This window comes from Macaca nemestrina, chromosome 1, assembly GCF_043159975.1.
Source record: "Macaca nemestrina isolate mMacNem1 chromosome 1, mMacNem.hap1, whole genome shotgun sequence".
NCBI lineage: Eukaryota > Metazoa > Chordata > Mammalia > Primates > Cercopithecidae > Macaca > Macaca nemestrina.
Window position 1 is genome coordinate 207,034,261 of NC_092125.1, and position 123,789 is coordinate 207,158,049.

The following is a 123,789-nucleotide window of genomic DNA, read 5'->3' on the forward strand; positions in this document are numbered from 1 at the left end:
GGTGGGTCACCTGAGGTCAGGAGTTTAAGACCAGCCTAGTCAACATGGTGAAACCCTGTCTCTACTAAAATACAAAACCCCGTCTCTACTAAAAACACAAAACTTAGCTGGGTGTTGTGGTGAGTGCCTATAAACCCAGCCATTCTGGAGGCTGAAGCAGGAGAGTCGCTTGAGCCCTGGAGGCTAAGGTTGCAATGAGCCGAGATCGCGCCACTGCACTCCAGCCTGGACAAAGAGATAAATAAAGAGATATTTATCTCTTTATAATATAAAAAATAAAAAGAGAGAGAGAGAGAGAGATTATAGATTGTTTTTCTTTTCTTTCTTTTTTTTTTTTTGAGACGGAGTCTCAGTCTGTCGCCCAGGCTGGAGTGTAGTGGCGCCATCTCGGCTCACTGCAAGCTCCGCCTCCCGGGTTCACGCCATTCTCCTGCCTCAGCCTCCCAAGTAGCTGGGACTACAGGTGCCCGCCACCACGCCCGGATAATTTTTTTTTTTTTTAAGTAGAGACAGGGTTTCACCATGTTAGCCTGGATGGTCTCGATCTCCTGACCTCGTGATCCACCTGCCTCGGCCTCCCAAAGTGCTGGGATTACAGGCGTGAGCCATTGCGCCTGGCCTTTTTTTTTTTCTGAGACAGAGTCTCACTCTGTCATCCAGGCTGGAGTGCAGTGGTGCTATCTTGGCTCACTGCAACCTCCATGTCCTGGGCTCAAGCAATTCTCCTGCCTCAGCCTCCCACGTAGCTGGGATTGCAGGCACACGCCACCATGCCTGGCTAATTTTTGCATTTTTAGTAGAGACAGGGTTTCACCATGTTGGTCAGGATGGTCTCGAACTCCTGACCTCGTGATCTGCCCGCCTCGGCCTCCCAAAGTGCTGGGATTACAGGAGTGAGTCACCGCGCCCGACCTGATTTTACTTTTATTTTCTTACTTTCAGTTAGGACATTGATTTTTTTTTTCTTCAAAATTAGTAAGGAAGGAGACCACTACTACTCCTGCTGCCCTCCTCCCCCTACCTTGCCTAGTTCACAAGACAGGAGGAAAGAGAGAAAGAAACAAAAGTAAGATAAATAGCCAGACAACCTTGGCACCACCCCCCAGCCCTAGGAGTTAAACAAAGTAATAATAATAACATCAACCCCTGGCCTAAACTACTTGTGTTATCTGTAAATTCCAGACACTGTATGAAAAAAGCATTGTAAAACTTTTTGTTCTGTTAGCTAATGCATGTAGCCCCCAGTCACGTTTCCCATGCTTGCTCGACTTATCACGACCCTTTCACGTGGACCCCTTACACTTGTAAGCCTTTAAAAAGACCAAGAATTTCTTTTTTGGGGAGCTCGGCTCTTAAGACTCGAGTCTGCCGATGCTCCCGGCCGAATAAAAAACCTCTTCCTTCTTTAATCCGGTGTCTGAGGAGTTTTGTCTGTGGCTCATCCTGCTACATTAGTAATGTATAAGGCCAGGCATGGTGGCTCACGCCTGTAATTCCAGCACTTTGGGAGGCTGAGACGGGTGGATCACTTGAGGTCAGGAGTTCGAGACCAGCCTGCCCAACATGGTGAAACCCCAGCTCTACTAAATATACAAAATTAGCCAGGCATGGTGGCACATGCCTGCAATCCTAGCTACTTGGGAGACTCAGGCAGGAGAATCACTTGAACCTGGGAGGAGGGGGTTGCAGTGAGCCAAGATCATGCCATTGCACTCCAGCCTGGACAATAAGAGTGAAACTCCATCTCAAAAAATAAATAAATAAATAAATTAGTAGTGTATAAATAGATCACATAATCTATGAATTGTATTCTGTTATAGGAAAGGGGCATTGCAAGATACTGATACTTGTTACAAAAGGGGCGTGGGGTCTGGTGGGGCTGGGAAACCACTGAGGAGCACTCACTCGGTTTTCAATCAACAGCATTGGCCCTGAGGAAACAGAAACAGGAACTAAATGGCGCTTGAATCCCAGGAGCTTCTACCCTGGCAGGCGAGATGAGACAGAGACGCAAATTGCCACCTTCCTGAGCCTCAGTTTCTTCACCTGTGAAATGGGCTTTCTCACCACTCATCTCTGCCTGCCTCCCTACAGGGTCGGATCAGATGGGCTGAACCAGCTTCTAGACAGGGAGGGGCTTCATGAGCAGCTCCACACCTGAGGGAAGGGAGATAGGAACATCTGCCCTGCTCACATCCCACCAGGGACAGCTCAGGCTTCTGTGCTTGTCCTGGCCTTCAGAGTCCAGCCTCTGGCCCTGCAGATTCTCTCTCAGGGCCTCGTCTGCTTTCTCTGGTGTCCCTCTCTCTTCTACCTTCCTTCTCCACTCCACTGTATCCCCGCACCACCGAAATCCACACCAGTCTGAAGCTTGTACCAAATTAGCAAACTGGTAGTTTCTGAGGAGGGCAAGCCAGCCTTGACTACATGCCAGACACTGCTCACACACTGGGTCTTTTATGCCAGCCCTGAGACATAGATGGTCATGACCTAATGAATAGAGGAGGACATCGAGGCTCAGTTAAGGGGAGGAGTTTGCACCAGGTCACCCAGCCAATAAGAGGCCAAGATGGGACAAGAACTGGAGCTTTGGCCGGGCGCGGTGGCTCACGCCTGTAATCCCAGCACTTTGGGAGGCCAAGGCAGGTGGATCACCTGAGGTCGGGAGTTCAAGACCAGCCTGACCAACATGGAGAAACCCCATCTCTGCTAAAAATACAAAATTAGCCGGGCGTGGTGGCGTATGCCTGTAATCCCAGCTACTTGTGAGGCTGAGGCAGGAGAATCTCTTCAACCCTGGAGGCGGAGGTTGCAGTATGCCGAGATCACGCCATTGTACTCCAGCCTGGGCAACGAGAGAGAACCTCTGTCTCAAAAAAAAAGAAAAAAAGAAAAAAAGCCGGGCGCGGTGGCTCAAGCCACCCAGCACTTTGGGTGGCCAAGATGGGCGGATCACGAGGTCAGGAGATCGAGACCATCCTGGCTAACACGGTGAAACCCTGTCTCTACTAAAAATTACAAAAAAAAACAAAAAACAAAACAAAAAAAAAGAAGAACTGGAGCTTTGACTGGGCACGGTGGCTTATGTCTGTAATCCCGGATTGCTTGAGCTTGGGAGTTCAAGACCAGCTTGGGCAACATCTCTACAAAAATTACAAAAATTAGCTGGGTGTGGTGGCGAGTGCCTGTAGTCCTAGCTACTCAGGAGGCTGACGTGGGAGGATAGCTTGAGCCCTGGAGGTTGAGGCTGCAGTGAGCTGTGATTGTGCCACTGCACTCCCAGCCTGGGCCACAGAGTGAGACCCTGTCTCTTTTTTTTTTTTTTTTTTTTTTTTTGAGACGGAGTCTCGCTCTGTCACCCAGGCTGGAGTGCAGTGGCCGGATCTCAGCTCACTGCAAGCTCCGCCTCCCGGGTTTACGCCATTCTCCGGCCTCAGCCTCCCGAGTAGCTGGGACTACAGGCGCCCGCCACCTCGCCCGGCTAGTTTTTTGTATTTCTTAATAGAGACGGGGTTTCACCGTGTTAGCCAGGATGGTCTCGATCTCCTGACCTCGTGATCCGCCCGTCTCGGCCTCCCAAAGTGCTGGGATTACAGGCTTGAGCCACCGCGCCCGGCCGACCCTGTCTCAAAAAAATTTTTTTTAAAGTTTTAAAAGTACACACACTCAAGAGGGGAGTGCCGGTGTACTCAAGAAAGAATCGCACAAGGGGCTTTGCGGTTTTTTTTTTTCTTCTTCTTTTTTTTTTTTTGAGGCAAAGTCTTGCTCTTGTTGCCCAGGCTGGAGTGCAATGGCGTGATCTTGGCTCACTACAGCCTCCACCTCCTGGGTTCAAGCGATTCTCCTGCCTCAGCCTCCTGAGTAGCTGGGATTACAGGCATGTGCCATCATGCCCAGCTAATTTTTTGTATTTTTAGTAGAAACGGGATTTCACCATGTTGGCCAGGCTGGTCTCAAACTCTTGATCTCATGTGATCCGCCCACCTTGGCCTCCTAAAGTGTTGGGATTATAGGCGTGAGCCACCGTGCCCGGCTATGGTTTCTATTTTTTTTTTTTTTTTTTTTTTTTTTTCGAGACGGAGTCTCGCTCTGTCACCCAGGCTGGAGTGCAGTGGCCGGATCTCAGCTCACTGCAAGCTCCGCCTCCCGGGTTCACGCCATTCTCCTGCCTCAGCCTCCCGAGTAGCTGGGACTACAGGCGCCTGCCACCTCGCCCGGCTAAGTTTTTGTATTTTTAGTAGAGACGGGGTTTCACTGTGTTACCCAGGATGGTCTCGATCTCCTGACCTCGTGATCCGCCCGTCTCGGCCTCCCAAAGTGCTGGGATTACAGGCTTGAGCCACCGCGCCCGGCCATGGTTTCTATTTTTATAGATTTCTTTAACCAAGGGGTGGAATATTTATGAAAGTTACTGGAAAAAGGTGGAGATTTCTTGGAACTGTGGTGCCACCCATTTTTACACCAAATATGGGAACTATTGTGGGGCTGGTGGGTGTGTGATTTTTAGTATGTTAATGAGCGTATAATGAGGTCCTAGGAGAAACCTAGGTCAAATCCAGTGCCATGCTGTGTCCAGTTGGTCTCAGCTAGCTTGGCCCATGCCCTGATTTTTCAGGGTCTTATGAGCCCTTAGCTTCTGCAGTTATTTCAACAGCTTCCTTTTGCTAGTCATGTGAAACTGCTGCCTGGAATTTTCCATTCTTCTGCGACCCATTATTAGTCCTGTATCACCTTCACTCATCCCATGAATATTTACTGAGCATACACAGGTTTCCAGGTGCTGGATTACATAGAAAACAAAATCCCTGCTCTCCTGGAGCTTTGGTTCCAGGGGCGGGAAATGGGGCAATAAATAGGTAAATACGCAGCATGGTAGATGGTGTTAGGTACTTTGGAAATAGAGAAGAGGCCAGCAGGTGTGGGGAGCGAAGGTGCCATTCTAATTGGATAGTCAGAGAAGGCCTCCCTGAGAACAGCAGACATGGAGAAAACGACCTGGAGGAATTGAGGGAGCAGCCATGTGGGGATCAAAGGAGACCATGCCAGGCAGATGGAAGAGCAGTTGCAAGGCCCCGAGGTGGGAGCGTGCCTGGCATGGTTGAGGCACATCAGGGAGGCCAGTGTGGCTGCCCCTGATAAGGGAAGGGGTGTGGCAGGAGATTGTGGCTTTTACTCCAAATGAGAAGGAGGCATTAAAATTACATGATCTGGGCCGGGCGCGGTGGCTCAAGCCTGTAATCCCAGCACTTTGGGAGGCCGAGACGGACGGATCACGAGGTCAGGAGATCGAGACCATCCTGGCTAATATGGTGAAACCCCGTCTCTACTAAAAATACAAAAAACTAGCCGGGCGAGGTGGTGGGCGCCTGTAGTCCCAGCTACTTGGGAGGCTGAGGCAGGAGAATGGCGTAAACCCGGGAGGCGGAGCTTGCAGTGAGCTGAGATCCGGCCACTGCACTCCAGCCTGGGCGACAAAGCGAGACTCCGTCTCAAAAAAAAAAAAAAAAATTAAATGATCTGACTTGGGTTTAAAAAGGATCACACTGGCTTGCTGGGTTGAAAACACTGTAGGTGAGAAGCACAAGGCAGAAAGGCTCCAAAAATCCTGGAGAGTGGGGCGTGGCTTAGACCACAGAAGTGGCAGTAAGCTGGGGGTGGGGCCGAGATGTGGTCAGGGCCTGTCTGGGTTCTGAAGGCAGAGCTGACAGGGCTTGCTGACAAATCAAAAGTGCAGCGTGAGAGAAAAAGGAGTGGAAAGTGGCTTCAGGGCTTGGGGCCAAGAACTGGAATTTGCCATTTGCTAGGACTTCAGTTCGAAAAGTCAACATTGAACATGCAAAATTTGAGATGACTACAAACATAAAAGTACAGATGTTGACTAAAATTAAATAAATGAGCCTGGAGTGCCAGACAGAGCTCTGGACTGAAATATATAAATTTGGGATTTCGGGAGAGAGAGGTTGCAGTGAGCCGAGATCACACCACTGTACTCCAGCCTGGGTGACAGAGTGAGTGAGATGTTGTCTCAAAAAATAAATAAATAAATAAATAAATAAATAAATAAATAAATCTGGGATTTGCCAGCACAGAGATGGTATTTCAAGCTTGAGACTGGTGAGATCACCAAGAGTATGAGTGTAGACAGAAAACAGAAGACCAGGGAGTAAGTCCTGGGCATTTCATTCTTTAGAGGCTGAGTGGATATGGAGGAAACCACAGCAGTCAGTGAAACAGAAGGAAAACTAGGACACTGTGGTGTTTTAGAAGCCAAGGGAAGGTCCACGCATGGTGGCTCACACCTGTAATCCCAGCACTTCGGGAGGCCGGGGCGGGTGGATCACTTGAGGCCAAGAGTTCGAGACCAGCCTGGCCAACATGGAGAAACCCACATCTCTACCAAAAAATACAAAAATTAGCTGGGCATGGTGGCCTGTGCCCGTAGTCCCAGCTATTCCAGAGGCTGAGGCACCAGAATCACTTGAATCTCAGAAGCAGAGGTTGCAGTGAGCAGAGATCACACCACTGCACTCTAGTCCAGGCAACAGAGCAAGACTCTGTCTCAAAAAAAAAAAAAAAAAGCCAAAGGAAGAAAGTATTAAAAGGAGCCAGGCACATTGGCTCACGACTGTAATCCCAGAACTTTGGAAGGCCGAGGTAGGCGGATCACCTGAGGTCAGGAGTTCGAGACCAGCCTGGTCAACGTGGTGAAACCCTGTCTCTACTAAAAATACAACAATTAGCTAGGCGTGGTGACGGGCACCTGTAATCCCAGCTACTTGGGAGGCTGAGTGAACCTGGGAAGCAGAGGTTGCAGTGAGCAGAGATTGCAGCCTGGGTGACAAAGTGAGAATCCATCAAGAAAGAAGAGAGAGAGAGAGAGAGAGAGAGGGAGGGAGGGCGAGAGAGAGAGAGAGAGACAGAAAAGAGAAGAGAAGAGAAAGAAAGAAAAAAGAAAGAATTACAAAGAAGGAATGATCAGTTGTGTCTTGGGCAATTTAGAGGTTAAATAAAATATGAGGATTAAGAATTAATAATTAAAATGGGAAAAAATATTGCAAATCATATAAGGGATTGTATCTAGAATAAATAAAGAACCCTTACAACTCAATGATAATAAATAGCACAATTTAAAAATCGGCAAAGGAACTCAATTGACATTTCTCCAAAGATACAGATGACCGATAAGCACATGAAAAGATACTCATGAAAAGATACACATGAAAAATGCAATCAAAACCACAATGAGACACTATTTCATACCCAGCAGGATGGCTATAGTCAAAAAGGACAGTAATCAACAAGTGTTGGTGAGGATGTGGAGAAATTGGAGTCCTCAAACACTGCTAGTGAGAATGAAAAATGGTGCAGCTGCTTTGGAAAACAGTCTGACAGTTCCTCAAATGGCTAAACAAAAAAATTACCTTACAACCAACATTTCTACTCCTGAATGTATACTGAAGAGAAATGAAAACATATAGGCTAGGCGCGATGGCTCATGCCTGTAATCCCAGCACTTTGGGAGCTTGAGATAGGTGGATCCCTTGAGGTCAGGAGTTCGAGACCAGTCTCACCAACACGGCAAAACTCCATCTCTACTAAAAATACAAAAATTAGCCAGGAGTAGTGGTGCACACACCTGTAATTCCAGCTACTTGGGAGGCTGAGACAGGATAATCACCTGAACCCAGGAGGCAGAGGTTGCAGTGAGCCAAGATTGCACCATTGCACTCCAGCCTTGGTGACAGAGCCAGACTCCATCTCTAAATAAACAAACAAACAAACAAACAGTTTTAAAAAATGGATGAATTATATGTTACGTGAATTATATCTCAGTGAAGTTGTTCTTTTATAAAAATAATTGGCCGGGCACAGTGGCTCTCGCTTGTAATCCCAGCACTTTGGGAGGCCAAGGTGGGCGGATCACCTGAGGTCAGGAGTTTGAGACCAGCCTGGCCAACATGGTGAAACCCTGTTGTTACTAAAAATACAAAATTAGTCAGTCATGGTGGCATATGCCTGTAATCCCAGCTACTTGGGAGGCTGAGGCAGGAGAATCACTTAAGCCCGGGATGTGAAGGTTGCAGTGAGCCGAGACTACGCCACTGCACTCCAGCCTGGGCAACAAGAGTGAAACTCCATCTCAATAAATAAATAAATAAATAAATAAATAAATAAATAAATAAAATTAGATTTGGCAATGTGAAGGTCACTGGCGACTCTGACAAAAGCAGTTTGGGTAGAGTGCTGGCAACAGAAGCCAGGCTGAAGTGTATGCAAGAGCGAACAGGAGAACCCTGAAAGCAGCAACAATTGTAGATGCTGTCAAAGAGTTTTGCTATACAGAGAAATGGGGGCCAGGCATGTTGGCTCACGCCTGTAATCCCAACACTTTGGGAGGCCGAGGTGGGCAGATCACCTGAGGTCAGGAGTTTGAGACCATCCTGGCTAACATGTGAAATGCTGTCTACTAAAAATAGAAAAATTAGCAAGGCGAAGGGGTGGGCACCTGTAATCCTAGCTACTTGGGAGGCTGAGGCAGGAGAATCACTTGAATGGGGGAGGTGGAGTTTGCAGTGAGCCAAGAGGGAGCCGCTGCACTTTAGCTTGGTGACAGAGAGAGACTCTGGCTTAAAAAAAAGAAAAAAAAAAGAGAGAGAGAAGTGGGATAGAAGAGGAGAGGCTTGGGGTCAAGAGAGGCTCTTGGTTTTGTTGTGCATTTTCTTTTTTTTAGATGCAATAAATTATTATTATTATTATTATTATTATTTATTATTATTATTATTGTTTTTGAGACGGAGTCTTACTCTTGTCGCCCAGGCTGGAGTGCAATGGCGCGATCTCGGCTTATTGCAACCTCTGCCTCCCAGCTTCAAGCAATTCTCTTGCCTCAGCCTCCTGAGTAGATGGGATTACAGACGCACGCCACCAGCCAGGCTAATTTTTGTATTTTTAGTAGAGACAGTGTTTCACCATGTTGGCCAGGTTGGTCTCAAACTCCTGACCTCAGGTGATCCTCCCACCTTGGCCTCCCAAAGTGCTGGGATTATAGGTGTGAGCCACCGCGCCCGGGCTGACGTTATTATTATTATTATTTGAGACAGGATCTTACTCTCGCCCAGGCTAGAGTACAGTGGCGCAATCATAGCTCATGGCAGCCTTGAACTCTCGTGCTCAAGTAATCCTTCTGCCTCAGCCTCCCGAGTAACTAGAACTACAAGTGTGAGCCATCACGCGCGGCTAATTGTTTTTCATTATTTTATTTTGGAGACAGGGTCTTGCTGTGTTGCCTAGGCTGGTCTTGAACTCCTGGCCTCAAGTGATCCTTCCTGCCTAGGCCTCCCAAAGTGCTAGGAATATAGGTGTGAGCTACTACTCCTGGCCCAAGGGATCATATTTTAATGGTGATTGGAATGATCTAGTCAGGGACAGAGGGACACTTGCTGGAGCAAAGGCCTTGAGCTTGTGAGAAGGATGAGATGTGGTATACAAATGGAGGTGTAGCCTTGGAGAGGAGCAAGCAGGGGTCATTCTCAGGGGCAGGAGTGGAGGCTGAAAACGACGAGGCACAGACCCAGGTGAACGGATAGAGGTGTTGAATCCAAGGAAATTGTCTTCTTGATACTGGTGGGCTGGGGAAGGTCCCCCAAAGCCAGCAGAACCTCAACCCAGCCAGTGTCCAGGTTCTTGATGCCATTGCGAGAAGCAATTCCCGAATGAGTCAGAAAGTAGTGAAAATACCAAGATTTATTGCAAAGCAAAAAGTACACACTGAACGGGAGTGTGGGCAGACTCAAGAGAGAGTCACACAAGAGGGTTTGGGTTTACCTTTATGGGTTTCTTTTTTTTTTTTTTGAGATGGAGTCTCGCTCCCACCGCACAAGCTGGGCTGCAGTGGTGCAATATTGGCTCACTGCAACCTCCACCTTCCAGGTCCAAACAATTCTCCTTCCTCAGCCTCCCGAGTGGCTGGGATTACAGGCATGCACCACCACACCCAGCTGATTTTTGTATTTTCCGTAGAGACGGGGTTTCACCATGTTGGCCAGGCTGGTCTCGAACTCCTGACCTCAGGTGATCCACCTGCCTCGGCCTCCCAAAGTGCTAAGATTACAGGCATGAGCCACTATGCCAGGCCATTTTATGGGTTTCTTTCACCAAGTGGTGGAATATTCATGAAAACTCCTGGAGAAAGGTGGAGATTTCTCGGAACTGTGGCGCCACTCATTTTTACACCAATTATGGGTGTTCTCAGAACTGCTGTGGTGCTGGTGGGTGTGTGATTTTTGGTATGTTAATGGGCATGTAATTGTTGTAGGAAAAAACGGGTTCTTCTCACAGGACCAGGAAGAGTTAGGCACGCAGACACTTTGAAGGGTGAGGGGGAACAGAATTTATTGGGCGAAAAGGAAAAAAAAGCTCAGCATAGCAAGAGGAGTTCCTGCTTACAGGCCCCCACCTCACAGATTGAATCCCAGGTCCCCACCCAGGAACGGGAGAGGCCACACTCCTCTCCCTCGCAAATGGTGTGAACTTCCTGAGTCTCCACCCCATCGTCCCAGTGGGCAGGCTGGTGGGAGATTCTCCAGGGACCCTTCCCCTTATCTTCCTTCTGCATCTATCATAATGAGGTCCGAGGAAAAACCTATGTCAAATCCAGCACCATGTTGGGTCCAGTCAGTCTCGACCAGCTTGGTCCACATCCTGTTCTTCAGAGTCTTATCAGCCCCTCGCCTATAGTCATGTGAAACTGCTGTCTGGAATTTTTATTCTCCTCTGACCACCCCACACTATTCCTCTTACTCCGATTGCCTGTTTTCTTAGTGAAGTAGAAAGCAGAAACACCGGATGAGAGGACAATGGGGGAGGAGCTGTCGGGGACAGAGGAGAGAGAAGTTATGTCCTTGTCCTGCAGGACTGCAGGAGAGTGAAAAGCCTGGGTCATGTGGTGGGATTGCCCGCCAGCAAGTGCTAAGGGCCCCTGGAGGATAGTGGGTATGATGTTCGAAGGAGACCAGTCGGCAGGGCTGTGTCTCTCACTAGCCTCCGTCACCTGTGTGGAATTAACCAGGGTGTGGCCTTGCCAGGTGGATGTAGTTTAATGAGAGCGGGCAAGGGGGTTAAGGGAAGTAATTATAAGGGGTTGCTAGGATGTAATTATAGCAATGTTCCATGGAGTCTAGCTGGTAAAGGAGGAAAGTCAAGACATGAGGGAGGCAAGGAACAGTGACCAAAAACAGTATCAGTGGACTGGAGGTTCTGGCAGGTCAAAGAACTACTGGATTCCCAGCTGTACAAGGAGTGAGCTGGAAAGATAGGAGGTGGTGTTAGGAGGATAGGATACTTGGTATTCAAATTACCTGGGGTAGGGGTACAATTATTGTTAATGACAAGGTCCATTACCTTGGTAGGACCTGAGGTAGGGTGGAGGACAAAAACCATAGAAGGAGGGGATAGGTGATCCTCTTTACTTCAGCGTATGTAGCTGAACTCACTGTGTCATCTTCAGAGGCAGAGCCCTGGATAGAGAACAGGCCTGGGATTCAGTCAGAGCTGGCTATAAAGTCCCTCTTTCCAACTATGGAGCCCTGAACAAATGAGCCTCTCTGAGCTTCAGTTTCCACTTCTGCAAAGTAAGAGTTTGCACCTTTTCATAAGATCATGTTCTGAAAATTAAATGAGGCCAGGTGCGGTGACTCACGCCTGTAATCCCAGCCTTTTGGGAGGCTGACGTGGGCGGATCACTTGAGGTCAGGAGTTCGAGACCAGCCTGGGCAACATGGTGAAACCCCGTCTCTACCCAAAAATACAAAAATTAGCTGGGCATGGTACTGCACGCCTGTAATCCCAGCTACTTGGGAGGCTGAGGTGGGAGAATCGCTTGAACCCGGGAGGCAGAGGTTGCAGTGAGTCAAGGTTGTGCCATTGCACTGCAGCATGGGAGACAGAGCAAGACTCTGGCTCAAAAAAAAAAAAAAAAAAAAACAGAAGGCCGGGCACAGTGGGAGGTTGAGCCGGGTGGATCATGAGGTCAGGAATTCCAGACCAGCCTGGCCAACATAGTGAAACTCTGTCTCTACTAAAAATACAAAATATTAGCCGGGCATGGTGGCACGCACCTGTAATCCCAGCTACTCAGCGGGCTAAGGCAGGAGAATCATTTGAACCCAGGAGGCAGAGGTTGTAGTGAGCCGAGATTGCGCCATTGCATTCCAGCCCAGGCGACAGTGTAAGACTCCAATTCAAAAAAGAAAAAGAGGCCGGGCGCGGTGGCTCAAGCCTGTAATCCCAGCACTTTGGGAGGCCGAGACGGGCGGATCACGAGGTCAGGAGATCGAGACCATCCTGGCTAACACGGTGAAACCCCGTCTCTACTAAAAAATACAAAAAAACTAGCCGGGCGAAGTGGCGGGCGCCTGTAGTCCCAGCTACTTGGGAGGCTGAGGCAGGAGAATGGCGTGAACCCGGGAGGCGGAGCTTGCAGTGAGCTGAGATCCAGCCACTGCACTCCAGCCTGGGCGACAGAGCATGACTCCGTCTCAAAAAAAAAAAAAAAAAAAAAAATTAAATGAAAGACTGTGTGGAAACACCTAGTGCAGTTCCAGGCACAGAGGGCACTCAGTAACCTGGGCTGATAATATAGCTACACAGCACTTCCTAGAATACTTTTGTCTGGGGTCCCGAAGCTGAGAAGGGGCCAATGTATGAAACAAGATTCTCCCCAGGACCCTTTCTCCCTTCCCACCATCTCAAACATAGAAGATATGCATGGAAGAGCCTGACTCCTATTTCACTCCCATTTTACAGAATAGGAAACTGAGGTCCAGATAGGAAGAGTGATTATATCACTAAGACTCAATTATCATACAGAGTAAGTTTCCTTTTAAAATCTATTGAGGCCTGGCATGGTGGATCAAGCCTCTAATCCTAGCACCTTGGGAGGCCTAGGCGGGAGAACTGTTTGAACCCAGGAGTTCGAGATCAGCCTGGCCAACATGGTGAGACTCAATCTCTACAAATAAAACAATTAGCCCAGCATGGTAGTGCATGCCTGTGGTCCCAGCTACTGTGAAGACCAAGGTGGGAGGATCACTTGAGCCTGGAAGGTGAAGGCTGCAGTGAGCCAGGATCAAGTTACTGCATTTTAGCCTGGGCAACAGAGCAAGACCCCATCTCAAAAAGAATCAGTTGGCCAGGTGAGGTGACTCACGCCTGTAATACTAGTACTTTGGGAGGCTGAGGAGGGCAGATCACTTGAAGTCAGGAGTTCGAGACCAGCCTGGCCAACATGATGAAACCTTGTGTCTACTAAAAATACAAAAAGTAGCCAGGCATGGTGGTACATGCCTGTAGTCCCAGCTACTTGGCAGGCTAAGGCAGGAGAATCACTTGAACCCAGGAAGCAGAGGTTGCAGTGAGCCGAGATCATGCCACTGCACTCCAGCCTGGACGACAGAGCAAGACTCTGTCTCAAAAAAAAAAAAAAAGGATCAGTCGGAGTTCAGGTGCGGGGTCTCATGCCTATTATTGAAGTGCTTTGAGAGGCAAAGACAGGAGGATCACTTGAGGTAAGGAGACACCACCCCGAGTAAAATAGTAAGACTCCATCTCTGCAAAAAAATTTAAAGTTAGCTTGGCATAGTCCTAGCTACTCAGAAGGCTGAGGTGGAAGGATCACTTGAGCCCAGATGTTTGAGGCTGCGGTTGAGCTATGATCACGACACTGCACTCCAGTCTGGGTGACAGGAGAAGCAAGACCATGTCTCTAAAAAAATAAGAATAGGCTAGGCGCGGTGGCTCACACCTGTAATCTAGCACTTTGGGAGACCGAGGTGGGTGGATCACCTGAGGTCAGGAGTTTGAGACCAGTCTGACCAACATCGCAAAACCCTGTCTCTACTAAAAATACAAAAATTAGCTGGGCATGGTGGCGGGCACTTGTAACCCCAGCTACTCAGAAGGCTGAGGTGGGAGAATTGCTTGAACCCAGGAGGCAGAGGTTGCAGTGAGCCGAGATCACACTACTGCACTCTGGCCTGATGACAGAGTGAGACTCCATCTCGGAAAAATAAATAATAGGAATAAAATAATAAAATCAGGTGGAATAATAATTAAGATGGAAAAATTATGTAGGAGGAAGAGGGAAGGCTCATATATAATATTTGAAAGCCAACTGGACTCTTCAGAGGGTACTCCAGTCAACGTTCCCCTCCATTCACTGGAACAATTAAAAGCTGGTCTTAGTGAAAATGAAAAATCCTACTGGATATACCCCTTCTCTCTCAGCTTCCTACATCCCCCATTATCTCCAGCCCCATCACAGTGATGATCAGGTCTTGTTCAATGTTGGGCAAACATTGAAACAATCAGCTTTGGGAATGAAAGTGTCAACAGAAAGGTGATTCACAAAGCATGAATTTGCTAATTGTTCTTTCGAGCTCAGATGGAAGGAAAGAGGGAGGGAAGAGAGAGGAAAAAGATCTCAGAGTTTCCTTCCTTAGAAAACTTGATTCGGGGCCGGGCGCGGTGGCTCAAGCCTGTAATCCCAGCACTTTGGGAGGCCGAGACGGGCGGATCACGAGGTCAGGAGATCGAGACCATCCTGGCTAACACGGTGAAACCCCGTCTCTACTAAAAATACAAAAAATTAGCCGGGCGAGGTGGCGGGCGCCTGTAGTCCCAACTACTCGGGAGGCTGAGGCAGGAGAATGGCGTGAACCCGGGAGGCGGAGCTTGCAGTGAGCTGAGATCCGGCCATTGCACTCCAGCCTGGGCAGCAGAGCGAGACTCCGTCTCAAAAAAAAAAAAAAAAAAGAAAAAAAAAGAAAAAAAAAGAAAACTTGATTCGGCCAGGCACGGTGGCTCACACGTGTAATCCCAGCACTTTGGGAGGCCAAGGCGGGTGGATCACGAGGTCAGCAGTTCGAGAGCAGCCTGGCCAATATGGTGAAACCCCGTCTCTACTAAAAAAGTATACAAAAATTAGCTGGGCATGGTGGCATGTGCCTGTAGTTCCAGCTACTCAGAAGGCTGAGGCAGGAGAATCGCTTGAACCCGGGAGATGGAGTTGCAGTGAGCCAAGATCATGCCACTGCACTCCAGTCTGGGCAACAGAGTGAGACTCAGTCTCAAAAAAAAAAAAAAGAAAAGAAAAGAAAACTTGATTCAAGTGTTTAGGATGGGCATAGCACCAGTCAGTCACTGCAAGGCCCTGCCCCCTGCCTGGTTTCCAGCATAGCTACTCTCCCTGGGGTAAATCCCTCCTGATTTCTGTACTGTTTCTACATCTATAAAGTAAGAAGATTAACAGGCCCGGGCGCGGTGGCTCATGCCTGTAATCCCAGCACTTTGGGAGGCCGAGGTGGGCGGATTGCCTGAGCTCAGGAGTTCAAGACCAACCTGGCCAACATGGTGAAACCTCTACTCTACTAAAAACACACACACAAAAAAAGTAGTCAGGCATGGTGGCGGGCACCTGTAATCCCAGCTACTCAGGAGGCTGAGGCAGGAGAATTGCTTGAACCCAGGAAGTAGAGGTTGCAGTGAACCGAGACTGTGCCACTGCACTCCAGCCTGGGTGACAGAGCAAGACTCTGTCTCAAAAAAAAAAAAAAAAGATTGACAAAGGCCCTCCTAGTTCTGGCCTTCAGGGTTCTAGGAATATGTGTCCTGGTACCTTCTCTGTTGCCCTGGCTGTCCAGACACAGGGAGATGGGGCAGAAGTGGATCCAACAGATCCAATGGAAATGTCACCTCACTATGGAGGACTTCCATAACCACACCATCTCATGATATCTCTCGTTCTCGCGCTTGCCGTATCTCTATCTCACACTCACACATGCACGGTTGCTCTCTCCCCCATCACCCTGTTTTATTTTCTTTTTAGCACTATCAGAAATGTATTCTTTATTTGTTTACTTGACTGTTGTCTTTCGACATTAGAAAGCTCTAGGGCTGGGAGCGGTGACTCACACCTGTAATCCTAGCACTTTGGGAGACTGTGGCAGGCAGATCATTTGAGGTCAGGAATTAGACTAGCTGGGGCAACATGGTGAAACCCAATCTCTAAAACAAAAAAAGGGAGAAAGAGCGAAAGTTCTAGAAGGGCTGGGCACGGTGGCTCATGCCTGTAATCCCAGCACTTTGGGAGGCCAAGGTGGGCAGATCTCTTGAGATCAGGAGTTCGGAACCAGCCTGGCCAACATGGTGAAACCCTTTACTAAAAATACAAAAATTAGTCAGGGGTGGGCCTGTAATCCCAGGTACTTGGGAGGCTGAGGCAGGAGAATCACTTGAACCTGGGAGGCGGAGGTTGCACTGAGCCAAAATTGTGCCACTGCACTCCAGCCAGGCAACAGAGTGAGACTCTGTCTCAAAAAAAAAAAAAAAAGTTCTAGAAGGGCAGGGACCTTGCCTATTATTTCTCAGGGCCTAGCGCAGCACGTGGTACACAGGTAGGTGCTCAGAATGTATGTTGGCTGATGAATGAATGAATGTATAGATCTTGTGGGTGGTGCCACGACTGTGCCAAGCATGACTGATCTGTGCTGAGTCTTCTTAAAGGAGCGGTTGAACGAAAGGGCTCTGGGGTCAGGAGACCTGGATTTGAGTCCCAAACTGCCAATTAGTGACTGTATAACCTTGGGCATATCACTTAACCTCTCTAAACCTCAGTGTCTTCATCTGTAAATTGGGGATAATGATCCCACATCTTGTGGTGTAGCTTTAGGAATTACAGCTTATTATGTATGTAAAATAATCTAGTGCATAGTAGGTGTTCAGTAAATGTTAGTTTCCTTTCCCCCACCCCTCCTTCCTCTGCTGGGGTATGGAGGTGGGGGTAAGAGACAGTGCTGTGGCTGAGCCTCAAGCTCTTTCATCAGTAGCCTCAGAGAGACCTGAGGCTCTCTGTCTCAAGTTCAAGGGTTTGGAGACTCTGGACTCAGCCAAAGGAGATTTCTATCTATTTCTTTTCTTTTCTGAGACAGGGTCCCTCTTTGTCACCCAGGCTGGAGTGCAGTGGTGTAAACATGGTTCACTGCAGCCTTGACCTCCCCACCTCAAGTGATTCTCCCACTTCAGCCTCCCGACTAGGTGGGACCACAGGCACGTGCCACCATGCCAGGCTACTTTCTTTTAATTTTTGTAGAGATGAGGACTCACTAAGAAGACTGGTCTCAAACTCCTGGTCTCAGATGACTCTCCCACCTCAGTCTCCCAAAGCGCTGGGATTACAGGCATGAGCCACCACTTCCGGCTGCTATTTCTTTTTATTTATTTATTTTTATTTTTTTATTTTTTATTTTTTATTTTTTTTTGAGATGGAGTCTCACTCTGCCGCCCAGGCTGGAGTGCAGTGGCCAGATCTCAGCTCACTGCAAGCTCCGCCTCCCGGGTTCACGCCATTCTCCTGCCTCAGCCTCCCGAGTAGTTGGGACTACAGGCGCCCGCCACCGCGCCCGGCTAGTTTTTTGTATTTTTTAGTAGAGACGGGGTTTCACCGTGTTAGCCAGGATGGTCTCGATCTCCTGACCTTGTGATCCGCCCGTCTCGGCCTCCCAAAGTGCTGGGATTACAGGCTTGAGCCACCGCGCCCGGCCTATTTATTTATTTTTAAAATTTATTTGAGACGGAGTCTCACTCTGTCACCCAGGCTGGAGTGCAGTGGTGCAATCTCAGCTTACTACAACTTCCGTCTCCTGGGTTCAAGCAATTCTCCTGCCTCAGCCTCCTGAGTAGCTGGGATTACAGGCACGTGTGACCACACTCGGCTAATTTTTTGTATTTTTAGTAGAGACGGGGTTTCACCATGTTGGTCAGGCTGGTCTTGAACTCCTGACCTCATGATCCGCCCACCTTGGCCTCCCAAAGTGCTGGGATTACAGGCATGAACCACTGTACCCGGCCTTTTTACAATTTTATATAGAAATGAGGTCTCCCGGCCGGGCGCGGTGGCTCAAGCCTGTAATCCCAGCACTTTGGGAGGCCGAGACGGGCGGATCACGAGGTCAGGAGATCGAGACCATCCTGGCTAACACGGTGAAACCCCGTCTCTACTAAAAAATACAAAAAACTAGCCGGGCGAAGTGGCGGGCGCCTGTAGTCCCAGCTACTTGGGAGGCTGAGGCAGGAGAATGGCGTGAACCCGGGAGGCGGAGCTTGCAGTGAGCTGAGATCCGGCCACTGCACTCCAGCCTGGGCGACAGAGCATGACTCCGTCTCAAAAAAAAAAAAAAAAAGAAACGAGGTCTCCCTATGTTGTTGTTGTTGTTGTTGTTGTTGTTGTTGTTGTTGTTGTTGTTTTTGAGACAGTCTTGCTCTATCACCCAGGCTGGAGTGCAGTGCCACCATCTCGGCTCACTGCAAGCTCCGCCTCCCGGGTTCACACCATTCTCCTGCCTCAGCCTCCCGAGTAGCTGGGACTACAGGTGTCCGCCACCACACCCGGCTAATTTTTTTGCATTTTTAGTAGAGACGGGGTTTCACTGTGTTAGCCAGGATGGTCTCAATCTCCTGACCGAGGTCTCCCTATGTTTTATATAGAGATGAGGTCTCCCTGGTCTTACAGGCGTGAACCACCGGGCCCCTCCATTTCTTATCTTTCAAGAAAAAGTAAAACAAAGCAAGCACTTGCCTTGAGGATGATGAAAGGGACTTCCCCAAGGTCACATAGTCAAGCAGTAGCACAAGTAGTGGGTCCCCTCCCTGAGGGCCAGAGAAAGCCCCTGATCGCAGACAAGATGGAGTGAAGCGAGAGGGGCAGCCTCTTGCCTGGGCTGGCCACCAGAAAGAGGAAGTAGCTGCAATGTTGTGAGAGTCCGGCTCTTGGGGTTTAGTCCCAGGTCTGTCAGAGTCAACCTGATGGCATTGGGATGTAGTTTACTGTTTCTAGGTCATGATTTCTCCTGTAAATTTTGTGTATTACTCCTCCCCAATCTGCCTGACAGGCGAATGGGAGACTATTACGAGAAAGAAATTTAATTTAATGTATTGTTAGAAAAAAAATTTTTTTTGAGACAGAGTATCATTCTTGTTGCCCAGGTTGGAGTACAATGACATGGATCTCGGCTCACTGCAACCTCCGCCTCCCAGGTTCAAGTGATTCTCCTGCCTCAGCCTCCCGAGTAGCTGGGAATACAGGTGCTACAGGTGCCCACCACCACGCCCAGCTAATTTTTTGTATTTTTAGTAGAAACGGGGTTTCACCATGTTAGCCAGACGGGTCTTGAACTCCTGACCTCAAGTGATCCACCCGCCTCGGCCTCCCAAAGTGCTGGGATTACAGGCGTGAGCCACCGTGCCTGGCCGGGAGAACAATATTTAAGAAAAAAAAATTGCAGCAATGAATCAGATAGACTCAATTTCTGAATTTTTGCTACAGCACAAATGTTTAAAATCAGAAAAAAAAAAATTTAAAAGTAACAGGTGAGGTTGGGGAAAAATAAAAAAACAAAAGTAACAACAGACCAGGCACAGTAGTTGACACCTGTAATCCCTGCACTTTGGGAGTCTGAGGCGAGCAGATCACTGGAGCCCAGAAGTTCAAGAGCAGCCTGGGCAACATGGCCAGACTCTTATCTCTACAAAAAAATAGAAAAATTAGCCGGGTGCTGTGGGGTGTGCCTGTAGTCCCAGCTACTCCGGAGGCTGGGATTGGGAGGATTGCTTGAGCTAGGGTGGTTGAGGCTGCAGTGAGCCATGATCATGCCAGTCAACTCCAGTCCAGGCAACAGAGTGAGACCCTGTCTCAACAAATAAATAGGCCGGGTGCGGTGGCTCACGCCTGTAATCCAGGACTTTGGGAGGCCGAGGCGGGCAGATCACGAGGTCAGGAGATCGAGACCATCCTGGCTAACATGGTGAAACCCCGTCTCTACTAAAAATACAAAAAATTAGCCAGGCATGGTGGCAGGCGCATGTAGTCCCAGCTACTCGGGCGGCTGAGGTAGGAAAATGCTGTGAACCTGGGAGGCGGAGCTTGCAGTGAGCCGAGGTTATTGTCACTGCACTCCAGCCTGGGCGACAGCGAGACTGTCTCAAGAAAATAAATAAATAAAAATAAAAAATAAAAGTAACAACAATCATAAGCCTCATCCCCTAGGTCCTATAAAGTGTGAGATCAAAATATGTAAACATATATTTTTTAAAATTATATTTTGTCTAGACCTGCAGAAAAACATGTAAACACATTATTCATTCTCTAGCCCCAGAAAGGTGCTGGGTTTGGGTAGGTACAGTGGAAAAAACATGCACCACAGATTCTATAGCCCTGGTTCAGGACCAAGGCCTGACTAGTTTGCTGTGTGACAGTGGGGTAATCACAAACACTCTCTGAGCAGATCTCTCCTTCCCTAAATTGGCTATGCTGTACATCAACGCTCATCATGCTGTGGTTTGCAAGGCCAATCAACAGAGTACCTTAGAAAGCCTTAGGACCGGGCGCGGTGGCTCACACCTGTAATCCCAGCACTTTGGGAGGTCGAGGTGGGTGGAGCACAAGGTCAGGAGTTCGAGACCAGCCTGGCCAATATGGTGAAACCCCCGTGTCTACTAGAAATACAAAAAAGTTAGCCGGGTTTGGTGGCGCATGCCTGTAATCCCAGCTAATCGGGAGGCTGAGGCAGGAGAATTGCTTGAACCCGGGAGGCGGAGGTTGCAGTAAGCCGAGATCGCGCCACTACACTCCAGCCTCGGTGACACAGCGAGACTCCGTCTCAAAAAAAAAAAAAAAAAAAAAAAAAAAAAAAAAAAAAAAAGCTTTTACCTTGGTATGCACAGAGTTTATTATTATACCTTTCCTAAGCGCTGGAAAAGTGCCAGAGCATGAGCAGTGCTGTGCAGAGTCGATCACGTGGCGCAATCTCTTTGGGCTTCTGAAAATAGTAGGTGACCAGGAGGACAAGACTAAGTGACTTCTCAATTTCTCTCAGCGCTAAAAAACAAAAAACAGAACCTGGAATTTCTCAGTTGTCTGACTCTGCTACAAACTCCGCAGGTCACTTCCCTTCCTCCTGACCCTGCGGGGGCGGGGTGGGCGCTGTCCCTTTAAGTCCAGGCCCGGGCCAATCACAGTGAACAGAAGTTCTTCAAGGACCAAAGGAGGGAATTCAGCCTGAGAGGGAGGGCGGGGAAGGGGCGTGCCCTCTAGCCAATCGGAATCTCCCTAGAGAACAGTGACTCACGTGCAAAGCTCTGAAGACCACTGTCCAGAGCGTCGAGAGGCGGGGCGGCTCTCGCTGTGTGGCAGCGGCCCGGGCCAATGGGCATGTCGCCCGCGGCCTATAAGAGTCCGCTGGGCCTCGGGCTGCAGGCGCTAGGGTCGGTAAGTCGTCGCCGTCCGAGGTGTGTCCTGGCTTTGTCTCGCCGTCGCTGCTGCCCCGTCCCTGCCTCCGTGCCCCCCCCCCCCGCCTTGGCCCCTGCCCAGCGGCTCTCCCTGTCCTCCTCCCCTTAACCACCCCCACGGTTTTTGCCGTCGGGGCTCGGGAGCCGGGCGGATGATGCCGTCGGAGAGCGGAGCTGAGCGCCGGGACCGGGCGGCTGCTCAGGTGGGAACGGCTGCGGCCACGGCGGTGGCCACGGCAGCCCCGGCAGGCGGCGGCCCCGACCCAGAGGCCTTGTCGGCCTCCCCCGGACGGCACCTGAGCGGGCTGAGCTGGCCACAGGTGAAGCGACTGGACGCTCTCCTGAGCGAGCCGATTCCCATTCATGGGCGCGGCAACTTCCCCACGCTGAGTGTGCAGCCCCGGCAGATCGTGCAGGTGAGAGGACGCCCGACGGGGTATGTGGGGGAATCCCTTCTGAGGCGCTCGTGGCTGGAAGGCATTTGTAGTCTGTTTGACTTTCTAGACAGCTAGGGAAACTGAGGAACGGAGACAGGGCTGTAACAATTGCACAGCATTTTGAATGGTAGATCAGACATCCCCCTGCATCTACTAATCCTTCCCCACCTGGCTTTTCCATCTCGACTCCTAGAGAACCCTGATTCCCCACGGATCACTCACCCAGGGCCTGGCTGAGAGAGGGGAGGAGGATGTCGAGGGCATTGGGGGAAGAATTTGTCCCTGCCTGCAAGGACAAAAGACGCCAGGCAGCCCTGGGTGGGTAAGTGTGCATGCTTGAGTCCAAAATAGCTTTTCCTTCCCTATCTGGGCATCCCTGGACCTCACCCTCCTTTTCTCTCTCGAGGTTCTAGGAGCAGACTCTGCCCTTGTGCTCCTACAGCCCTCTGCTGGAGAAACCGCCCCTTCCCCCTCCACCCCGTGGAAAAGCCACGAAAACTAGTCAGGGACTCCCTCTCTCTCAGCTGGGGTTGTGGCCCAAGATTTATTAAGCCAAAGATCAGATCTGATACCCCACCCCCAAGGGCAACATTAAGTGACCAATTTAGGTGTTTCTTCTCCTTCCCAAGACTGGAAATGAAGGCCAACCCAGGCCTCAGGCCCCACGTCCCCTCTCTCCTGAGGAAAGGGAGAAAAGAATTCTGACAGCCCCTCCCTCCTCCAACTCTTCCCTTTATCTGAACCTCAACGACCCCAAGACTGCTTTTTCATCTGTACAGCCCAGACGCTGTCATGTTCTGAAATACCAGAGTGTGGTAATTATTGTACCCATTTTATAGCTGGGTCAGTTTGCCACCCAAGATTGCTTCATGAGGTGAAAATCAAACCTGGAGAATCTTGGGTCTTCCCAGGAGCAGATTACAGTAGGTTCAATGTTTTCCCACCCCTTCCCCGGCTCCCAAGGTCAACTTCTAGGTGTTAGGGAGGGTCCTCTGATAAAACAAACCAAGAAGCCCAGCAAGGACTCCTGTGCGTTCCTGCCAGCTGATGGCTTCCTTTGGATGAAGCGGGCCTTTCCCCTGCCTCCTACTACCTGGGCTTCCCACAGAGGGGGAGGGGTGCCTCCTGGGGGATTACCTCCCCCACCCTCCCAAGGAACTAGGAACTGGAGGGGGTGGGGGCAGATTCTCCTGGGCTGACTCACAGGCGGCCCAGTGGAGTTCGCCGAGGAATGCCTCGGCTGCTCGCTGTCACCTGGGTGATTAGGAAACCAGTTGAGGCTTTTCTCCCCAGGACCGTCAAGTAATTCCTGGGGCCCCAGCTGCTGCACCTCCAGGACTGTGGCCCCAGGCATGGCAGGGAGGGGAAGGTGGAGCTCAGTATGGCAGCCCCCCTCTGCAAGAACAAGGGGTACCCTGGAAGGAGGGGAAGTCCTTGCCCTGTCAGTATGGCTCAGATAGCCTCTTTTGGTGTCTGCTCTGTGCCAAGCCCTGTTTAGGAAACCAAGGGCATAGATATGACTGGGACTCAGCCTCCATCCCTTCAGGTGCTCCTAGCCAGATGGAGGAGACTCCAGGTCAATAGAAGCTAACTTTACAATGCAATGGTGGTGCCATATCCTTCTAAACCCGAGTCAGAGATAGCACAGAACAGGGAGCTGTCGGTGACACTGAGGAAGGGCGGCAGAGACTTCAGAGCTGGGCTGGGAAGTTGGACTTCAGGATTCAAGCCCTGGACTGTTTGTTGTTCATTCTCTTTGCTGGGCTCAGTGTCCCCATCTGTTCAACTGGGATGGATGGATTACGCTGCTGCTCTCCAACACCCTCTCTGGTTCCAGACTCCGAAGGGGACAGGTGCCTTCACCTGACCTGTACAGCTGCCTCCACAGGAAAGAAAGTTTCTTGGAAGGAATCCACAGCTGGCAGCTTCTAAAGCTATTGGGATGTGTGCAGGATTGGGGGCAGGGGAGAGGGGGAGGGTGGTGGTGGTTGTTGCCTTGGGGCTTTTCACTGCTACTGAGTTGTCCTATGGCTCAAAAATTGGAAGCTTTCTCCCTCTCCACCCCTACAAGGCTTTGCCTGTAGTGGCAATCCAAGTGTAGAGATGCTGTTTTTGCTTGTACCTGTGCTAAAGGGACCCACCCTACCGTAAGGAGGCTTCCCAGAGCTACAGGCAGGGAGGCCTTTTATTGGTTGTGTAACCTTGGACAAGTCCTTTGCCTTCTCTGGGCCCAGAGGATTGAACTAGACAATCTGATCTCTCCAGCTGCAGCCAGAGGGCCTGCATCAGGCGGCACAGCATGTGAGTTTTGTAAGCCTGCTGGCTGACAGCGTCTGTCAGTCTCCCTGCAGGTCTCAGCAGCAGCCTGGAGCAGAGTGGTTGTGGGGAGGGCCTTGGCATGGGAGAAAGGAGGGTGCAGCCACTGCCCCTCCATGGCTGGAAAGTCTGATTCAGGAGGCACCAAGCTGCCCTGCAGTACTTGGGTGTGGTGGTATCTGGTGACCGCCTGCCAAGCTGGCTGTAGTCACACCTGGGAAGGAGACAACAGCGACTGGCTGGCTGACACAGCTGGCCCCATGGCCCTGACGCAGGGGATTTAACGAGTACTGCTACCTACTCACTAGGCCGGATGCCAAGCCCTGGGGTGGGCACCGGCCTGGGAGCAGGAGCTGGCACTGAGTAAGGCTCACTCAGCCCTAATGGGATCTGAGGAAGGGGCTGGTCTTCTCTGCAGGTTTGGTTGGGTCCTTCCACCAAGGTCTTTGGCCCATGCAGGCACAGCTGCCAGCTGCCAGGGTGTGGGTTAGAAGTCCCACAGGCTGGACTGCAGCGACTGACCTTGTCTGTCCAAGGCATCTCTCAACCCCCATCTTCCTGTTCTCCAACTACTCTGGCTCTGGGCTTCAGTACCTTGAGGGTTGCCTTTGCTTTGAAATTTAGAAAGGGAAGATGGATTCGAACTAGTCCCTGTTCCTTCTGAACCCTGGGACTGTAATGTGGTAGAAACAGGATGGGCTTTGGAGTCAGCCATACCTGGGTTTGAAGGCATCTCCACGTGATCTTGTGCAGGTGACATCACTCCTGTGAGCTTCAGTTTCCCAGGAGACCTGTCCCAGGCCGGGCACAGTGTCTCATGCCTGTAATCCCAGCACTTTGGGAGGCTGAAGCAGAAGAATAGCTTGAGTCCAGGAGTTCAAGACCAGCCTGGGCAATCTGGCAGAATCCCATCACTGCAAACAATAAAAAATTGCTGGGCATGGTGGCACACACCTGTAGTCCCACCTACTTGGGAGGCTGAAGTGGGAGGATTGCTTGAGCCCGGGAGGCAGAGGTTGCAGTGAGCTGAGATCGTGCCACTGCATTCACTGCATTCCAGCCTGGACTACAAAATCAGGACTCTCTCAAAAAAAAAATAAATAAATAAAGGATGGAGGAAAGGAAGGTAGAGAAGGGTTTGGAAAGGCAGAAAAAAAAATTCCATATTAAAAACAAAAAAAAAAGACTTGGCCTGGCACGGTAGCTCATGCCTGTAATCCCAGTACTTTGAGAGGCTGAGGCAGGTAGATCACCTGAGGTCAGGAGTTCAAGACCAGCCTGGCTAACATGGTGAAACCCTGTCTCTACTAAAAATACAAACATTATCTGAGCATGGTGATGGGCACCTGTAATCCCAGCTACTCAGGAGGCTGAGGGAGAAGAATCACTTGAACCTGGGAGGCAGAGGTTGCAGTGAGCTGACCACTGCACTCCAGCCTGGATGACAGAGAGAGACTCCGTCCCAAAAAAAAAAAAAAAAGAACGAACGAAAGACCTGTCCCCATAGGTTCTGGCAACAAGGTCCATTGCTTGGCACTCATTAGGTGCCTAGCCTCCTTCCGCCACCCTCTGTGTTCCTGATGGCCAGCTGCTTATGCCCCATTCTCCGTGTTCCTTATGGCCAGTTGTTTACCTCCCCCGTTGCCATGACAATATCTTCCCCTGGTAAAGGTGCTCCTCCCGGAAGTCTTCCTGGAGGGCGCCGCCCGCCTCGGATTGCCCCACCATAGCTTGCCTTCTCAGCACTTAGGTGCATTCTTTGTAGTAATTCCCTGGGAGGCAAGGAGAACAGCCTGGTCTGGAGCTGGGTGCTGACTTGGCAGCAAGGCAGGGTTGCAGAATCACTCAGGACAGGAATGCTGCCTGGTCACTTTCAGGGCAACTTTGGGTTACTGAGAAAACTGAATGTCCCCAACCCCCAGCTTCACTCTTCTCCCTACCTGGTACCTCAGGGGAGGGACCACTTATAGGTTTATCTGTCCTGTGCCATCAGGCCTGGGGGCTGTCTGAGGGCTGAGAGTTTTCACTGAGCCTTAGCTGTCTCACCACTGTAAGCCTTAGTTTCCTCATCTGAGAGCAAAAAAAGTATATAACATTTGCCTCACTGGGTCCTTGTAAGGATGAATTAGGATGAGTGCATTGTAGTCAAAAGGACATACATGAACTTGAGAATCCAACTAACCTGGGTTCTGGTCTCAGCCTGACCGCTCTATGACCTTGACTTGTTTCTTAACCTTTCTGTGCCTGAGGTCCTCTGTCTATCAATCAAAATAATACTCAAATGTAGGATTATTGGGAGGGTTAATGTGGCCATGAATGTGAAATGCTAACCATATTCCCAACATGTTTGAGCAGTTAGCGCAGTGCCTGGCACAGAACTGTTTTACTAGCAGTTTGAGAGGTAGAATAGCATGGTTAAGACTTGGACCGCCGAGTGCAGTGGCTCACGCCTATAATCCCAGCACTTTGGGAGGCGGAGGCGGGTGGATCACAAGGTCAGGAGTTCAAGACCAGCCTGGCCAAGATGGTGAAACCCCATCTCTACTAAAAATACAAAAATTAGCCAGGCACAGTGGCAGGCACCTGTCAGAAGAATCACTTGAACTCGGGGGATGGAGGTTGCAGTGAGCCAAGATCATGCCACTGCACTCCAGCCTTGGCGGCAAAGTGAGACTCATCTCAAAAAAAAAAAAAAAAAAAAAAAAAAGACTTTGGATTCTGAGTTTTATTCCCAGCTCTGCATTCACCAGCTGTTTGCCTTTGAGTTAGTTACTTGACCCCTCTGTACTTCCATTTTTGCTGTGTAAAGTGGGAATGATAGTATCCACCTCACAGGGTTATTGTGAGGATTAAGTGACCTGCTGTTTAGTAAATTCTATACAGATGTGTGCTATTATTGCTATTCTTCCTGGTCATTCCTCCAGATGGTCCATTCTCAGATTAGGCTTAGAGAGTTAAATGACTTCCCACGTTCCAAAAAAATAAAATAAAAAGTTAGATGATTTTCCAAAAGCATAACAGCTGGTTAGGGGCCAACAGTGGTTGACTTAGGGCCAACAGTGGTTGACGTTACTGGGATAAGTACATGGAAGTCCTTGGTGGATCCCTGGGGCCTGCTCCTGACACCTCCTTCCTGCTCTCCCCTCGAAGGTGGTCCGCAGCAGCCTGGAGGAGCAGGGCCTACACGTGCACAGTGTGCGGCTGCATGGTTCCGCTGCCAGCCATGTGCTGCACCCTGAGAGTGGCCTGGGCTACAAGGATCTGGACCTGGTGTTCCGGGTGGACCTGTGCAGTGAGGCATCCTTCCAGCTGACCAAGGCAGTGGTGCTGGCCTGCCTGCTAGACTTCCTGCCGGCTGGTGTGAACCGGGCCAAGATCACGCCACTGACACTCAAGGAGGCATACGTGCAGAAGCTGGTGAAAGTGTGCACAGACTCGGACCGCTGGAGTCTCATCTCACTGTCCAACAAGAGCGGCAAGAACGTGGAGCTCAAGTTTGTGGACTCAGTGAGACGCCAGTTTGAATTCAGCATAGACTCCTTCCAGATCATCCTGGACTCCCTGTTGCTCTTTGGCCAGTGCTCGTCCACTCCCATGTCTGAGGCCTTCCACCCAACAGTCACAGGTGAAAGCCTGTATGGGGACTTCGCCGAGGCCCTGGAGCACCTGCGGCACCGTGTCATCGCCACGCGCAGTCCCGAGGAGATCCGAGGTGGTGGCCTCCTCAAGTACTGCCATCTCCTGGTGCGGGGCTTCCGGCCCCGGCCCAGCACCGATGTGCGCGCCCTGCAGCGCTACATGTGCTCCCGCTTCTTCATCGACTTTCCAGATCTGGTGGAGCAGCGGCGCACCCTAGAGCGCTACCTGGAGGCCCACTTTGGTGGGGGTGACGCAGCCCGCCGTTACGCCTGCCTGGTGACACTGCATCGGGTGGTCAACGAGAGCACCGTGTGCCTCATGAACCACGAGCGCCGCCAGACGCTGGACCTCATTGCTGCACTGGCGCTGCAGGCACTGGCTGAGCAGGGCCCGGCTGCCACTGCCGCCCTGGCCTGGCGCCCTCCAGGCACCGACGGGGTTGTGCCAGCCACTGTCAATTACTACGTGACCCCTGTGCAGCCTCTCCTGGCTCGTGCCTATCCCACCTGGCTGCCTTGTAACTGACTCAGACCCTGGCCAGAAGGGAAGGGACTGGGCCTCACGGGGTGGGGTGGGGCCTCCAAGAGTGTGTGGAGGACATGACCAGAGACGCAGCCCGTGCCAGGTGGCCCAGCACTGCAGGGTTGGGCCTTCAGTTGAACAGACCAGACTTCCCCGAGCACGAGGCCCCTGTGGCTCTCAGCAGGAGGACCCTTTGGTTATTGCATCACACTTTTGGACCCACATAACAGTGGGGTGCAGGAGCCATTTGTCTTGGAAGTCAATTGCCTTCAGGGGACGAAACAAATTTGGGGTGGTAGCCTTAATGCACAGCACCTTGGATTGATTGCCATGGCCTAAGAGAGTCTTTTTGACTAGGGCCAGCCTGTGGTGATCCCAGCAGCTTTGGAGACTGATGTTTGTTATGGGGACTTGTCACTTTGGTCAGGCTGGGCCACTACAGGGCCTGATGGTCCAACTTGGGTAATCACTGGGAGGAGGGAAACTGAGGCCTGAGGCAGATACATGGGTTTGGGGAGGGCTGGGTTTAGCCCAGTTCTCTGAAATACATACCCCAAGCTGTGAAGCCTTCCTCATGAGGGGTTGAGGTGGGCAGTATACAGGAGCCAAGCAGCCCAGGGTGGGTCACAGCCCAGGCCCCTTCCAGGGTGCCACTCCTTTCCCCCTTGTTGCAAGGAGCCCTCCTGCCTGGGAGCTTGTTCTTTGGAGGGTGCTAAGCCTGAATTTGCCACAGTCAGGTCAATGTTCCCACCCCACTGGCTTGGTTACAGGGCTCTCACATGGGGGAGGGGAGCCATACTCCCACCCCCTTGGCATTCCCCTGGATTTGTTGCTATTTTGCACTCTTAACACCTGCCTTATAATAAAAACTGTCTACACTGAACCTTAGTGCCATGCTTTTTCTGGGGAAATAAGGACCTTCTGTAGCTGTGGGGGCTGCAGCTGCCTCCCCTAGTTGGAGTCTGGCTTGTACTGTGGAAGGGAGCGTTTGTGGGGGGTGGGGTTTGAAGCCTGGGCTATGGCTGGAGGACTGCCCCTCCTCCCAACCCCAGCCCCAGCCTGACCAGCTGCATATTGAGAGCTGCTGTCTACATGTGTGACCTGAACCTGCATGTTGCCTTAGCAGGTGTAGGACTCTTGTTAAGGAGTAAATATTTTTATGTTTTCTACCTGGAATCCAAATAGCTCTGGGCCTAGACTCAGACTCTGGTGCTCAGGGGTACTTGAACCTAGCTCTGTCTACCCCATCTCTTCCCAGGGAGCAGCTAGAGAACAGACTGGCTGAATCTGGACTGGAGGCCCCTGCAGTAAAGGTGGCTGAGACTGGGGAACTGCTAGAGTCCCCCCTAAGCCTGAGTCCAGGTAGGGCCTCCACTTGGGAGAGGCTCCCTCAGTCCTCCAGCTCCTTCCCTTGCCCCGAGCACTGATGGGTGTGCTCTGGCTCGCTCTAATCAGATCCTCTGGATGGGGAGGGTCTCCCCTTCCCAAACCCAGATGGTGCCATGCCAGGCTGTCTAGGAGTGTCAACCACAAGCTCCTAGCATGCTGCGCCCTCAGGGCATCAGCCAGTCAATCATGGGCCTGGACGCTGCCCGCTGTTTGCCCAGCCTCTTTGATCCAGGGATTGCAAAGCCCTTAACATATTCAGCCACATTAGGGGCCTCTGAAGTGGTGACTTTGATGGTTCCAGCCAGGGTGGAAAAAACAATACTGCAGAGGAGGCCCCAGGTCACCAGGGAGAGTCCAGCCACCTCACCTGCTCTAAGTCCCTTCTGCTGTTGAGCTCAAAATGGCTGGAAAGTGAGCAGACAGGCTTTATTTGCTTGGTGACTAAAACCAGCTCCCATCCCCATCCCAGCTGTGACCACCCAACTATGGTCATGGGAAGGACTAAGTTTGTCCCACCTCCTGAGTTGCCCATTTCAGCCTTGGCATGAGAGGCTTACAGTATAAACACAACAGACTTACGTTTTTGGGCTGGGGGGTGGAGTTCACCTGGATGTGCTTGTGTTAAGGGCTGAAAAAGCCAGAAACCTGTGTGGTACATGTGTGTATACGCTGCATTCAGCCACCATGTGCCAGACACCATTCTGGGTGCTGGGAATACATCAGCAAGCAAAAGAAAAAAATCCCTGTCCTTGTGAAGATTACACTCTAACGGAGTAGACAGAAAATAAACTGAACCGTATGGTCTTAGATGATCAGTGATATGCAAAAATATAGCAGGATAAGGGACTGGAAATGCTCGGGTTTGCAAATTGAAAAATAAGTCAGGGGCCAGGCACAGTGGCTCATGCCTGTAATCCCAGCAGTTTGGGAGGCTGAGGTGGGCAGATCACCCGAGGTCAGGAGTTTGAGATCAGCCTGGCCAACATGGTGAAACCCCATGTATTTCACTACTGAAAATACAAAAATTAGCTGGGTATGGTGGCGTGTGCCTGTAATTCCAGCTGCTCAGGAGGCTGAGGCAGGAGAATCGCTTGAAACTGGGAGGCGGAGGTTGCAGTGAGCTGAGATCATACCACTGCACTCCAGCCTGGACAACAGAGCGAGACACCATCTCAAAAAAAAAAAAAAAAAAGTCAGGGTGCAACTCATTGAAAGGTGACATTTGATTGAACAAAGACATAAAGGTGGTTGGAGGTGAGCATGAAGATGTTTAGAGAAAGAGCATTCCGGGCAGAGAGCTTGCCTGTGAATGTGCACGTGCTCTGACACATGTACCTGAGGGTGTCTGGCTGGCCTCATCCAGCTGCTGGTACTGCACACACGCACGGGTGAGGCAGTGGGGACATGTGAGACAGGTGTCCACAGTAGCAGCCACCATTCCTGGTGGGCTTCCCTCTAGCAGGCACTATGCTGAGGTCTTCCCAATCATGATCTCCCATATCATCCTTGCGACAACTCCACAAGGGGAAAGAAAGCATTCTTTCCATTTGGCAGACACAGAAACTGAGGCCAGAGAGGTCAAAGAGGTTTGTCTGGATCCAGAGCCATTGCTGTTAACTTCTGTTCCATCCTGCTCCTGCACTGTGATTTCACAGGATTGTGACAGTTGTCTCCTGTACATATGTGACAGCAGGGCATAATTTGACATCACTGTGACATTTGTCATTTTATATGTGACTATGGCACAGTGTAGCAGTATGGCAAGATGTACGTTTCTTTTTTTTTTTTTTTTTTTTTTGAGACGGAGTCTTGCTCTGTCACCCAGAAGGCTGGAGTGCAGTGGCGCAATCTCGGCTCACGGCAACTTCCGCCTCCTGGGTTCAAGCCATTCTCCTGCCTCAGCCTCCTGAGTAGCTGGGATTACAGGTACCCACCACCACACCCAGCTAATTTTTGTATTTCTACTAGAGATGGGATTTCACCATGTTGGTCAGGCTGGTCTCGAACTCCCGACCTCGTGATCTGCCCACCTCAGCCCCCCAAAGTGTTGGATTTACAGGCGTGAGCCATCGCACATGGCCAAGATGTACGTTTTCTTGGTACACATGTGACACTAATTATGGCTTGTGATGACTATCCAGGGCTCATGATGGCAGCAGCATGCCTGTGGTTATGTTTGGGAGTGGTGCAGTGTTTCTGGGTGTGAGAAAAACACCAACTCAGTGGCTGACATGGTCCCTCCTGTGGACAATTCCTGCAGCTACCTAAGACACCAGGACAGGCAGGAATCAGGAACTGGGACTCAGAGCCAGCAAGGCAAAGGCTGAGGGGGAAAGCCCTGTCCTCTACCTTCCAACCTCACTGTGCTCTCCAAGCAACAGTCCACCCTCCCACTCAGACCCGAGGGTGATGGGAGCTCCGGATAGGGAAGGAGCGGATGGGGAAGGAGCATTGCTGTGGACTTTGACGAACAAGGCACAGCCTCAGACAGTTACATGATATGCTGCCCTTCCGCTTTCACTTGCCAAACTTCTGCTCTGTGCCCTGGGGGCTGGCATCTGTGGACTGCATCAATGGCTCCCTTGTTCCCCAGCTTCCTGTTGGGTTGCCAATGAGACATCCCAGCGTCTTAAGGAGACTTAAGGGAGGAGAAGATGTTTATTCTCTTTGTTCCCTCTCTACCAGGCTGCCATGGTTGGCCACATCCCTCAACCAAAGGTCACCGTTCCTGTCAGGAGCCCCACTCCACACAGTGACCTCTCCTCACTGTTGCTGGCCCCAGAGAGCTGCACCATCCCTTCTTACCTTTATTTTTCGGCAGGTGGAACAGCACTCGCCCAGGCTGGCATGCAGTGACGCAATCTTGGCTCACTGCAACCTCCGCCTCCCAGGTTCAAGTGATTCTCATGCCTCAGCCTCCCAAGGAGCTTGGACTACAGGTGCACACAATGACGCCTGGCTAATTTTTGTATGTTTAATAGGACGAGGTTTTGCCACATTGGCCACACTGGTCTCAAACTCCTGACCTCAGGTGATCTGCCCGCCTCAGCCTCACAAAGTGCTGGAATCACAAGTGTGAGCCACCAAACCCAGCCCCTTGTTAGTTTCTTAAGCCCAACCCATGCCTTTGGAAATAGTCTCGTTTTATTTCTTGAGATAGGGTCTTGCTCTGTTGCCCAAGCTGGAGCACAGTGGTACGATCACAGCTCAGTGCAGCCTTGACCTCTTGGGCTCAAGCAATCCTCCCACCTCAGCCTCCTAAGTAGCTGGTACCACAGGCATCCGCCACCCCACCTGGCTAATTTTTTCATTTTTATAGAGAAGGGATCTCCCAGGATGATCTCGAACTCCTGAGCTCAAACAACCCTCCTGCCTCAGCCTCCCAAAGTGCTGGGATTACAGGTGTGAGCCACCATGCCAGGCCAGAATAGCCTATTTTTAAAACGCTTCCCAGTTTGAATGTGCTATCTCCTGCTTACCCATTGACTGACAAACAGGTCCATATGGTCGCCAGCACAGTCACACAACCCCCACAGGCCATCGTGCTGCCATGTTGTCACCAATTCGCACAACCCCCGTCGGTGTCACACAGTCTCACATGTGCATTCTCATCCCTGAGCTCCCTCATCACCTCCTTTAATGAGGAAGACTTCCTGAGGAGGGGGTAAGAGCAGGTGGCTGTGAGTCAGGTCAAGGGAGAATTGGTCTGCAAATCAAAGTCAGTCAACAGGGCCAGACTGCCAAACAAAATTAAATAGAAGCTGCTCCAGGAACTGTCAACTTAAAGAGCCATAACAGACACAGAGGAAAGGCAGCAAGGACACTTACAAAGTAAACCTCAGAACCCCATGCATTTGCCTTACATTATGGAAATTTATTCTTCCTGAATGTATAAGGCAGGAGACTAATTCAATATACATTCACTTCGCAGAATTCTACAAGTTCTGGGCTGTGTATAAATGTGCCCCCTTCCCTCCATTATCAGGATGTTTAAATGTGCTTCCTTTTTTTCCATTTAAAACTTTGCTTAGATGTTTTACATTGCCACCACCTCTTCCTGAGAAAAAGGTGTGTCCCCCATCCCAACCCCTAGAAGCTAGCAGACTTTCTGAGGGGCCACAGGCATACTCCCATGTGGAGAGAACAAGGGCAGTGGATGAAGGAAACAGGGATTTTTCAAACTAATGTTTTCCCTCAAACAGGCCTCCCGGTGCCATTAGACTTGAAGCAATGACATCTACTAAAATGAGGACCCCGGCTGGGGGTTAAGAGTGTTGTTTAAGAATGATGACGGTATCTTTAAAAGAAATTCTTGGCCGGGGATGGGGTAGGGGGAAAGGGAAAAATAAGTAAATTCTTTTGAGTTTCCCATTGGCAATGCTTGCTACGCTTGATCTGATTGCATCTCAGGGACCGGTAGCAACATCTCCAGTTGTACCGTGTAAGCCAAAGTCAAACGTGGGGTATATGAAGAAATTCAGAGCCTTGGCCAGTTCCCCAGAACCAGCCCCTTGCCACTGTGAAGTGAAAGGCTCCTGTGAGGAGGGCGCTGGGATTGTGTAAGGTCAATTCTCAACGTCTTCCTGAAAGTGCCCGGGGAGAAAGCCGAATCCAGGAGTCCAGATCCATAGAGTGGAGGCTCTGAGGAGTTGGAAGGAGCTGGAAAGAATAATTCCAAGAGCTTTAATGGCCTCTTTCCCACAGCCACCCAGCCCCACCCAAACCCTTCAACTTGAAATCTGCCTGAAGTTGTGGGGCGGGGGGGGGGGGGGGGGGGGGGGGGGCGGCGGCAGGCACTGTGGAGAGAAGATGCAGGAGGCAATAGTATGGAATGGGGCTCCTGGGGAAGCAGAGGCTCCCTTGGGCCTTTGTCCTTGGCTGGGATCCCCTAGCCTGAGCAGTTAGAATGGAATGTTCCTGGGATGAAAAGCCTGCCCCTCCTCCACTTCTCCCCTTATGGAGTTCCCCAGGGCCCATTCCAGGGATTCCTGATATGGTGATGCTCTAGAGAAGCAGAGGCCCACGCTGCCTGGGGATCTGTCCTGGCAGCCTCTCCAGGGCTGGGCAAATTGGTTCCATCATTTATGGATCTCTACTATGTGCCAGGTACTTAGTATGACTTCTCATTTAATACTCAAGTTTTCTTTTTTTTTTTTTTTTGAGACCAAGTTTTGCTCCTGTTGCCCACCTCCGCCTCACAGGTTCAAGTGATTCTCCTGTCTCAGCCTCCCGAGTAGCTGGGATTATAGGTGCATGCCATCACTCCCGGCTAATTTTTGTATTTTTAGTAGAGATGTGGTTTCATCATATTGGTCAGGCTGGTCTCGATCTCCTGACCTCAGGTGATCTGCCCGCCTTGGCCTCCCAAAGTGCTGGGATTACAGGCATGAGCCACCGCACCCACGTAATACTCAAGTTTTCTACTCCCTAGGTCCCCTCAAAAATACAAAAACATTTGTAGGTCTGGATCTGAAAAAAAAAAAAAAAAGAAAAAATACAAAAACAAAAAATCAGAAGAAACTGGCTCAGAAAAGGGAAGGCATTGCTCAGGGTCCCTCAGCTGAGGAGTTACAGGCCAGGACTAAATCTCAGGTCTGTCTTGTTCCACCGGCAGCCCTTTTTGCCCCCACCACGAAGCTTGTCATCCTCCTCCTCTGCCATCCCAGGCTCTTTGCTTGCCTTGACACCAAATATTCCAGCCCAGATCTGCAGCGAGAGGAGGCAGCCCTCCAAAGCAAGCCCTTGGGAGGCTTGGGCCCTGAGCATCCTTGGCCCACCGTCAGAAGCCAGGTGTGTTGACTCAGCCTGACTCACCCCCGAAGTCCCAACCAGGTTGGGGTGTGCCTAGACTCTGGGAGGGGCACCTTCTGCCACCCCTCCAGCATCTCATGTCCCTTCCAAGACCCAAGAACCAGGGGTCACTATACAATGCCTTGAATGTGGGAGCCCAGATATCCCCCTAAATGGACCCCTCTTTAGCCTGATAAATCACCATATAGCCTAATGTTTAAGGGATCCCCCACTTACAGCTCCTATGTCTTTGGGCAAGTCACCCACCCCCCCTCTTTCTTCACCTGTGGAAATGGGAATAATAACCCTTACTTTGCAGAGTGGTTGGGAAGACCGGAACAGATTAATGGGTGTAAAGTGCTCAGGGGCCTGGCATAGAGGAGGTGGTTATTATTCCAGAACCAAGGGTTCCCTTCCCCCATCGCCCCTGGCCAGGGTGCAGTCAAGGACCAATGGGGAAAGAAGTAGGTTGGGCATCTCCAAGCTTTCCCAAATACCTCCTCCTGCACAGCAGGCCTCTCCTTCAGCTCTGAGAAACCTGAGCACCCGAGTTGTTCTCAAAGAACCCGCTGACAGGCTTAGGGAAGGGGAGCGGCTACAGGCTTGGAGCACCTCGGCCATGTTCTGTGGCTCCAGTCTAATCTCTGAGAGGCAACCCTGGCCGCCACTGGCAGCGGGACCCTGGGTTCTGATCAATTAGTGTAACAAATCTGTGAATACAAAATGACTCTGGTCTTTTATCCTGATAGTGACCCCCAACAAGGGCTACCTGTCTTTCCTGGAAGTCTTTCTTAATGGGTCTTCTCCCTGGGGTTCCAGGTTCAGCCCAGCCAAAGGAACTTCCTCTGCTCCCCTTTCAAAGAGGGTTCCTGCCCCCAGGCACAGCTCTGGCCTCCAGTCCCACTCCATCCAGTAGGCTATCCCCAGAACTACACTCCCGCTCTAGGGCTGCGCCGACCGCGACTACCCTGCTCGTTCTCCCAGACCCCTACAGCCCAATGTCTAGGAAGCCCCGGGACCACCGGGGAAGGGGATGACTGGGGGCGGGAACAATAAAGGACTGAACTTGCTCCAGGCCACACCTCCTTCCTCTCGAGAAAGCAGCCCCACACTGCCCTCTGGTGGCACCACCCACATGGTTATCCAGTTGAGGAGCAGGTACCTAGATTAGAACCTTGAGCTGGTCTCCCAGCCCCAAGCACCAGCCTGAAGAAAGGCTCCTGTTCCCCTCATTTCCCTTTGCTGAGATATACATTCACTGGTGGCCGTCAGTGTCCTCCATGCACAGGTCCCCCAAGATCCCTGTACTCAGTCCTGTCCCCAGAGCTGAGGGCCACCAAGAAAGTGTTCTGAAAGTCAGCCTTCTGTCCAGGGATAGAGCTGGCCTCCAACAAACTGCTCAGCCCCTAAGGGGTCCCCTGGGATAGTGACAGCCAGGAAAGCCTGCCTGGAAAAAGGCTAGGAGACATAAGCCCTTAAAAGTAGAGACCCTGTGATTTGGCTCTGCTTTCTGAGCCCCTATCAATATTTGCTGATTAAGAAGAAAATGGAGGCAGATGGGTGAGCTTTTTTTTTTTGAGAGTCTTGCTCTGTTGCCCAGGCTGGAGTGTGGTGGTGCGATCTCGGCTCACTGCAACCTCCACCTCCTGGTTTCAAGCAATTCTCCTGTCTCAGCCTCCCGAGTAGCTGGGATTACAGGTGCCCGCCACCACGCCTGGCTAATTTGTGTTATTTTTAGTAGAGATGGGGTTTCATTATGTTGGCCAGCCTGGTCTTGAACTCCTGACCTCAAGTGATTGGCCCTCCTTGGCCTCCCAAAGTGCTGGGCTTACAGGCATGAGCCACTGCACCTGGCCTCAATAAAGCCAGACGGGTAAGCTTCTAGAGGGGCCCCTGGAGGGTCAGGCAGGTGTGGGAAGGTGCCTTTTGTTAGTTGGCTATGGGGTAATGGACATAGCACTAACTAGGAGCTGGGGTTCAAGTCTGCATGTGTGTGCCCCGGCCAGGAAGCTTGATGAGGAGCAGTGGGACATCTGGAAGTGGAGGGAGGGGGCAGAGCTGCCTGTGACAGCAGGACCAATCTCCATTTACTACCCCCCACCTCACACACACACGCTAGCCAGTGTCATCTCTAATTCTCTACTCACCCACCCCACCCCCAAATCGGGACAAGCTGATTACAAATAAATCCTGGAGAAAGTCAAAACTGTGATGGCACCCAGCACTTTACACCATTAGCTAAAAGCTCCTCTGGACCAAGTGCCCCCTCCCATGCAACCCAGAAAACGAATGGTCCTGGCTGCAGCCCAGCACCTGAGCTGAGCTCCTTCCAAGAAGTCCTGTCCTCTCTAAGCCTCTAGACCCCAAATGACCCAAGTGGTTTTGGAAGGTGTCCCTGTCTGGAAAGACCAGAGGATGGCACTGCCCCCTTCACTACTTCCTGGGGTTCCCTAGCTTTGTCAGAGGCTCTGAGACCGCCTCCTGAACCCCCTTTCCCCAGCTAAGAAAGCATTCAGGAAAGTCTGGCTGTTAGCTGAGAAACTAGCCAAAAAGTTTGGTATCCAGGGAGAAGGGCTGATGAGGGAGGAGCCGGTAAGGGCCCCAAGCCTCAGCTGTCAGAGCAGTGCACCTGACCCTCCCAGATTCCTGTGGGAGGAAGCATCCTCCCCACTTCACCTCATTCCCAAGCCCTGACTCAACGAGGGACTGAGGAAAGAGGCCCAGAGAGGGGGCAGAGTTGTTCTAAGCCACAGAGCAGACAGGATCCAGACGACAACTCTCCCTAGCTCCTGTCCAGGGTACTGTGGGAGGTGCACACACAGGCCAGGGACCTTGGTTCTTCCCTCACTGGCATGTGACCTTGAGAAATCCCCTCTTCACTCTGCAAAAGTAGGACTTTAAATTAGTTCATGGCTCTATCAGCAAAAGCAGTGCCTGTTTCCAGCTGGGAGTTAAAATAATACATTATCGGCCAGGTGCGGTGGCTCACGCCTATAATCCCAACACTTTGGGAGGACGAGGCGGGCAGATCACCGGAGGTCGGGAGTGTGAGACCAGCCTGACCAACATGGAGAAACCTGGTCTCTACTAAAAATACAAAACGAGCTGGGCGTGGTGATGCATGCCTGTAATCCCAGCTACTCAGGAGGCTGAGGCAAGAGAATCGCTTGAATCCGGGAGGCAGAGGTTACGGTGAGCCAAGATCGCACCGTTGCACTCCAGCCTGGGCAACAAGGGTGAAACTCTGTCTCAAAACAAACAAACAACAAAAAATAAATGATCTCTCCATGATTTAGGGGGGAAGAAGAAGGACCTCTGCCCTGTATTGACATCACCATAGCCCCTCTGGGAAGGCGAAGAGATCCACTTCGCAGACTGACAAGTGAGAATGAAATTAACTCAGCTAGTGAGCAGCAATACAGTAGCCAGGTCATTCACAGTGGGGACAGAGGAATGGGAGGCCGAAGGGCATTTGGACAGGAAGAGAAACAGATCTCACCTCAGATCTGGCTCTTTAAGGCCCCCCTTTCTGGAAGATGATGCCATACCTGCCCCCTTGGGGCCTGTTAAAGGGTATCACCTGGTTCCACCCGGGCCAAGTCATCTTAGAGACAGTTTGGGAGTTAAGCCTCTAGGTTCTGCTATGTACGGGTCCCTGGGTGAGGAGGTGCTAGACATCCCGTCCTGGTTATCTGAGTCAGGCCATAATTTTAGCGAATCTGCATGACGGCGTAAGAAAAGCTGTATCCTAGAAGAAGGGCCTAAGTATGAAGAGAACAAATCCTAAACCTCTCTGGGATTCCGCCTTCCCACAGGTGAAACAGGCCTAGAGGGGAATTCAGCGGTACAGCCCTGTGCCAGCCCCCACCCCATCCTGGGGACTCATTATTCTGTCCTCCCGAAGGCATGGAGCTGGGCGGCCAGTAAGCAGCATCCTCAAGGGCAAGACTGCTCACAGCTCCGAGGGGCCCGGGAAAGGCCACGCAAGTGGGGGTGAGGATTGGGGATGCTGCATCCGTGCCCCAGGTTCCAAATGGTAAAAGTTTGCCGCCAACCCGTTCCTGGGATCGAGCCCCGTCAAGAGTCCAACTCTTACAATGGAGACTTGGTGCTACCACCTCTCACTCCCCAGATGGTCGGGGAGAGGCGGGAACAGAACGTGGCAGCTTTACTAAGGACCCAGCAGACGCCAGAAGCTCCAGGGAAGGGAGTTCCGCGGCCCTGGACCAGCCCCCCACACGCCCTGACCCTCGAACGCACCAGCCGCTAAGAGCGCACCTCAGCCTCCTCTACTGGGCCCCTGGCCCCCCACTGTCTCTTCCTGCGGATCCGTAGTCCATGCAGCCGGCGTCCGCGATCAGTCGGTCGGTCGGCACCTCGGCGAAGCTTGTCGGGGCGGCCAGGGGTCCAGGCGTGGAGGTCAGCGCTGGGGGGAGGCGGGGCCGCGGGGCGGGCTGCGGCGGAAGGGCGAGTCGGGCTCGGGGCCGTGGCCGCGCCGCAGTCGCCCGGCGCCCCAGGGCACGCAGCCGCCCAGGCCCAGCGCCGAGGCCAGCAGCGCTGGGGGGCGGCCGCGACGGCCCCGGCGCTGGCCCTTCTTGAGGCGCGACCCGTGAGCCGCCAGGTAGAGCTCGGCCTGCGCCACGCCGCCGCTCAGGCGGCTCAGGCTCTCCGCGCGGTGCGCCAGGCGCAGCTCAGCCGCCAAAAAAACGCGGTGCAGCTGCAGCACGCGGCTCTCCAGCTCCGACACCAGGCGCCGGCGGCCCTCCACCTCCAGCAGCCGCCGCCGTGCTTCGGCCAGCTCCAGCGCGCGGCCCCCTGTCCCCGCCGCCGCGCCAGAGCCCCCTCCGGGGCCGGCGAGCCCCGCGACCCCGCTAGCGCCCTGGCGCCAGCGCTGCAGCTCCTGGCCTTCGGCCGCGCCTGCCGAAGCCCCGGCTGCGTCCGGCAGCGGCGGGGACTGACCCGGGGTCGGGGTAGGGGTCAAGGTCGGAGTTGGGGGCGGGGGCTGAGATAACGGCATGGGCTCCCGGGGCGGCGGCGGCGACCCCGGCTCTGCCGTCCCTTCCTGGGCCCCCGGGCCGCAGGCGCTGATGCGGCAGCCCGGCATCCCCCGCCCCCCGGCGGTCTGCGGCTGTAGGTGCGCAGGGAGGATGAACACCGGGAACCTGCAGAGCGAGACACTGCCACAGCCTTCACCCCAGCGCCGCGCCCTCCGCCTGCGCATCTTATAGAATACGAGGCGGAGCGACGGACGGCACAGCCAATCAGAGACGGGCACGCCCTGAATCCGTCCCCACCGCTGCGCATTCAGGACATTGCTGAAACCGTTCAGGTCCTGCCTTTCGTCGGACTCTGCCCGCTAGGGCTTCTAGTTCTCTTTCGCCTCTCCCCAAATTTTGGGTGCAAAGGGAGCCTCATCTTCCCTGGTTAGGCCCCTCAGAGTCATAAGCTCTGGTAGCTGGTGTTTAGAAAATCATGGAATCCGGTCTCCATCCGGGGGAGGGTCTTACCTAAGGCCTCTGTGCGAAGAGACCCTGGGCTAGAACGCGGGAGGCTTGACTCCTTGTGCAGTGCTCCTCCCACACCTCATGCTGCCCTTGGCCGAATCAGTTCTGCCTGGTCTCTCTTGGGCCACAGGGCTCTCCAGGACCCCCTTCTCCCACCTCACTGGGGCAGCGGAAGGGTTAACGCTGAGGGGCGACTGCCGTCCGGGTGGGACGGAGATCTGGCTGGGCTGATTCCACGATAGGTAGGGTCCTTTATTCGCAGAACAAATGCCGCTGAGCCTGCAAACCTTGGTGGCATCACAGAGGAGTCCCAGACCCCACGGTGTGCAGAGTTCCTTCCCTGCCCCGGCTCGTGTTTACTCCTCCCAGCGGGTGTTCGTACACCTTTTAAAGAGGGAGAAACAGATTACAGTTTCCTGTAATCCCAGCACTTTGGGAGGTCGAGGCGGGCGGATCACCTGAAGTCAGGAGTTCAAGAGCAGCCTGACCAACGTGGCGAAACACCATCTCTACTAAAAATACGAAAAAATTAGCCGGTCGTGGTGGTGGGCGCCTGTAATCCTAACTACTCGGTAGGCTGAGGCAGGAGAATCGCTTGAACCCGGGAGGCGGAGGTTGCAGTGAGCCAAGATCGTGCCATTGGGCTCCAGCCTGGGCGAGAGAGCAAGACTCCGTCTCAAAAAAAAAAAAAAAAAAAAAAAAAAAAAAAGGCCGGGGACGGGGAACTGACTGGCCAGGTGCGGTGGCTCACGCCTGTAATCCCAGCACTTTGGGAGGCCGAGGTGGGTGGATCACCTATGGTCAGGAGTTCTAGATCAGCCTGGCCAACACGGTGAAACCCCTGTCTCTACTGAAAATACAAAAAAATTAGCTAGGTGTGGTGGCGCACCCCTGTAGTTCCAGCTACTCAGCAGGCTGAGGGAGGAGAATCGCTTGAATTCGGGAGGCAGAGGTTGCAGTGAGCAGAGATTGTGCCACTGCACTCTAGCCTGAGCGACAGAGTAAGACTCAATCTCAAAAAATAAAGAAGGGTAAACTGAGACCCTGAAGGGCAGTAGTGCTTTGCCCAATGTCATATTGCCGACTTGTGGCTGAATCCAGATTCTTGAATCTGGACAGAAATGCACCAGCTCAGCCATTCATGCCCTCTGGGGGCTCAGATACCTGGGTCTACTCCTCTTGGTGGAGGGACGTTCCTTATGTGGGACTTTATCTGACGCTTCTCATCTGGCCCTGACAAATGATAGAATGGAGCCCTGCTCACTTTTCCCCCAACAGAAATAAAGCTGTCATACCAAACACTGGCCCAGACATCATGGGCCTGCCTCAGTTTCCATCTACTTGAAGGTGCCATCAGAGATGGGAGGTCTCGTGGTGGGTGGGGGCAAGGGCCGGGGGTACAGAAACCAGCCCTGAACCCGATTGGGTAGGACTGCAGCAGACCCTGGGCTCAGGAGGACCTGTGGAAAATGTGGCCAGTGTGACTGCTGCAGCCTGAAGAGGAGGCAGATGGCATGCTTGCATGATGTGCAGGGTGATGACAGAGCCTCATCCTCCCCCCACAAACACATGTTCTCTAAGTGCTTTCAGGTGTCTTAGACTGAGTGAGACTGAGTGATGGGGACTCGTGGGCGAGACAGTTGGGCTCCAAAGAGGCAGCTCAGAAGCGGCTGGGAGAGGAAGGCGGGTGGGTGAGAGGCGCCAGGCTCAGTGAAAAGGAAGGGTGGAGGGATTGGGGAGGTAGGAGGTCAGAGGCCGGGTGCCCAGTGACCAGGGGTGGTGGAGACTCAGTGAGGGGAAGGGGAGGGTTTGGGAGGATGACTCAGTCAGAGGGGAAGAAGAGCTGTTCAGTGACTGCTGGGGCTCAGTGCAGGGAAGGGGCTGAGTGTGTGCAAAGGTGCTGGCGGAGGATCGCCATGGGGGAAGGGAGGTTCAGTGAGGGGCATAGGAACTCAGAGAGTTGGAGGGACTCAGTGAAGATGAGGGAGGCTCAGGAGCTACCAGGTTGCCCCCAGCAAGGAGCCTTGCCCTGCTGAATGATGACGTCCCTTTGAACAGTCTCTTTTGTGTCATGCAACCATAGGTCTTTCTCAGGGCAGAAGCCCCTCATTGCCATGGTGGTGGGGAAATAGACAGGTGTTTTGCCTTCATGAGGCAGATCACTGCTCCCAACTCCTGAAGGACTGATTCAGGGGAAGAAGACTAGGACTTATCCCCACCCCCTACCACTGGCCAGATCCAGAGAACCAGTCAGACCTGGGTTCAAAACCCACACACACTGCCCATCTGGGTGACCTTGGGCAAGTAATTTGTCTGAGTGGGAGAAGATGCACAATATATATTTATTGGAGGAATGAATGTTCTCTGTCTCGTGATATCATCCCTAAGAAAGGGAGATTGATAGCCTTCTCTTCCTGATGAGAAACCAAAGCCCAGAGAAGTGAAGAGGCTTGTCCAAGGTCACACAGCAGGTAAATGGCCAAGCAAGGATTCAAACACAGATATGACCCACTCCATGGTCACTCTTTACCTCCCTGTTCTCCGACAATGCTCCCTGCTGCTATCCTCTGGGTATTTCCCATGAGTCATATATATGTATTTGTTTACTGTTAATTATTAATAGTCTCTCCCCTTGACTGGTTTTGCTTATCACTAGAATCCCCTGAAGTCAAGTAGAGTGCCTGGCCCCATAAGGCACTCAATAAACATTTGTCTGAATTGAAAAATGTAGGCTGGGCCAGGAGCGGTGGCTCAAGCCTGTAATACCAGCACTTTGGGAGGCCGAGGCGGGTGGATCACAAGGTCAGGAGATCGAGACCATCCTGGCTAACACGGTGAAACCCCATTCTCTACTAAAAAAATACAAAAAACTAGCCGGGCGAGGTGGCAGGTGCTTGTAGTCCCAGCTACTCGGGAGGCTGAGGCAGGAGAATGGTGTAAACCCGGGAGGCGGAGCTTGCAGTGAGCTGAGATCCGGCCACTGCACTCCAGCCTGGGCGACAGAGCGAGACTCTGTCTCAAAAAAAAAGAAAAAAAATAAAAATGTAGGCCGTGCACAGTGGCTCACGCCTGTAATCCCAACACTTTGGGAGGCCAAGGCAGATGGATCACCTGAGGTCAGGAGTTCAAGACCAGCCTGGCCAATGTGGTGAAACCCCGTCTCTACTAAAAATACAAAAATCTAGCCGGGCACAGTGGCTCACGCCTGTAATACCAGCACTTTGAGAGACTGAGGCGGGTGGATCATGAGGTCAAGAGATCGAGACCATCCTGGCCAACATGGTGAAACCCCATCTCTACTAAAAATACAAAAAATTAGCTGGGCATGGTGGTGTGCACCTGTAGTCCCAGCTTCTTGGGAGGCTGAGGCAGGAGAATCACTTGAACCCGGGAGGCAGAGGTTGCAGTGAGCTGAGATCATGCCACTGCACTCCAATACAAAAATTAGCTGGGCAGGGTAGTGCACAGCTATAATCCCAGCTACTCAGGAGGCTGAGGCAGGAGAATCGCTTGATAGTGCACAGCTGTAATCCCAGCTACTCAGGAGGCTGAGGCAGGAGAATCGCTTGAACCCGGGAGGCGGAGGTTGCAGTGAGCCGAGATTGTTCTATTGCACTCCAGCCTGGGCAACAGGAGCGAGACACCGTCTCAAAAAAAAAGAAGAAGAAGAAAGAAAAGAAAAGAAAAATAACACAGCCGGGCACAGTGGCTCACACCTCTAATCCTAGCTCTTTGGGAGGCCGAGGCAGGCTGATCACCTGATGTCAGGAATTCAAGACCAGCCTGAACAACATGGCAAAACCCCATTTCCACTAAAAATAGAAAAATTAACCAGGCTTGGTGGTGCATGCCTATGATTCCAGCTACTCGGGCAGCTGAAGCAGAATCACTTGAACCTAGGAGGCGGAGGTTGCAGTGAGCCGAGATCACACCACTGCACTCCAGTTTGGGCACAGAGCAAGGGTAGGACGGGTGCGGTGGCTCACCTTTGTATTTCCAGCACTTTGGGAGGCAGAGACGGGTGGATCACGGGGTCAAGGGTCCACGACCGGCCTGGCCAAGATGGTGAAACCCCGTCTGTACTAAAAATACAAAAAAGTTAGCTGGGCATGGTGGTAGGTGCCTGTAATCCCAGCTACTTGGGAGGCTGAGACAGAGAATTGCTTGCGCCCGGGAGGGAGAGGTTGCAATGAGCTGAGATTGCACCACTGCACTCCAGTCTGGGCAAGAGAGTGAGACTCCGTCTCAAAAAAAAGAAAGAAAGGAAAGAGAAATAACACACAAGGGTAGAGCTTGCTGAGAATGGAGAAGTCCCCTTCTCCATTCATTCATTTATTCTTTTTTATTTTATTTATTTATTTATTTTCTGAGATGGAGTCTCGCTCTTGTTGCCCAGACTAGAGTGTAATGGTGCCATCTCGGCTCATTACAACCTCCGCCTCCCAGATTGAAACGATTCCCTGCCTCAGCCTCCTGAGTAGCTGGGATTACAGGCACAAGCCACCATGCCTGGCTAATTTTGTATTTTTAGTAGAGACGGGGTTTCTCCAGGTTGGTCAGGCTGGTCTAGAACTCCCAGCCTCCAGCAATCCACACACCTTGGCCTCGGAAAGTGCTGGGATTACAGGCATGAGCCACCGCACCCAGCTTCTTGTCAGCTTTTTTTTTTTTTTTTGAGACGGAGTCTCGCTCTGTCGCCCGGGCTGGAGTGCAGTGGCCGGATCTCAGCTCACTGCAAGCTCCGCCTCCCGGGTTTACGCCATTCTCCTGCCTCAGCCTCCCGAATAGCTGGGACTACAGGCGCCCACAACCGTGCCCGGCTAGTTTTTTTTTGTATTTTTTTTAGTAGAGACGGGGTTTCACCGTGTTAGCCAGGATGGTCTCGATCTCCTGACCTCGTGATCCGCCCGCCTCGGCCTCCCAGAGTGCTGGGATTACAGGCTTGAGCCACCGCGCCCGGCCTTCTTGTCAGCTTTCTTAACTGGCTTGAGCACCACACTCTCAGAGTGGACAGGAGCCACAGTCCACCACCTATTAGTGCATATCCAGCCCAGCAAACACAACATCTGGCATGAGGAAATCCATCTTTAAACTACAATGATTGTTGTATTTTTCTGATCTTTATAAAAGTTACAAAGTACATTCCTTTTGTAGAAAATCTGGAAAACAAATAAAATTCTAAAATACTAAAAAAGAATAGGATGTCAGGCAAGGTGGCTTATGCCTGTAATCCCAGCACTTTGGGAGACTGAGGCAGGAGGATCACTTGAGCACTTGGGAGTTCAAGACCAGCCTGGGCAATATGGTGAGACCTCATCTCTAAGAAAAATAAAAATAAATTACCTGGGCATGGTGGTGCATGCCTGTAGTCCCAGCTCTTCAGGAGGCTGAGGTGGGAGGATCGCTTGAGTCCAGGAAGTCGAGGCTGCAGTGACCTGTCTCTTGCTACTGTACTCCAGCCTGGGTAACAGAGCAAGACCCGATCTCAAAAAAAAAAAAAAAAAAAAAAGAATAGGCCAAGCACAGTGGCTCATGCCTATAATCCTAGTACTTTGGGAGGCCAAGATGGGAGGATCGCTTCAGGCCAGGAGTTTGAGAGCAGCCTGGGCAACACAGCAAGACTCTCTGTCTGTATGAAAAATTTTAAAAATTAGCCAGATTTGGTGGTGCACGCCTGTAGCTACATGGGAAGCTGAGGTGGGAGGACCCCTTGAACCCAGGAGTTTGAGGCTGCAGTGAGCAGCCTCTGCACCACAGCACTCACTCTGGCCTGGGAGACAGAGTAAGACCCTGTCTCTCTCTCTTTATTTCTCTCTTTTTTTTTTTTTTTTTTTTTGAGAGGTAGTCTCACTCTGTCACCCAGGCTGGAGTGCGATGGTACGATCTCAACCCACTGCAACCTCCGCCTCCCAGGTTCAACCTGAGGGGAAAAGAAAGAGATCAGCCTGTTACTGTGTCTATATAGAAAGAAGTAGACATAAGAGACTCCATTTTGTTCTGTATTTGAGATGCTGTTAATCTGTGACCCTACCCTCAATCTTGTCCTTGCAAGAGACATGTGCTGTGGTGACTCAAGGTTTAAAGGATTTTGGGCTGTGCAGGGTGTGCTTTGTTAAACAAGTGCCTGAAGGCAGCTTGCTGGTTAAAAGTCATCACCATTCTCTTAATCTCAAGTACCCAGGGACACGTACACTGCCAAAGGTCGCAGGGACCTCTGCCTAAGAAAGCTAGGTATCGTCCAAGGTTTCTCCCCATGTGATAGTCTGAAATATGGCCTCGTGGGATGGGAAAGACCTGATTGTCCCCCAGCCTGACACCCGTGAAGGGTCTGTGCTAAGGAGGACCAGTACAAGAGGAAAGAAGGCCTCTTGGCGGTTGTTGGCAGTTGAGATAGAGAAAAGCATCTGTCTCCTGCCGTCCCTGGGCAATGGAACATCTCGGTGTAAAACCCGATTGTATGTTCTGTTTACTGAGAAAGGAGAAAACCGCCTTAGGGCGAAAGGCGGGACTTGCTAGTGCAATGCTGCTCTTTATGCACTAAAAACGTTTATGAAGATGTTTGCATATGCATATCAAGGCACAGCACTTTTCCTTAAACTTATTCATGTCACAGAGATCTTTATTCATATGTCTTACTGCTGACCTTCTCCCTACGATGATCCTATTATCCTGTCACTTCCCTTTTTCTAAGATGGTAAAGATAATTATCAATAAAAACTGAGGGAACTCAGAGACCGGTGCCGGCATGGGTCCTCTGTATGCTGAGCGCCGGTCCCCCAGGCCCACTTTTTCTTTCTCTATACTTTGTCTCTGTGTCTCATTTCTTTTCTCAAGTCTCTCGTTCCACCTAACGAGAAACGCCCACAGGTGTGGAGGGGCAGGCCACCCCTTCACAACCGATTATCCTGCCTCAGCCTCCCAAGTAGCTGGGATTACAGGTGCCCGCCACCACGCCTGGCTAATTTTTGTATTCTTAGTAGAGACGGGGTTTCACCATGTTGGTCAGGCTGGTCTCGAACTCCTGACCTCAGGTGATCCACCCGCCTCGACCTCCCAAAGTGCTGGGATTACAGGATCACTTCAGGTCAGGAAGTCAAGACCAGCCTGACCAACATGGTGAAACCCCATCTCTACTAAAAATACAAAATTAGCCAGGTGTGGTGGCGCACGCCTGTAATCTCAACTACTTGGGAGGCTGAGGCAGGAGTGAAAGGAGCTGGGCACATTCCTCAGCCCCGGGCTCAAAACTCCCTGAGCCTAGCACAAACACATCCCATCCTCCCATCCCACCACCATATATCTCTCAAACTCCCTGAGCCCAGTATAAACACCGCCTGGAAAGTCTCCGATAAGGGGACAGCCGTTCAAGGTTACTGAAAGCGCAGGAGCCAAAAGAATTTCTTTGTTCCCCTACAACTTTCGGGCTATAAAAAGCAAACGCTCGCATTGTTCAGGGCCCTCTTGTATACTGTGTATAGGAGGGACCAAGTTCGAACTTGTAGTAAAGATCCTTGCCGCTTGGCTTTGACTCTGGACTCTGGTGGTCTTCTTTGGGGAACAAACAGTCTGGGCATAACAGGAGAATTGCTTGAACCCAGGAGGTGGAGGCTGCAGTGAGCCAAGATCATATCATTGCACTCCAGCCTGGGCAGCAAGAGCGAAACTCCATCTCAAAAAAATTAAAAAAAAAAAAAAAGAATAGAGGAAAAGAGCCTGAAATCAGAAACACTTACGTTTGAATCATAGTTCAGTCCTTTTCTAGCTATGCAACCCTGAGAAAGGCACCTTTGTTCTCTGAATTTCAGGGTTTTCATCTGAGAAGTGGAACGGCTAATATCTATGGCATAGACAAGGACATTGATACATGCAAGGATATGCCCAAGATCTCACATATCTATGGTCATATCTGGTTGTATCTATCTGACTCAAAACCTGTGGCTTGAGTTCAAGACCCTGAAAGAGAAGAGGCAGCTGCGATGGGACCAGGTTCTAGAGTCTGGTTCAGTGTGTATCTATTGCCTCCAGGACAACAGCCAGAAGAGACAGCCTTGTGGAGGGGACAGTGACTATGGCTGTGGCCCCAAGCAGGATCCCCAATCCCCTCCATCAGCTGAGAGTGGGGTGGGGAAGGGGTCAAGGCCTGAGGAGCCTTTTTCCATCCCAGCCTAGAATATCTGAGGCCTCTGCTAAGAGATCCAACCTTTCCCTTTCAGCCTCTCCCTGGCAACCTGGCCTGGCACCCTCTAGGAAGTGATCTCAGTTTAATAATTTAGCAGATGCAGACAAAAATAGCAGCTCTGAAAATAACCCAGTCAGGCCCCAGCCTCCACCTCCCCTTTCTTTAACAGACTCCCCTGCCCTCCCGGCAAGGTCTCTGATTGCCCTACACACCTGTCAGTGTTCCCGCCTGCCAGTGAACACCTGATTCAATGCTTCCTCATTCTTCTCCTCCTCCTCACTCCTTTCTCTCCATTGTTATATCAAGAGCTTTTATATGGGTCGGGCACGGTGGCTCGCGCCTGTAATCCCAGCACTTTGGGAGACCAAGGCAGGTGGATCACCTGAGATCAGGAGTTCAAGATCAGCCTGGTCGGGCCGGGCGCAGTGGCTCAAGCCTGTAATCCCAGCACTTTGGGAGGCCGAGACGGGTGGATCACGAGGTCAGGAGATCGAGACCATCCTGGCTAACACAGTGAAACCCCGTCTCTACTAAAAAATACAAAAAACTAGCCGGGCGAGGTGGCGGGCGCCTGTAGTCCCAGTTACTCGGGAGGCTGAGGCGGGAGAATGGTGTGAACCCGGGAGGCGGAGCTTGCTGTGAGCTGAGATCCGGCCACTGCACTCCAGCCTGAGCGACAGAGCAAGACTCCGTCTCAAAAAAAAAAAAAAAAAAAAAAAAAGATCAGCCTGGTCAACGTGGTGAAACCCTGTCTCTATTAAAAATAGAAAAAATTTGCTGGGCATGGTGGCGCATGCCTGTAGTCCCAGCTACCTGGGGGGCTGAGGCAGAAGAAGCTCTTGAACCTGGGAGACGGAGGTTGCAGAGAGCTGAGATTGCGCCACAGCACTCTAGCCTGGATGACAAAGCAAAACTCCGTCTCAATAACAATAATAATAATAAAATTAATAAATAAATAAAATAAAGAGCTTTTGCCATGGAGATTTTGTATCATGTCCTGTTCTTAGTGCTCGAATGTCCTAACCCGAAGCTGAAGAAGCCACCCTGGCTGCACATGCCGTCGGCCATGACTGTGTAAGCTCTGGTGGTGGTGTCTTACTTCCTCATCACCGGAAGAATCATTTATGATGTTATTGTTGAACCTCCAAGCGTTGGCTCTATGACTGATGAACATAGGCATCAGAGGCCAGTAGCTTTCTTTGCCTACAGAGTAAATGGACAATATATTATGGAAGGACTTGCATCCAGCTTCCTGTTTACAATGGGAGGTTTAGGTTTCATAATCCTGGACCAATCGAAAGCCCCAAATATCCTACAACTCAATAGATTTCTTCTTCTATTCATTGGTTTCATCTGTGTCCTATTGAGTTTTTCATGGCTAGAGTATTTATGAGAATGAAACTTGCAAGCTATCTGATGGGTTAGAGTGCCTTTGAGAAGAAATCAGTGGATACTGGATTTCTCCTGACAACGAAGTTTTAAAGGCTGTACCAATCCTCTAATATGAAATGTGGAAAAGAATGAAAAGCAGCAGTAAAAGAAATATCTAGTGAAAAAACAGGAAGCGTATTGAAGCTTGGACTAGAATTTCTTCTTGGTATTGAAGAGACAAGTTTATCACAGTATTTTTTTTCCTGCTGACCTACTGCTGTACCAACGATGGTGAGTGGCATTTTCTAATTAGTTTTTCATTTCTTTTTTTTTTTTTTTTTTTTTTTTTGAGACAGAGTCTCGCTCTGTTGCCCAGGCTGGAGTGCAGTGGCCGGATCTCAGCTCACTGCAAGCTCCGCCTCCCGGGTTCCCGCCATTCTCCTGCCTCAGCCTCCCGAGTAGCTGGGACCACAGGCGCCGCCACCTCGCCCGGCTAATTTTTTGTGTTTTTAGTAGAGACGGGGTTTTGCCGTGTTAGCCAGGATGGTCTCGATCTCCTGACCTTGTGATCCGCCCGTCTCGGCCTCCCAAAGTGCTGGGATTACAGGCTTGAGCCACCGTAGTTTTTCATTTCTTAAAGAAAATATACTCCATATCTCAACTATAATATCAAGTAAAGTGATTATTTTTTACAACCCCCTTCACATTTTTCAGAGATGACATTTCTGATTTTCAGAAATTAACATAAAATCAAGAAGTATGATTACATAAGCTGAGAACTCCGGACAGCTGATCAGCTTTATGTATGGTGTTTCGCTTTAACTAGAGTGCATGATGGTAGATTATTTCAGATATGTATGTAAGACTGTTTCCTGAACAATAAAATGTATGAAAGGAGCAGAAATAAATACTTTTTCTAATTGAAAAAAAAAAAAGCTGGGTGCAAGGGTGCACACCTGTAATCCCAGCTACTTGGGAGGCTGAGGCAGGAGAATCACTTGAACCCGGGAGGTGGAGGTTGCAGTGAGCTGAGATCGCGCCACTGCACTCCAGCCTGGGTGACAGAGTGAGACACTGTCTCAAACAAACAAACAAACAAAAAGCTTTTATATCAATTAGGGCTTAAAGAAATATTTCCACCGGGCGCAGTGGCTCACACCTGTAATACCAGCACTTTGGGAGGCCGAGGCGGGCAGATCACGAGGTCAGGAGTTCGAGACCAACCTGACCAACATGGTGAAACCCTATCTCTACTAAAAGTACAAAAATTAGCTGGGCGTGGTGGCACATGCCTGTAATCCCAGCTACTCAGGAGGCCGAGGCAGGAGAATCACTTGAACCCGGGAGGCAGAGGTTGTGGTGAACCGAGATCAAGACTGTGCCACTGCACTCCAGCCTGGGTGACAGAGCAAGACTCCACCTCAAAAAATAAAAACAAAAACAAAAAAAAAAAAAAAAAGAAAAGAAACAAAATCTTTCCTAGAAGTCAGAAGACTTGGGCTTAATTTACTGTGTAGACCTGAGCAAGTCCTTCTCTCTGAGTCTCTGTTCCTGCATTTGTAAAATGAGGCCTCTGGAAGCAAGGCACAGTGGCTCATGCTTGTAATCTCTGCACTTTGGGAGGCTGAGGCAGGAAAATCACTTAAGCCCCGGAATTTGAGGCCAGCCTGGGTAACATAGGGAGACCCCGTTTCTACAAAAAAATTTAAAAATTAGCTGGACATGGTTGCACATGTCTGTAGCCCCAGCTACTCAGGAGGCTGAGGTGGGAGGATCGCTTGAGCCCAGGAGGTCAAGGCTGCAGTGAGCCAAGATTGTGCCACTGCTCTCCAGCCTGGGCAACACCCTGTTTCAAAAAAATTTTTTTTGAAATGAGGCCTCTGGATTCCTAAATATGACATGAACAAAATGTTGGTGTGGGTGCCAATTACTTGGATAGGGGACTGGATGTCTTCCCCAGGAAGGCACAACTACAGTATCAATGTCATCTCAGTCAATGGCACTACAATCCATCCATCCTGCTGCCCTACACAGGGAGCCCAGGTTTCTCTGTGTTTGATTTCTCTTGTGAAGAAAGCTTCGCCCTAGTTATTATTCCTAGAATAAAAGGCTATGACTTGTGTTCACAGTGGTGGTAGCAGGTTCCATGTGATTTTGATGCTTCATCACATTTTTGGTGTTACTTTTTTTTTTTTTTTTTTTTTGCAGTTTTCGTGGTTTCATTTAAACACAAATAAAGCATGCACGTGAACCGTCTATTCATTTTCTTTGCTGTGCAGCCTGGAATTGGGGTTGGAGACTCTGGGGGCCAGTTGGGCTGCTCTCTCCACTCAGGTTTTATGGTTCTTGGAGGAAACATTGCGAGCAGTCTCAGCACAGTAAGATTTACTGCACATCAGCAGCACTTCCAGTTCCTTGACATTGTGGACCAGGAACTTCCAGAACCCACAGGGCAGCATGTGCCTTGTTTTCTTGTTCTGCCTATACCCAATGCTGGGCATCAAGATTTGGCCCTTGAATCTTCTCTGTACCCTACTGCCAATACTACTAGGTTTCTGTCAGTTACACTTAATTTTCACTTAACAGTCTGATTCATCCATCAGACTGTTCATGATGCCACATGAACTTCTTGGTCCTCTTTTTGACGTTCTTGGGCTTCCCAAGGGGTGTGAGGGTGGTCATGCTGCTAAGAAGATGGATGCCACTTCTGTAGACAGCCCTGAGGAAGAGAAATTTATCACGTTTCTAAAAAGTAGAAATTATACTTTCCCCCTTGAAGCATTGCTCAAATCACCCCTCCTTGTTTTTTTTGTGGTGTTTTTTTTTTTTTTCTTTTTTTTTGAGACAAAGTCTCACTCTGTCGCCCAGGCTGGAGTGCAGTGGTGCAATCTCGGCTCACTGCAACCTCCACCTCCCAGGTTCAAGCGATTCTCTGCCTCAGCCTCCCAAGTAGCTAGGATTACAGGTGCCTCCCACTACGCCTGGCTAATTTTTGTATTTTTGTATTTTTTGTTTTTGTTTTTGTTTTTGGTAGAGACAGGGTTTCACCCTGTTGGCCAGGCTGGTCCCAAACTCCGGACCTCAAGTGGTCCACCCGCTTCAGCCTCCCAAAGTGCTGGGATTACAGGCATGAGCCACCGCGCCCAGCCAAATCACCCCACCTTTAGGGTCTCAGTTTTCACACCTCTAAAATAGCCATATCTTGAAGGGCAACTAGGGCAACGTCAGTTCCATAAGGGCTGAGGTCCCGTTTGTATTTATGCATTAATTCAATGTCATTAAGCACCTACTATGCACCAGCCACTGTGCAAGGTGCTAGAGGCACAGCAGTAAATACAAGAGATGCAGTGCAATCCCTGTTTCCACAAAGCTTACATCTCAGAAATCAAAATAGTTAAATCCCAAGAAATGTACCATGAGGGAATAATAAAATGCCTTCTAATATATATGGCTGGGCACAGTGGCTCACACCTATAGTCCTAGCTACTCGGGAGTCTGAGGCAGGATTGCTTGAGCCCAGGAGTTTGAGGCTGCAGTGAGCTATGATTGCACCACTGTACTCTAGCCTGGGTGACAGAGTGAGACCCTATCTCTAAATAAATAAATAAATATTTTTAAAATATTTAAGGCGAGGCATGGTGGCTCACACCTATAATCTTAGCACTTTGGGAAGCTGAGGCAGGAGGATCGCTTGAAGCCAGAAGTTCAAGACCAGCCTGAGCAACAAAGCAAGACCTTATGTCTACAAAAATAAAAATAAAAACATTAGCCAGGCATGGTGGCCTGTTCCTGTAGTCCCAGCTACTCAGGTGGCTGAGATGGGAGGATCGCTTGAGCCCAGGATTTTGAAGCTGCAGTGAGCTATGATTGTGCCACTCCACTCCAGCCTGGATGACAGAGACCCTGTCTCTAAAAAGAAATGTTTAGGCCAGGCATGGTGGCTCATGCCTGCAAAAAAAATTTTTTTAATTAAAATATTTACTTAGTGCTTCCTCTTTGCCAGGTACTGATCCTACAGGGTACTATATTTTGCAGATGAGGAAACTGAAGGACAGAGCAGTGATTAGCTAAGGTCACATGGTCAAGGAGCAGTGGAAATAGGATTCAACACCCCGGTAGTGTGCCTCCAGAGTTCTTCCCTAGAAATCATGACCAAGGAATAAGCTAGTGACATGATAGAAAAGGGAGTCAGAGAGGTATTAAATATTCTCCTTTAGTGACATTTAAGCTGAGACCTGAAAGATGAGCAGGAACTAGGCAAGTGGAATTGGGGGGTAAGATTTCCCAGCAGAAGAAATAGGAAATGCAAAGGCCCTGAGGCAGAAAAATCAGTGAGTGCAGTGCCTGGTGGGCCAGCAGGAAAGTGAGGAGGACTAAGGTAGAGACACAGCTTGGGCCCGAAGGCTAGGGTGAGGATTTCAGATTTTACTCTAATTGCAGGGGAAGCCTTTAAATGGTTTAAGTTGGGGATCAACATGATCTGATTTGTTTTTAAAAGATCATGCTGTTTGCTGTGTAAAATGAATGGACTAAAAGGGAGCAAGAAGGGAATGAAGGAGACCAGTTAGGAGATTACCGCCATAATCCCAGCTGAGAGGGGATGGTGCCAGGAATGCTGGCAAGGGCTGGGATGGGGGATGGGTTTGAGTTTTATTTGGAGGTGAACGAAAGGACTTATACATGGATTAGTGTGGGGATGACAGAATGCCCTCTGGCTTTGTGGATGAAGCAGCAGGGTGGATTAGGGTACACTTGTCTGAAATGGGAAAAACTGAGAAACAGCAGATCTGGCTGAGAAATCAAGGTCAAGAATTTTTGGGCCCGGGCACAGTGGCTCACACCTGTAATCCCTATACTTTGGGAGGCCAAGGCAGGAGGATTGCTTGAGCCCAGGAGTTCCAGACTAGCCTGGGCAACGGAGTGAGACCCTATCTCTACAAAGATAATTTTTTTTTTCACCAGTTGTCAAATGATCCTTTATTAAAATATTTTCCTTTGTGCTTCTTAAGTAACTGGGTGGCCAGGTGTGGTGGCTCACTCCTGTAATCCCAGCACTTTGGGAGGCTGAGGCGGGCAGATCACGAGGTCCCGAGACAGAGACCACGGTGAAACCCCGTTTCTACCAAAAAAAATGCAAAAAAATTAGCCGGGCACGGTGGCAGGCACCTGTAGCCCCAGCTACTCCAGAGGCTGAAGCAGGAGAATGGCGTGACCCTGGGAGGTGGAGCTTGTAGTGAGCCGAGATCACACCACTGCCCTCCAGCCTGGGTGACAGAGCGAGACTCCGTCTTTAAAAAAAAAAAAAGGTAGCTAGGCTTTCCACAGCACCACTGTTGATGTCATCTATGATGTCATGAGGGTGGCAACCATCAACATTACAGCCCACAGAATGGGCAGTCCCCGAGATCTCTTTAATGGTTGCAGAGAGGTCTCTGGCTAAAGATTGGTGCTGCATCTGTTGAGCAATGTTGAAGATCTCATCAAACGTGATATTCCCACGGTGTTTAATGTTTTTCTGTTTCTTTCTGTCTCTTGGTGGTTCCTTGAGGGCTTTGATGATCAGGGCAGAGGCAGAAGGCACTACCTCAATCTGGGCCTGTCTGTTCTGACTGGTCAGTTTCACTGTAATCCTCAGGCCTTTCCAGTCACCCTTTGCCTTGGCAATGTCATCACCAACCTTTTTTGGAGACAGACCCAAGGGGCTGATCTTGGGGGCCAGCATAGAAGTGGCACCAACTTCACCCCTGGTGCACCTCAGGTATATGACTTTGATCTCGTTGGGGCCGAACTTCAGCAGCACTGGGGAGGCGGCTGATGTCGGACAAACCTAGATTCTGGATGACTGAAGAAAGTTGCACCTTGGTCTCCTTCAAGCTGAAAGGAGAATTTTTTTTTTTTTTTTTTTTGAGACGAAGTCTCACTTTGCTGCCCAGGCTGAGGTGCAGTGGCGAAATCTTGGCTCCCTGCAACCTCTGCCTCTTGGATTCAAGTGATTCTGCCTCAGCCTCCTGAGCACCTGGGATTACAGGTGCACGCTGCCATGCCCGGCTATTTTTTTTTTTTTTTTTTTTTTTTTTTTTTTGAGACGGAGTCTCGCTCTGCCGCCCAGGCTGGAGTACAGTGGCCGGATCTCAGCTCACTGCAAACTCCGCCTCCCGGGTTCACGCCATTTTCCTGCCTCAGCCTCCCGAGTAGTTGGGACTACAGGCGCCCGCCACTGCGCCCGGCTAGTTTTTTGTATTTTTTAGTAGAGACGGGGTTTCACCGTGTTAGCCAGGATGGTCTCGATCTGCTGACCTCGTGATCCGCCCGTCTCGGCCTCCCAAAGTGCTGGGATTACAGGCTTGAGCCATCGCGCCCGGCCCAATGCCCGGCTATTTTTTGTATTTTTGTGGAGACGGGATTTCACCGTATTGGCCAGGCTGGTCTAGAACTCCTGATCTCAAGTAATCTGCTTGCCTTGGCCTCCCAAAGTGCTGGGATTACAGGCGTGAGCCACTGTGTCCGGCCTCTACAAAATCTTTTTTTTTTTTTTTTTTTTGAGATGGAGTTTCGCTCTTGTTGCCCAAGCTGGAGTGCAATGGCATGATCTCAGCTCACTGCAACCTTTGCCTCCCAGGTTCAAGTGATTATCCTGCCTCAGCCTCCCGAGTAGCTGGGATTACAGGTGCATGCCACCATGCCGGGCTAATTTTTTGTATTTTTAGTAGAAACGGGATTTCATCATGTTAGCCAGGCTGCTCTCGAACTCTTGACCTCAGGTGATCCACTGCTTTGGCCTCCCAAAGTGCTGGCGTTACAGGCATGAACCATCGTGCCTGTCCAAAACAAATTTTTTTTTTTTTTTTTTTTTTTTTTTTTGAGGTGGAGTCTTCACTCGGTCGCCCAGGCTGGAGTGCAGTGGCGCGATCTCGGCTCACTGCAAGCTCCGCCTCCCGGGTTCGCGCCATTCTCCTGCCTCAGCCTCCCGAGTAGCTGGGACTACAGGCGCCCGCCACTGCACCCGGCTAATTTTTTTGTATTTTAGTAGAGACGGGGTTTCACCGTGTTAGGATGGTCTCGATCTCCTGACCTCATGATCCGCCCGCCTCAGCCTCCCAAAGTGCAGGGATTACAGGCGTGAGCCACTGCACCCGGCACAAAATTTTTTTTTTAATTAGCCGGGTGTGGTGGCACGCTCCTGTAGTCCCAGCTACTAGGGAGGCTGAGGGAGGAGGATTGCTTGAGCCTGGGAGGTTGGTACTGCAGTGGGGTATGTTGGTGCAACTGCACTTTAGCAGGGTGATAGAGCAAGACCCCCTTCTCCAAAAAAAAAATGAATAAAAGAAGTTGAAATGAAAAAGAAAGCACAAGAGCCTGGCTCTCCAGCAAGTTCATTCCTGCCACAAGCCTTTATTAAGCACTTACTGTGTGCAGACACTGCTCCAAGTGCTGGGGATGTAGCAGTGATCAAGACAGGCAAGACCCCTGCCCTCTGAGCACTCTCAAGCCAGGGCAAGAGAGGAAGGCCACAGAGTCAACACAAATAAGGTCATTTGTGCTATGAAGGAAGTGAACAGTGAAGCGTAGGGAATAACCAAGGAAATCTACAGTAGAAAGGGAAGTCAAGGATGATGGAGTAGGCATCTGTGGCTTTTGTCTTCCCAGCATCATTTGTACTACTTTTGGTAACAGTGACTTTATATTTTGTGGGGAACCATCTCTCCTACATGCTCAGTGCTTGTTTTTTGTCTTTAGGAATGGGCCCATCTTTAGGAATGGGCTTGTGACCCTGGGCCTGGCCAATGAAACTCAATACTGGGATGTTTGTGGAAACTGTTGGGAAAGAGAAACTCTGTATTTGAGTTTTTTTTTTTTTTTTTTTTTTTTGAGATGGAGTTCAAGCAACTCCTTGCTTGTAGCTAGGATTACAGGCACCCGCCACCATGCCCGGCTAATTTTTGTATTTTTGGTAGAGATGGGGTTTCACCATCTTGGCCAGGCTGGTCTTGAACTCCTGACCTCATGATCCACCCACCTTGGCCTCCCAAAGTGCTGGGATTACAGGCGTGAGCCACCACGCCCGGTCACTTGAGAATTTTTGACCAAATAGATTATAAACATGGAGATGCAGGCAGCCATCTTGCCATCACAAGAAAAGTGCCTGCCTGAGGATGCGCCCGCCTGGCAGGAGAGCACAGAAACAAACAGAAACCAGACGAGTGGTAAAATCACTTGAGCACCTGATGCCAGCAGTACCTGAAGGTAGTTCTACCCTTGGACTTTTTAGTTAAGTGAGCCAATAAATTCTGAAGGATGCAAGGGAGCCAGGCCAGGGAGTGCCACGAAGGAGCAACCCAGGGAGAAGGAACAGAAAGTGCAAAGACTTTGCAGAAGAGAGTTTGGCTCATTTGTGGAATGCAAAGTCAGCACATAAAGCAGGAACACAACGCTCTGTGCTGATAGAATGAGAAGGGACAGAGCTACAGGAAGAGAGTTCCATCTCCAGCAAAATGGAAGAAGAGGGGTGCAGAGAAACCCCTCCTTATATATAGCACTTAAAAAAATTATGGCTATGTTGCAAAATTATCTTTTGTAAGGCATTGATGATGTCCTGAAGTCCTGTCCTGGGCAGGCCTATGCAAACCTACCCCCAAAATCTGAAGAAGCTAAAAGGCTGAAGAAAAAGACTGAGCCGGGCATGGTGGCATAGCACTTTGGGAGGCTGAGGCGGGTGGAGCACCTGAGGTCAGGAGTTCGAGACCAACCTGGTCAACATAGTGAAACCCCATCTCTACTAAAAATACAAAAAATTGGCCGGGTGTGGTGGTGGGCACTTGTAATCCCAGCTACTAGGGAGGCTGAGGCAGGAGAATCGCTTGAACCTGGGAAGCGGAGGTTACAGTGAGCCGAGATTGCACCATTGTACTCCAGCCTGGGCAACAAGAGCGAAAATCCGTCTCAAAAAGAAAAAAAAAAAAAAAAAAGGAAGAAAGAAAAAGGCTGACAGATCCGGTTTTTCAGAAAGAAACATATAATAGGGACTTACAAACAGAAGTTATGCCTGTTTCCTGGGGAACATTACCCCCGACCCAGGGCTTATCTACCATAGGGAAAGAGTATACATGATTCTGAAGAGATGTATAGGACAACTGAAGTATGAAAACACCAAGGTTGTTTTGACTTAAGGGCAGGATTTATGGTAAGTATCTGCGCTTACACAAAGAACTGGAAATCTTGGAGGCCTTCCCGGAACTAGGGTTAATCAGAAGTCAACAAGACAGATTAGCATCCAAGATGGAGTTGCTTTGGCCTCCACAATGCACTGACCATGAAGTAAGGGAAAAAATTAACGGAAATAATAAGAAAGGGCCACTCCTCTTCAGTAAGTGAGCCGTACAGCTGGCATTTGTCCCAAGGGCACCTGTTGAATCCCAAGGCCTAGATCAGTCAAAATTTGTTTTTCTTCAGTTCATGATTTGGCATTTTACAACAGGACTCAATATACAGATTAAAGTTTCACAAGCCATATTCACCCCAATTATGTGTGGGGCACACTGATATTTCCTTGCCAATCTATTCTATGCCATTCTGTTTTCTTTTTGAAATGGAGTCTCACTCTGTTGTCCAGGCTGGAGTGCAGTGGCGCCATTTCGGCTCACTGCAACCTCTACCTCCTGGATCCCAGGGATTCTCCTGCCTCAGCCTCCTAAGTAGCTGGGACTACAGGCACATGCCACCACACCCGGCTAATTTTTGTATTTTTCATAGAGACGGGGTTTCACCACGTTGATCAGGCTGATCTTGAACTCCTAACTTCAGGTGATCAGCCCACCTCGACCTCCCAAAGCGCTGGGATTACAGGTGTGAGCCACCGTGCCCAGTTTATATTTTCTTTTTCTTTTTTGTTTTAAATGCACCAGGCCGGGCGCCGTGGCTCACGCCTATAATCCCAGCACTTTGGGAGGCCAAGGTGGGCTGATCACCTGAAGTTGGGAGTTCAAGACCAGCCTGACCAACATGGAGAAACCCCGTCTCTACTAAAAATACAAAATTAGTCCGGTGTGGTGGCGCATGCCTGTAATCCCAGCTACTTGGGAGGCTGAGGCAGGAGAATCGCTTGAACCTGGGAGGTGAAAGTTGCGATGAGCCAAGATCGTGCCATTGCACTCCAGCTGGGCAACAAGAGCGAAACTCCGTCTTAAAAAAAAAAAAAAAAAAGGTGCAGGTTGAGTTCCATTGAATGATGCAGTACCAAGAGTTGTATTCTATCTGGGGAGTGGAAGCCAAGTTGCAATCACCACTGCAATCAGAAAGCATTCAGAAGAAAGAGGCCACTTGGGGCTCCAGCATTGTGTTGGATTTCTTTTCTAGGGAGTGCAATTTTAGACATGTTGAGTTTGAAATGCCTTTTAGATATTCAAGAAGAGATTTCAAGTGGGCAGTTGAAATTGTCTCTGGAGCTCAGGGGAGGGAATGGGGCTGAAGGTATGAATTTGGAATGATCACATAGCTAGCACTGAACTGGACGAGATGACCGTGAGATGAGAGGAGAGGACCAAGGGCTGAGCCTTGGGCTGATAGGAAGCTGCCAGTGAGAAGAAGTGGCCACAACCTTTGCCCTTTTTTCTCTACTTTTCTCCATCTTGCTGTTAGAAACTCAGATTTGGTGAATGCCATCAAGAACCTTAGGAACAAGCAGGGGCCTGTCCCTAGGAATGATGGAACAGTTAGCTGCTGGCCTCGGATTAGACTCCAGCTGAGTCCAATTCCTAACTGATAGAGTAACGATACTGAGCAACCTCTGTCAAAATTGATCAAGACAAGGAAAGGGAGGTGGCACAAATAAACAATATTAGGCTTGAAGAAAGGGACTTAACTATAGTTGTTGCTGAGATTTAAAAGATAATAGGGCCAGGCATGGTGGTTCATGCCTGTAATCCCAGCACTTTGGGAGGCTAAGGCGCGATCACCTGACTTCAGCAGTTCTAGACCAGCCTGGCTGAGGCATGAGAATCGCTTGAGCCCTGGAGGTGGAGGTTGCAGTGAGCCAAGATGGTGCCACTGCACTCCCGCCTGGGCGACAGAATGAGATCCTGTCTCCAAAAAAAAAAAAAAAAAAAAAAAGTGACGGGTGTGGTGGCTCATGCCTGTAATCTCAGCACTTTGGGAGGCCGAGGCAGGCAGATCACGAGGTCAGGACGTCAAGACCATCCCGACTGACAGTGTGAAACCCTATCTCTACTAAAAATACAAAAAATTAGCTGGGCATGGTGGTACGTGCCTGTAGTCCCAGCTTCTTGGGAGGCTGAGGCAGGAGAATCACTTGAACCCGGGAGGTGGAGGTTGCAGTGAGCTGAGATCGTGCCATTGCACTCCAGCCTGGATGACAGAGTGAGACTCTGTCTCAGAAAACAACAACAACAACAACAAAAACAAGGCCCTTCAGTCTGGTTACCGGGCTGCTCTGGTCACCTGACCCACCTGACCCCATCAGGTGAGGGGCTGTGCCATTTGATGCCAGCTGTGCATGGAACATGGAATCTTTGCTTCTCTGGGAGCCGTGTGGGATCCCACCTTCTGAATGGCACTCATCCCTTTGAACTCAGGCCCTGGATCCCTTCCCTGGAACTGGGGAACCTAACTGCCACCCCTGCCTAAGAGGCTGGGGAAGGAGCTTCCCACTCTAGTCTCTGGGTCTGGAGACCTGTCCCTCAGCATCTTACAGCCAAGCAGCTGGGACCAGCCTAGCAATCCCTCTTGGGCCTGGAAGCTTCAGGCTCAGCCAGAGAGCCTGCTGAGGTGGGGGTGGGAGCATCCCAGGATTCCCACTCCTAGGTGGTGGGGGGGGCGGCAGCCAGCCAGAGCTGGAGCTTCAATGTACATGAGCAGGAGGGACCTGACCCAGAATCTTTGTATTTTTTATTTTTTATTTTTTTGAGATGGAGTCTCGCTGCAACGTTTAGGCTGGAGTGTAATGGCACAATCTCAGCTCACTGCACCCTCCACCACCTGGGTTCAAGCGATTCTCCTGCCTCAGCCTCCTGAGCCGAGAGATTACAGGTACCTGCCACCATACCAGGCTACTTTTTGTATTTTTAGTAGAGATGGGGTTTCACCATATCGGCCAGACTGGTCTTGAACTCCTAACCTCGAGTGATCTGCCCACTCTGCCTCCCAAAGCGCTGGGATTACAAGCGTGAGCCATCGGACCCGGCTGAAGGGTCTTGTTCATATCTGGTTCTGTAACATCTCTGGGCCTTGGCCAAACTCTAGGGGCTATCATAGGTTAAGAGAGCCCAACAATGATGGAGACTGGATTTCGCACCAGCCAGGTAGAATGAGGACTCTAAGTGCGTTTTTAAAAATAGCCCGTTTCTTGAATACCTCAGGACCTCTCCTTTTTCTCCCTCCATCCCTTCCATTCTCCTCCTCCCATTTCTGAGGACACAGCAGCCACCCCCACCCCCGCCCCCAGACATGCTGGGAGGAAGGGACAGCAGGGCTCAGGCTGTGGTCGAATGTGGGGCTGCCTTTCCTTTTGCAGAAGGCCAGAGTTCAGCTGGCTCGTGTATTTTTTCCTTTTTTCTACCATTCAGATTCTTCTGGGATGGCTTATGTATCGTTGAGCTCCCGTGCTGCAGCTCTGCTTGGCAGAGTCCTGGAGACCCGCAGGACCAGCCTAGAAGAGTAGGTCAAACTCAGGGTCACTCAGACCAAGGCTGAACTAGACCAGGCTCTGAGCTCCCAGCCTCCCTCCTATTCCCCAACCTGAGCCCCAAGGGCTAAACCTGGCAATGACTCTCCTTCCCCACTTGGTAGGGAACCCTGCTCAGACCCAGCCTGAGATACTCCATGCTCTCCCTGGCCCTGACCTATGGCTTCTGACCTTCACACAGTTCTCCTTCATCCCTGTAGACTTGGGGTTCCTGAGATCAGACCTACGTTTCCCTACCCCCTCAGACAGGGAGACTCTGAGGCCTGGATTCCACAGAGCGGGGCCTGAAGGCAAGGCTGGGGTTCCCTCCTCAGATTGGGGGCTCCTTGGGCACAAGTCTGGGTCTGCCCATCCCCAGTCCATGGCACCAGATCCCTTGATGTCTCCTCACAGGGTTCTGCCCACAGTGAGAAAGGACTTCCTTAGGGGAGGTAGCACAAGCCTAGGACAGAGGGGCACTCCCACAGCAGCTCCTCCCCATCCCACACCAGCTCTGCAGAGAGCCCTCCCTTCCCTCACCTTCCCTATGATTTAGACAAGAATTGGACAGGATGGAAAGAAGCCCAGGATGTGGGGAGACAGGTCTGGGTTGAGTTACTTCTTCACTAAGAGCCTCAGTTTGCTTATCCATAAAATGGGAAGAATATTATCTTCATGGTCTTCTCTTGTGTGTCTGCTTTTACCTATTGCTGCCAGGGATGGAAGGCAGCTGGTGTCTCACCCTGCACCACCTTGTCTGACCCACATCTATTTTCTAGCACCTCCTCAAATTGAGAAGCATTCCTGGAATCCCTCCTCTGGGGCCCAGTGGGCCCTGGATAACCTTCCACTGCAGCATTAAACTGTCACCTCTCACGTTGTGTTGGCATCTCTGGGCAGTCTGTGTCCTGACACGCTGTGGGCTCCTCAGGGTCACTCCCTGAGTCCTGTTCTCTCAGTGCTTGGCCTCGGGCTAGGCACAGAGTAGGGGCTCAGGGAGACGTCTTGGGCTCCCTACCTCGATTACTGCCCCCTCTCCATCCCCACTCCCACCCCAACCTGCCTCACCATAACTGCCGGGGACTTCGTGTCTCCACGCTGCTGACTCTCCCAAGCCCAGGGTCCTCCTGTGCCTAATTTGGGAGGTCCTGGGCAGGACCCTGCACCGTCACCCCATGACCTCTGGCAAACCCCACCCACTCCCCTCTACCCCTGAATTTCATTCATTTCCTTCCGCCACAAACGTAGGGGGTGGTGCTAAACTGTTACACTGGTGGCCTCCAATGAACCAGGCCTCCATGGATCCATGCTCTTGTATGGTCCCCTCCCATGTTGACTCTGGGCTTGGCTGTAGGACTTGCTTTGGCAATGGGACACCAAGAAGCATGAAGCAAGCAGAGGCTTGATAAGCATTTGCACAATGGGGCATGTCCTCTTGGAAGCCAGCTGCCCTCCTAAAACACGGTCGGCTAGACTCCTAAGTGATGAGAGGCCACGGAGGAAGACAAGCCATTTTGGGCTATCCAGTCCCAGCTAAGCTCCCAGCCACATGCATCAGCCATGCGGAACCAGAACTGCCCTGCTGAGCCCCAGCCAAACGACAGAATTTTTAGATAGATCATCAACAATGATATATCATTGTTGTTTTATGCCACTAAGTTTCAGGGATAGTTTGTTTCTCAGCAATAAATAACTGAAACAAGGGATACTCTAAGTCCCCTCTTCCCTTACCCTCTACATCCAGTCCTGTGGGATCCACCTGTGGAATATTTCATGGATCTGACCACTTCTCACCACATCCCCAGGCACCATCATCTCTCACCTGGACTCCCTGCGTGAGCACTGCCTTCCTGCAATCACCAGACAGCAAACAGGGCCACTCCCTGGCTCGGCACCCTCCAGTCAGTTCCTATATCCCTTAGATTAAAAGAAGTCCCGGCCAGGTGTGGTGGCTCATGCCTGTAATCCCAGTACTTTGGGAGGCCAAGGCGGACAGATCACGAGGTCAGGAGTTCGAGACCAGCCTGACCAACACGGTGAAAGCCCCTACTCTACTAAAAATACAAAAATTAGCCGGGCATGGTGGTGCGCACCTGTAATCACAGCTACTCAGGAGGCTGAGGCAAGAGAATCGCTGGAACCCAGGAGGTTGAGGTTGCAGTGAGCCAAGATCGCACCACTGCACTCCAGCCTGGGTGACAGCAAGACTCCGTCTCAAAAAAAAAAACCGATTAAAAGAAGTCCCTCTCGGCCAGGCGCGGTGGCTCAAGCCTGTAATCCCAGCACTTTGGGAGGCCGAGGCGGGCGGATCACAAGGTCAGGAGATCGAGACCACAGTGAAACCCCGTCTCTACTAAAAATACAAAAAATTAGCCGGGCGCGGTGGCGGGCGCCTGTAGTCCCAGCTACTCAGGAGGCTGAGGCAGGAGAATGGCGTGAACCCAGGAGGTGGAGCTTGCAGTGAGCCGAGATCGCGCCACTGCACTCCAGCCTGGGCAACAGCGTGAGACTCCGTCTCAAAAAAAAAAAAAAAAAGAAGTCCCTCTCCCCCTTGCTCACTGCACTCGGACAACACCGGCTTCCTTCCTGTTCCTCTAACATGCTGAACTTATCCCAAATTTAGGGCCTTTGCACCAGCTGTTCACCCTGCCTGGAACACTCTTCCTCTCAGTCTTTCCATCTAGGTCTTTCCATTCTCAGTTTAAGTGTCTCTTCCTCAGGAATGCTATCTATACAACAGGAAACTGAGGCTTGGAGAAGTGAGGTCATTTCTCAAGTTCACACAGTTAGGAAAAGGCTGGACCAGGATTCCATCCCAGGTCTGTTTGACCCCTCTCTCCAGGGCACTTTCTGCCACATCGATGGTTTGGGAGGCAAAGCTGGTGGCCATGGGCTCCTGAGAAAGGGGAAGAATTGGAGGGGCTTCCTTCACTTACCCCCTCCATAAACACTCCCAGCCGGAGCCTTTGGGCTCTGCCCTGGGCTGGGTGCTGGGGACTGAGGGATGAATCAGAACAGAACTTGCCCTTTGGGAGCTTCAGTCTGGAGGCAGGAAAAGCAACAGGGGAGGTCAAGGTCACTCAGGGGCCCAGATGGCCTTGAGTTGGCATAGGGGACAGCCTTCTAGCTGGGGGCTCTCTAGGAAGGCTTCCAAGAGGCAGTGACATTGGCCGGGGTGGGCGGAAAGTGGGGGTGGTGTTCGGTGGCCAGAGCTGCAGTGCTCTCTCTTAGTGACCAGGAGCCTCAGCTCGGCCATGTGTAGCCATGCCTCTGTGTGTGTGTGGGTGTGTGTGTGTAACAGTGAGGGAGTAGTATGGTGGGGGATGAGGGTGCAGCCAAGAGAAGGGCTGAATGAATAAATGTATTTCACTGATGTAGAAACTAAAGTCCAGAGAGTCTGAGTCACTTGTCCAGGCTGACAAAGCACCAAGCAGTAAATGCAGGATCTGAACCCAGGTTTAACCTGACACCACACAGAGCCAGGTTAGGGAGTAGAGGTCCATATTCACCGAGGCCCATCCCTTACTCACTATGTGACCTCAACTAAGCTCGTTCCCCTCTTGCACCTCATTTTCTCATTGGCAAATTGAGGGGGTTGGATAAAGCTTCTTTGGCACAAGGACTCTGGAAAATACTTTTACTAGGGACTTGGAACCAACCAGCAGAACCTGCCTCAACCTGGCACAAGATGGTTCCTCAGCCTGCAGCTCCCTCTAGGCCCAGCCAACGGGATGCAGCACTGGCTCAAGCCAGAGAACCCCAGGAATCCCTGGGGCCTCCCGTCTAACAATGCAGCCTGGAGTTCCAGGGGGCTCCCCCTGTACCTCTGTCCACAGCTTCCACACAGTACAGAGCCTGTTTGCTTGCCCCTCGTCCCCCTCACCACTGTCCCCATCCCACCAGTGTAACACCTTTTTTTTTTTTTTTTTGAGACAGAGTCTCGCTCTGTCGCCCAGGCTGGAGTGCAGTGGCCGGATCTCAGCTCACTGCAAGCTCCGCCTCCCGGGTTTACGCCATTCTCCTGCCTCAGCCTCCCAAGTAGCTGGGACTACAGGCGCCCGCCACCTCGCCCGGCTAGTTTTTTGTATTTTTAGTAGAGACGGGGTTTCACCATGTTAGCCAGGATGGTCTCGATCTCCTGACCTTGTGATCCGCCCGTCTCGGCCTCCCAAAGTGCTGGGATTACAGGCTTGAGCCACCGCGCCCGGCCTACTTTTTTTTTTTTTTTTTTTTGCTGGGGGGACAAACAGGGTCTTGTTCTGTCACCCAGGCTGGAGTGCAATGGCATGATCACTGCTCACTGCAACCTTGACCAAACTTCACCTCCCAGACTCACTCACTGGGTGATCCTCCTGCCTTAGCCTCCTGAGTAGCTGGGACCACAGGCATGCATCACCATACTGGCTAATTTTTTTCCCTTTTTTTTGGTAGAGACAAGGTCTTGCTGTTTCCCAGCCTGGTCTGAACTCCTGAGCTCAAGCAATCCTCCTGTCCTGGCCACCCAAAGTGCTGGGATTGCAGGTGTGAGCCACCCTGCTGGCCTTATTATGGGGATTAAATGGAATAGGGCACATAATAAACCTAACAAGTTGTAGGCAGTCGTGGTCAATACCAGTAATTTGCTCGGCTTATTCTCAGAGGCAGTGGTCTTGCCTTTGAGAGTCCCAGCCCCAGAATGGCAGGGCAGAGAGCCAGAGGGTGGGGCGTGGAGGTGAGGAAAGGGGTTAATATAAAATAGTTAACATCTGTTTAGCACTTACTATGTGCTGGTCTTCGTTGTAACAACCACATGAAGCTATTACCCACACTTTACAGATGGGGCATCTGAGGCACAGAGGAGTTCAATAACTTGGCCAAAGGAACACACAGCAGGTACGTGTATGAGCTGAGGCGCAAGTTCAGATCCCATGGCTCCAGAGCTCACGCTCTAAACCACTGTATTGTCCTGCCTCATGTTAAACCCATTTTTGGATGAGAAATGCTGAGGTCCGGGCCGGGCATGGTGGCTCATGCCTGTAATCCCAGCACTTTAGCAGGCCGAGGTGGACGGATCACCTGAGGTCAGGAATTCAAGAACAGCCTGGTCACATGGTGAAACCCTGTCTCTACTAAAAATACAAAAATTAGCTGCACGTGGTGGCCCGCGCCTGTAATCCCAGCTACTCCAGAGGCTGAGGCAGGAGAATCGCTTGAACCCAGGAGGCTGAGGTTGCAGTGAGCCAAGATCGTACCATTGCACTCCAGCCTGGGCAACAGAACAAGACTCCATTTCCAAAAAAAAAAAAAAAAAAGAAATGCTAAGGTCCCAAGAGGCTAAGTTCACACTGCAGAGTTAAGCATCTAGTATTCCAAGTCAGAACTTGTGACCCTGAAGTTCTGGCAATTTCCACTGCTGTGTGCTGTCCCCTAGTGCCCTCATGGGAGAAGCACACCAGAGGCAAGCAGCAGATACCCAGGGAAGGAAGGGAGGCAGGCGGACTGAAGCCAGCTCCAGATACCATTGCCCACATTCCCCTGACCCACAGCTCCTCCGCAGCCTCAATGCTGTATGTGTTGCAGCTCCTAAACAGCACTCCGAAATGGCATCCATGGATACAATGGTGATATGTCTGGGCTATCTTACAGATCCTCAAATTCAACAGGTCTAACACTACATTGCATTCTTACACCCCAAACTTGTCCTCTCCAGTCATCTCCATTCATCCAGTAACACAGCCGGAAGCCCAGCGTCATCCTTGATACCTCTCTTCTCCCTGCAAGCTGTCACCACCAGCCCAGGAACCTAAATGGTGGTTGAGGACGGTGATCAGAAAAGTAAAAATTGAAGAGAGTGGAGCAACCATGGAGGATTGGGACAATGGCCCCAGGTCAAGTCCAAAAGGAAAAACTGAGCTCAAGAGGCTGATGACAGAGGCAGTTGTCCACTCTGCTTAGAAAGAAACCCAGACACGCTGGGCACGGTGGCTCACACCTGTAATCACAGCACTTTGGGAGGCTGAGGTGGGTGGATCATGAGGTCAGGAGACTGAGACCATCCTGCCTAACACAATGAAACCCCGTTTCTAGTAAAAATACAAAAAATTAGCCAGGCGTGGCGGCACATGCCTGTAGTCCCAGCTTCTAGGGAGGCTGAGGCAGGAGAATCAGGCAGGAGAATCGCTGGAACCTGGGAGGCAGAGGTTTCTGTGAGCCAAGATCATGCCACTGCACTCTAGCCTGGGAGACAGATCAACACTCTGTCTCAAAAAAAAGAAAGAAAGAAAGAAACCCAGACACAGCTGTAAGGGCTTGGAGGAGGGCACAGTAAGGAATACTGTATAGGGAATCAGAAAGATGGGGTTCCCACCCAGCTTCACTACTCATTCGAAGTGTGGCCTTGAGCAAATGGTCTAACCTTGATGGCCTCAGTTTCCCCACTTGTAAAAATGAATATGACGATGCCGACCTCATAGGGCTGTAATAAGGATCAAATAAAAAATGTGTTGTTTTGTAAACTGTAAAGGAAAGTGCACAGGAGAGGCAGGTTGTGACCTGGAAAATTCACCCCAGTAGATGTGTCTCCTTTGCCAGCTCAATGATGGACCTATAAGGTACTCTGTTTTGCTTCAAAGAGTGTCACTGTTTTTCTTTTTTTTTTTTTTGGTGGGGAGGGGGTTTGTTTTATTTATTTGTTTATTTATATTTATTTACTTATTTATTTGGAGACATTTTCGCTCTTGTCGTTCAGGCTGGAGTGCAACGGTGCAATCTCAGCTCACTGCAACCTCTGCCGCCTGGGTTCAAGCAATTCTCCTGCCTCAGCCTCCCGAGTAGCTGGGATTACAGGCATGAGCCACCACATCTGGCATTTTTTTTTTGTATTTTTACCGGAGACAGGGTTTCACCATGTCATTCAGGCTGGTCTCGAACTCCTGGCCTCAGGTGATCCGCCCATCTCAGCCTTCCAAAGTGTTGGAATTACAGGCATGAGTCCCCAGCCAGGCGCGGTGGCTCAAGCCTATAATCCCAGCACTTTGGGAGGCCGAGACGGGTGGATCACGAGGTCAGGAAATCGAGACCATCCTGGCTAATATGGTGAAACCCCGTCTCTACTAAAAAATACAAAAAACTAGCCGGGCGAGGTGGCGGGCGCCTGTAGTCCCAGCTACTCGGGAGGCTGAGGCAGGAGAATGGCGTAAACCCGGGAGTCAGAGCTTGCAGTGAGCTGAGATCCGGCCACTGCACTCCAGCCTGGGCGACAGAGTGAGACTCCGTCTCAAAAAACAAACAAACAAACAAACAAAAAACCAGGCATGAGTCACCGCACCTGGCTTGTTTTGTTATTTATTTATTTATTTACTTAAATTGACTAGTAAAAATTATATGGTATTGTTTGGTTTTTAATTGTGGGAAAATACTTCTACATAAAATCTGCCATTTAAACCATTTTAAAGTATAAAGTCTGTGGCATTAATTACATTCACAGTGTTGTGCAACCATCACAACTATCTACTTCCAAAACTTTTTTTTATCACTCCAGAGACTATGTACCCATTAAGCAGTAACTCCCCATTCCCCTCTCCCTCCAGCCCCTGATAACCGCTAACCTTTATCTCTATGAATTCGACTATTCTAGATATTTCATGTAAGTGAGAATCATACAATATTTGTCCTTTGTATCTGGCTTATTTCACTTAGCATAATATCTTCAAGGTTCATCCCTGTTGTTGCATGTGTCAGAACTTCATTGTTTTTATGATTGAATAATATTCCCTTGCACGTATATATATCACATTTTGTTTATCCATTCATCTGTTGGGTTGTTTCTACCTTTTGGCTATTGTGAATAATGCTGCAAAGACCACTGGCATACAAGTATCTGTTTGAGGCCCTATTTTGATTATTTTGTGTATGTATCTAGAGTGTCATTGATTTTTTTATTTTTTATTTTTATTTTTTTTTGAGACAGAGTTGTGATCTTGTTACCCAGGTTGGAGTGCAATGGCGTGTTCTTGGCTCACTGCAACCTCCACCTCCCAGGTTCAAGCGATTCTCCTGCCTCAGCCTCCTGAGTAGCTGGGATTACAGGCGCCTGCCACCATGCCTGGCTAATTTTTGTATTTTTAGTACAGACAGCGTTTTACCATGTTGGCCAGGCTGGTCTCGAACTCCTGATCTCAGGTGATCTGCCGGCCTCGGCCTCCCAAAGTGCTGGGATTACAGGCGCCTGCTACCACGCCTGGCTAATTTTGTATTTTCAGTAGAGACAGGGTTTCACCATGTTGACCAGGCTGGTCTCGAACTTTTGATCTCAAGTGATCCACCTGCCTCGGCCTCCCAAAGTGCTGGGATTACAGGCATGAGCCACCATGCCTGGCCCAAGAGTATCATTGATTTTTGACAGAGTTATTGAATATGCACCGTGGCAATGGGAAGGACCCTTGGGAACAGGGCCCAGTATCTTTGAGTGAGGGAGGGAGAGGAGCAGAGAAAGGGGAAGTTTCAGTGTGGCTATAATTAGAATTATAACAGCTACCTTGTGCCTATTGCAAAACTCTTCACGAAACACTCACCAGAAAGCATAGCCAGAGGTTCAGAGATCATATTTATTTCCTTCCTTCCTTCCTTCCTTCCTTCCTTCCTTCCTTCCTTCCTTCCTTCCTTTTTTGCTTTCTAGGCAAGGAAAGTAGCACTGAGCTGCTTCAGTCATCATATTCTTATTAATCCACAGCATTTTAGGTACCACAGAATTAGAATTTTGTAGAGCAATTCTGCACTTCTACAACTAAAGTTCTGGAAAAAGCAAAACTATGGAAACAGAAGAAAGATCAATGGTTGTTAAGGGCTGGAGTCAAGGGGAGGAACTGACCACAGAGGGGTTCAGGGGAATTTCTGGGGGGTGATGGAACTGATCTATATCTTGATTGCTGTGGCGGTTGTGCCACTGTATGCATTTTTCTTTTTTCTTTTTTTTTTTTTTTTGAGATGGAGTCTCGCTCTGCTGCCCAGGCTGGAGTGCAGTGGCCGGATCTCAGCTCACTGCAAGCTCCGCCTCCCGGGTTCACGCCATTCTCCTGCCTCAGCCTCCCGAGTAGCTGGGACTACAGGCGCCCACCACCGCGCCCGGCTAGTTTTTTGTATTTTTTAGTAGAGACGGGGTTTCACCATGTTAGCCAGGATGGTCTCGATCTCCTGACCTCGTGATCCGCCCGTCTCGGCCTCCCAAAGTGCTGGGATTACAGGCTTGAGCCACCGTGCCCGGCCCAATTTTTTTTTTTTTTTTAAAGAATGAATAAATAAATGGGGAGAAAACTAAATAATACTCCCAGCTACTTGGGAGGCTGAAGTGGGAGGATTCCTTGAACCCAGGAGGCGGAGGCTACCGTGAGCCAAGATCACATCACTGCACTTCAGCCTCGGTAACAAAGTGAGACCCTGTCTCCAACAATAGCAACAACAACAACAACAAAAACTAAATAAGAACCTAGGCCAGGCGCATTGGCTCACTTCTGTAATTCCAGCATGTTGGGAGGTCAAGGTGGGTGGATCATTGAGGTCAAGAGATTGAGACCATCCTGGCCAACATGGTGAAACCCTGTCTCTACTAAAAATGCAAAAATTAGCTGGGCAAGGTGGTGCACACCTGCAGTCCCAGCTACTCAGGAGGCAGAATTGCTTGAACCCGGGAGGCAGAGTTTGCAATGAGCCGAGATTGTGCCACTGCACTCCAGCCTGGCAACAAAGCAAGACTCCATCTCAAAAAAATAAAATAAAATAAAATAAATAAGACCCTAGGCTCTCATGTGTTTGCATATCTTGAGAACTTTGCAAGTGACACTAACTCTAATTATTTAGCATTAGAGCATAAACTTCTATTTTTTCATTCATTCATTATAAAATGAAACCTCCGGAATCCACTATTCAACACAAAAATCAGAACATTGCTAAAAATTAAATCTACCTATGGGTTTCTCTCCCACAAGTAGATTTAATAGGAGGATCTCTGCATCCTCCCCCAGGTAATTGTGTGTGTGTGTGTGTGTGTGTGTGTGTGTGTGTGTGTGTGTGTGTGTGTGTTTCAGGCTGGAGGGCAGGGCAGTGGTGTTAATATGGCTCACTCCTGGGCTCAAGCAATCCTTCTGTCACAGCCTCCCAAGTAGCTGGGACTACAGATGCATGCCCAGCCTTTCTTTTTTTCTTTTTTCTTTTTTTTTTTTTCCGTAGAGACAGGTCCTTCTATGTTGCCCAGGCTGGTCTTGATGTCCTGGGTTCAACCAATCCTCCCAAATCCTTGACTTCCCAAAGAGCTGGGATTATAGGCATGAGCCACCATGCCTAGCCCCCCAGGTATTCATTATTCTGAACTTTGTGTTTCTCATTCCCTTGCTCTTTTCTTTCCTTTCTTTTTTGGGCTAGGGTCTTGCTATGTTGCCCAGGCTGGTCTTGAACTCATTGGCTCAAGAGATTCTCTTGCCTCAGCCTCCCAAGTAGCTGGGATTACAGGCCCAGGCCACTGCACCCAACCCCTTGCTCTTTTCTTAAATGGTTTTTTTTCCACATAAAAATTAGGCTGAAGCACATGAATTTGCCATTACTTTTAGATCAAAACAGGTCAATAACAGCAAATTCATATGGTTCAACCAAATATTATGCTTAAATGTAGTAGTTCTAGTTATTTTTGAAACATATAAAGGATGTCATTCCATATGTAGTCTTCTGAGATTTGCCTTTTTTCAATTCAATATTATATTACCATGATCCAGCCATGTTGCTATTTTTCATTCATTTTCTACTGCTCTATAATTAATTCCTTTGCATGAATATCGCACATTTCTCTATCTCCTGTCAGTAGCATTTCCATGTTTTCGTGTTTTCGGTTTGAGGCTACCACAAACAATATTTCTACTAACATTCTTGTATACATTCTCTACTGGTGCATTGTACAAGAGCTTACTGTGGCTGTACATAGGAATGGACTTGCTAGGTTTCAGAGTACACAGATGTTCAACTGCACAAGATGTGACTGTGAAGTGAGGATGTGACTCATTCTCTGAGCTCCAAATAAGAATACAATGTGCCACCTTCCTCAGGAGGGAATGTGGACAAGATGTGGTGGGAGGCTCTGGGGTGGAGGGTCTCTGGTGGAAATTGAACACCTATGCCTGATGCATCCCAGTGATATCTTCTTGTTGCATCCATTATCTCTTTTAATCCTCCCAGTGGAAGAAAGGTACTACTATCTCCAGAGATTAGGTTTAGAGGAGGAAAGTGCCTTGCCCAAAGTCAGTTTGTGCCAACTGCCTCAGCAAACAATGTCCCTTCTCTAAGCTTCAGTTTTCTCTTACTGTAAAATTGATATGATAATACCTGACCCACTTCACAGATTAACAGTTTTGGCATGCATGGCTCCTGGAGATGCACCCTAAAAGTCACTTGTTTGTTTGTTTATTTATTTATTTATTTGAGACGGAGTCTCGCTCTGTCGCCCAGGCTAGAGTTGATGGCGCAATCTTGGCTCACTGCAACCTCCACCTCCCAGGTTCAAGCCATTCTCCTACCTCAGCCTCCAGAGTAGCTGGGATTACAGGTGCCCGCCACCACACCCGGCTAATTTTTTGTATTTTTAGTGGAGACAGGGTTTCACTATGTTGGCCAGGCTGGTCTCGAACTCCTGACCTCGTGATCCGCCCGCCTCAGCCTCTCAAAGTACTGTGATTACAGGCGTGAGCCACCGCGCCTGGCCAAGTCACTTGTTTATTAATGCTATTGTTAAGTTATTGAGTTGTTATTAATATTAAGAGGAATAGTAACCCAGGACAGTCTGAGCCTTGCCTTCTTGACATTCAATGGTGATGCCTCTTGCAGAGACCTTTTTTGGATGTAGTGACCATGGCCCATTTTGGCCACCACTTTTGATCCTGGATGTATCTTTCAGAGCTGCATATCCTGGACCCCTCCTCTACCCTACTCAGGGCCCCAGAGCTGAGGTACCTGCAGATTTCTCTGAAAAAAAGAAAAGGTCAACTGATCAGTGGCCCAGGCTCCCAGTTCTGCCTCAGGGCAAAGGGAGAGATTGGGGCCTAGGGCCTCATTCAGTGGAAAATATTTGTTGAGTACCTAGTATGTGCCAGGACCTGTGCTGAGCACCAGGAACACAGGGGAACAAGACCAAACCCTGTAAGGAAGGAAGCTAAAGGAAGAGACAGAAGACAAGAAAACGACAGTGTGCTGAGTACAGGGACTGTTCTATGCAACAGAAAAACAGATAGACTTAGGGTCAGGGAAAGCTTCCCAGAAGAGAGCTTCCCTTTGAGTTGGAGCTTTATGTCCCGGCAGGAGCTCCACAGGTGCTCAGAGACTGACAGGACCACTAGCCTGTTGAATAGAAGAGGAGACTGAGCCCCAGCGCCTCTCGACCCCTCTCCGCCACATCTCACCTACTCGGACTAGGCCGAAAGGCCGAGCACCCGAGCGGGCCCGCGCAGCCCCACAGAGCCCAGGGGCGGGGCCTCGGTCCAGGTGCGCGGCGGCGCTTCGCGGAGGCAGGAAGTGTGTCCCTAGCGGCGGCCCGTGCAGCGCTCCCGCGAGACACTCACCTGCGCCCCAGGTGAGCGGCGAGGGGGTGGGGGAGGGGCTGAGCCGGAGGCGACTCACCTGGCGGGACAGGTAAGCCCCGCGCGGGCCCGAGGGGGCGCAAACCAGGGCGGCGCCGCTGTGGGGAGCCCCCGAGGCTGAGCCCGGACAGGGGAGGGTCCCGGGCCCGGTTCCTCGGGGCCACCCTCCTACTTCCGGGGTGCGCGGGCCGGGCTGGGGAGCGGCCTGAGCGGGCGCCCGGGCTGGGCGCGCAGAATGGGGTGAGGGGCCGCGTTCGCTCTCAGGGCTCCACTGGCTGGGTGCGGGGGCCGCGCCCACCGAGGGGCAGCGTCGGGATGGGGCAAAGGCTGGTGCTCACCCCAAGGAACCGCGTCGGGACGGGAGGGAGGCTGGGTCCGCCCGCGGGGTAGGGCCCTTGCAGCTGGAGAGTGTAGTGCTCGCCCCGAGGGCAGAGCTGGCATAGGGGCTGTGGTAGCCCGAGGGGCAGTGCCAGGGTCTGGTTCTTCCTTGTCCCCAGGACCAGGTGCCGGCGGATATGGGAGTCTTGGGCTGCACCTTTGGGGCAGGAGGCCGGGGGTGCACTGAGCCGACGGCTGTTTCTCGAGCAGGACTGGGGTGGTCCTCCCCGGCCCGGTGTCCGAGGCTTGGCACTGGGCTGGGGGCAGAGGCTGGTGCGGCCGGGCCTGTCCTGGGGACCCTGGGAGGAGGAGACGGTACATAGACCCTTGAGTGTGTGTGTGTTCGCGAGACTAATGGGGAAGAGGGAAGCATCAGAGAGAAATCCAGGGAGGGCTGGCCGGGACCATCTGAACTCCGGGAAGATCCTTGCGGTGCCTTAGAGCGCCCAGTGACCTAGCCCCTCCCATGTGCAATGCCACTGCGGAAAGCCCCCTCACTCAATATTTCATTTAAATCTCACGAGATTGGCGGGGCATGAAGATAGTAGTCTCTCCTTATTAAAAAATGAGGAAAGCGAGGTTAAGAATCTTGCCTCAAGCCACAATAGGGACAGGGAGCCTCCCCTCACTAAACCAAGTGACCAGGGTTCCTAGGATTGGGCGGGGTGGTGGCGGGGCGGTGGCAGCAGCAGGGTCGGGGAGATATATATAGCCTGGAAGAAACTGCCTGAGTTTGACTTCAGGAGCGTTCAATGGCTGGAGGGAAGTGGGGAACTGAGGCAGGCATTGTTCTTATCCCAGGTCTTGCCTCTCTTCTCATCCCAGTCCCGCTGGAGATGTGTGGCACACACAAAGTACGCAGGCTCCAGAGCTTGGCGGACCACAGTGCAAATCCTACTCCAGCCCTCTCTTGCTAGGTGTCTCTGGGCCAGTCACTTTACCTTTCTGAGCTTCAGATTCCTGATCTGTGAAAAGGAGATATACTACTTATTTACAGAGCAATTGTGAGAGTCAAATAAGGTGAAAAGTCCTCTGGCCCATTCACTGCTGTTTTCTCAGCATTTAGCACAACGCTGGGCACCTCGTTGGTGCTCAATAAATACCTGTTGGATTAATTTAATCAATATTAGCGAGTCCTGAAGCTTTGGAGGTTGGGGGAAAAGAAAATAGCCAGCCCATCCTCAGGAGCCCCAGATACCTCCCAGCTCAGCATGGTTAACTGTAGATTTGTCCACTCTCCTGAAGGCTTGAGCCTGGAAGACAGGGCTCCCAACATGGGCTCTCTCTGGGCACACGCTGGTCCATGGAGCTGGCAGCTGGCAGCTTTGACTGCCTCTTTCCTCCCAAGTAATACATGGGATGGGGTAGTGGATAACAGTCTGGGGCCAGGCCAATTGTGTACAGATAGGTGTATGCCTTTGGACAACTTATTTAACCTGTCTGTGCTTCAGTATAATAATACAGGTAATAATATTACAAAGAGGGTTGTGAAAATTAATTGGTTATTATGTCTGAAGTACTTAGAACAGTGTAAGCCATCAATAATCAACTCTCACTGGAGTGTAAACTCCTGAGGTTGAGGGATTTTGTCTGTTTTATCACTTTATCCATAGAATTTAGAACAGCTGGGCCGGGCGTGGTGGCTCACGCCTGTAATCCCAGTACTTTGGGAGGCCAAGGCGGGTGGATCACGAGGTCAGGAGATCGAAACCATCCTGACTAACATGGTGAAACCCCGTCTCTACTAAAAATACAAAAAATTAGCCGTGCGTGGTGGCATGCGCCTGGGAGGCTACTCGGAGGCTGAGCTACTCGGGAGGCTGAGGCAGGAGAATCGCTTGCACCGGGGAGTCAGAGGTTGCAGTGAGCCAAGATCGTGCCACTGCACTCCAGCCTGGGCAACAGAGCGAGACTCCATCTCAAAAAAAAAAAAAAAAAAAAAAGAATTTAGAACAGCTGGCCAGGCACCATGGCTTATGCCTGTAATCTCAGCACTTTGGGAGGCTGAGGCAGGTGGATCACTTGAGGTCAGGAGCTTAAGACCAGCCTGGCCAACATGGTGAAACCCCATCTCTATTAAAAATACAAAAAATTTAGCTGGGTGTGGTGGCATGCACCTGTAGTTCCAGCTACTCGGGAGGCTGAGGCATGAGAGTTGCCTCCACCCGGGAGGCAGAGGTTGCAGCGAGCGAAGATCGTGCCATGCACTCCATCGTTGGTGACAGAGTGAGACTGTCTTAATAATAATAATAATAATAAATCCAGCATGTGGCACACAATGGGCCCTCAGTAAATATCTGTTAATTCCGTGGATGTATGAATCCATACCCAACCCCACATTTCTCAAACTAAAGCAACAATTTTTAACCACTTGCCTCGGATTGCAAGGGAATTTAAAATCACCTGTTACAATTTTAATTGGGATACCTTTGCAGATGGGATTTCACTCCCTGTCACCTCCTATCCTCCATCCATACTCTGGTCAACCTAGAGCCTAAGTCTTTTTTCTTTCTACCCAATGGTCCTGATTCTACCCTGAGGCAACCTGGAATGTGTCAGTCCCCTGAGGCACCTAGTGTACCAAACGCTGTTCTAGACACTGAGGAAGAAAAGAATTACACACAGTCCCTGCATTTCAGGGTCATGGTCCTCGGGGACATAGACTTATCCTCAAACAATCAGTACATGGCTGACCCAGCTGACAGCCCAGCCGAAGGTCATGGGGAGAGGGCCTCCCATCTGACTAGCGATTCCAGAGGGTCCCTGGAGAAGGAGTGCTGAGTAGGGCCAGGAGAGTAGGTTGAAGAGTTGTAGGAATGGTTAAAGAACTGTATCCTAGGTCAGGCACAGAGGCTTATGCCTGTAATCCCAGCACTTTGGGAGGCCAGGGCAGGAGGATCACTTGAGGCCAGGAGTTCAAGACCAGCCTGAGCAACCTAGCAAGATCCCATATCTACCAAAAACCAAACCAAAACAAAAAACTAGTGGGACAGGGTGGTATGCACCTGTAGTCCTAGCTACTCAAGTGGCTGAGGCAGGAGGATCACTTGAGCCCAGTTGTTTGAGGTTTCATTGAGCTATGATTACACCACTGCACTACAATCTGGGTGACAGAGGGAGACCTTATCTCTAAAAATAAAATAAAATAAAAAATAAAAGAACTGTATCTTTCACATCCCCATTTACCAGTGGGTAACATTCCCTCTTTCCCTTTCTGTACACACACATACCTTCTGTTCATTTGTGTTTGAACCATTTGAGATTAGGTTACAGATATCCTGCCCTTTATCCCCAAGTGCTTCAGTGTATGTTTCCTAATAATAGAACATTATCTTATATAACCACAGTAATCAAATTCAGAAAATGTAACATTGATATAATACTATCAAATAACATATTTCACCAGTTATTTACATTATTCAATTTCCAATTTTTCCTCCCAATCCAGGATCCTATCTAGGATCACATTGCATTTAGTTGTCATGTTTCTCAACTTGGGCTTGTCTGTTATTTCCTCATGATTACATTTAGGTTATGCATTTTTGACAGGAATACTTCGTGAGTTGTATCCTCCTTAGTACATAGTATCAAGAGGAACATGATGTCAGTTCATCCCATTATGGTGATACTATCTTTGATCATTTGATTAAAGTGGTATCTGCCATGTTCCTCTAAACATTTTAAAGTTTTTACTTGTTACAGCAAGTAAGAGGGAATGGAGGTGGCCAGAATGGGGGCTGTGACAGTATTTGGGTGAGAGATAATGATGGTCCTCTTTAGGGAGGTGGCATTAATTTTCCCCAGTGCCAAATCTGGGGTTAGATTAGGGCCAGAACTAGAACTAAAACACAGATATCCCGATGCCCAGTTCCATGTTCATCACGCACCCCCAGTTTCAGACCCCAGTGCCATTAAATCAGGAATAAAAGGATAAGGGATCAGTGTCTCAGAAAATCCAAGCTAAGGATGGTTACTGCCTGGCAAACCCCTACATGAAATCAAGGACCTTCCCAAATACACTACTGCATAATCTTCCTTCTCTCAGGCAGAGTTATTTACTCCCATGACGCTTCATATATCCTACATGCTCCATCTTACAAACTTGTTTCTTTGTTTGTTTGAGACGGAGTCTCTGTTGCATAGGCTGGAGTGCAGTGGTGCGATCTGGGCTTACTGCAATCTCTGCCTCCCAAGTTCAAGCGATTCTCCTGCCTCAGCCTCCTGAGTAGCTGGGATTACAGGCACGCTCTACCACGTTCAGCTAATTTTTGTATTTTTAGTAGAGACAGGGTTTCACCATGTCAGTCAGGCTGGTCTCGAAATCCTGACTTCATGATTCGCCCGCCTCAGCCTCCCAAAGTGCTGGGATTACAGGCATGAGCCACTGTGCCCAGCCCTCATCTTATAAACTTTTAAGCATCTGTTTTCCCTACAAAACCATGTGTGAATCATCAAGAACAGGATCTGTAGTTCATTCATTTTTGGTTCTACAGTATCCAGCACAGGGCCAGCCTCAGTGTTTATGAAGTGAATGAAGTCTTAGCTCTGAGCTTCCTAGCAACCAGGTCAGAATGGGAAAGAAGACAAATTTTGTGGTTCAGCATTTTTATCTAATCAAAGGACACCAACAGGGCTTGGTGTTAAATGTTGCTAGCAGGGCAAATGTGAGTAAGACTGAAATATTGACAGGGGACCTCTTACATTCCCAGATCTGATTTGAAGGACCAGGGGAGGGAAATAAGTGTTAATGATCAGGTTCCATAGCAAGTCTTATGAAAAGGCATTTGTTCAGCAGCCACAGAGACTCTCAACAAGAAAAACTTACCAACAGCAGGAAGAAACTGGGGGAGACCACTTCACAGAAAGTGAGATCCAGGAGATCTTTCTGTAAAATAGCTATAAAAGTTACCGTATTAGGCCGGGTGCGGTGACTCATGCCTGTAATTCCAGCACTTTGGGAGGTTGAGGTGGGCAGATCACCTGAGGTCAGGAGTTCGAGACCAGCCTAGCCAACATGGCGAAACCCCATCTCTACTAAAAATGCAAAAATTAGCCGGGCGTGATGTCGTATGCCTGTGATCCCAGCTACTCTGGAGGCTGAGGCAGGAGAATCTCTTGAACCTGGGAGGCGGAGGTTGCAGTGAGCTGAGTTCGTGCCATTTCACCCCAGCCTGGGTGACAAAGCGAGACTCTCATCTCAAAAAAAAAAAAAAAAAAGTACCTTATTAACCTTTTTTTGTTTTTTTTTTTTTTTGAGACAGAGTCTTGCCACTCTGTCGCCCAGGCTGGAGTGCAGTGGCGCCATCTTGGCTCACTGCAACTTCTGCCTCCTGGGTTCAAGTGATTCTCCTGCCTCAACCTCCTCAGTAACTGGGATTACATGTGCCCACCACCTTACCCAGCTAATTTTTGTATTTTTAGTAGAGACAGGGTTTCACCATGTTGGCCATGCTGGTCTAGAACTCTTGACCTCAAATCATCTACCCACCTCAGCCTCCCAAAGTGCTGGGATTACAGGCATGAGCCACTGCACCTGGCCTAACCTTTTTTTTAAGAAACCACATTTGGCCGGGCACAGTGGCTCATGCCTGTAATTCCAGCACTTTAGGAGGCTAAGGCGGGCAGATCACCTGAGGGCGAGAGTTCAAGATCAGCCTGACCAACATGGAGAAACACCATCTCTACTAAAAAAAATACAAAATTAGCCAGGCGTGGTGGTGCATACCTGTAATCTCAGCTACTCAGAAGGCTGAGGCAGGAGAATCGCTTGAACCCGGGAGGAGGAGGTTGCATTGAGCCGAGATCACGACATTGCACTGCAGCCTGGGCAACAAGAGCAAAACTCCGTCTAAACAAACAAACAAACAAACAAAAAACAAAAAAAACAGAGACCACATTTAAGGGCCGGGTGCCATGGCTCACACCTGTAATCCCAGCACTTTGGGAGGCTGAGGTGGGGGGATCACCTGAGGTCAGGAGTTCGAGACCAGCCTGGCCAACATGGCCAAATCCTGTCTCTACTAAAAATACAAAAATTAGCTGGGCGTGTGGCATGTGCCTGTAATCCTAGCTACTTGGGAGGCTGAGGCAAGAGAATCGCTTGAACCGGGGAGGCAGAGGTTGCAGTGAGCCGAGATGGTACCACTGCACTCCAGCCTCAGTGACAGAGTGAGACTCCATGTAAAAAAAAAAAAAACAAAAACTCAAGCCTGTAATCCCAGCACTTCGGGAGGCCAAGACGGGCAGATCACGAGGTCAGGAGATCGAGACCATCCTGGCTAACCCGGTGAAACCCCGTCTCTACTAAAAAAAAATATAAAAAACTAGTTGGGCGAGGTGGCGGGCGCCTGTAGTCCCAGCTACTCGGGAGGCTGAGGCAGGAGAATGGCGTAAACCCGGGAGGCGGAGCTTGCAGTGAGCTGAGATCCGGCCACTGCACTCCAGCCTGGGTGACAGAGCAAGACTCCATCTCAAAAAAAAAAAAAGAAAAAAAAAGAAAAAACAAAACATATTTAAGCATCATTCCTGTGGTATTAAATACATTCACATTGTTGTACAACTATTGCCCATCCATCTCCAGACCTTTTTCATCTTCCCCAGCTGAAACTCCCTACCCATTCAACACTAACTCCCCAGTTCCCTCTGTCCCCAGCACCGGGCAACTACCATTCTACTTTGTGTCTCTATGAATTTGACTATTCTAGAGATGTCATACAAGTGGAATATTACAATATTTGTCTTTTTTTTTTGAGACAGGGTCTGGCTTTGTTGCCCAGGCTGGAGTGCAATGGCACGATCTCATCTCACTGCAGTCTCCACCTCCGAGGCTCAAGTGGTCCTCCCACCTCAGTCCCCCAGGTAACTAGGACTACAGGTGTGCACCACCATGCCCGGCTAATTTTTGTATTTTTAGTAGGGATGGCTTTCACCATGTTGGCCAGGCTGGTCTCGAACTCCTGTGCCCAAGTGATCCACCCATCTCAGCCTCCCAAATTGCTGGGATTACAGGCATGAGCCACCACACCCCGGCTGTTTGTCCTTTAGTGTCTGGCTTATTTCACTTAGCATAAGTTCTTCAAGGTTCATCCATGTTGCAGCATGTATAAGAATTTCCTTTCCTGGGCCGGGTGCAGTGGCTCACGCCTGTAATCCCAGCACTTTGGGAGGCCAAGGTGGGCGGATCACAAGGTCAGGAGATCGAGACCATCCTGGCGAACACGGTGAAACCCCGTCTCTACTAAAAAAAATAAAAAATAAATTAGCCAGGCATGGTGGCGGGCGCCTGTAGTCCCAGCTTCTCGGGAGGCTGAGGCAGGAGAATGGCGTGAACCTGGGAGGTGACGGAGCTTGCAGTGAGCGGAGATTGTGCCACTGCACTCCAGCCTGGGCGACAGAGCGAGACTCTGTCTCAAAAAAAAAAAAAAAGAATTTCCTTTCCTTTTTAAGGCTGAATAATATTCCATTGTATGTATATACCACATTTTGTTTAGTCATTCATCCATTGGTAGAAACTGGGATTGTTTCCACCTTTTGGCTATTGTGAATAATGCTGCTGTGAACATTGGTCTAAACATCGGAGTCTCTGCTCTCAATTAGGTTGGGTATATATCCAGAGTGGAATTGCTGGGTCATGTGGTAATTTGATGTTTAATTTTTGGAGGAACCACCATACTGTTTTCCATAGCAGCTGCACTGTTTTACATTCCCACCAGAAATGCACAAGGGTTCCAGTTTTTCCACATTATTGCCAACACTCATTATTTTCTGGGGGAAGGGAGATTATTTTTAAATACAGATTGAGAGATTGAGTATCCCTAATCCAAAAATCCAAAACACTACAAAATCTGAAAGTTGAGCACCAGGATGATAGTTAAAGGAAATGCTCATTGGAGCATTTCAGATTTTTGGATGAGGAATGCTTAACAGGTGAGTATAATGTATACAATCCACAATCCAGAATCCAAAACATTTCTGGACCCAGGCATTTCAGATAAGATGTTCAACCTTTCATAGCCATCCCAATAAGCCTAAGTCACAGGGAATTTTGAAATCTGGGTTAGACCACAGAGACTTTGTGGAGGGAGGGCCACAAGATATGAGAGTTTATGGGCATACTTGGGTCCCTCCACATCCCAGGCCTCTGAGAAACTAGAAGTGTGAAGCTGCTCAAGTCATCCCAGGAGTTAGTCCCTGACTTCTGATCCTGACCCCTTCCTGGCCTCTCCTCTGCAGGTGCCTGGCTGCTGCAAACCATGCAATGAGCCATGCCCCGCCCTGGACACCCCCGCCCAGCATCTGGGCCTCCACGCTTGGGACCCTGGGAGCGGCCAACAGAGCTGTGTCTGGAGACATATGATAAACCACCTCAGCACCCACCAAGCCGCCGCACCCGTAGACCAGACCCCAAGGACCCTGGTCACCATGGGCCAGAGAGCATTACCTTCATCTCTGGCTCTGCTGAGCCGGCCACTGAGTCCCCTGCCTGCTGCCTGCTCTGGCGACCCTGGGTGTGGGAGTGGTGCCGGGCTGCCTTCTGTTTCCGCCGCTGCCGGGATTGCCTCCAGCGCTGTGGAGCCTGTGTGCGGGGCTGCAGCCCCTGCCTTTCTACTGAGGACTCCACTGAGGGGGCTGCCGAAGCCAACTGGACCAAGGAGCACAATGGAGTGCCCCCTAGCCCTGACCGTGCACCCCCCAGCCGGCGGGATGGCCAGCGACTCAAGTCAACCATGGGCAGCAGCTTCAGCTATCCCGACGTTAAGCTCAAAGGCATCCCTGTGTATCCCTATCCCAGGGCCACCTCCCTAGCCCCTGATGTGGACTCCTGCTGCAAGGAGCCACTGGCCGATCCCCCACCCATGAGACACAGCCTGCCCAGCACCCTTGTCAGTAGTCCTCGTGGCTCCGAGGAGTACTACTCTTTCCATGAGTCGGACCTGGACCTGCCCGAGATGGGCAGTGGCTCCATGTCGAGCCGAGAGATTGATGTGCTCATCTTCAAGAAGCTGACAGAGCTGTTCAGCGTACACCAGATCGATGAGCTGGCCAAGTGCACATCAGACACTGTGTTCCTGGAGAAGACCAGTAAGATCTCGGACCTTATCAGCAGCATCACGCAGGACTACCACCTGGATGAGCAGGATGCTGAGGGCCGCCTGGTACGCGGGATCATTCGCATTAGTACCCGAAAGAGCCGTGCTCGCCCACAGACCTCGGAGGGTCGTTCAACTCGGGCTGCTGCCCCCACCACTGCTGCCCCTGACAGTGGCCATGAGACCATGGTGGGCTCAGGTCTCAGCCAGGATGGTAGGTGGGGGCCCCATGGGGCTGAGGGGCAGAGTAGGGGAGGCTCTGGCCAGGGGAGGGTTGGAATGGGGTCTTTGGCCACTGTGGGTGTACCCCTCAGCCAGTCCCTGCCCTTCCTCCTCCTTTGTGTCAACTCTTGCATTCCCCCTCCCCAGCTCCCACTCTGGCCCTTCCCTGTGAGGTCTGAGCAAGGCTGAGAGAAGCATGCAGACCCTGGGAGAGCTCTCTGGCCATCGCTGCTGTCCCCAGAAAGGACAAGGTTCCCTCTGCATTCAACAAGTTTTCCCAAAAGGCTCCTCTCCCCTGCTGTCTCATGCCAGAGTAGCTTCTAGGCCTGGTCTGGTTAACAGGACCTAGGGACCCACGTGAAGTTGGACCTCTGACCTGTTCTGGGCTAACCAAAACTCCTACTCATCCATCACTCTGCGCATGCACACGTTGTCTATGTGTCTTTTTTTAAGCATTAATTTTTTTTTTTTTTTTTTTTTTTTTTGAGACGGAGTCTCGCTCTGTCGCCCAGGCTGGAGTGCAGTGGCAGGATCTCAGCTCACTGCAAGCTCCGCCTCCCGGGTTCCCGCCATTCTCCTGCCTCAGCCTCCCGAGTAGCTGGGACTACAGGCGCCCGCCACCTCGCCCAGCTAGCTTTTTGTATTTTTTTTTTTAGTAGAGATGGGGTTTCACCCTGTTAGCCGGGATGGGCTCGATCTCCTGACCTCGTGATCCGCCCGTCTCGGCCTCCCAAAGTGCTGGGATTACAGGCTTGAGCCACCGCGCCCGGCCTTTAAGCATTATTTTTCTAGCCCTGGCCAGGAGTGAGTGGCTCCTCCTTCATCGAGCTGGGAACAGAAGTAGGAAATGAGGTTGAAAGAATGTGCTAATGACCACTGCCTGCCTCACGTTCCCTCCCTAGAGCTGACAGTGCAGATCTCCCAGGAGACGACTGCAGATGCCATCGCCCGGAAGCTGAGGCCTTATGGAGCTCCAGGTGTGGTCCTGACCTAACGAGGGGTGTGGAGGGTGGGGGACTACCCTAGGGGTCCCTTACATGCTCCTCTCTCAGCTTTCTCTTGGAGTGGTGAGGATGACATCAAAAAGGGATGGGGGCCTAAGCAGCCACAGACCCATCTCCATCCAGCAAGCTGACTTAAAGTGGGTGCAGGTGCCCAGAACAGGCAAGCTGAAAGTGATCAGACCCCACGCCCAGATGACTAGGAAAGTAGTGGGTGGAGAACCATCCAGCATGGTGCTGGAAAGGCACCCTGTGTGGTTCTGTTGTGGTCTTACTGCCCTTGACAACAACCCCCGGGAGTGAGATCATTATCCTTTTACACAAAGGGAGGCTAGGGCTCAGACAGGTCAATAAACTGAGTGGGTCATCCAGCCAGGATCAGACTGACCCAGGCTCAAGTCCCACTCTGCTCCTTCTCAGCAGGCTTCTCCCTGGTCGTGGGATCTGGATGAGCTCCTTCCCCTGAGCCTGTTTCCTCCTCTCCTCTCCTTCCCACCAGGGTACCCAGCCAGCCATGACTCATCCTTCCAGGGCACCGACACAGACTCATCGGGGGCACCCTTGCTCCAGGTGTACTGCTAACCCCTGCCAGGCCCAGCTGCCACACCGTTTCTGGGAGAAGCACAGCCTACAGAATGAAGAGGGGGACCAGGAACCCCTGCGGGAGGGGCTGGGCCTTAGACCTGAAGCAGTGCCCACTCTGGCTCCTCCTGCCTTGGCTGACTGGGTTCCTGGACCATGTGCATTTCACTGGGCCATAGGGTCTACATCTCTTTGCATCCCCAGCTGGTCTGATCCCTGCCTGGGCCTCTTCCTTCCTGCTCATGGTCTTCAGGTGGCCTGATCATGGAAAGTAAGGACTTAGGCATTACCTTCTGGGAGTGAACCCTGACTCCATCCCCGTATTGCCACCCTCACCAATCATACAAACTTCTCCCTCCCTGGGGGAATTCAACGGCTAAAAGAAGCTTATCTTAAATATATTGTATTGGGGGGTGGGCAGGGCCCACTCTATGTTATGTTAAGCAGTTGGTTCTGGTTCTTGGCTGATGTTCTGTATGTTAACATGACCATAGTTTTAAGGAAAAGGTAATTGGTATCTGCCTGCTTATCTTGGCTGTCCTTTCTCTCCCGTCTGCCTTCATTTAACTGCTGCGCAGAGCGGGAGACAGGATATAGGTGTCCAGACTGGCTTAGTGCTCTGCAGTTGAAGTAGGAAGAATAAAATGGGAGTAATGCCCCCATTTCAGGTTCACTGTGAGTTCCAGGAGATAAAGAACCAAGCACAGAGTCTGTGCCTGAGAAAGGTTGGATAAATGGTTTCTGACACTGTTTGAGAGGTTCTTCGAGGGAGACCTGTCTGAACTGCCTCTGCTCTCCCAGTCCACCACCTGCAGGCTGGCCTGCTTCTGCCCAGCCCCGTTTCCCCAAAGCCCTGATCATTTGTTGGCCCTACCCAGCCTTGGACCTGATGCTCCTCTCCCACTCTCTCTGTGGTGGTAACAGAGCACTGTGGTTTTCTTTTTTTTTTTTTTTTTGAGATGGAGTTTTTACTCTTGTTGCCCAGGCTGCTGGAGTGCAATGGCGCGATCTCGGCTCATCGCAACCTCTGCCTCTCGGGTTCAAGCGATTCTCCTACCTTAGTCTCCCGAGCAGCTGGGATTACAGGCATGAGCCACCATGCCTGGCTAATTTTGTATTTTTTAGTAGAGACAGGGTTTCTCCATGTTGGTCAGGCTGGTCTCAAACTGCTGACCTCAGGCGATCTGCCCACTTCAGCCTCCCAAAGTTCTGGGATTACAGGTGTGAGCCATCGTGCCCGGCCAGCACTGTGGTTTTCACCAGTATCTTGGCTTTTCCAATAACCTTGGAGAAGGGATATTATATTTCACAGAGAGGAAACCTGGGGCTCACAGTGAGGTCAAGGAACTTAATGGGACACGCAGTTGGTAACTGTGGCTCTGGCCTTGCTGGGGTAGACGCAGAATCCCTTCTTTAGGTATCAGAGCCCATGAGTTGAGAAGGATCCTACTTGGCTGCTCCTCACACGCAGGCTTATCTACTGGTCCTCTTTCAGCAGAGAGGCCAGGGCAGGCCCACCAGCCCATTCTTAATTAACCAGCTAGAAGGTATTGATCCAGCTCCCACATGACCCGCTGCCCCCACTGCCCTTTTTATTGTTCCAAAAGGCACCCTTTGGAAAGTAACTACTAGACAAACTGTACTTGTTTGTCCAGTTTCCTAAGGGAAACAGGATGATCTCTCGGGACTATGAACGTAGAGTCCAGTTCTAACTCCAGGCTCTGCTGTCGCATCCGGGTGGCCTCCACAAGACTAAAATGACCACAGGGCAGAATAGGAGTAGAGTGGGAGTGACACCACAAACCCTCCACTCTAGCCTCAGCCGTAGAGCACCATTTTCCAAACCTAGCCTTGTAAACCACTATTTGCATTCCCAGAAAAAAAAGGTTTAGCAAGTTTGGAAAACAAAGCTATGTACCGCATAGCCTCTCTGAAATCTTTAACAAGCTATTCTGAATTTCTTTTTTTTCCCCGAGACAATCTCGCTCTATGGCCCAGGCTGGAGTGCAGTGGCACATCGCAACCTCCGCCTCCCAGGTTCAAGTGATTCGTCTGCCTCAGTCTCCCAAATAGCTGTGATTACAGGCAGGTGCCACCACACTCAGCTTTTTTTTTTTTTTTTTTGAGACAGAGTCTCGCTCTGTTGCTCAGGCTGGAGTGCGGTGGTGCAATCTCACCTCACTGCAAGCTCTGTCTCCCTGGTTCGTGCTATTCTCCTGCCTCAGCCTCCCGAGTAGCTGGGACTACAGGCACCCACCACCACACCCAGCTAATTTTTTGTATTTTTAGTAGAGACGGGGTTTCACCGTGTTAGCCAGGATGGTCTCAATCTCCTGACCTCATGATGCACCCGCCTTGGCCTTCCAAAGTGCTGGGATTACAGGCATGAGCTACTGTGACCAGCTACTCTGAAATTCTAAAAAAGACATCTGCATTCCAGAAATTTAGGGGCCAGAGAACTAAGCACTCACAGCAAGTCAACCTAGACATTCTTGCTATAATCTCTGTGGCTCAAGCATTCTGACCTCCACCCTCTAGCCAAAGTGGGGCAGGGGTCAGCTCTGTGGGCTGGATCTGAGCAAAGGGGAGCACCTCTTCAGCCCTGGGAGCTAGCTTTGAGAAGGCCTAGAATCTGCAGAGGTCCAGGTCAGAGATAAAAACAATGAGGCCTCACTGGACTTTACTCTGTCCTCCTGGTAAGGTCCCTGTACCACATACACACCAGATCTGAGGCCTGAACTGTCTTCCTGGTACCCCTCCCAAGCCAGGCAGTGTCACCTTGGCCCATGCTGCTCTTGTGTCCTGGTACACAATAGTCTCTAGTTTGAAGAATACTTGATTCACGGCTAGAGGGCAGACCCGCTGCAGTGGGCAGTGAAAATCAGATCAACAAGTCCAGCAGTCTTTTTTTTTTTTTTTTTTTGAGACGGAGTCTCGCTCTGTCACCCAGGCTGGAGTGCAGTGGCGCGATCTCGGCTCACTGCAAGCTCCGCCTCCCGGGTTCACGCCATTCTCCCGCCTCAGCCTCCGAGTAGCTGGGACTACAGGCGCCCGCCACCGCGCCCGGCTAGTTTTTTGTATTTTTAGTAGAGACAGGGTTTCACCATGTTAGCCAGGATGGTCTCGATCTCCTGACCTCGTGATCCACCTGCCTCAGCCTCCCAAAGTGCTGGGATTACAGGCTTGAGCCACCGCGCCCGGCCGTCCAGCAGTCTTAAAACTCTGTTGGGTCGGCCGGGCGCGGTGGCTCAAGCCTGTAATCCCAGCACTTTGGGAGGCCAAGACGGGCGAATCACGAGGTCAGGAGATTGAGACCATCCTGGCTAACACGGTGAAACCCTGTCTCTACTAAAAAATACAAAAAACTAGCCAGGCGTGGTGGCGGGCGCCTGTAGACCCAGCTACTCAGGAGACTGAGGCAGAAGAATGGCGGGAACCCGGGAGGCGGAGCTTGCAGTGAGCTGAGATCCGGCCACTGCACTCCAGCCTGGGTGACAGAGCGAGACTGTCTCAAAAAACAAACAAACAAACAAAAAAAAACAAAAAACCTCTGCTGGGTCATGCGCCCCTTTGAGAACCTGACACGTGTTCTGGTCTCCGTAGCCAGAAAAACTCAACCTTTGCTCAGAAACATACATAGACTAAATGCCTTGTTTTATTTATTTTTTTGAGATGGAGTCTCACTGTGTCACCCAGGCTAGAGTACAGTGGTACAATCTGGGCTCACTGCAACCTCTGCCTCCCGGTTTCAAGCGATTCTCCTGCCTCAGCCTCCCAAGTAGCTGGGATTACAGGTGTGCACCACCACACCCAGCTAATTTTTGTATTTTTAGTAGAGACTCGGTTTCTCCATGTTGGTCAAGCTGGTCTCAAACTCCTGACGAGGGGATCCGCCCCCCTCAGCCTCCCAAAGTGCTGGGATTACAGGTGTGAACCACCATACCCGGCCAAGCCCTGTTTTAATCTTCACTTTAAGTAATGAGAAACTGAGGCCCAGAGAGGGCAAGGATTTGCCCTAGGTCACACGGCAGAATCTGGGCTAGAAGCCAAACTCCCAGTTCCCAGCAGCAGCCGTAAGAGGCCTGTGCCCCAGAGAAAGGCCAGAGGCAAGAGAGGACACAGAAGGAGCTGGGCAAATTGTTTTAATGTGTAACAGTAGGCCAACTGGGGAGGACAAGGCCCCAAGCCCCAGCCTTTCTCCTGATGCCCTGGGACCTGTGTGCCTGGGACATTCCCATGCCTGCCCCAAGCCCTGAGGCCCACAAGTCCCAGAGAAGAGTGGGAAAGTAAGTTGGGTAGTTGCAGCTCAGCCCCAAGAGTTCAGGGAGGAAAAAACAGGGGCTAGTTGAATTTAGCCTTGGAAAAATCCATCTCCGGATGCTGATCCATGAACCTGGAGAAAGGGAAGCAAGAAGATGAAACAACTCATCCTTCTCTTCTAAAGCTGTCCCTTCTCCCAGCACCCCTGTGTCAAGTCTAATCTCTTTAGACCTCAGCAACACCGAGCCAGGCTGGGCAAGAGCAGTGCCCAGGGTATCTGAGACCCATTTGAGCCCCGAGGTTGGAAGCTAAGGCGCCAACACTGGCACTGTTTTCCTGTAGGTGGCAATGACCCGCCTGTTACCCCTTCCCTCCTATCATGAGCCATGAGCCGGCCTTGCCCTCAAGATGACCTCAGCAAGTGACAAGAGTAGGCAAGCCAAAGCCATAAAGCCATAAACATGGCTGGAAAGGGGGCAGGGCAGCTGCTGAGGCAGCTCAGTGATCCACTCACTACTGTCACTAAAATCTAAGCCCCCAGGCACCCACCCTCCCCCAACCCCTCTTGCTCACTTCTTCAGAATCTCCTGTTTCTTCTGTTCATCTGAGGTTGGCAGCCCCATGGACTTCTGTCTCTGGTCATACATCATCTTTTCCACCATGCTGCGAGTCTCACTGTCCAGGTCTGACAGCTGAGGGCAGGCAGTGACGGGAATTGGTGAAGCTCTGGAAACACCTAGGCCCCTCACCCTCCTGCCGAAGTTCTCCCAACCAGCCAGGGCTCACCTTGGAATTCTCAGGGTTAATCTTCTTGGTATTGATCTCAGGGTCACTGGACACCAAGCGGCTCCACCACTCCATCTTATTGATCTATGAAGAGAACCACCAGGGGGTGGGAGGTGGCCTGCTCTGTGCACCAGGAATCACCCCTTAACCCTTTCACAACCAAACTCTCTCTCATCCATATCCTGCACCTGAGACCCCTGCAGGCCTATACTGGGTCCAGAGGTACAAGACTGCCCTTCCTGCAGCTAGGGGAGACACAGAGGCAAACAGTTACAAATCAGTGTGATAACAGAAAGAAGAAAGCAGAAAGGGAGATATTCATCCAGGGTGGAGGGAGAAAAGTTTGAAAGTGACACTTGGGCTGAGCCCTAAGACACAAAGCAGTATTCCAGATTTAAAATGGGAAGAAAATTTTCTTTTTTTTTTTTCTTTGAGATGGAGTCTTGCTCTTCTTGTCCAGGTTGGAGTGCTGTGGCACCATCTCGGCTCACTGCAACCTCTGCCTCCCAGGTTCAAGCAATTCTCTGGCCTTAGCCTCCCGAGTAGCTGGGATTATAGACATGCACCACCCACCACACCAGGCGGATTTTTGTATTTTTAGTAGAGACAGGGCTTCACCATATTGGGCCAGGCTGGTCTCAAACTCCTGACCTCAGGTGATCCGCCTGCTTCAGTCTCCGAAAGTGTTGGGATTACAGGTGTGAGCCACCGCATGCAGTGGTGCAGTCTCAGCTCACTGCAACCTCCGCCTCCTGGGTTCAAGCGATTCTCCTGCCTTAGCCTCCCAAGTAGCTGGGATTACAGGCGCCTACCACCATGCCCAGCTAATTTTTTTGTATTTTTAGTAGAAATGGGGTTTGCCATGTTGGCCAGGTTGGTCTCGAACTCCTGACCTCGTGATCTGCCCACCTCAGCCTCTCAAAGCACTGAGATTATAGGCATGCGCCCCACGCCCAGCCTGAAAAAGTTTTTAAGCAGGGAAGTGCCAGGCGTGGTAGCTCCTACCTCTAATCCCAACACTTTGGGAAGCCAAGGCAAGAAGATCCCTTGAGCCCAGGAGTTTCAGACCAACCTGAGCAACATGAGACCCTGTCTCTACAAAAAACATTTAAAAATTAGCCAGGAAGGGTGGCGCTCACAGTTACTCAGGAAGCTGAGGTGGGAGGGTCGTTTGAGCCCGGGAGGTCAAGGCTGCAGTAAGCCGTGATTGCGCCACTGCATTCCAGCCTGGGTGAGTACAAGACCCTGTCTCAAAAAATAATAAATTTAAAAGGCAGGGAATGGGCCGGGAGTGGTGGCTCATGCCTGTAATCCCAGCACTCTGGGAGGCCAAGGCAGGTGAATCACGAGGTCAGGAGATCGAGATCATCCTGGCTAACATGGTGAAACCCCGTCTCTACTAAAAAATATCAGGAAAAAAAAAAAAAAAAGCTGGCCATGGTGGCGGGAGCCTGTAGTCCCAGCTACTCTGGAGGCTGAGGGAGGAGAATGGCGTGAACCCGGGAGGCGGAGTTTGCAGTGAGCCGAGATTGCGCCACTGCACTCCAGCTGGGCCACAAAGCAAGTTCAGAGGCATGGAGGGGTGAGTGAGGGCAGCCAGTGCCAGTCGGGCAGGCTGGGACAGGGTCTTATGTGCCCTGAGAAGTTCTCCTCAGACCTTTGGCCCTTTTCAGAGACCACCTTTATTTACTGGTGTCTGTGTCCCACCTCTCTGTAAAGGCAGTGAGGTTGAGCATGTAGGCTTCCTGAGGGCACAGATTTTCGTATGTTTTGTTCACTGTTCTCTCTCCAGCACTTAGAACAAGAACAGTACCACGCACAGAGTAGGTGTTCAAGTATTTGATGAACTGAATCCATGTACAGACCTAGTGAAAAAGAAGTGGCTTCAGAACTTAAGACTTTCTTTTTTATGAGACGGAGTCTTGCTCTGTCACCCAGGCTGGAGTGCAGTGGCGCAATCTCAGCACACTGCAAGCTCCACCTCTTGGGTTTACGCCATTCTCCTGCCTCAGCCTCCTGAGTAGCTGGGACTACAGGTGCCCGCCACCTCGCCCAGCTAGTTTTTGTATTTTTTTTGTTTTGTTTTTTTGAGACAGAGTCTCACTCTGTCACCCGGGCTGAAGTGCAGTGGCCGGATCTCGGCTCACGGCAAACTCCGCCTCCCAGGTTCACGCCATTCTCCTGCCTCAGCCTCCCGAGTGGCTGGGACTACAGGCGCCTGCCACCTCGCCCGGCTAGTTTTTTGTATTTTTTAGTAGAGACGGCGTTTCACCGTGTTAGCCAGGATGGTCTCGATCTCCTGACCTCGTGATCCGCCTGTCTCGGCCTCCCAAAGTGCTGGGATTACAGGTTTGAGCCACCGTGCCCGGCCAGAACCTAAGACTTTCAATTCTGACTCCACCCCTTCCCAGAGGCAGGAGCTTGGGTAAATCAGTGACCTCTTTTCCTGACTCAAGTCTGTAATCTCAGCACTTTGGGAGGCCAAGGTGTGAAGATCGCTTGAGGCCAGGAGTTCAAGACCAGCCTGGGAAATATAGTGAGACCTCCGTGTCTCTACAAAAATTAATAACAAAAATTAGTCAAGCGTGGTGGTGTGCACCTGTAGTCTTGGCTACTCAGGAGGATGAAATGAGAGAATTGCTTGGGCCCAAGAGTTCAAGGCTGCAGTGAGCTAAGAAGGTGTTACTGAACTCCAGCCTGGGCAACAGAGTGAGACCTTGTCTTTAAGAAAATAAAATAGGGACAGATCTACTTTAAAGAGTGTTGTCATGGGGATTCAGATAATTCCACAATGCCCCCAGCATGGCTCCTGAGTAAAATAAGCACACATCCTCCTTTCTTCTTCCATCAACACCCCAGGCTAGAAGGGCTGGGCCTCACATACCTTCTCCAGATGCACAGTCACCACTTTGCCGTCCTCAATGAGCCACGAGCTCTCCTCCACCTTCACTTCGTTGTAAAGCTCCCCATCGATGATTGCTGGCTGCCCCTTGAGCCCCACCCGGAGGTGCCGCCGCTGGATGTCCACCACCACATCCTTTCCTTTCAGCCGGAAGTTCACACAGAAAGGGACCGCTAGCTGCATAGGGCAGAGGCAGTCAGAAGAAGCCACTAAGTGCTGCTGGTACCCCAGGCTGGCTCCCTAAGCTTCACCTCTGGTCCCTGCCACTCACGTCCAGCTCCGACAGGGTCTGGCTCCAGCGGTAATTGGGCAGGTCTGCCCCGTTGCCTAGGTTGGGCTTCAGTTTTCCTTTGTCCTTCTCATCTTCCTCCTCCTCATCTTCCTCAGTCTCCTGCTTATAATCAGGGACACTCAGCTACTTACTTGACAAACAAGACACACATTGAACCCTCACTGGGCCAAGCCCAGGGCTAGCACTGGGCATACAGTCACAAAAGAAAAGAGACTTGGTACCTGCCCACTCCACAGAGGGGCAGACCCCAAGCCTTGGTCCACCGGGAACCAGGTAAAATGTGGTTCCGATCTCAGCCTGAGAGGAGCTCAGACTATTATACCATGTGACAAAGGATATGGCTGGGCCCACAGAACCCAGCCAACCTCAGATGTGACCTGTAATAGGCACTGCCCTTTCTGGCTCTTGGGTTTTCCTGCCATAAATGGGTTAAGGCCAGTTGGTTTTTTTTTTTTTTTTTTGAGACAGAGTCTTGCTCTGTTGCCCAGGGTGGAGTGCAGTGGCGCGATCTTGGCTCATGGCAACCTCCGCCTCCTGGGTTCAAGCAATTCTCTGACTCAGCCTCCCGAGTAGCTGGGATTACGGGTGCCCGCCACCATGCCTGGCTAATTTTTGTATTTTTAGTAAAGACAGGGTTTCACCATCTTGGCCAAGTTGGTCTTCAACTCCAGACCTCGTGATCTACCCGCCTTGGCCTCCCAAAGTGCAGGGATTACAGGCGTGAGCCACCACGCCCAGCGGGTTTTTTTTTTTTTTTTAACCTGGATCCTTTGGTTCAATGTCTCTGAGTATGATCTTAAAGTATGGGGAAGATTCCCAAAGCCGGGAGGGGAGGGGTTAGGATAAGGAAGGGTATTTCAGAGAAAGCAGTAGGCAGCAGAGTTCCTGTAAGTTCCAACCTCCTGGCTCATCCCAAGTCCCTGCAGTCCATCTCACCTGCTTCCCTGGGGAGTCAAGGCTGCCGTTCTTGAGCTGGGCCTCATGATTCTCTGCATCCTTTTTCTGGAGCAAAGAACACAGCAGTTGGCAACAGGACCCCCTGCTCAGTGCCAGTGGGGATCTGAGGGGTAGAGAAGGGAAGCCCACTCTTCACCTGGTCAATCTCTAGCTGCAGCCTCTCTGCCTCTTCATCAGTTAGCTCCTTGATCTGGGGCCCTGAGGTCTCTGACTTGGCTTCCTTGGCCAGCCTGGCCGCCCGCTCTGCCTTCTCCCGCCGCTCGGCCTCCTGCCGGGCTCTCTTCTCCCGCCGGGTCTTCTGTGCCAGCTGATTGTGGTGGCTGAAAGTCTGGGTGATAAGCTGGAGAGGGAAGAAAAGCCATGAGGCATCAGAGCAGGGGACGGTGTCCCATAGCCTGGAGTCCAGCCCTGCTCTATACCTGCTGGGTGCAAGGGCAAAGCACTGCACCCAGAACCTCAGTTTCCTCATCTGCAAAATGAAAATACATCTGTCTCATAGGGTTGTAATGAGAATACCTGCAAAGCACCTGTCTCAATAAACTGGCTGTTTTAAAAAGTGATGCTTGGCCAGGCGCGGTGGCTAATGCCTGTAATCCCAGCACTTTGGGAGGCCGAGGAGGGCAGATCACGTGAGGTCAAGATCATCCTGGCCTTTATAGTGAAACCCGTCTCTACCAAAAATACAAAAAAAAAAAAAAAAAAAAAAAAGCTGGGCATGGTGGTGTGTGCCTGTAGTCCCAGCTATTCGAGAGGCTGAGACAGGAAAATCGCTTGAACCTGGGAGGCAGAGGTTGCAGTGAGCCGAGATCGTGCCACTGCACTCCAGCCTGGTGACAGAGCAAGACTCCATCTCAAAATAAATAGATAAATAAATAAAGGAATTGCAGACTAGTCTGGCCAACATGGTGAAACCCCGTCTCTACTAACAATACAAAAAATTAGCCAGGCATGGTGGTGTGCGCCTGTAATCCCAGCTACTCATGAGGCTGAGGCAGGGGAATTGCTTGAACCAGGGAGGTGGAGGTTGCAGTGAGCCGAGATCAGGCCACTGTACTCCAGCCTGGGCGACAAAGTGAGACCCTGTCTCAAAAAAACAAAACAAAAAAAGTGACGCTGTTAAAAGCAAAAACTCAAGCCTCAGTCCCTCACAAGCCTTTCTTGAATTCTCAGGCCCACAATGACCGGCTCTTCTGACTAATCACTCTTACTCTTAGTGCATCCTGTCTCCAAGACCACAGTCCAGCTATGCAAGACTTGACACCACACCCAGAAAGGCCACGTTAGCAGAAAGCCAGGGAGCTTTCTTTTCTTTTTCTTTTTTTGAGATGAAGTCTCGCTCTTGTTGCTCAGGCTGGAGTGCAATGGCGCGATCTCAGCTCACTGCAACCTCCGCCTCCGGGGTTCAAGTGATTCTCCTGCCTTAGCCTCCCGAGTAGCTGGGATTACAGGCATGTACCACCACGCCTGGCTAATTTTGTATTTTTAGTAGAGATGGGGTTTCTCCATGTTGGTCAGTCTAGTCTCAAACTCCTCACCTCCAGTGATCCGCCTGCCTCAGCCTCCCAAAGTGTTGGGATTGTAGGTGTGAGCCACCGTGCCCAGTCAAAGCAAGGAAGAGCCTGTTCACCCTCTCTCCAGCCAGCAAGCTGTTAACTTCAAATCCTTTTTCTCCACTACACCTTCCCAAGTTTCCACCCCACGATGTGCTAGCCAGCTTCCCTGCTACCCAAGGGCGACCCTCCACCCATACTATTGCCACCTGTCATTATTTGGCTCCTGGCCTTAGACGAGTGAACAACTTTGACTCTTTCTAAGCCTCAGTTTCCTTATCCGTCATGAGGATTGAGTATGACAGCACAAATCAAGAGCCTAGTGAGGTCCACATCACAGGGTTCCCCTGACCTGCAGCATCAGCATCACCTAGAACCTGTTAGAAACGCTAAATCTTAAGCCCCACTCCAGATCTACTGGATCAGAAATTCTGGGGTATGGCCAGGCAATCCGTATTTTTAACAAGCCCTCCTGGCCAAGTTCCATGCATACTTCAAAGTCGCACCTAGATTTGAGTTCCTGGTCTACTCTTACTTGCGTGACCCTAAGGTCATGTCTCTGTACCTCTATCTTGTTGTTACTATTTTTGAGGCAGGGTCTCACTCACCCAGGCTGGAATGTAATCAACCTCCCTGGGCTAAGGTGATCCTCCCACTTCAGCCTCCCCAGTGGCTGGGACTATAGGTATATGCCACCATCCCTGGCTAATGTTTTTATTTTTTGTAGAGACAAGGTTTCACCATGTTGACCAGGCTAGTCCAAACTCCTGGGCTCAAGTGATTCACCTGCCTCTTCTTCCCAAAGTGCTGGAATTACAAGTGTGAGTCATTATCCCCGGTCTATGTTATTATTTCTAAAAGCAGTCTTGGCCAAGTGTGGTGGCTCATGCCCATAATCCCAGCACTTTGGGAGGCCGAGGCGGACGGATCACCTGAGGTCAGGAGTTCTTGACCACCCTGGTCAACAAGATGAAACCCTGTCTCTACTAAAAATACAAAAATGAGCCAGGTGTAGTGGCATATGCCTGTAGTCCCAGCTACCTGGGAGGCTGAGGTGGAAGAATCACTCGAACCCAGGAGGAAGAGGTTGTAGTGAGCAGAGGTCGCGCCACCATCCTGGGCAACAGAGTGAGACCCTGTCTCAAAATAAATAAATAAATAAAAGCAGTCTTGGCATATGTTGTTCTTTGCCTGGAATGTCTCGTCCCCACTCTCAGGTCACCTGGCAAACCAATTCATCCTCCATGACCAGTCAAGTGTCAAAGTTTCACCTCTGGCCCAGGAACATACCCTTAGGACACTCAACTCAATGCCAACCCATACGCAGTGTGCATGTGCACACACACGCACACACCTCTAGAGGCCTTGCCATGTGATCAGTGGTCAATAAACCCTCTTTCAAGCATCTCTAAGACAGAACTGCAGGGAAAGCTTTGCAGGGGCTCAAGGTCACAGAAGTCACCCACGGGGCCCCAGACCTGGGGTTCTGCTAAATGCCCTGTGGATTCTCATCCATTTGATGCCAATTTCTCCTGCTATGCCCAAACCCCCTGCCCCATGCCACACCACAGTAGCTCCACACTCTACAAGGTTAAAGAACACCAAATATACCTCCTAAACCACGAATTAAACTGGTAGGGGAGGCCATTCTGCTGTTAATGGAAACCATGGGTCATAATTACGCCAGCAGAGGCTGTTCCACCACAGGGCCTTGGTCCCAAGTCCCTAGTCAGAGAGACCTTGAACTAAAGCCATTTGCCAACCAGTGGCCAAAGGGAGGTGGGAACAGGGCCCTCCCCTCTCCCAGCTCCACTGAATCATGTCACATCCCATTTGTACTGTTCCTTCCTAGCTCCTGGAGGTTAAGCAAGGGCAGAGCTAAACCACCAGGCAGAGTCAAGGCCAATCACAGCAGCCTCTGACCCCTCCTCCCATCAACTTGACCTAGGCCCAACCTCAGACAGATAACCCCAGCGGTGTGGAAGCCTACCCAGAGGCTGTCACAGACTCAAGCTTCAGTCACTGGACACATATTTGGGAACCACAGCCAACCAGGGTGGGGAGGGCTGGGCCTGCTCTAAAGCCAAGCCTGTTGCTCTCCCCGAGAAGAGGCCCAGGACAGTACAGGCATGTGCCACAATGCCAGCCCTCTCAAATACTTTTCAGAAGGCAGAAGAATTTTATGAAAGAGTTGTTATTAAAATGCTAATCCAGGTCAGGCACGGGGGCTCCCATCTGTAATTCCAGCACTTTGGGAAGGAGAGGCAGACAGATCACTTGAGCCCAGGAGTTTGAAACCAGCCTGGGCAACATAGGAAGACCCTGTCTCTATAAAAAATACAAAAATTAGCTGAGTGGAGTGGTACATGTCTATAGTTCCAGCTACTCGAGAGACTGAGGTAGGGGAATTGCTTGAGCCCAGGAGGTCAAGGCTCCAATAAGCCATGATCACACCACTGCACTCCAGCCTGGGAGACAGAGCAAGACTCTGTCTCAAAAAAATAAACAAATAAATATAAATAAAAATAAATAAATAAATGCTAACGCACTGGGGAACTACAACTGTGCAAATAAATTGAAGTTTACTGGGCACAGTGGCTCATACCAGTAATCTCGGCACTTTGGAAAGGTCGAGGCGGGCAGATCGCTTGAGCTCAGGAGTTTAAGACCAGCCCAGGCCGGGCGCGGTGGCTCAAGCCTGTAATCCCAGCACTTTGGGAGGCCAAGACGGGCAGATCACGAGGTCAGGAGATCGAGACCATCCTGGCTAACACGGTGAAACCCCGTCTCTACTAAAATACAAAAAAAATTAGCCGGGCGAGGTGGCGGGCGCCTGTACTCCCAGCTACTCGGGAGGCTGAGGCAGGAGAATGGCGTGAACCCGGGAGGCGGGGCTTGCAGTGAGCTGAGATCCAGCCACTGCACTCCAGCCTGGGCAACACAGCCAGACTCCGTCTCAAAAAAAAAAAAAAAAAAAAAGACCACATGGTGAGACCCCGTCTATACCAAAAATACGAAAATATTAGCTGGGCATGGTGGCACATGCCTGCAGTCCCAGCTACTCGAGAGGCTAAGATGGGAGGACTGCTTGAGCCTAGGAGCCGGAGGTTGCTGTGAACCGAAGGTTACAGTGAGCCGAGATTGCGCCACTGCACTACAACTTGCGTGACAGCAAGAACCTGTCTCAAAACAAAAAACCCCCTAAACGATGGGGTTTGGAGTTTCTAGGTTGGTGAACACATCAAAGTGTTGGGAGGGTGGCACACCCAGAGAGGGTATGGAGGCTCCATGCCCCACCCCAATACCTAGCCCTACACAGCTATTTGGCTGTTCCTGAGTTATGTCTTTTATAATAAACCAGTAACAGTAAATAAAGCACTTTCCTGAGTTCTGAATCATTCTAGCAAATTATTAAACCTGAAAAGGTGGTCATGGCAAACCCCAGTTGATAGCTGGTTGGTCAGAAGTACACAAGGCAACTTGGAACTTATGACTGGTGTGTCAAGTGGCCGCCGTCTTACGGGACTGAGTCCTTAACCTGTGGAAGCTGCAGTAATTCTGGGTAGTTGGGGTCAGAATTCAATTGAATAGTAGGACACCCAGTTGGTGTCCAGAGAACTGGAGAACTGGTTTGTTAAGTGGTGGAAAAACCCACACATTTGGTGTCAGAACTGCTGTGAGTAAAAACCATTCTTAGGATGCAATATGCAAAATCCAGATTGTGGGAAACTTTGCCAGGACAAATAACCATTTCTTCAAAAAACAAATTGCAAGAAAAAAAGAGATCTCTTGTGTTTTATTTATTTATTTTTTTTTTTTTTTTTTTTTTTTTTTTTGAGACGGAGTCTCGCTCTGTCGCCCAGGCTGGAGTGCAGTGGCCGGATCTCAGCTCACTGCAAGCTCCGCCTCCCGGGTTCACGCCATTCTCCTGCCTCAGCCTCCCGAGTAGCTGGGACTACAGGCGCCCGCCACCTCGCCCGGCTAGTTTTTTTTGTATTTTGTAGTAGAGACGGCGTTTCACCGTGTTAGCCAGGATGGTCTCGATCTCCTGACCTCGTGATCCGCCCGTCTCGGCCTCCCAAAGTGCTGGGATTACAGGCTTGAGCCACCGCGCCCGGCCTTGTGTTTTATTTTTTAAATCTTTACATTTTCTTTTGTAGGCCAGGCAGGGTGACTCATGCCTGTAATCCCAGTGCTTTGGGAGGCCGAGGCGGGTGGATCACCTGAGGTCAAGAATTAGACCACTGGAGTTTGAGACCAGCCTGGCCAACATGGCGAAACCCTGTCTCTACTAAAAATACAAAAATTAGGCCGGGCTCAATGGCTCACGCCTGTGATCCCAGCACTTTGGGACGCCGAGGCGGGCGGATCACCTGAGGTCGGGAGTTCGAGACCAGCCTGACTAACATGGAGAAACCCTGTCTCCACAAAAATTAGCCAGGCGTGGTGGCGCATGCCTGTGATCCCAGCTACATGGGAGGCTGAGGCAGGACAATCGCTTGAACCCGGGAGGCAGAGGTAGTGGTGAGCTGAGATCAGGCCACTGCACTCCAGCCTGGGCAACAATAGCAAAACTCCCTCTCAAAAAAAAAAAAAAAAAAAAAAAAAAAAAAATATTAGCCGGGCCTGGTGGTGGGTGCCTGTAATCCCAGCTACTTGAGAGGCTGAGGCAGAACTGCTTGAACTCAGGAGGCGGAGGTTGCAATGAGCCAAGATCATGCCACTGCACTCCTGCCTCATCACGAGAGTGAGACTCCAAGTCAAAAAAAAAAAAAAAAATTTTTTTTGTAGAGATGGAGTCTCACTATATTTACCCAGGCTGGTCTTCAACTCCTGGGCTCAAGAGATCCTACCACCTCAGCCTCCCAAAGTGCTGTGATTATAGGGCTGAGCCACTGTGCCTGATCCTTAATTTTTTGTTTTTGAGGTCTCTTAATTTACAGGTTTCTATCACCCAGTGTAATGTGTGAACCTTGTTTGAATTGGGAATCAAACAATCGTAATCAAATAACCCAATTAAAAAAAGACAAATGTCTTAAAGAGAAATGGGTACCTCCATGCTGCTTTCTTGATAGTGAGTTATCATGAGATCTGATGATTTTATAAAGGGCTTTTCCCCCTTTGCCTGGCACTTCTCCTTCCTGCCACCTTGTGAAGGTGGTGCCTGCTTCCCCATCATCTTCCAACCTCACTGTAAGTTTCCTAAGGCTTCCTCAGCCATGTAGAGCTATGAGTCAATCAAACCTCTTTCCTGGCTGGGTGCGGTGCCTCATGCCTGTAATCCTAACACTTTGGGAGGCCGAGGCGGGGCAGATCACCCTCGGTGGTCAGGAGTTCAAGACCAGCTTGGCCAACATGGTGAAACCCTGTCTCTACTAAAAATACAAAAATTAGCCACGTGTGGTGGTGGGCACCTGTAATTCCAGCTACTCGGGAGGCTGAGGCAGGAGAATCGCTTGAACCCAGGAGGCAGAAGTTGCAGTGAGCTGAGATCACACCACTGCACTCCAGCCTAGATGACAGAGCAAGACTCTGTCTCAAAAAAAAATAAATACATAAAATAAAAAAACAGAACAACCTCTGAGGTCAGGAGTTCGAGACCAACCTGGCCAACATGGTGAAATCCTGTCTCTACTAGAAATACAAAAATTAGCCAGCTGTGGTGGCACACGCCTGTAATCCCAGCTACTCAGGAAGCTGAGGCAGGAGAATCGCTTGAATCCAGGAGGCGGAGGTTGCAGTGAGCCGAGACTGCATCATTGCACTCCAGCCTAGGCAACAAGAGTGATACTCTGTCTCCAAAACAAAACAAAACAAAAACAAAAGCAAAACAAAAACTACCATATTATTCAATAGATTACACTGCTGAGTAATACCTACAAGAATTGAAAGTAGAATCTCAAAGATTTGTGCACCTATGTCCACAGAAGCACTATGCACAAAAACCAAGGGGTGAAAGCAACCCAAAAGTCCATCAAGAGAAGAATAGATTAAAAAAAAAAAATGTGGCTGGGCGCAGTGGCTCAAGCCTGTAATCCCAGCTCTTTGGGAGGCCGAGTTGGGCAGATCACAAGGTCAGGAGCTCGAGACCAGCTGGCCAATATGGTAAAACCCTGACTTTAATAAAAATACAAAAATTAGCCGGGAGTAGTGGCGTGTGCCTGTAGTTCCAGCTACTCGGGAGGCTGAGGTTACAATGAGCCGAGATCGTGCCACTGCACTCCAGCCTGGGCAAGAAACAGAGCAAGACTTGTCTCAAAAAAAAAAAAAAAAAAAGTGATATATATATATAATGGAATATTATTGAACCTTAAAGGGGATGGAAATCCTGTCACATACTACAATGTGGATAAATCTGTGGACATTACATTAAATGAAAAAAGCCAGTCACAAAAAGATACATATTCTATGATTCCATTTATATGAAGTATCTAAAGTAGTCAACCTAGACAGAAAATAGAACAGCAGTTACCAGGAGGTAGGGGAGGGAGCAAAACGAAGTTGTTTAATGGGTACAGGGTTTCAATTTCACAAGATGCAAAGAGGTTTTACAAATATGTTTCATAATCTAAGTACACTTAACATTACTGAACTGTACACTTAAAAATGCTTAACATGGGCCAGCACAGTGGCTCACATCTGTTATCCTAGCAATTTGGGAGGCCGAGGCAGGTGGATCACTTGAGCCCAGGAGTTAGAGACCAGCCTGAGCAACATGGTAAAACCTCATCCCTACAAAAAAATAGAAAAATTAGCTGGGGGTCGGGTACAGTGGCTCACGCCTGTAATCTCAGCACTTTGGGAGGTTGAGGCAGGAGGATCATGAGATAAGGAGTTCAAGACCAGTCTGACTGACTTGGTGAAACCTCATCTCTACTAAAAATACAATAATTAGCTGGGCATGGTGGTGTGCACCTGTAACCCCAGCTACTCAGGAGGCTGAGACAGGAGAATCGCTTGAACTGGGGAGGCAGAGGTTGCAATGAGCTGAGGTCGCACCACTCATACTCCAGCCTGGGCAACAGAGTGAGACTTCGCCTCAAAAAGAAAAAAAAGCCGGGCGCGTTGGCTGAAGCCTGTAATCCCAGCACTTTCGGAGGCCGAGACAGGCGGATCATGAGGTCAGGAGATTGAGACCATCCTGGCTTACACGGTGAAACCCCGTCTCTACTAAAAAATACAAAAAAACTAGCCGGGCGAGGTGGCGGGCGCCTGTAGTCCTAGCTACTCGGGAGGCTGAGGCAGGAGAATGGCGTAAACCCGGGAGGCGGAGCTTGCAGTGAGCCAAGATCCCGCCACTGCACTCCAGCCCAGGCGACAGAGCGAGGCTCCGCCTCAAAAAAAAAAAAAAAAAAAAGAAAAAAAAAGAAAAAAAAAAACTTAGCTGGGCATGATGGCACTGGAGTCCAAGCTACTTAAGAGGCTAAAGTGGGAGGATCACCTGAGCCTTGGGGAGGTCAAGGTAAGTTGTGATCGTGCCACTGCACTCCAGTGGCTGACAGAGTGAGACTCTGTCTCAGAGGGAAGGAAAAAAAAAAAGGGCCAAGCATTTTCGGAGGCTGAGGCAGGCAGATCACAAGGTCAGGAGTTCGAGACCAGTCTGGCCAATATTAGTGAAACCCTGTCTCTACTAAAAATACAAACTTTAGCCGGGCATGGTGGTGGGCACCTGTAGTCCCAGCTACTTGGGAGACGGAGGCAGGAAAAATATTTTCTTTTTTTTGAGACGGAGTCTTCTTCTGTCGCCAGGCTACAGTGTAGTGGCGATCTTGGCTCACTGCAACCTCCAACTCTCAGGTTCAAGCAATTCTCCTGCCTCAGCCTCTCGAGTAGCTTGTGCCACCACACTCGGCTAATTTTTGTATTTTTAGTAGAGACAGGGTTTCACGGTGTTGGCCAGGATGGTCTCGATCTCCTGACCCCGTGATCCACCCGCCTCGGCCTCCCAAAGTGCTGGGATTACAGGCATGAGTTACCGCGCCTGACTGGCCGGAGAAATCTCTTGAACCTGGGAGGCAGAGGTTGTAGTGAGCTGAGATGGTGCCACTGCACTCCAACCTGGGCAACAAAGCGAGACTCCATCTCAAAACAAAAACAAAAACAGGCAGGGCGCAGTGCCTCATGCCTGTAATCCCAGCACTTTGGGAGGCCAAGGCAGGCAGATGACCTGAGGCCAGGAGTTTGAGATCAGCCTGGCCAACATGGTAAAATCCCATCTCTACTAAAAATACAAAAATTAGCCAGGCGTGGTGGCACACGCCTGTAATCCCAGCTACTCGGGAGGCTGCGGTGGGAGAACTGCTGGAACCTGGGAGGCAGAGGTTGCAGTGAGCTGAGATGGTGCCACCACACTCCAGGCCGGGCAACAGAGCGAGACTCCATCTCAAACAAACAAGCACACAAACAAAAAAATCAAAACAAAGGTTAAGAGGGTAAATTTTATGATGTGCTTTTTACCATACTTTTTTTTTCTGAGACAAAGTCTCGCTCTGTTCCCAGACTGGAATGCAATGATTTTCAGTTTTTTTGTACAGATATGGTCTATGTTGGACCAAACTGGTCTTGAACTCCTGGCCTCAAGTGATTCCCCCCACCTCAGCCCATAATTTTTTAAAAAACAAAAGAGCTGGGTGCAGTGGTTCATGCCTGTAATCCCAGCACTTTGGGAGGCCAAGGCGGGAAGGTTGCTTGAGATCAGAAGATCGAGACCAGCTTGGGCAAGATGGTGAAACCCCCACTCTACAAAAAATACAAAAATTAGCTGGGCATGTTGGGGCACGCCTATAGTCCCAGTTACTCAGGAGGCTTATGTGAGAGGATCACCTGAGCCTAGTGGTCATGGCTGCAGTGAGTCATGATCACACTACTGGACACCATCCAGGCTGGGCAGCAGAGCGAGACCCTGTCTCAAAACAAAACACAACAGTAAGAGAGCACTGAGGGAAATCAGAACCCTGAGTGGATGTGGATCTCTGGTAATATTTAAAGAATTAGTATGCCTTTTTGGAGGAAATAATACCATTACAGTTATGTTTTGTTATTGTTGTTGTTGTTTTTGAGACGGAGTTTCACTCTTATTGCCCAGGGTGGAGTGCAGTGGTGCAATCGCGGCTCACTGCAACCTCCGCCTCCTGAGTTCAAGCGATTCTCCTGCCTCAGCCTCCCGAGTTGCTGGGATTACAGGCACCCACCACCATGCCCAGCAAATTTTTGTATTTTTAGTAGCGACAGGGTTTCACCATGTTGGTCAGGCTGGTCTCGAACTCCTGACCTCAGGTGATCCACCCGCCTCAGCCTCCCAAAGTGCTGGGATTACGGGCGTGAGCCACCACACCTGGCCCTACAGTTTTTTTTTTTTTTTTTTTTTTTTTTTTTTTTGAGACGGAGTCTCGCTCTGTTGCCCAGACTGGAGTGCAGTGGCGCAATCTCGGCTCACTGCAAGCTCCGCCTCCCGGGTTCACGCCATTCTCCTGCCTCAGCCTCCGGAGTAGCTGGGACTACAGGTGCCCGCCACCACGCCCGGCTAATTTCTTTTTGTATTTTTAGTAGAGACGGGGTTTCACCGTGTTAGCCAGGATGGTCTCGATCTCCTGACCTCGTGATCCGCCCGCCTCGGCCTCCCAAAGTGCTGGGATTACAGGCTTGAGCCACCGCGCCCGGCTACAGTTATGTTTTAAAACAGTAACTTTTCTTTTAGTCACACAATATTTACTTATCAAAAAATACGCCTTCAATGATATGTAAGTGGAATGTAATAGGGCAGTCCCACCGTACCCATGGGGATTCGTTCCAGGACCACTCCTCAGCACTAATTTCTCAGGATGCTCAAGTACCTTATATAAAATGGCATTTTATTTGCATATAACCTACACACATCTTCCTATATACTCTCAATCATCTCTAGATTACCTAATACCTAATACAATGTAAGTGCTATGGATGTAAATAATTAGATTGTATTTTTTTTTAATGTGGTGTTTTGTTTTTGTTTTTTTAGATGGGGTCTTGCTATGTTGTCCAGGCTGATTTCAAATTCCCGGGCTCAAGCCATCCTCCCATCTCAGCCACCCAAGTAGCTGGGATTACAGGTGTGCATCACCACGTCAGGCTTAACTCATATTATTTTTTCTTATTGTACTCTCGTTTAAAAAATTTTTTTTTCCAAATATTTTCCACCAGTGGTTGGTTAAACTCATGGATGTAGAGCCCACAATACAAAGGATCAACTGTATTTGTCCTTTTGTGACCAGCTTATTTCATGTAACACGATGTCCTCCAAGGTACATCCATGTAGCAATGGACAGGATTTCTTCCCCTTTTAAGGCAGAATAACATCCCAGAATATGTCTATACCACATTCTGTTTATCCATTCACCTGCTGATGGAGCCTTTGGTTCCTTCCACCTTTCGGCTATTGTGAATAAGGAGTGAACATGGGTGTGCAAATAAATCCTCCTTCCAATTCTTTTGGGTATATACCCACGAGAATGACTGCTGGACCATACGATAGTTCTATTTTTTAATTTTTTGAGAAACTGCCATAACATTTTCCATAGCAGATGCACCATTTGACATTCCCACCGACAGTATACAAGGGTTCCAGTTTCTCCCTATCTTTGTCAACATTTGTTACTTTGTTTTTTCTTTTAACAGATGCCATCCTAACAGATGTGAAGTAGTATCTCATTATGGGTTTTGTTTTGGAAACAAAGTCCTGCTCTGTCACCCAGCCTGGAGCATAGTGGCACAGCGGCGCAATCACAGCTCACTGCAGCCTCAACCTCCCAGGCTCAAGCAATCCTCCTACCTCAGTCTCCCAAGTAGTTGGGACTAGAGGCGTGTGCCACAAGGCCTGGCTAATTTTTGAGTTCCTAAATATGAAATTAACCATTAAATGTTATTCATCCTCTGCACTGCATATTTTCTCATAATCTAGTGTTCTTCAATTGACTTAAATATGTCTCTTTTACCATTTACAAATTTTCAGCATTTGAAAAGGCAAACAGCTACCTCTTCTTTTATAGCTTCCAGTTTTCTAATCTTGAAGTCTCCCCCACATAAGACTACAGATTCCTAGCTTTCCTTACAGGATTTTTCTTACCTGTATTTTTTTTTTATAGAGTATGACAGATGGTAAATTTTGGTTTTCTAACCAAAAAAATTCCATGTAGCAGCATGACTTATTGAATCATGCTTTGCCTAATGAACTGAATTACCACATTAGACACATTAAATCCTCATAAATGCTAGACTTTATTTCAGGATTCTCTAGTCTGCTTCACTGGTCCATTTTTCTCTTCTTCTATCAATGCCATATTGATTAGATCACTATGGCTGTATTCAAGTCTACAATTCCTAGTCCCAAAAGCTATAAAATCTAAGAGTGCGGCTGGGCGCGGTGGCTCAAGCCTGTAATCCCAGCACTTTGGGAGGCCGAGACGGGCGGATCACGAGGTCAGGAGATCGAGACCATCCTGGCTAACACCGTGAAACCCCGTCTCTACTAAAAATACAAAAAACTAGCCGGGCGAGGTGGCGGGCGCCTGTAGTCCCAGCTACTCGGGAGACTGAGGCAGGAGAATGGCATAAACCTGGGAGGCGGAGCTTGCAGTGAGCTGAGATCCGGCCACTGTACTCCAACCTGGGCGGCAGAGCAAGACTCCGTCTCAAAAAAAAAAAAAAAAAAAAAAAAAAAAAAAATCTAAGAGTGCTTTTGTAATTTTTTGTAAGTTTGCAGTATCAGGTATTCTCTACAGAAATATTAATGTGTTTTGTTACAGGATGCAGCTCCTGGCCCTGGGATTGGATTATGATCTATAATGCACATTATATGCACTGTATTGCCTTCCTGAAATCCAAATAATTTTAAATACCAAAACACATGTGGCCCCAAGGGATTCTGAAGTGGATTGTGGTCTTTTGCCTTTTTTTTAATCCTTATAACTTCCTTGTGAGGTAAGGATTATTCCCTCTTACAGTTAAGCAAAATTAGAGGCTGGGCGCGGTGGCTCATGTCTATAATCCCAGCACTTTGGAGGGCCGAGGCGGGCAGATCACGAGCTCAGGAGTTCAAAACCAACCTGACCAACATGGTGAAATCCCCGCTGTACTAAAAATACGAAAATTAGCTGGGCGTGGTGGCAGGAGCCTCTAATCCCAGCTACTCAGGAGGCTGAGGCAGGAGAATCACTTGAACCCGGGAGGCGGCGGTTGCAGTGAGCTGAGATTGTTCCACTGCCCTCCTGCCTGGGTCATAGAGCAAGACTCCGTCTCAAAAGAAAAAAAAGAAAGAAAAATTAGGTAGTCCCAGCACTTTGGGAGGCTAAGGCAGCTGGATTGCGCCACCGTGCTCACGCCACTGTGCTCCAGCTGGGACACAACAGAGCAAGACCCTGCCTCAAACACACACACACACACCCCCCCCCCCCAAGGGTTCATCTCTCTCCCTTCTTACAGCTATTTATCCTTCATACCTGAGGCATCACTTCCTCACAAAGTCTTCTCTGAGCCCCCAACCTAGGTTAGTTTTACGTTCCCAGGGCTTCTGCCCCAACACCCACTACTTTTTCACTGCTTGTTTTTTTTGTTTGTTTGTTTTTGGCTACACTGTGAGATCCATGAAAACAAAGAACAAATCTGTATTCACCTCTGCAATCCCAAAGGGTCTGATACAGCACCTAACACAATCCAAAGTGTTAAGTGAGGTGGCTCATGTCTGTAATCCCAGCTCTTTGGGAGGCCGAGGCGGGCAGATCACCTGAGGTCAGGAGTTTGAGAACAGCCTAACCAACATGGTGAAACCTGTCTCTACTAAAAATGCAAAATTAGCCAGGCATGGTGGTGCATGCCTGTAATCCCACCTACTTGGGAGGCTGAGGCAGGAGAATCACTTAAAACTTGGGAGGCAGAGGTTGCAGTGGGTCGAGATCATGCCATTGCACTCCAGCCTGGACAACAAGCATGAAACTCCGTGTCAGGAAAAAAAAAAAAAAAAAAAGAAAAGAAAAGAAAAGAAAAAATAAATGATTAGCCCCAAAACCTATAAAAACTAAAAGTGCTTTTGTATTTTTGGTAAGTTTGCGGCATGAGGTATATACAGGTAGTGTGACCCACAGAAAAGCCAGAGGTGTTAGTGACAATACAGAAAGAATATCTGAGCTAGAAGGGGTCTACTTTCTCCCATTTTACAGATGGAAAGATGGAAAGAACGAGAGCATTGCTGGGAACTCGACTAAGTAACATAGCTAGACCAAGAACCTGGGACTCCTACTGTTAGGTAATGTGTCTACGACAGAGTGGCCTCAAACCTTCAAGACACATTAAAGAGTTTACCAACTTGTTAGAATCCTGAAGCCACAGAAACAGTTTGCAAAGAACGTCTCCTTATTATGTCTCTTATTTATGTCTATTATAAAGATAATGGTGCCGGGCATGATGGCTCACGCCTGTAATTCCAGCTACTCAGGAGGCTGAGGCACAAGAATTGCTTGAACCCAAGAGGCGGACATTGCAGACAACCAAGATTGCACCATTGCACTCCAGCCTGGGTGACAAGAGCAGGACTCCATCTCAAAAAAAAAAAAAAAAAAAAAAAAAAAGAAAGAAAAAAAAAGGCCGGGCACGGTGGCTCACGCCTGTAATCTCAGTACTTTGGGAGGCCAAGGCAGGTGGATCACCTGAGGTCAGGAGTTCGAGACCAGCCTGGCCAACATGGTGAAACCCCATCTCTACTAAAAAATACAAATATCATCCAGGCATGGTGGTGCATGCCTGTAATCCCAGCTACTCGGGAGGCTGAGGCAGCAGAATTGCTTGAACTCAGGAGGCGGAGGTTGTGGTGAGCCGAGATCATGCCATTGCACTGCAGCCTGGGTGACAGAGTGACTCTGTCTCAAAAAAAAAAAAAAAAAAAAGGAACAGCTAAGTGAGGTAGAATCCTCATGATATAACAATTTTCAAAAGTATAATTACAACCTTAAGGAATCAGAAAGGAGTTCAAGGTCTCAGAATCAAGACTACAAAACACGAACCCTTAAACTCTGAGTCAGAGCATCTGGGAAGACATGGCTCTGAGTATTTCTAAATTTATTTCTAAGCATCAGTTTCTAGTATCTGCCCAGTCTCATCTCCTAGGTAATTAGTTAAAACCTTCTCAGGCCGGGTGCAGTGGCTCACACCTGTACTCCTAGCACTTTAGGAGGCCAAGGTGGGTGGATTACTTGAGGTCAGGGGTTCGAGAACAGCCTCGCCAACATGGTGAAACCTCATTTCTACTAAAAATACAAAAATTAGCCAGGCATGGTGGCGCCTGCCTGCAGTGCCAGCTACTCGGGAGGCTGAGGCCCAAGAATCACTTAAACCCAGGATGCGGAGGTTGCAGTGAGCCAAGATTATGCCACTGCACTCCAGCCTGGGTGACAGAATGAGACTCCATCTCAAAAAAATAAAATAAAATAAAATAAAATAAATAAAAGTAAAAATAAAACCTCCTGGCCGGGCACGGTGGCTCATACCTGTAATCCCAGCACATTGGGAGGCCAAGGCGGGTGGATCATGAAGTCAGGAGTTCCAGACCAGCCTGGCCAATATGGTGAAACCTCATCTCTATTAAAATACAAAAATTAGCCAGGTACAGTGGCGGGCGTCTGTAATCCCACCTACTCGGGAGGCTGAGGCAGGAGAATTGCTTGAACCCAGGAGGCAGAAGTTGCAGTGGGCCAAGATTGCGCCACTGCACTCCAGCTTGGGTGACAGAGCAAGACTCCATCTCAGAAAAAAATAAAATAAAAAATAAAACCTCCTCATTGGAAAAGGAACTGAGAGGCACTGTGTTGGGACAGAGGGCAGGTTTTCAACAGACTGGTTTCAACTCTGGTTCTCCCATAGCTCAGCTCAAGACTTTGGATAAGGTGCAAAACTCTCTTGAGCCAGTTTCCTCAACGGGGATAGTTAACACCTGCCCCTCTTGTAGAACTGCAAAAATCATGGGAAATAAGGTAGATAGAGCGCTGAGCAAGGAGTGGAGACCGAAGAAATGACAGCTTCCTTCCCTTCCCCAACTCCTCACCTTTGACATTTCGCTTCTGCTGAAAGTTAGTTACTATTATGCCAAAGGAAGACCAGGTGAGTTTTTCTTCTGAAGAGACAGAGCTGCCGAAAAGAGAGCAGTTTCCAACACTTACCTTCTCTGCCATCCCCTCTTCTCCTCCAATGAAAAAGTCTGTTTTGCGTCGAAGGAAGCTGAAGAAGGTGTTCACAAGCTGAAAGATGGGGAGAAGATTAAAGGTGTGGAGCTGCCATTTGGGAGCCCTTCAAGTGCACACAAGTCAACTTCTTTTGTCTAGGAGGCAACTTGGGACTTGACTATTTTTCCTCTGAGCCTCCCCACTGAGGAGACATCTCCCTAGCAGGTTCTCTTAGTTACTTCCACCATGAAGCAGATTTCTCATATCCTGTGTGAGTGTGCGTGTTTCATTTTCCTTGTGATGCCTGAAGCAGCCTAAGTGTATGCAATACTCCTCTGCATCCAGGGCATGAAAAGCCCAGGCCCAGTTTTCCTCTCCAGAAAGTAAAAACCCCATCAAGACACCGGCTCACACCTGTAATCCCAGCACTTCAGGAGGCTCAGGAGGGCGGATCACTTGAGGTCAGGAGTTTAAGACCAGGTTGGCCAACAGGTGAAACCCCACCTCTACTAAAAACACAAAAATCAGCCGGGTGCGGTGGTGGGCAACTGTAATCCCAGCTACTTGGGAGGCTGAGGCAGGAGAATCACTTGAACCCGGGAAGCAGAGGTTGCAGTGAGCCAAGATCATGCCACTGCACTCCAGCCTGGGTGACAGAGTGAGACTCTGTCTAAAAAAAAAAAAAAAAAAAAAGACACTAAGTTACTGGGTCAAAGCAAGACGGAGGAGAGCAAATGAAGCACTTCAAAGGAGGATAAGATGGATTAACTCTGGCTGGAGTACAAGTGTAGCCAAGGGTTTGAGTATCTGACGGACATATATTACCTTTTGACTTTGCAGAAGTTTCTTAACTCTGTACAACAGGAATAAGATGCAGTACCTATTTCTAGGGACCTGGTGAGGATCATGAGGTCATGGAGTTAAGGCCTTCAGCCACGTATGGCACAGAGCAAGAGACCCACTGGCAGAGGGTAAACACCTTACAAATAGGACCATGACCCATGGCTAAGTCTATCTGCCACCTGCAATGCTGGGCACCAGATACAGCTAAAGGTACATGCTCAGTAAAATTCTTGCTGAATGAAACAATCTAGCGGTGACCTAAAGTCAGCACACACAAGCCCTTTATTTGCCCAAGAGTGGGTCTAAATCTGATGAAATCTGACGCTAGAACATATATCAGTGATTTCCATTCTTGCTTCTAGACACTTTTTCAGTTTGTTCAAAAATGAACTCACTCCCAAATCCAGTTTTGTGTTAACAGTTTAGAGGAATGGAGACAGGAAGGCTTTTCACACTTCCAAATTAGAAGCACTCTCCCCACCACAAAGGGCTTAGAAATCCTTGGTCACCAGACACCTGGGTTACATAGCAATAGAAAGTTCAATGGAAACCTACCTCCAGTGAGACACAATCAGCCATGGACTCTGGGAAGCACACTGACCTGTCCAGGTGAGGACCACGCTGTATGATCTAGGCAAATCCCTGCCACTTTTCTGGCTCTGAGAATGACAGTTCTGATCCTGACGAACTTTTCTACCTCTAACTTTGTGTTTGTTCCAAAAAAACCAACTCCAGAATCTGGAACAGTTGGCCCTTATTATTCATACACTGTGTTACCGTGTCTGTCACTGAGCACGAATTATCTCTTTGAAATGCTCTTTGTAAGCTCTATCAGGGCGAGGACAAGTTTTTGTATCCCCAGTCGCGTTGAGTGTGGGACACACATTAATCACACGACCAATACTTGTTGAATGAAAAAGCCTTATTACTAAGAACTTACGGTACTTCACTACTCTCGGGAAACCGGCATTCGCAGCTGTCTCACAGACAAGGAAACTCAGGCTTGGAGAGATGTAAAGGTTCCAAGCTGGTAGGTGGTGGAAACTAATCGTGAACACAGGCCTCCTCTCCTATTCCCCCATTCAAGGCCTAACAAGACCACGTGCTAACATCACCCCGCGCCCCTACCACACACATTCGACGGCTCGCCCCAAGCCTTGGTGGATCCAAATCACTATATTTGGCACGGTTCTTACTAAGGGATGCTCCTCGGAAGACGCCATGAAAGTGGAAACGGGGTTGGGGGTATATGTGAAACTAAAGGGGAATCCTAAGCTCAGGGACGCGATAATTGCTACTACTGAGGGGCGCCGGGGGCCCAGGACTGAAGCGAACCGGGTGAGACAGCCAGCGGGTGGCCAGGCCGGAAGCCGGGCGCGGCGAGAATGTGGGGGCATCCCAGAAGCCCGCGAGCCCCAGGGGTGGGTCTCAGCCCTCGAAGGCAGAGAAGGGCGGAAGGAGCTTAGCCAGGGCCGCCGGATGGGCCAACGCCGCGCGGACCGTTACCTCCTGCACGCCGCCCTCGTGCTGCTGAGCCATGGCCAGGAACATGCCGTCGAACCGCTCCTCCTCCTGCTCTCCGCCCATCGCGCCGGCTCCGATCCACGTCCCGAGCTCTGCACTCTAGTCCCGCGCTCTCTAGGCTCCTTCGGATCGCGCCGGGCCCAACGACTCTAGTCGTCCGCCTTCCGCAGCGGAGCCGGAAACACGCACCCGCGCGGCCCCTGCAGGCCTGCCTCCTCCTCCTTTCTTCCCGCCTTCTTCCCGGCTCGCGGCCATTGACCGTGCGGCAAGCAACCCGCTTCGCCGACCATTGGTCGACATTCTGAGCCAATCAACAAGCGCGTCCACGAAGCGGTGGGCGGAGCCGTGGGCTTGAGAGTTTGGCATGAGTTGCTATGGTCACCCGATGCCGTGGAGACTTCTAGAAAGCCCTGGACTCAAATCTGGCAGAGTTGGAAGTTAAAAAGGGACAAGTTTTGCTCCTCTCCCTTGCTAGTGACCCCCCAGCTTGTAGAACAGTGAAGCTGAAAGTAGCCTTACTCATCTCTTCCAATCCTAGAAGGGACTTACCACAGGACAGCCTCCTTCTCATCGACCTCATTTCATACTTGACCAGGGCCAGCTTCATGGGAGTAGAAATTGCAGTCGCACAGCACCCAGGCTTAGAAAGGCTCCACGCTTGATTTAATGCTTTTCTGTTGTAGTCTTGAAATTCTTAATAATTTTGGAATAAGGAGCCCCACATTTTCACTTTGCACAGGGCCCAGGAAATTATGACAGGTGCTGAAACTGACCTTCACTTCTGTTAATGCAGGGACAGGACCCAGCCATCCAAGCTAATCCCTCCACTTTTGCAATGAATCTCATCATCTTAGTCTTTTCAGGAACTCTATGCCTGTTAATTATCCCTTTTTTAGCTTCTGCATCACAAATACCTTTCTTCTTCCCTTCAATTTACAAACATGCCTTAATGTCTTTTTGTTTGTTTTTAAAGGTGCGGGTCTTGCATTGTCACCCAAGCTGGAGTTCAGTGGCGCCATCATGGCTCACGGCAGCCTTGAACTCCTGGACTCAAGCCATCCTCCCCACTTCAGCCTCCAGAGTAGCTGGGACTACAGGCTCACACCAAGCCCTGCTTTTTTTTTTTTTTTTTTTTTTTTTTTTTTTTTTTTTTGGGTAGAGATGGAGTCTGTGTTGCCCAGGCTAAGTCTCAAACTCCCGGTTTCAAGCACTCCTCCTGCCTCAGCCTCTCAAAGTGCTGGGATTACAGGTTTGAGTCACCATGCCCAGCCCTGTTTTTATTTTTTTTTATTTTTTTATTTTTTTATTTTTTTTTTTTGAGACGGAGTCTCACGCTGTTGCCCAGGCTGGAGTGCAGTGGCGCGATCTCGGCTCACTGCAAGCTCCGCCTCCTGGGTTCACGCCATTCTCCTGCCTCAGCCTCCTGAGTAGCTAGGACTACAGGCGCCCGCCACCGCACCCGGCTAATTTTTTTGTATTTTTAGTAGAGACGGGGTTTCACTGTGGTCTCGATCTCCTGACCTTGTGATCCGCCCGCCTCGGCCTCCCAAAGTGCTGGGATTACAGGCTTGAGCCACCGCGCCCGGCCTTCCAGCCCTGTTTTTATATTATTATTCCATGACCCCACTTTCTTCTGCTGCTACCTCCCCAATTTTCAGCTCTCATTTGCAGCAAGCTTCTTTGCTTGTTTCTCTACTCCCTCACCTTCCATCTCTCTACAGTTTATTCTAGTCTATCCATTATTATTGTTATTATTATTTTAGACAAAGTCTAGCTCTGTCGCCTAGGCTGGAGTGTGATGACACGATCTCAGCTCACTGCAACCTCTGCCTCCCAGGTTCAAGTGATTCTCAGCCTCCCAAGTAGCTGGGCTTACAGGCACCACCATGCCCAATTAATTTTCTTTTTTTTTTTTTTTTTTTTTTGTATTTTTAGTAGAGGGGCTTTCATCATTTTGGCCAGGCTGGTTTCAAGCTCCTGACCTCAAGTGATCCACCTGCCTTGGCCTCGCAACACACTAGGATTACAGGCATGAGCCACTGTGCCCGGCATATTCTAGTCTATTCTTTAAAGGCTCTGATATGGTTACAGTGCTACATATTGCCAAACCCAATGAGTCACTATTATCTTACTCAACTTCTCAGGTGCATTTGACACAGTTGACGCCTTCTTCTTTCCTTTTTTCCTTTAGGTTTCTCTTGTGGTTGGAATTGTGTGTTCCCCGCTTTAGACTAGAGACTTCGCCCTTTAGATTAGAGACTCCTAGAGTTCATCTGTGTCTTCTCCCTCAGACTGAGGGCTCTAGGGCAGGCTTCGTCTTCCCCCTTCAGACTGAGGGCAGGGCCTGGGCCAAGGGCAGCCGATGGACTGTCTCCCTCACCCAGACTTTCCACCTCTCTGAGCAAATTGTCCCAGTCAGGCTCTGGGCTGTAGACATCCCAGACAAGGCCTTTCCTCAACCTCCAGGGACTCCAGGACTGACACCCTGGCCTTCAGGCCACACAGAGGGCTCAGAAACCACAGTTCCCCACAGTGCAAAAAACTTGAGACTTAAAACCCAAGGACCTGACACTGATTTATTGGGATAGGAAAACAAAAAGAACCCAGGAACCTAGCTTCCAGCCCAGCAGAAGGGTCTCCTCTCTTCTCTGAGTCTCTTCTTCCTCAACTTCGTCTTCCAGAAAATGATGATGATAGCAACAGCAATCGAAATGACAAGTGCCATCCCATATGGAGCACTTGCTGTGTGCCGGGCATTTTGTGTCCTCATACAGACATTATTTGAACCTCACAAACACCCCTAGGAAGGGCACTAGCAGAGGCAGATTTTTTGTGAAGCTAAGGAAGGGCCTTGAACTTGCACGGGCCCATCCTAGGCACTGGGAGCAACCCCAGCAATGTCTTCATAGCGTCAAATACATACATTTTTTTTTTCTTTTAACTTGCAAAAGCAAAATTCTAAAACTGCAATTGGTTAAGACTCCTATTTCTTCCCACTCTATCCCACTTTCCCTTGAATCAGGTGATATCAGAGATACCATGAGGATTTGGTGATCCAGCTAAGGGGAAGTTGAGTTGGAGATACATTTAGTCTGGATTGATTTGATGGGATATAGTTGGGTGGCTGGCAGTCATTTTTGTGTATAGTTAAGTCATTGTGAGCTGTCCTGGTGTGGAAAGGGTTTCCAGGAATATTCCTACCATTTGCTGTACCTCATGACCCTTGCTGCACAGGATCAGAAGTCTTATCTCAATATAAATGATTTCCAAGACAGCTGGAAGTATGTGAGCAGTGAAAGAGAAACAAGTTTATGTGCAGAACAAGAAGCAAGGCCGGGCGCGGTGGCTCAAGCCTGTAATCCCAGCACTTTGGGAGGCCGAGGCGGGCGGATCACAAGGTCAGGAGATCGAGACCACAGTGAAACCCCGTCTCTACTAAAAATACAAAAAATTAGCCGGGCGCGGTGGCGGGCGCCTGTAGTCCCAGCTACTCCGGAGGCTGAGGCAGGAGAATGGCGGGAACCCGGGAGGCGGAGCTTGCAGTGAGCCGAGATCGCGCCACTGCACTCCAGCCTGGGCAACAGCGTGAGACTCCGTCTCAAAAAAAAAAAAAAAAAAAAAGAAGCAAATCCGGGCCGGCTGCAGTGGCTCATGCCTGTAATCCCAACACTTAGCAAAACATAGCAACATAGCAAAACCCTGTCTCTACAAAACAATTTAAAAATTAGTGGGGTATGGCAGCGGGAGCCTGTAATCCCAGCTACTCAGGAGGCTGAGGTGGGAGAATCACTTGAGCCTGGGAGGTCAAGGCTGCAGTGAGCTGTGATCATGCCACTGCACTCCAGCCTAGGTGACAAAGCCAGACCCTGTCTCAAAAAAAAAAAAAAAAAAAAAGGCAGCCAGACATGGTGTTTCATGCCTGTAATCCCAGCACTTTAGGAGGCTGAGGCAAGTGGATCGCTTGAGGCCCAGAGTTAAAGAGCAGCCTGGCTAACATGGTGAAACCCCATCTCTACTAAAAACACATAGATGAGCATGGTGATAGGCACCTGTCATCCCAGCTACGCTGGAGGCTGAGGCAGAAGAATCACTTAGGCCGGGTGCAGTGGCTCACGCCTGTAATCTTATCACTTTGGGAGGCTGAGGCAGGTGGATCACCTGAGGTCAGGCGTTTGAGACCAGCCTGCCTAACATGATGAAACCCCATCTCTACTAAAAATACAAAAACTTAGCCAGGCATGGTGGCGGGCACCTGTAATCCCAGCTACTTGGGAGGCTGAAGCAAGAGAATCTCTTGAATCTGGGAGGTGGAGGTTGTAGTGAGCTGAGATCGTGCCATTGCACACCAGCCTCGGCAAGAAGAGCAAAACTCCATCTCAAGGAAAAAAAAAAAAAATGCTGGGTGCAGTGGCTCATGCCTGTAATCTCAGCACTTTCGGAGGCCAAGGCAGGCAGATCAGGAGGTCAGGAGTTCGAGACCAGCCTGGCCAAAATGGTGAAAACCCGTCTCTACTAAAAAATACAAAAAATCAACTGGGCGTAGTGGCAGGTGCCTGTAGTCCCAGCTACTCAGGAGGCTGAGGCAGGAGAATTGCTTGAACCCGGGAGGCGGAAGTTGCAGTGAGCCGAGATTGGGCCTCTGGACTCCAGCCTGGGTGACAGTGAGACTCCGTCTCAAAAAGAAAAAAAAAAGAATCACTTGAACCCTGAGGCAGAGGTTGCAGTGAGTCAATATCACTCCACTGCACTCCATCCTGGGGGACAGAGCACGACCCTGTCTCAAAAAATAAAGAAAGAAAGAAAAGATAATGGGGCCAGGTGCGGTGGCTCAAGCCTGTAATCCCAGCACTTTGGGAGGCCGAGACGGGCGGATCACGAGGTCAGGAGATCGAGACCATCCTGGCTAACACGGTGAAACCCCGTCTCTACTAAAAAATACAAAAAACTAGCCGGGCAACGTGGCAGGCGCCTGTAGTCCCAGCTACTCGGGAGGCTGAGGCAGCAGAATGGTGTAAACCCAGGAGGCGGAGCTTACAGTGAGCTGAGATCTGGCCATTGCACTCCAGCCTGGGCGGCGGAGTGAGACTCCGTCTCAAAAAAAAAAAAAAAGAAAGAAAGAAAGAATAATGGACACCAGATTGCTCAGTGTGAAAGACGGGAGGTATAAATGCACAAGAGGCAAAAACTAGAATGAACCATGTGATGTGAGCTTGGAATTGGAGATGATAGTCTGAATTCATGTTTAGTATGTGTAATTATAGAAATAAAGATAATTGTAAATGTGTGTGTGTGTGTGTGTACACATTCATTAGCTCTAGGAGGGACTGGGACTAGTGACCCTCATAACAATGAACGATTCTGGTTTCTTTTTTTTTTTTTTTTTTGAGACAGAGTCTCACTCTTGTCACCTAGGCTGGAGTGCAGTGGTGGGATCTTGGCTCACTGTGACTTCCGCCTCCCGGGTTCAAGCGATTCTCCTGACTCAGCCTCTCGAGTAGCTGGGATTACAAGTATGCGCCACCACGCCTGGCTAATTTTTGTATTTTTAGTAGAGACGGTTTTGCCATGTTGGCCAGGCTGGTCTCAAATTCCTGGCCTCAAGTGATCCGGCCGCCTCAGCTTCCCAAAGTGCTGGGATTACAGGCTTGAGCCACCATGCCCAGACAGTTTATTTTATTTATTTATTTTTATTTATTAGTAGTATTTTTAGACAGAGTCTCACTGTGTCTCACCCAGGCTAGACTGCAGTGGCACAATCTTGGCTCAGTGAAACCTCTGCCTCCTGGGTTCAAGGGATTCTCCTGCCTCAGCCTCCTGAAAAGCTGGGACTACAGGCATGTGCCGCCATGCCAGGCTGACTTTTGTATTTTTAGTACAGATGGAGTTTTGCCATGTTGGCCAGGCTGGTGTCGAACTCCTGACCTCAGGGGATCCATCCGCCTTGGCCTCCCAAAGTGCTGGGATTACATCCAGCCCTATTATTATTATTATTATTACTATTATTATTATTATTATTTTGAGACAGGATCTCATTCTGTTGCCCAGTCTGGAGTGCAGTGGCACGATCTCGGCTCACTGCAACCTCTGCCTCCTGGGTTCAAGCTATCCTCCCGCTTCAGCCTCTCTAGTAGCTGGGACTACCATTGCATGCCACCACACCTGACTAATTTTTGTATTTTTAGAAGAGACAGAATTTCACCATGTTGGCCTGGCTGGTCTCGAACTCCTGACCTCAGTTGATCTGCCTGCCTTGATCTCCCAACGTGTTGGGGATTACAGGCATGAGCCACCATGCCTGGCCCGATTTTTATTTATTTATCTATTTTTAGTCAGGGTCTCACTCTGTTGCCCAGGCTCGAGTGGAGTGGCATGATCACAGCTCACTGCAGCCTTGCCCTCCTGGATTCAAGTGATCCTCCCACTTTAGCCTCTCGAGTAGCCGGAATTATAGGTGTGCACTACCTGCCTGGCTAATTTTTGTATTTTTTACAGAGATGGGGTTTCACCATGTTTCCCAAGCTGGTCTTGAACTCCTGGGTTCAAGCAGTTCACCCACTACAGCCCCCAAAGTGTTCGGATTACAGGTGTGAGCCACCGCGTCTGACCAGTTCTTGGTTTTTTAGTATGATTCTAGTGCCTACTTCATGCTTTCTAAATATTATTTTCCACTAAAAGATTGAATCAGAGCTCTTTGGAGTACTGGTTGATTCCAGCGGCTGGAAAAGTTGATATCTTGTTATACCAGAACGCAAATGTTCCAGGAATTATGGAAGCAGGCCAAAATGACATGGACCCCAGCTTAAAAGGGTTCCCATTGACCAAATAAATATAAATATTCAGGGTTTGGGGGGAGGTTTTGTGTGTGTGGGGAGGTTGTTTTGTTTTGTTTTTGTTTTTGTTTTTTAGACAGAGTCTTGCTCTGTCTAGAGCAAGGCAGGAGGGCAGTCGCACAGTCATAACTCACTGTAGCCTTGAAGTCCTGGGCTCAAACCATTTTCTTGCCTCAGCCTCTCAAGTAGTTAGGGCTACAGATATGCTCCACCACACTGGCTAATTTTTTTTGGTAGAGATGAGGTCTCACTGTGTTGGCCAGGCTGATCTTGAACTCCTGAAGCCTCAAGCGATCCTCCCACCTCAACTTCCCAAAGTGCTGGGATTACAAGCGTGAGCCACCGTACCCGGGTGTGTATTCTTTTCTTAAAGAGGATCCTCCAAATCATAACCGTCAGGCCCCATAAAACCAATATCCACCTCTAGATATTCTTGTCATCATTTAAAAAATGAGGAAACTGAGGCACAGAAAGAGAAAGTGATTTGCCCAAGGTCACTCAGCTAAGTGAAGAAGCAGGATTTGGACCCAGCCAGTCTGACTCGAGTCTGCTTCAAGGGGACACTGTGAAGATTCAGTGAGATTTAAAGACATGAAAGGAACTTTATAAATTTAAGGATTAAGACTAATAATCAAATGAAAGAGGTATGCCTGTTTGTCCACTGGTGCTCAGCTCCATAGAGGAAAGGGGCAGAAAAATCCTCCTACCATATGGCAGAAACTACTTGGAATTTAACAACCAGGACCTCATTTTGTCCCCATGGCAGCCCTAGAGGCAAGCATTATTGTCCCAGTGAGGCTCCTGAGGCTCATCGAGGTTCAAGGATCAACCCAAGTCACACAACTGAAAAGTGATGGATTCTGGAGCAGATGCCAGAGCTGGTGATGCCAGAGCCTCTCTCCCCATCCAGGGCACCAGGCTGCCCAACAGCATGCAGCAGAAGGTTTGCCACGCTGGACTGGCCAAGGTCCAGAAACATGACACAACCAAGGGCCTCTCCACCTTCTCTCATCCCCGGTGCTCCACCATCTGAGAAAGATGCCCGGGACAGAGGAGCCACATGGCAGCAGAGCAACATTTCTGCCTAGATCACAAGTAGGCAGAGCAGGCTGCAAAGCAGGCAGCAGCAAGGTGGGGGCAGCTAGCCACAAGCTCAGAGAATCTCAGGCTCTGGCTGTGCAATTGGGCCAATGGGTCCAGGGGAACAAACAAGGACTTTGGAGTCAGGCAAGATCTGGGCTTGGTCTTCCTGGTGGGATGACCTTAGGCAAGTCACTTTAACTTTTTTAGTCTCACAAAGTAAGAATCTAGCCTTAGAAGGAGGCTGCCAATATTAGAGTGGGAAGTGCCTGACACATAACAGGTGCTCAGAGAATGGCAACCATATATAGATACACACACACACACACACACACATTTTTTTTTGAGACAGGGTCTTGCTCTGTTGCCCAGGCTGGAGTACAGTGGCATGATCTCAGCTCACTGCAACCTCTGCCTCCCAGTTTCAAGTGATTCTTTTGCCTCAGCCTCTAGGGTAGCTGGGACTACAGGCACATGCCACCATGCCCGGCTAATTTTTGTATTTTTAGTAGAGACAGGATTTTGCCATGTTGGCCAGGCTGGTCTTGAACTC

The 123,789-nt window shown here is 50.1% G+C and overlaps 5 protein-coding genes and 1 pseudogene across 8 annotated transcripts; 3 read left to right on the forward strand and 3 right to left on the reverse strand.

Annotated features, from left to right (window-relative positions):
• The first annotated feature begins 21,225 nt into the window (after positions 1-21,225).
• On the forward strand, positions 21,226-29,152 carry TENT5B (terminal nucleotidyltransferase 5B). Its single transcript, XM_011763026.2, has 2 exons — positions 21,226-21,755; positions 27,243-29,152. Exons 1-2 carry the CDS (start codon positions 21,492-21,494, stop codon positions 28,254-28,256), a joined length of 1,278 nt encoding a protein of 425 aa, XP_011761328.1. The 5' UTR covers positions 21,226-21,491; the 3' UTR covers positions 28,257-29,152.
• Positions 29,153-33,495: 4,343 nt separating this feature from the next.
• Positions 33,496-40,956, reverse strand: LOC105494522 (TMF1 regulated nuclear protein 1). 3 transcript variants are annotated; one of them, XR_011624281.1, is made up of 3 exons: positions 40,940-40,956; positions 39,711-39,886; positions 33,496-34,301 (listed from the first exon to the last, which is right to left on the reverse strand). XR_011624281.1 is itself a non-coding variant. In XM_011763024.3 (2 exons), the coding sequence occupies exon 1, from the start codon at positions 40,651-40,653 to the stop codon at positions 39,853-39,855; it is 801 nt and encodes a 266-aa protein (XP_011761326.2). In that variant the 5' UTR covers positions 40,654-40,798; the 3' UTR covers positions 33,496-34,301; positions 39,693-39,852. The 3 variants fall into 3 exon arrangements, 2 of the variants coding, with proteins under 2 accessions (XP_011761326.2, XP_011761325.2); XM_011763024.3 differs by lacking the exon at positions 40,940-40,956 and having other exon boundaries at positions 39,693-40,798; XM_011763023.3 differs by lacking the exon at positions 40,940-40,956 and having other exon boundaries at positions 39,711-40,796.
• A 9,135-nt stretch (positions 40,957-50,091) lies between these two features.
• Positions 50,092-50,540, forward strand: LOC139356891 (oligosaccharyltransferase complex subunit OSTC). The gene is given in 2 exon segments (XM_071072267.1): positions 50,092-50,479; positions 50,482-50,540. Coding segments are annotated over 2 exon segments (447 nt in total).
• A 5,236-nt stretch (positions 50,541-55,776) lies between these two features.
• LOC112429027 (large ribosomal subunit protein uL11-like) lies at positions 55,777-56,364 on the reverse strand (annotated as a pseudogene).
• Positions 56,365-75,688: 19,324 nt separating this feature from the next.
• Positions 75,689-87,913, forward strand: LOC105494521 (keratinocyte differentiation factor 1). Of its 2 annotated transcripts, none has more exons than XM_011763021.2 (4): positions 75,689-75,807; positions 84,366-85,436; positions 86,347-86,421; positions 86,945-87,913. In XM_011763021.2, the coding sequence occupies exons 2-4, from the start codon at positions 84,398-84,400 to the stop codon at positions 87,025-87,027; spliced, it is 1,197 nt and encodes a 398-aa protein (XP_011761323.2). In that variant the 5' UTR covers positions 75,689-75,807; positions 84,366-84,397; the 3' UTR covers positions 87,028-87,913. The 2 variants fall into 2 exon arrangements, with proteins under 2 accessions (XP_011761323.2, XP_011761324.2); XM_011763022.2 differs by lacking the exon at positions 75,689-75,807 and adding an exon at positions 82,904-82,991.
• Positions 87,914-91,152: 3,239 nt separating this feature from the next.
• Positions 91,153-115,511, reverse strand: LOC105494520 (nuclear distribution C, dynein complex regulator). Its single transcript, XM_011763020.3, has 9 exons — positions 115,309-115,511; positions 112,957-113,034; positions 96,361-96,564; positions 96,204-96,269; positions 95,247-95,366; positions 94,958-95,152; positions 92,074-92,157; positions 91,861-91,979; positions 91,153-91,420 (listed from the first exon to the last, which is right to left on the reverse strand). Exons 1-9 carry the CDS (start codon positions 115,387-115,389, stop codon positions 91,369-91,371), a joined length of 999 nt encoding a protein of 332 aa, XP_011761322.1. The 5' UTR covers positions 115,390-115,511; the 3' UTR covers positions 91,153-91,368.
• Positions 115,512-123,789: the final 8,278 nt, after the last annotated feature.

What these genes read in the sequence shown, in the direction of transcription:
- TENT5B (XM_011763026.2), top strand. Translation starts at nt 21,492, where the DNA reads ATGATGCCGTCGGAGAGCGGAGCTGAGCGCCGGGACCGGGCGGCTGCT. An exon ending in AGCCCCGGCAGATCGTGCAG is followed by an intron (nt 21,756 to 27,242) that starts GTGAGAGGACGC and finishes CTCCCCTCGAAG; the next exon opens with GTGGTCCGCAGCAGCCTGGA.
- LOC105494522 (XM_011763024.3), bottom strand. Translation starts at nt 40,653, where the DNA reads ATGCGCAGGCGGAGGGCGCGGCGCTGGGGTGAAGGCTGTGGCAGTGTC.
- LOC105494521 (XM_011763021.2), top strand. Translation starts at nt 84,398, where the DNA reads ATGCCCCGCCCTGGACACCCCCGCCCAGCATCTGGGCCTCCACGCTTG. An exon ending in CTCAGGTCTCAGCCAGGATG is followed by an intron (nt 85,437 to 86,346) that starts GTAGGTGGGGGC and finishes TTCCCTCCCTAG; the next exon opens with AGCTGACAGTGCAGATCTCC. An exon ending in GAGGCCTTATGGAGCTCCAG is followed by an intron (nt 86,422 to 86,944) that starts GTGTGGTCCTGA and finishes CCTTCCCACCAG; the next exon opens with GGTACCCAGCCAGCCATGAC.
- LOC105494520 (XM_011763020.3), bottom strand. Translation starts at nt 115,389, where the DNA reads ATGGGCGGAGAGCAGGAGGAGGAGCGGTTCGACGGCATGTTCCTGGCC. An exon ending in AAGAGGGGATGGCAGAGAAG is followed by an intron (nt 96,565 to 112,956) that starts GTAAGTGTTGGA and finishes TTCCCTCTCCAG; the next exon opens with CTTATCACCCAGACTTTCAG. An exon ending in TTGACTCCCCAGGGAAGCAG is followed by an intron (nt 95,367 to 96,203) that starts GTGAGATGGACT and finishes GATTATAAGCAG; the next exon opens with GAGACTGAGGAAGATGAGGA.